Source organism: Apium graveolens, chromosome 6, assembly GCF_009905375.1.
Source record: "Apium graveolens cultivar Ventura chromosome 6, ASM990537v1, whole genome shotgun sequence".
Taxonomy (NCBI): Eukaryota; Viridiplantae; Streptophyta; class Magnoliopsida; order Apiales; family Apiaceae; genus Apium; species Apium graveolens.
Genome location: NC_133652.1, coordinates 108,035,051 through 108,179,229, shown reverse-complemented (window position 1 = coordinate 108,179,229; position 144,179 = coordinate 108,035,051). Strand labels below are relative to the sequence as shown.

Sequence of the window (144,179 nt, the reverse complement as noted above, 5' to 3'; positions counted from 1 at the left end):
GCCTCCACATTGCCCTGAGCAGCCAATAATTGATAGGCTGAAACAGGGTGAGTAAAAGTGTCAGCATCCAAGGAAATGTTATCAATTATAGCTTTGTAATGTTGCTGAAATTTTCTTTCCTTTTCAGCATCATCCACAATCATTGACTCACTAGCAATGGCTGGTTCCATCCTTATTTCTCCAGTACCTGCCTTTCTCTCATATTCTCTCTTTTGTTGCATCAGGGTCTCACCCTAGCTCCCCACCCTCACACCCTCACCTTCACCTACTAAGGTGGGACTCCTCTCACTCACTTTTGCCAATCCTGAATGAATGGATTGCTGAGATTCACTCTTTTCCTCTCCTTTTGCCTAGGAGCAACCCAGCCTCTCACTCAATGCACTCTCCTATCTCAGTCCTAAGAGTGATTGTATTACCACTAAATCTTCTGCACTTGAAATTATTGAAGTTTGAAGTTGTGCAGAGACACTCGACGGATAAGTGATATCCGTCGGGTGAGTGGTAAAGCTATCCGACGGATAACTACTGTTAAGCTTATCCGTTGGGATACAATCACTACTCGACGGATGAGCAATATCCATCGAGAGAGTAAAAATGAATGAGGTGGGAAGAGAAACTATTGTTGACTCTGTGTTGATTGAAGTTGTTTGAGGCACAGATGTCACAATAGAATCTGAAAGAATTGGCAAGTGAGCCAACAAATCATCTAAAAGATGATGCTCACTTGCACTAGATTTTGGCTTCCCCAACAGAGTTAAAGAAGGGGAATCAGGAATTGAAGTGTTTATCATGTAGTGAGTTAGTTGGTGAGTATTGTGTTTCTGTGGCTTCTATAATGAGAGATTTTGGCTGTGACTCCATATTTATTGGAGCCACATCAATCTGAATTTGAGAAGGTGCAGGGACTGTGTCTTTAGTACCAGTTTGCACTAAGTGTGTGCCCTGTGCATCCCCTGTTGTTTTGGATTTCTTCTTTCTAGTATAAGTTTAAGGTGAGCTTGTGTCCCTAACCCTCTTGGCATGTGCTCTTGGATGAGAGCTTTGTTCAATAGCCACATCCTTTTGGAATGATGCAGCTAGAAGTGAGCTTTTGTCCTTTTTAAGCACTGCAGTTTGTTGGGAAACTACAGTGTGGCTAGGATGGGATTCACGCAACTCTCCAACCTTATCCTTAGGGTTTCTTTGATGTTCACCCCTTCCCTCACCTATCTTACTCTCCTTCACACTCCCCTCTTTGGCTTTGGTAGATTTTTCAACTGGTACCTTTTGAGAGATACCAGAGGGGGTTTTCTTTGATTTGGATTTGGAAATTGCAGTTGATTTGGCAGCTTTGGTAGGCAACTGTTTGGTCATTGTCACAGTTGCCATAGCTATGCCTGAAGTCAAAGAAATAGAGGAGATTGGGATAGTTGAGGGTATGGGTGAACTTACCTCACTTACCTGAGGTGCCAGCATTACAGCGAAATAGAACATTGGCACATCCCTGTGATGGTTGGCTCTGTTCAAGTCTGCAATGATTCTTCTCTCTTGAACCCAACAAGCTAATTTGTTGTCTGGGTTCTCAAGTACAATCTCTTGACAAAGATGGTTAGAAAAAATCATAAAAAATCTAGCATAGTAAATATTATTTCCTCTTTTGGCTAAGTCGCCTAGTTTAAAACCTAACTCATACATAACAAGGTCACTGAAATTGTAATATTTATCTGTAACTAGCATGTACAGCATGTTAAGCATGGAAATGTTCACAGAATCAAAATTACTGATTTTTCCAGAAAAGACTTTAGTTACAACATCACACAAATAACTCCATTCCTTCCTAAGACCTAGTCTTCTAATTTCACTTAGTTTTGTAGTAGGAAGTGCATAATGAATGGAATTGAGCATATTGACAATATCAGTGTCAGTGTGTGGTGCAGTTACATTATCATCAGGAATCTTGAAACATGCTTTTATTACATCACTATTGTTACAAAAATCATTACCTTTGATGGTCAGAGTGATGGTTTTGTCAGTAGAGTTGTAGATTGTCGTTGTCCACATCTCCTCAATAACTTCACAATAAATTGTGGGTGATTCCAGCATGGCAAAACTTAACTTGCAGTTCTTCACGAAGTCCATCATCTTATGATAGTCTTCTGATTGCTGAATACCCATTTGGTGTCGATTGGATTCTTTCCTGTAGGCTTGGGTACCAGCTTCCATACTTTATTCCTTTCAAATTGGTTTAGCTCCTCCTGCATAGCTAAAATCCAATCAGGATCTAACAAGGCTTCTTCTACCTTCTTTAGTTCTTCCTTTAGACAGGAAGCTGCTATATAGACATTCTTCTTGAGTTGCTCTCCTGGTTTGAACTCTGGAAGAAACATCACCAATAATCAGTTCAAAGGGGTGATCTTTTGTCCATTTTCTTGGTTGAGGTAGATTAGCCCTAGATGAAGAGACCTCAATGTTGTCTTGATGTGTGATTGAGTTTTGATTGCTAGAAACTCCCCCTGAGTTTGTGGATCTTTGATTTGAGATAGGGGTACTTTCTATGGGTGAACTGCCTTAACTTCCTGCTCCTTTTGATAACCCGACGGATGGTGAATCTTGAGTACTGACGGATGAGGAAGGTTGTCTTCCGACGGATAATACAGATTGCCTTCCGATGGATGAAGCATTATGTAACTCGACGGATGTTGAGTTTTGTGCTTCATTTATGGTAGATTTGTCTGCATTATCCTTAGACACTGTTTCTTGATCACTCTCATGATCACTTTCATCACTGACCATCTCAACATTATCGAATTTGAGGCTTTCATGGTAATCTCCATCTTTTAGTCCTTCAATCTTTTTATCATCAAACACAATATATATAGATTCAACAACAATGTTGGTTCTTAGATTGTAGACTCTATATGCTTTACCAACAGCATATCCAACAAAAATTCCTTCATCTGCTTTAGCATCAAACTTCCCATTTTGATCAGTTTGATTTCTCAGAGTATAGCATTTACAGCCAAAGACAAGAAGAAAGTTTAGAGTTGGCTTCTTGTTCTTGAACAGTTGATAAGGTGTCATGCATCTTGCTTGATTAATCAGAGAGATGTTCTGAGTGTAGCATGCAGTGTTTACAGCTTCAGCCCAGAAATAAGTTGGTAATTTTGATTCTTCAAGCATTGTCCTTGCAGCTTCAATAAGAGATCTATTCTTTCTTTCCACTACTCCATTCTATTGTGGAGTCCTTGCTGCTGAAAACTCATGCAAGATCCCATTTTCCTCACAAAATACTATCATGACATAGTTCTTGAACTCAGTTCCATTATCACTCCTGATTCTTCTAACTTTGAAATCAGGATGATTGTTAACTTGCCTTATGTGATTGATGATGATTTCACTAGCCTCATCTTTGGACTTTAGGAAATAGGTCCAAGAGAACTTTGAGAAATCATCTACAATTACTAGGAAAAATCTTTTCTTTGAAATTGACAATACATTGACTGGTCCAAACAAATCCATGTGAAGCAGTTGCAGAGGCTCTTCAATTACTGAATCAAGTTTCTTCCTAAATGATACTTTAATCTGCTTCCCTTTTTGGCAGGCATCATACAGTCCATCCTTTGTAAACTCCACCAGAGGAATGCCTCTAACTAGCTCTTTCTTTACCAGCTCATTCATGGTCTTGAAGTTCAAATGGGATAGCTTCTTATGCCATAGCCAACTTTCATCTTGACTTGATTTACTAAGAAGACAAGTTACAGATTCTGCTTTAGTTGAGTTGAAGTCAGCTAGGTACACATTTCCTCTTCTCACACCAGTGAGAACCACTTTGTTGTTTTGATTATTAACCACAACACAGGTTTCTTTGTTGAAGGTTACTGAGTTGCCTTTGTCACAAAGCTGGTTGATACTCAACAGATTGTGTTTGAGACCATCCACTAAGGCAACCTCTTCAATGATGACATTGTCCTTTGAAATCAAGCCATATCCCACAGTATAACCTTTGTTGTCATCTCCAAAAGTGATACTTGGGCCAGCTCTCTCTTCAAACTCTGTGAGCAGGGTAGAATCACCAGTCATGTGTCTTGAACAACCACTATCCAAGTACCAAAGATTCCTTCTATTTCCCTACACACATCAAAATCAAATCACGTTGATTTTGGTACCCAAGTTTCCTTGGGTCCTGCCTTGTTAGCTTTCTTCTTCTGTTTCTTATGTCTTATCTCATTTGACTTAGGAATTTCAGATTCTTCCTTAGTCATTTGGGTTGGGCCTTTGAAACCACTAGATGCAACAGAATTATCATGCATGTTATGGCTAACAGGAAATGGCATGCTTGGTGCAAATATGTTATTCCAGTAAGGCATGCTAAATGGCATTTGAGGTATATTGTATGCAGCATAATATGGATTAGGTGCAAATGGCATATTAGCAAACTGTGCATTCATGTTCAGTGTAGGCATAGCATTAACAGGCATGAGAGGCATGGCATTCATGTTAGAGAATTGAGGCTGAACAGACATGGGAGTAGGCATGGGAGATTTGCAATTAACAGACAAATGATTTACACTACCACACTTGACACAGATTTTTCTAGGAGCATATTAGTTATTGTGTTTGTTAATCCCTACTTTACCATTCCTATTGTTTTTCTTTTTAGTCTCTGTTTTTACCTCTATCTTCTCAAGTCTGTCACTTAACTGTTTGACAGTCATGTGACCAACATTAGCCTTCTTCCCTTTCTTGGCTTGACTTGACTCTCCTAAAACAAAGTTCTTGGAAACAGACCCATACTTATCATTTAGCTTGGTTAATTTGGCTTTGCTAATGGGTTTGCTTACAGCCGACGGATGAGGATTTTTATCATTCGACGGATAACACTTTTTGTTATCCGACGGATAGTCCTCATCATCCGTCGAGTCTACATCTGTCAGCAACCCATCTACCAAAATAGGTTCTAGTTTCTCCTTATTCTTTTTCAAGGCTTCATCACAAAAAGACTCAATTCCTTGAACCTTGGTGATTTGAGCATGAACATCTCTGGATGTTTTCCATGCTTTAATCACCTCTTGTTCACGATCGAGCTGCTTCTTTAAAATTTCTTCCTTTTTCAAGGACTCAGTTAATTCCTCCTTGGCAATTCTACACTCAATTTTTAGTTTCTCAAACTCAACAAACTGAGACTCAGGCACATTATTCCTCTCACTCAAAAACAAGTTATTTTCTTTGATTTTAGCATTTTCTTTAGTGAGGGACTTAAGTGTAACATGCAAATGATACAATTCTGTAGACATGTCATTTATTGCATCATTACACTCAGCTTTAGATAAATGTGCAAGGTTTGTAGTGATCACCTGATTGCTTGAGAAACTTGTCTCTGTTTCATCAGACTTGGCCATAAGGGCTAGATTGACATAGCTGACATCTTCATCTTCATCCAAGCCATCAGCTGCCCAGTCATTCTCTTGTGTAATAAAAGCCCTTTCCTTTTGTTTGAGTAGATCAAAGTATTTTTGCTTGTAATCTACAGACTCAAATCTTTTCTTACTGGAATCTAACTTTTTACACTCATTTGCAAAATGCCCTGCCAAGCCACATTTGAAACACTTGAATTTTGATTTATCCACCATGTTTCTATTTGGCTTGGCAGCTCCAAAGTTCTTCTTGAACTTGAGCTTGGCAAATCTTCTTGAAAGGAATGCTAGGTGCTCATCAATGTCCTCCATGTCATCTTGGCTTAATGAATCTTCATTTTCTGCAGCTAGCCCTTTACCCTTGCTTTCACAGGCCTTTGAAGTTGATTCCACAGCTTCCATCTTCACTTACTTCTCCTTTTCCAGATCAGCAACTAGTGCAATGGATCCTTCTTTCTTCTTTCCTCTCTCCATTCCTTCATCCTGCTCTATTTGAAGCTCATAGGTATTCAGAATGCCATAAAGTCTCTCCAAAGTAAACTCCTTATAATCTTGTGAGTTTCTCAATATGACTGTCATTGGTTTCCATTCCTTTGGAAGAGATCTGAGAAATTTCAGATTGGATTCTTTAGTCTGATAGACTCTTCCATGCAATTTAAGAGCATTTAGTAGCTTTTGGAATCTACTAAAAATGTCAGTGAGTGACTCACTTTCTTCATTGTGAAAATGCTCATATTGCTGAATCAGGAGCTACATTTTATTTTCTCTTACTTGCTCAGTACCATCACAGATTATCTGTATTATGTCCCAAACTTCCTTGGCAGTCTTGCAGTTGATAATGTTATCAATGATGTCTGCATCAACACCATTGAACAGAATGTTCATCGCCTTTTTATTTTTCCTGACTTGTTCAATATCAGGATCAGACCATTCATGCCTTGGCTTTGGAACAGATGGTTCATTTCCTGTTACAGCTCTCATTGAAACATGAAGGCCTCTTTCTATGCAGTCCACATAGGCCTCATCTTGAGAAAGCATATGAAGATGCATCTTTACCTTCCAATGATGATAATTATCTTTATCAAGAAAAGGAATCTTGACTCCAATATCTTTTTTGTTCATCTTGCTGAATTGTTTTGATCTTTAAACTCTTTGTAGATTAAGAGCTTGCTCTGATACCAATTGTTAGTCCCTTAACAATATAGCAAGAATTACAGAAGGGGGGTTGAATGGAATTCTTGAATCTTTTTCTTGAAATAAAAATGTTCAACTCGATTATGGATATATTGGTTTTGATTAGAACAATGCGGAATGTAAACTTGAATGAATCAAAACATAAGTAATTAAAAAACAAGAGTCTTTAAAAACTTTCTGGTTGATTTAAAAAATTCCAGCAGAGATATATATAATATATCGAGAGGACTCTGTGTGCAGAAATGCTCACAGCTGCTTACAAAATAGAACTGCTGAGAATACAGGAAATGCTAAAGATTGTGCTTACAAAAATTTCTCTGTTTTTATGTTTCTCAGCTATTTCAGTTGTTTTTCTATTTGCTACTCTCTTGGTTTATATATTACCAAGATTACAAAGTCAAAAGAACTGAACAAATATAAAATCTAACAGTCTTGATCTTTGCTGCTTTTCATCCTCTATTACCCAGTTAATAGGCTTCCACAGTGTGTTTGTATCCAACTCAACGGCTGTGTGTCAGCTTTCACTATTCAACTGATGTTTGAATCTTGATATGATCATCCGTCGACTTTCAGATCATCCGCCGATGACTTAATTGATCATTCGTCGACTGCTATGTTAAACATCCGTTGATAGTCATTTGATCATCCGTCGAAGCTTTGTTAATCATCCGTCAGTAGCTATTTTAGCACTTGACTTCATTTCACTTATACAGAATTACAAGACATTGCTTATGTACAGTTAATCAACCTATTCTGCATATCTAGTTAAAGTCAACATGACTTATATGCTACTACAGATTCTATACAAAGGTGCATACATCACTGTGCTACAAACTTATTATTACATAAGCTACTCACTCGATGGATAATAAGTTAATCATCCGTCGGGACTATAATGAGTTATCCGTCGGGACTAAAACTCTTATCCGTCGAGTGCTACATTATTTCACTAAGTAAAATCTACTTAGACATTTTGTTTAAGTGATCATCAAGTACACAACATATTCACAACAAATCTCCTGGTTTTGAAGATCCAAATTTTCCAGAATATGTCTATTTTCTTCTGAAAGCACTTTATGGACTGAAGCAAGCACCTAGAGCCTGGTATGACACTTTATCAAAGTTCCTTTTGGAAAATCATTTCACAAAAGGTACAGTAGATAAAACTTTATTTTTCAGAAATGTTAATGGCTCTAGTATACTTGTTCAAATTTATGTAGATGATATTATTTTTGACTCTACAGATGAGAAACTTTGCAAAAAGTTTTCCAAATTGATGCAAAGTAAGTATGAAATGAGTATGATGGGAGAACTAACTTACTTCCTTGGTTTACAAGTTAAGCAAGTTAGTGATGGAATATTTATTAGTCAAACTAAATATATTTTTGATCTTTTAAAGAAGTTTGATCTAATGGATTGCACATCTGCAAAAACTCCCATGGCCACTGCAACTAAGCTTGAATTGAACACTACTGAAAATTCTGTGGATATTTCAAGTTATAGAGGCATGGTTGGCTCACTTCTGTACTTAACAGCTAGTAGGCCAGATATAATGTTTGCTACATGTTTATGTGCTAGATTTCAGGCTGATCCTAGAGAATCTCACTTGATAGCTATTAAGAGAATTTTCAGATATCTCAAGGGAACACCAAACATTGGCATTTGGTACCCTAGAAATTCTGGTTTTGATCTAACTGGTTATTCAGATGCAGATTATGCAGGTTGTAGAATTGATAGAAAGAGCACAATAGGAACCTATCAATTTCTAGGAAACAAGCTTGTGTCCTGGTTCAGTAAAAAGCAAAATTCAGTATCTACTTCAACAGCTGAAGCTGAATATATTGCTGCTGGCAGTTGCTGTGCACAGATTTTATGGGTGAAAAATCAATTGCTAGACTGTTAGGAATATGTGTATTAGTTTGATGATAAGTTAAACAAAACACTTAAGTAGAAATCTAGTGTTTGTAGCCTCAACGGATAAGACCATTTTGGTTATCCGTTGAAGGAGCAGATTTACTTAGAAATAAGTTTAGTATTGTAGCACATTTCATTCTCTGTATTTAAGTTGTAATTCTTAGATGTTGTGGGAAATTATTAGTCATGTTGGCCACTAGTGGATATGCAAATAGGAGGGCTAATTGTAAATATTTCATGCCTTTTAATTTTGTATAAATGAAGTAGTATCAACTGATATTAAAGGCCTTCAACGGATGAGAAGCAAAGCTTCAACGGATGTCTCTAAAGCTTCAACGGATAACATCCATCAACGGATGAGTGCTTCAACGGATAAAGCTTCAACTGCTAATGCATCAACGAATAAAGCTTTAACTGATAAAGCTTCAACGGATAAAGCATCAACGGATGAAAGCTTCAACGGATGCTTAGTTCAAATAGCAGTTGATAGTGACAATTTAGTTGATATCTTTACCAAGCCACTGGATGAATCCACCTTTTCAAGGTTGGTAAGTGAGTTAGGTATGCTTAATTACTCTTAAATTTATCTGAGTTATTTTGCAAGTTGTAATGTAGCCAGAAATTTAGTTGATTTTTAAGTCTTGGATGAAATTTTGGCTAAGTCAAAATTTGCATCTCGACGGATGACCCTTATCCATCGAGTTTAGTCATCCGTCGATATACTACTTGCTAATAAAAGTCAATTACTTTTCTGGAATACTTTATGTCTCGACGGATATCAGTTTATCCTCATCCGTCGAATTGTCTAAATCTCAGCCGTTAATTCCCTGAACATTATCCATCGAGTATACTTACAGTTTGTAAGCATTACACGACGGATAATGGGTGGAATTTTTACAGTTTACTTTTAAACGGCTATTTTAGGCAATTTCTATTGGTTAATTTACTTTTCTTTATTATTTTTATCAGTTATATTTGAGATAGTATAAAAGCTTATTTCATTCCAGTTATTTTCTTTTATCATTCTCAAATTCAACTGCTTTTATTTCATTCTCTCTCAAGCAAATATTCTCTTTCTCTTCAAGCTTTCATTCTCTAACAATGGAACATGTAGTAAAGATTATGTCTCAAACTGAGTTCATTTATGAGAAGAACAACTTCACTGCTTTGGTCAATAAGGGTATTCAGCAATCAGAGGACTATCACAAGATGATGGACTTTGTGAAGAATTGCAAGCTAAATTACGCCATGCTGAAGTCACCCACAATCTTCTGTGAAGTTGTTGAAGAGATGTGGACCACTGCTATCTACAACTCTGCTGACAAGACCATCACTCTAACCATCAAAAGTAATGAGTTCTGTATCAATAGTGATGTGATAAAAGCATGTTTCAAAATTCCTGATAATAATGTGACTTCACCACACAATGACACTGATATTATCAATATGCTTAATTCCATGCATTCCTACTACTAAATTAAGTGATATTAGGAGATTGAGTCTTAGGAACGAGTGGAGTTTCTTGTGTGATGTGGTTACTAAAGTTTTCTCTGAAAAAGTCAGTAATTTTGATTCAGTGAATATTTTCATGCTTAACATGCTATACATGCTAGTTACAGATAAATTTTATAATTTCAGTGACCTTGTCTTGATTGAGTTAGGTTTTAAACTAGGTGAGTTAGCTAAAAGAGGAAAGAATGTGTATTATGCTAGATTTTTCATGTTATTGGCTAACCATCTATGTCAAGAGATTGTGCTTGAGAACTCAAACAACAAACTGGCTTGTTGGGTTCAAGAGAGAAGACTCATTGCAGATTTGAACAGAGCCAACCATCACAGGGATGTACCAATTGTTATGGATTAAAACTACTATATATAATTGCTGTATTTAATACTAAGGAACGTGAGCTTCGAGGCTCGATTTGACTGCTCTTGTGTTTCGTGACTCAATCTGCCTTAACAAGATGCCTACGTACCTTGCTGATTGCCAAGGATCAAGTCAAAAAACGTAGTTCTGATTGGTGGGGGTGAGACCCCTTATATAGATGTGGGAGTCCTTGATTTGGACTTGGTATAGGAGACTTGGTGGACAAGCCTCTGAATTAGGATAGACTTAGGAGTCCTAGGAAGTAGGAAGCTGATCCCTTATCCTTTTAGGTCCCCTTGAGGCTAATCTATAAGGATTTATATCCTTATCGGGACTCTTCTCAATAGCTGATTTTTCCCTTATTAATTAATTACGAAATTAATTAATAATCAGGGCTTTTGGGCCTTTTTTATTCCACCAGGCCTGATCTGGTCCATCAGGCTTAACCTTTCTGGTCTGAGTTTCATATATCTTTTTATTGGGCCTAGCAGCCCACAACTTGTACAATTAATGCAGTATTTAATTATACAATCATAATTTATTTATCCCTATCATTTGCCCCCCAACTTTTGGGAAACATTGAATAGGTTTCGCAGAAGTTAAGTCTATTTGTTCCCTTACAGGGTTTCGTTTTTCCGTAAAGTGTGGAGCGACCTACACGTTTACAACGAATTTTTCCTTTTATTTAGGAATTATTTTGATTTCCAGGAATTTTTCCCTTATTTCCGGGATTTTTCCCTAATTTCTGGATTTTTCCCTAATTTTTCTGGGATTTTCCCTAATTTTTCTGGGATTTTTCCTTATTTTTCTGGGATTTATCCTTAATTTCTGGATTTTTCCCTTAATTTCTGGATTTTTCCCTTAATTTCTGGGATTTATCCTTAATTTCTGGAATTTTCCCTTAATTTCTGGGATTTATCCTTAATTTCTGGATTTATTCCTTAATTTCCGGATTTTTCCCTTAATTTCTGGGATTTATCCTTAACTTCTGGAATTTTCCCTTAATTTCTGGGATTTATCCCTAATTTTCTAGGATTTTCCATTAACTTCTGGGATTTATCCTTAATTTCTGGAATTTTCCCTTAATTTCTGGGATTTATCCTTAATTTCTGGATTTATTCCTTAATTTCCGGATTTTTCCCTTAATTTCTGGGATTTATCCTTAACTTCTGGAATTTTCCCTTAATTTCTGGGATTTATCCCTAATTTTCTAGGATTTTCCCTTAACTTCTGGGATTTATCCGTAATTTTCTGGATTTATACGCAATTTTCTGGAGTTATCCGCAATTTTCTGGATTTATCCGTAATTTTCTGGATTTATCCGCAATTTTCTGGATTTATCCGTAATTTCTGGTTTAAAATGCATACAAAATTGATTAGGATGCAGAAGAAATTGATCAGAATTTAGCCAAATCGATCAGAATTCCTGCTCGATTTCGATCAGGATCCTGATCGAATTAACTCAGGATCTTACACTCTGGTCGACAGGATTCCTGATCGATTTCGATCAGGGCTCTGATCGAATTGATCTTCAAAGTGACACCCTAGTCGACTGTTATACGTGCTTAATCGATCAGGATTCCTGATCGATTTCGATCAGGACTCTGATCGAATTAAGTGATTTTCTATCATTCTGATCGAATGGAATATCGATCAGGATTTTCTTCTGTGTCGATCAGGACTCTGATCGATCTTAGGGGATTTCTTCCCTCCTGTTCGAATAATATATCGACCAGGATTCTCTTTGGTATCGATCAGGACTCTGATCGATCTTAGGGGATTTCTTCCCTTCTGTTCGAATAATATATCGACCAGGATTCTCTTTTGTATCGATCAGGACTCTGATCGGATTTAGGGGATTTCTTCCCTTCTGTTCGAATAATATATCGACCAGGATTCTCTTTTGTATCGATCAGGACTCTGATCGGATTTAAGGGATTTCTTCCCTTCTGTTCGAATAATATATCGACCAGGATTCTCTTTTGTATCGATCAGGACTCCGATCGATCTAGTTTAAAACTCTGGTCGATTTTTGACCATTCATTTTCCATATGAGCTTCTAGATTATTCCTGATATTTCTAGTAGACGGGCTTTTAGGTTGGGCCTGGCTAAATGGGCCTAGAAATGCCTCGTATTCCGAGCTTTTCGCCTATATAAGTGTAGTGTGAAGTGAGAATCCTCACTTCACTTCTCATTTCTCATTTTCTTCTACAAACTTCTCTAGAGTTCTCCCTTTGAGTAGGCGATTTCCGGCGAGCACACAGCCACCGTAGCTCCACCATTCTCAAGTATTTCTGGGTTTCAAGCTTTTAAACGAAGTATATCAATGGCGGACCGCGACTTGGCTCGTTTGCAGAAGATGAATGTCTCTAAGAGAGGTACAAACATTCAAATTCAATCTCCATATACTTCTCTCATTGACATGATTAACTCGAGAGGTGATGAATATCCTTCTCTATCTGAGTTAGATTCGTATAATCATGGTAACACTTTTCATGAGTTAGATGGTAGAATAGAGTCTATGAACACCCTGTACAGACTTCCACCCCACCTTAGGATCACTCCAGCCGCCCCTGGGGATAGGACTTGTAATTGGGAGGGGGATACCCTGTTCATTTATCGAGGAGCCCTGACCGCAGGTCTTAGGTTCCCATTCCACGAATTTATTCCTCGTTTATTAGCCGATGTACAAATCAACCCTTGTCAACTCCCTCCCAACGCCTGGAGGAATATTATCTGTTTTATGGTCCTTTGTCTCAGGAATAACTTCCCTCTTTCCGTAGCTGTCTTTAGGAAAGTTTTCCAATTCTATAATAGCTCCATGAGTCAACCGGGATGGGTTTTAATTCGCCAACGACCCAAAGTTCCCCATATCTTTGATAGTAACTCTATAGTCGAGAACAACCCTAAATGGAGGGATGAGTTTGTGAGGCTGACCTGGGCTGGGGGTGATTGGGCCACACTCTTCCGTAGGCCATTTTGCAAGGTATCAGATGGTAGTCCTGGTAGTATCAGATTGACTGATGAGGAGGAGGTGGCCTACCAGGCCTTAATTTCAGATGATGGGAAAACGGATACCTGGACCCTTTTAGAGGAGTTTTCCTTGAAGAAAGTTGGTCTCTCCCAGGCCAGTGATAAGGGTAAATTTATACCTGCGTAATTATTTTTCCTTCTCTTTAATCGCACTTTTTCTTTTTTCTTTTTTTTCTGGATTTTAATGTTCCTTCTACTTTTCCTTTCAGCTTGCGAGGCCATCAATAATGTTAACAGGCCTAAGGAGGGGGAGTCAGGCCGTCAGAAAAGGGCCAAGCTAAACAGGGACCCTAGGAGCAAACCTGACGGTCCTTCTTTTCTTAAGCCCCACGTCCCGGTGGTCGAGCTGGGGGACGATGTGGATCCTCCACTTAAGGCACATTCCTTCAGGCCTAACTGGGGCTTCAGGAGGAGCGATACGGTGGTTGGATCCACCAAACACGCTAAAGATTGGTCTTATCACTCCGTCACTCCCCATGACTTTACTGACATTGTTACGGGGAGTGATATTGAGACTATTGAGCTTCTGGGTTCTCAAGCCCAAGCTGCGGTAATTTTCTTTCTCTCCTTCTTTGAATCCCAACTTTCTTGTATTCCAACGAACTTGTGCTAACTCATACATATTTCTTTGCAGAGTAATACCTACTTCCAGGCGGCCCTCCATCAGGCTAGGTCCTGGAAGGGTAACTCAGATGGGTTTGAGAAAGAGATGAAGAAATGGGAGGAGAGAGCCAAGGTCCTGGAGAAGAAGCTGGACACGAAGAAAGAGGAGCTGGCTCAGGCTCATTCCGAGCTGGTGAAACTTAGGAGCGATAAGGATAAGCTCATCGATGACTACATGGATTCTGACAAGTTTAAGAATCTCATGGAGATTCATGATGAGGGTCTTTATTCCCTACAGTTTACTCAGGGATGGGACGCGGCCGTGAAGGCGGTTTCTGAGAAGTACCCGGGCTTAATCGACCCTAAGGACTTTATAAGTCCTGAGCAGGCTGAGTCGGAGGACAGCATAGATGCCCTCTTTAACTCCCCTCAGCCAGATGATCGCATCTTGGATCCTAACACTGCTTCTCCTCCCGCTTCTCCTGCGAAGGACGCTGAAGGCGCTGATAAGGAGAAAGAGAATGAAGGCTCCCACATGGAGGAGTAGTTTTTCTATTCTGTAATTTGATCCTTAATTTATGTCTGGACTTTTGTTTGTATCAGATCTTATTACCCTCCGGGGTTATTTTATATGCTTCTTTCCTTATTCGCATTTTTCTCCTTTATCTTTCTGATACTTTAATATGCATTCAAGCTTGAACTAATTGGCCACACCAGTGTTATCACAACTCAAACATCCATAGGTTGAAATAATTTCGATTTCTTCAGTTTGAAGTCTGGTTTTTCAAAACCTTACATAGCATGGGTTCGACCCTAATCAATAATAACTAGACAATGTAAATTCTACTGGAATATAAAATCCTATGTAAGCAAAGCTTCCAGGTGCTTTTAAGCCTACTTGTCACAATGACAAGTGAGAATCGTACTTCGCCTATCTTACACGTAGTAAACCTTCAGGTTTTGTGCGTGCCATGTCCTCGGGACTTCAAAACCATCCATAGTCTCGAGCTTGTAGGTTCCTCTACCTTGAACACTCTTGACTCTGTACGGCCCTTCCCAATTTGGGGCAAGCTTCCCTTTTTGTCCTACACCAGATGCTTCTATCTTCCTCAAGACTAGATCGCCTTGTTTAAAAAACCTTTCTTTAACCCTTAAGTTGTAGTAGAATGAAGCTTTTTTCTGATATTCTACTATCTTTGCATGTGCTTTATCTCGCACTTCATCAATTAAATCCAGGGCTAATCTCTGCCCTTCCTCATTTTCTTTCTCATCGAAAGCCTGAATCCTTGGAGAGGAATGTGATATCTCCACAGGAACTACTGCTTCCGCCCCATATGCCAACATGAAAGGAGTTGTATCTGTCGTGACTCTACAGGTAGTCCTATAAGCCCATAATATGGGAAGTATCTCATCTACCCAATTATTTCTCGACTTTTCGATCCTCTTCTTTAGTCCATCCAGGATTATCCGATTTGCTACTTCCGCTTGCCCATTGGCTTGCGGGTGAGCCACAGAGGTGAATCGTAACTCAATTTCATTTTCTTCACAATACTTCTTGAATTCCTCATTGTTGAATTGCGTTCCATTGTCAGTGACGAGGATACGGGGAATTCCATATCGGCACATAATATTTTCCCACAGGAATTGTGCAACCTGCTTAGTTGTGATTTTGGCCAAAGGTTTGGCTTCGATCCACTTGGTGAAATAATCAATGGCTACAATCAGAAACTTCCTTTGTGCTGTGGCCATAGGAAAAGGCCCTAGAATATCCATCCCCCACATAGCAAAGGGAATAGGTGAGTTGATAGAGGTCAGCATCTCGGGGGGTTGTCTGGCGACTGGTGCATGCTTCTGATAACGATCACACTTCTTTACATATTCTTTGGCATCAGCCATCATTTCTGGCCAATAGAAGCCTAAACGAGTTATCTTATGAGCCAAGGCCCTGCCCCCCAAGTGTTGCCCGCAAATGCCTTCATGCACTTCCTCAAGAGCCAAGCGTGCCTCATCGGGCCTGAGACACCTCAAGTAAGGAACCACGAAAGATCTTTTATATAGAATCCCATCTATCAAAGAGTACCTTAGTGCTCGAACAGTTAACTTCCGTGCCTCAATTGTATCGCTTGGCAACCAACCGGTCTGAATGTGAGCCTTGATGGGATCAATCCATGACGTCCCCAAGCCTACGGGAGCCACAAGCTTAACATCTATGCTTCATGTCTTCAAAACACGGAAGTACACACTTCCTGAACTTTCTTCAATCTCAGATGAAGCAAACTTTGATAGCGCATCTGCTTTAGCATTTTCTTCCCTTGGAATGTGTTCAACATGGCATTCATTAAATTGGGTCATCACAGCCCTTACTAGGCGAACATACTTTGCCATCGTATCATCCCTTGCTTCAAATTCTCCCTTTACCTGGGATATGATCAACTTCGAGTCTCCACGGACCTTTAAGTTTTTGACTCTAAGTGTCCCAGCTAGACCAAGGCCAGCAATCAGGGCTTCATACTCTGCCTCATTGTTTGTGGTTGGGAAGTCTAGCTTCATGGCATACTCAATTAAGAATCCATCAGGGCTTTGCAAAACCAACCCTGCTCCACTGGAATTTGTTTTTGATGCTCCATCAAAATAGAGAACCCAATATTCTTTCTCCTTGTCCCCATTGTCGACTCCCTTGTCTTGAGGTGTGGTATCTTCCTGCCCCCCGACTTCTTGGTTGGGTATGGTACATTCCACCACGAAGTCAGCTAGTGCCTGGGCTTTTATGGCCATACGTGGCTTATACTTGAGATCGAACTCTCCCAACTCTATTGCCCACTTAATTAGTCTCCCACTTGCCTTGGGACTGTGAATGATATTTCTCAGTGGCTGATTTGTTAGCACTTCAATTCGGTGAGCTTGAAAATAAGGACGCAGCTTTCTTGAAGCCATCACCAAGGCTAAAGCGAATTTCTCAATGGCTGAATAATTCAACTCAGCACCATGCAAAATTTTGCTGACATAGTATACGGGTTTCTGGACTTTCAGTTCCTCCTTAACCAACACCGCGCTTAAGGCGCTTTCTGAAACAGCCAAGTACAAGAATAAAACTTCACCCAGAACTGGCTTGGCCAACAACGGGGCCTGGCCCATATACTTCTTTAACTCTTCAAATGCCTTCTGATTTTCCTCACTCCATACAAAGTCTTTAATGTTCTTCAATGACTTGAAGAATGACAAGCACTTGTCTCCTGACTTGGAGATGAATCGTCCTAGCGCAGCAACCCTTCCTGTGAGTTTCTGAACATCCTTGACAGTTTTTGGGGGTTCCATGTCCAGGATTGCCTTTATTTTATCGGGGTTAGCCTCAATTCCCCTCTTTGAGACCATCAATCCCAAGAATTTTCCAGATCCTACTCCGAAAGCACACTTCGTGGGATTCAACATCATCTTGTGGTACCTCAGGACCTCAAAAGCTTCCCTCAAATGGGTTATATGATCAGTCTTTACTAGACTCTTGACTAGCATGTCATCAACATAGACTTCCATAGTCTTCCCAATAAGATCCTTAAAAATTTTATTCACCAACCTTTGATAGGTGGCTCCTGCATTCTTGAGACCAAACGCCATAACAAGATAACAATAAACACCAAAGTCAGTGATAAATGATACCTTTGGAATGTCATCCTTATGCATTTTGATCTGGTTGTATCCGCTAAACCCATCCATGAAACTCAGCATCTCATGTCCAGCGGTGGCATCAATCAAAGTATCAATTCTAGGCAGCGGAAAACAGTCTTTGGGGCATGCATCATTCAGATCGGTGAAGTCTATACACATCCTCCACTTTCCATTAGCCTTCTTCACCATTACAGGGTTTGCTAACCACTCCGGAAATTGAATCTCCTCAATGAAACCAGCCTCTAAGAGCTTTTCCACTTCCTGCTTTATAGCCTCTTGTCTTTCCGGGGCAAAATTTCTTTTCTTTTGTTTCACTGTCTTCCGACTTGGATCCACGTTTAGCTTGTGAGTAATTAACTCCGGGTCTATGCCTGGCATATCAGCTGCTGACCATGCAAACACATCACTATTTTCTTGCAAAAATTTCACTAACTTCCCTTTAAGGGGCTCCTCTAATGTGGCTCCAATGAAAGTCATCCTCTCAGGATTCTTGGGATCTAAAGGAAATGAAACCAATTCTTCTGCTGGCCTTCCTCTATTCTCATCATTTTCTCGAACATCCATATCTTCAATAGGGAGAACCTGCCCCCCGACTCCATCTGCCCTCAAAGAGGCCACATAACAGCTTCTAGCCATTTTTTGATCTCCTCTCTCTTCTCCAATCCCGTTTCGGGTGGGAAACTTCATGACTGAATGGTAGGAAGAGGGGACTGCCTTGAAGGCATGTATCCCTGTTCTCCCCATGATAGCATTATAAGTGGAACTAGCCTTTACCACTACGAAATCCAGCATCTGCGTTGCTTGCCTTGGCTCCGTACCTATGGTGGTTGGCAACTTGATTATCCCTTCCACAGGACATTCTACTCCAGCAAATCCATATATCGGCATGTCGGTTGGTGTTAACTGGGAGTCGTTATACCCCATCCTTAGAAAGGTGTCGTGGAGCAACATATCCACAGAAGCACCATTATCCATAAGGACCCTCTTAACCGGGCTATTTCCCATTATTGGTGTTATGACCAGCGGGTCGTCATGGGGAAACTTCACACCCTCTAGGTCGGAATCATCAAAAGCCAATGTTACTTCTGTCCTGGCCCTCTTCGGGGCTTCTCCAACAATATGCATAACCTCTCTAGTATATGCCTTTCTGGAATTTTTGGACAATCCAGCAGCAGTTGGACCTCCAAAGATCGTGTTTATCACAGGCCCTCGAGGTCTCGGCCCTCCATAAATGGTGTTTATAACTGGTCCTCTAGGTTGGGGATTCCGCCCCTGATCATCTTGGTCCCTCCTACGATCTTCAAAGTTCTTCCTTCCATTATTATTTCTGTCTCCTCCATCTCCAGTATACTTGTTCAATCTTCATTTTCGAATCAAAAACTCAATTTCATCTTTCAACTGCCTACACTCATCGGTGTCATGGCCAACATCTTTGTGAAACCTGCAATACTTGCCCTTATCTAGCTTGGCGGGATCAGCCTTCAAGGGCTTAGGCCAGCGAATATCTCTGTCTTTCTCAATCTCCATCAAAATCTGACTTCTGGGAGCATTCAGCTTAGCGTATTCAGTGAACTTTTGCCCAGGTCCTCCCTTCTTGGGGGTTGAATCAGGGTTTTGTTCAGTTCTAGGATATTTATCCTTAGCGATATACTCCAAATCAGTTTTTCGTTTCTTGCCTCCAGTGGGCTCATTACTTACTACAGTCTTCCTTATACTTTCTTCAACCTTGATATACTTCCCTGCCCTCTCTTGGAGCTGCAACATGCTCTCAGGGGGTCGTTTGGCCAAAGACATCTTGAAAAACTCATCCCTAGTTCCTTGTTGCAGTGCTATCATGGCTACCTTATCATCAAGGTCTGGGACTTTTAAAGCCTCCTTTGTAAAACGATTCAGGTAATCTCTTAAGGATTCCTTAGCTCCCTGCACAAGACTCATAAGAGATGCTGAACTTTTCTCATTGACTCTTCCACTGATGAATTGCTTAATAAAAGCCTGACTTAATTCTCTGAATGATCCAATAGAATTTGGGGGTAGGCGACTGTACCATCTTTGAGCCATACCCGACAGGGTTTGAGGAAAGGCCCGACATTTTATAGCATCGTTCACGGGTTGCAGCAGCAGTGCATTAGAGAATGTCCTAACATGATTAGCGGGGTCTCCCGTGCCATCATAGGCTTTGATAGTGGGCATCTTGAATTTCCTTGAGATATGGGCATTCATTATCTCTTCTGTGAAGGGTGGAGTTGGATCATCAGGATCTCCAAGGGGAAGGAGATTGCTTAGATCAGTTCTTGGGACAGCAGCCCTTCTTCTTACCGGACCATCCAGGTCTATGATAGGAGGAGGATTTCTCCCCCTAGGAGGTATGTGGGATCTGGTGGCTTGGTGAGCCTCCAAATCACGTCTCAGCCTTTGGATTTCAGCCTCATGAGCCCTGATCTTTTCCTGCACTTCTTGGGGATTCGCCCCTGGGGTGCTTTGGGGGCGTTGCCTTCCATCGGCCATTGGCTCTTTTCCAGGACGCCTCCTTCTCGGGGCCACTTCATCATCCGAAGATTCGGAGTCTCTCTCAGTGTATGGACCAGAAAATTCCCGATCCTCAGGGATAGGATCCAAACCTTGTATATAGGGGGGCGACCGCCCTCGTGCTTCGCTTCGCCCCGCATATCCACTTCCTCCAACCTCAGGGTGAAGGGGCATCCCATAAGGGGGGTTAGTAGTAACAATAGTTGAATATTCATACCCGACGGGTCGAGAATTCACAGGTATATGTATTTGTTGAACTTGAGGATTCGTACCTTGAATAATCGGGGGAGTTGTCCCTTGTGGCTGAGGATGAGTTGCCCCTGTCTGGGCTTCCCCCTGAGTAGATGCATAAGTTGAATGGGGAGGAACCTCCACGGTTGATGAAATCACCTGGGTTGTCCCTGATGGTGTTCCCTCCTCCAGAGTGCTGGTTGTTCTCCGTGTTCTCGCCATGGTTGTTGTTGCGTTATTCCCACAGACGGCGCCAAATGTTATGGATTAAAACTACTATATATAATTGCTGTATTTAATACTAAGGAACGTGAGCTTCGAGGCTCGATTTGACTGCTCTTGTGTTTCGTGACTCAATCTGCCTTAACAAGATGCCTACGTACCTTGCTGATTGCCAAGGATCAAGTCAAAAAACGTAGTTCTGATTGGTGGGGGTGAGACCCCTTATATAGATGTGGGAGTCCTTGATTTGGACTTGGTATAGGAGACTTGGTGGACAAGCCTCTGAATTAGGATAGACTTAGGAGTCCTAGGAAGTAGGAAGCTGATCCCTTATCCTTTTAGGTCCCCTTGAGGCTAATCTATAAGGATTTATATCCTTATCGGGACTCTTCTCAATAGCTGATTTTTCCCTTATTTATTAATTACGAAATTAATTAATAATCAGGGCTTTTGGGCCTTTTTTATTCCACCAGGCCTGATCTGGTCCATCAGGCTTAACCTTTCTGGTCTGAGTTTCATATATCTTTTTATTGGGCCTAGCAGCCCACAACTTGTACAATTAATGCAGTATTTAATTATACAATCATAATTTATTTATCCCTATCACCAATGTTCTATTTTCCTGTAATGCAGGCACCTCAGGTAAGTGAGGTAAGTTCATCCATCCCTACAACTATTCCAACCTCCACTATTTCTTTGACTTCAGGAGTAGCTATGACAACTGTGCCAATGACCAAATAGTTGCCTACCAAAGCCTCCAAACCCTCTACAATTTCCAAATCTAAATCAAAGAAAACCCCCTCTGGCATCTCTCAAAAGATACCAGTTGAAAAATCCACAAAAGCAAAAGTGGGGAGTGTGAAGGAGGGAAAGTCAGGTGAGGGAAGGGGTGAACATCAAAGAAACCCCAAGAATAAGAATGGAGAGTTGAGTGAATCCCAGCCTAGCCACACTGCAGTTTCCCAACAAACTGCAGTGCTTAAAAAGGATAAAAGCTCACTTCTAGCTGCATCCTCCCAAAAGGATGCAGTTATTGAACAAAGCTCTCAGCCAAGGGGACAGGCCAAAAGGGTTAGGGACACAAGCTCACCCCAAACTTACACAAGAAAGAAGAAATCTAAAGCCTCTGGGAATGCACAGGGCACACACACAGTGCACACTGGTGCTAAAGACATAGTCCCTGCACTCTCTCAAATTCAGTTTGATGTGGCTCCAATAAATATGGAGTCACAGCCAAAATCTCTAATAATAGAAGCATCTGAAACACCATACTCACCAACAAACTCTCTAGAAGTGGATATGATAAACACTTCAATTCCTGATTCCCCTTCTTTAACTCTGTTGGGGAAGCCAAAATCTAGTGCAAGTGAGCATCATCCTTTAGATGATTTGTTGGCTCACTTGCCAATTCTTTCAGATACTATTGTGACATATGTGCCCCAAATATCTTCAATCAACACAGAGTCAACAATAGTTTCTCTTCCCACCTCATTCATTTCTACTCTCTCGATGGATATTGTTCATCCGTCGAGTAGTGATTGTATCCCGACGGATAAGCCTAACAGCGGTTATCCGTCGGATAGCATTACCACTCACTCGACGGATATCACTTATCCGTTGAGTATCTCTGCACAACTTCAAACTTCAATTATTTCAAGTGCAGAAGATTTAGTGGTTGTACAGTCACTCTTAGGACTGAGAGAGGAGAGTGTATTGAGTGAGAGGCTGGGTTGCTCCCAGGCAAAAGGAGAGGAAAAGAGTAAAAATCAGCAATCCATTTATTTAGGATTGGCAAAAATGAGTGAGAGGAGTCTCACCTTAGTAGGTGAAGGTGAGGGTGTGCGGGTGGGGAGCCAGGGTGAGACCCTGATGCAACTAAAGAGAGATTATGAGAGAAAAGCAGGTACATAAGTAATAAGGGTGGATACAGCCATTGCTCATGAGTTAATGATTGTGGATGATGCTGAAAAGGAAAGACAATTTCAGCAACATTACAAGGCTGTAATTAATAACATTTCCATGGATGCTGACACTTTTACTCATCCTGTGTCAGCCTATCAATTGCTGGCTGCTCTAGGCAATGAGGAGGCAGAAAAGACATTAAATTTAGTGCATACTTCAGAATCTCTAAAAAGGGATAAAGCTGTTGTCAATTTAATGCCTCCTACAGCTGATGAGCCATCTGAAGAATTTGAAGTAAATTCTAATGATGATGACTCTGTTTCTTTGGATGGAAGCATGAACTTAGGGGGAGATGAAGGCCCAAGTTATGTTCCAAATTTACCTGAATGGGCATGGACAAAGGAATCTACACCAGGACAATTTGGTGTATCTTTGGTCAAGCATGTTATGGCTATTCAAAAGGCCTTTCAGGAAACTTCAGATGCTGGTACCAAGGCTATTCTTCAAGCTCACCTAGATTCTCTACATCTCATGAAGATACAGCAATTAAGACAGAATCTGAGTATGAATGAACTCAAAAAGGATATAGCTGACTTGAAGACCTACAAATCTGAGAAGCTGGATTCAGTCATGCCATATGGTACCATGCAGGATCTATTACTGAAACTGAAGAGAGAATCAGATTCTGAAAAGAAGTTGGCCAAGCTGGAAGATAGAGTTCAAGTTATTGAGAATTCTGTGGCCCTCCTTCTTCAAAATCAACAGTCTCAGACAAATCTTCTCATGCAACTGGCTAAAGCACAAGGCCTAACTCCTCAACTTGATGATAACAAAAAGGGGGAGAGAGAACCAAGTAAGGGGGAGAAAGGACCAAGTGAGGGGGAGAAACTTCAATTACAAATCAGCAAAGTAATTGTACCTTCAATTACTGTCTCCAAGCCACCAGTTGCATATGGTATAGATCTAATTAAAGCAGCAGCAACAAACTTGAAAGTTGCTGAGAAAGGAAAGTTGAGTTTGATCAACTGGGATAAGATTGATGAGGAGATTCAGAAAAAGTTTGAGCTTGTCAAGGAGCCAGTTAAGTCAGCCATCCATCACTCTCAAGTCAAGAAAATCAGTGTGAATGAGATGAGCATGAATTATCTGGAAAAAGGACAATCTTCCTGCATCAAGTCTCCAAAGGCTGAAATGATTCTTAAACCAAGGGTAAATTATTCAAAATCATCATTAAAGAACCCCTTGGATACTGTATATGAATCACCCAAGCCTGATGAGAAGAAGCTTCTGTCAAGATCAATTGTCTTCTATAAAGATCCAGTTGATTCAGCTTCAAAAAGAAGAATTGCTAAGATATTCAGAAATGGAAAGGAAATTTATGTGGTAGCTGGACATCCACAATTTGCTCAAGCAAAGAGAGAAGAAAAAGCCAGATTAAAGCAGGAAAAGAAGCAAGTTGCTCTAGATGCAAAGAAGACTAAACAAAAGAAAGAGCAGATTGCTATGTTGGTCAAGCTACAGGCTGTAAATTCATCTCAACAAATTACCTCTCAACCATCTGAAGCCACTGAATCAAGGAAGCAAATTGAAAACAGAAGAAATCCCCAAGGAAGAAAGAATTGGCTAGAAGAACAAAAAGGAAACTGGATATTGTTGATAAGGAATTGGGAGATCAATTTCCTAAGGAACCCACACCAGCAACAACTCAAGCATCAAAGCCCTCTGTGGTATTTGAAGACATAAGGGTGGTGAATCCCTACAGGAATATTCATGGTGAACCTATTGTGCCAAAGGATGAGCCAATAGAGTGGGATAACATACCAATTCCTAACTTCATTCTACCAATCCTTAGCAAGCCAAAAAGGACAAAGTCAAGGGCAGTCAAGAAAGTGAAGTTGTCACCTCTCAAATCCAAATCAGTAGTTAAAGCTCAACCCAAAGTCAACAAGGGAGACTACTTGTACTTGTGTGACATCAAAGAATTTTCTGATCTAAACCTATATCTGGATGAACTAGATGAAGTGAGGGGAATTGATGTATACAGAAACCTACCTGAAAGGTTAGTGTTCAAGTACAAAGGAGGAAAGGAGATTGTGTGGCCACTTCACATGATTCTTCAAGAGAGCCAAGCGGTACTAATTAAAGTTTATTCATCCTTCAAGAAGAACTTTGGGTTCAATGTAACTGTAAGAAGACTTGTATTGAAGAAGATTAAAGAACTTATGAGTATTAGAGCTAAAGATGCACTCCCAAAGACTCTAAACATCTCATACACAGGGAGAAGAGTGCATCTAAGGCCCCACTGGCTAATGGAGTTCATGGATGACAAAGGTGTGAGAAGATTCTTCAGGTTAGATGACCAACTGAGTATCTCTAGCAATGAGACTCTCTTGGAAATGCAAGAAAAGCTAGATCTCTCAGAATCTGATGAATTGGAATTCCACAGGCAGCTCCAAAATCAGATTAATGAAAACAACAGAAAGCTTGGAAGAAGATCCAGACCTTCAAGAAACTAGAAAAATCTGCTCAGGCTAGAGGAGCATCTTGAAATGACTGTGAGCCAAACTTTGTACATTTTGATTAATTGAAGCACTTTCAGTATTATCTACTTATCTTTAAAGCTGTATGTTTAGGATGTTTTGTTATCATCAAGTATCTCTTAATTTATGGCTACAATTCCAGTAGACATAAATTGGGGGAGATTGTTGTGCATATGTTGTGTACTTGATGATTTCATAAACAAAACATCTAAGTAGATTTTACTTAGTGAAATAATGTAGCACTCGACGGATAAGAATTATAGTCATGACGGATAACTCATTATAGTCCCGACGGATGTTGACTTATTATCCATTGAGTGAGTAGCTTATGTAATAATGAGTCTGTAGCACAGTTCTGTATACATCTTTGTATAGATTCTATAGTAGCCTATAAGTCATGTTGACTTTAACTAGATATACAGAATAGGTTGATTAATTGTATATAAATGATGTCTTGTAATTCTACATAAGTGAAATGAAGTCAAGTGCCAAAATAGCTACCGACGGATGATTAACAAATCCATCGACGGATGATCAATGAAGCCATCAACGGATGTTCGGAAAGTCGATGGATGACCATATATCCAACGGATGTTCACAAAGTCCAACGGATGATCATATAAAGAATTCAAACAGCAGTTGAACAGTGAAAGCTGAGCACAGCCGTCGAGATGTATACAAATCTACTGTGGAAGCCCATTAAATGGGTAATAGAGGACGAAAAGTAGCAAAGCTTAAGACTAATAGTTTTTATATTTATTCAGCCTTTTTGACTTTGTAATTTTGGTAATATATAAACCAAGAACGTAGCAAATAGAAACAAGAGAGCTGAGATACAAAAACAGAGAAATCTTTGTAAGCAGAATCTTTAGCATTTCCCTGTATTCTCAGTAGTTCAATTTGTAAGCAGCTGTGAGCATTCTTGCACACCGAGTTCTCTCGATATATAAAATATATCTCTGGTGGAATTGTTTAAATCCACCAGAAAGTTTTTGAAGACTCTTGTTTTTAATTACTTATGTTTTGATTCAATTAAGTTTCTATTCCGCATTGTGCTAATCAAAACACTTATATCTATATTCGAGTTGAAAATTTTTATTTCGTGAAAAAGGTTCAAGAATTCCATTCAACCCCCCTTCTGTAATTCTTGCTATATTGTTAAGGGACTAACATTTTATAAGTCATTTTATGCCTAGAATTTATTCTTCGTATAATCATGTGATTGCCTTGAGGATAATCGAGTTATGATAATTGATCTAGTTTTGAAGCGTATCTGTTAAGCATCTGCACACACCACGTTTCTAGTTGTATGTTAGTTTGCATGATTTGGTTGATCTTTATTCACCTAATTGCATTTGTTGAGATGTCATGAGTTGGTTGGTTTAGTCATTGTGAGGGGGATCGCTGCATTTCATGTAGATTGCATTCATGCATGTTTTTGTTTTATTTTTGAGTCTGTGACGCTTGAGGACAAACATCGATTTAAGTTTGGGGGTGTGATAAGTGGCATTTTATACCACTTAGAACGTCTTATAATGGCTTGAATTGATGTCTTGAAATCAGGTATTTGATGTGTTTTTCTAGTGTTTTTGCATTTCAGGGTATAACTTGCGTATGTAGGAAGAATTCATCAGAAATAAGCCTAGGGAAGTGTGTGGCATTGGTTGTGGAAAGTTGGGGGCAGAACGCAGCAAAATCAGGAGCAGAATTCAGAATTTTCCAGAAGGTGCTTGCGCGCCCGCTCAGGATGCTGGGGCAGCCGCCTGGGAGCTTGGGCGCCCGCTCAGGAATCTGGGGCGGTCGCTCAGGGACAAAAATTTTAATACTGAATTTTATAATCCTTATTCTGATGGACTTCTGAGATGGCTGGTTCTTGTGGGCTTCTCTATAAGTAGTTCTCAGAGACGTTTCACATAGGAGGGATATCAAGCAAGGAGCAAGGAGAGAAGGAAGAAGACTGTTTTAGCACATCGTAACGAAGAAGAGGAAGCATACATTTTCTTGTGATTCTTTTATTCGTTGTATCAGTGGATGCTAGTTTTCTTTACTTTGAACCTTATTACTCCTGTGACATACTCTGGTTTTAATAAGTATTTTTTTTAGTTTATATTGTGTGTGTTCTCATGTTTTCATATGAACTCATGGTGACGATGAGTTCGATTATGAACTTATGGATTTCAATAGTTAGTTGTTTTGATATCTTGGTGTGTGGTGATTGATTGATAACCTAGTATTGGTTGTGCTTATTCATCTTATGTGCGTAGCTAACATATAAGATAGCGTGTTAATCTCTATTGAAGCGACAGTGAATATAGAGATTTAGAACTTGCCATGCTAGCATAGGTTCATGTACTGAATGCATGATTAGTGGGTAACTCTAACCGTTTTACTTGCCCTATGTAATCATTATGGATAACTTGTGCTTAAACCGTTATGTTGTCAACTTTTATAGATATATAGGTTCTCAATATACTTGGTGCCTATTCAGCTTCTATCTCTTTTGTGGATGTCTGGTAGAATGGTACTCGTGCAACGAAAGTTGGCGTTTATCAGTTTCGTGTTATCTGATTAGTGTCATCACCATCACATGCTAAGGTTAAGAATAATAAGGCTATTGAATGAAGTATTTAATGAAGTTAGAATCTCATGTTTGTCATATATAGTACTTCAATCTTAATTCTCTTAGTTAATGTTATTTCGTATAATCTCTTAGTTTAATCAAAACCCAATATGTTATTTGTCTTAGCATTGAGCGATAACCATACATTGTTGCATAGGTGCATAAATTGAACTTAACCTAAACCAGTCTCTGTGGGAATGAATCTGATTTATATCTTATACTACTTGCGAATGCGTATACTTGCGTGAATATTAGCGCGTGATTTCGCCCTAACAATCTCACAGCATCTACTCACTTCAGATATGAGCAATCAAGACTATCAAGCCATTATGCTCACATACATTGAAGATGTTGAAAAATAGAAGGAGAAGATTGTGAATGATGCAGAACAAGATGGGAATATAGATGCATGGCTATCTCAAGACTTTGTATTGGAGATGGATCAAGTCTTGGCTAGGTTTAGAGATGAATATGTCACTATTCTTGAAAGCAATGCCAAGGTCTTAAATCCACAGGATGTCTATGATGTAGTCACTGAGGTGTACAAAGCTCAACTGAAGGCTTTTCACCTATTTGGTAAAGCTCTAGAACTCAAGATGAGTGGTCATGAAGATAAGATAAGAAAGATGGTGAAGGAGAAAATGGATGAGATCATACCATCTCAAGTCCAGATCACCTCCAAGCTCAAGCATTTTGTTGATCAAATGACAAGGATGGATCTGACTACCATTGAAAAAGAGGTCAAAAATCTAAAATAATCCTTCATTGCTCTTCATGAAGTAGTCCAAATATAAATAACCAATACAAATGACTCAAAGGTCAAACATGAACAGCTTCACCAGAGCAGATATGAGCCCTCTGCCTTGTTTATGGATGGCATCAAACAAGCTTTGGAAGCAACTTTTGGCTCCTCATCATCTACAAGCTCTCATCAGCCTGGCTCAACCTCTACAAATCTTCAAATCCAATCTCTTCAATAACAAGTCTCAGACTAGCACAAGTCCAAGCCTTGACTTCTCTAGTCAAAAGTCAACAATCAGATATCCAGACCCTGGTGGACTCTCACAAGCATCTTTAAATGCAGAATTATGTTACTTTGGGGGCCATCATGGGGAAGCTCAACATACCACTACCCTCTTTACCTGAACAAATAAGGCCAGAATTACCAACTCCCCTCCTCATGCCTGTCACCAAGACTAAGGGGGAGAATGAGGCTAGAATTTAACAATCTAGGGATGTTAAGGCAAAATCTAAAGGGCCTATTCAGGTTGGTCAAAGCTCAAGTGCTCAAATTGATGTTGGAAAGGAAAGACTTCAAAGGGATGCAGAAGGACCCAATCAAGATCAGGAATTCAATGATCTTCTTGCAGCACTAAGAGTGTCTCTTCAAAATAACTATGTGACCTACAAGAAAGCTTTGGCTAAGAACATCAACTTCATAAGGGAAGTGGTGGTGAAAATTGATGACTTTTTGGAGAAAAGGATTGTCATGAACATCAATGATGGTGGTGTGGACAGGTGTCTTCAGGTGACTCTCACAAATCTTCAAAATTTAAGAGCATCTGAACTGGATGTAATGATTGACAGAGTGAATTCAGTTATTCCAAAAGACACTCAACTTCTCCAAGAACTCAAAAAGGCATAGACAACAGCTTTTCCAGAAGCCTACCTATATCCAAATCAAGGAGTAGTTTATGTCTGTCCAACAACCAAACAAGTCAGACATCTTCTTGTTCCTAAACATTATGTCAGATGAAACATGCGGCTGATCATGACCTTGCAGTCTGATTTAAAGTACAAAAGGAACAAGAAGCATGAGGATATTGAGATGATAAAGATTTTGGACAAATATATCTTAAATTCTGACACCATGCTACTAAATACTCAATACAATCTAAGAAAAGACAAGGATGATGATGAGTAGAAGGATGATAAACAAAAGCCTTCTGGATCAAATCCAAGTCAAGCTTCTAAGGCAACTGGCAGCAAGGACAAAAAGAGAGGTGAAAGGAGGAGCAAACAAAGACATGATGGCTCAGAACCACAACAAACCCTAAAAATCCAAACAACTCTAGCTCAACCTTCAAATCCAACAACCTCAATCATCAAACCACCTCTAACCTTTAAGCCAAAGTTTCTACACAAACAAACTGCAAACACTTTCCTAATAACACCAATCACCTCAAACCAAACATCTCTGAAGAAAATCACAAACTTACCTTTAGACAATCCTTCACTCAAAATTCACTACAAAACTGTTGGGAGGAAACCTAAGAAGGAAAAGGATGCTGAAAAAGTACAAGTTACTGAAAGGGTCATCTGGAACTGTTTCAAGCAAAATGACTTCAAGCAAAATAACTTTCTACCTTTAAATTGGTGCATCTCAGATGAAGATTATTTTCAATAACTAGATGAGGAAATAGTTAGAGTTTGGGTTGTATCTCTAAGGGAAGTCAGAATTTACTATGAAGATGGGTCCTTCACATTCATTGGCTGTGCTTTAATGGATTCTCTCTCTCCCACAGAAATCAAGAGAGTGATAAGTTTGCTAAAAGATAAGGATACTGCTATAAGAGCATGAAGATCAGTTTTGCTTGAGTGGTTGATTATAAGGGATAGAAGGAAAAAAAGAAATGAAGCTGAATATGAGGAGGGGTAAGGAAATATGATGAAGATATTGAGATGTTCATTAAAAGATCAGAAGAACTGAAGGTAAATGAAATGGGCAGAATCTCTAAGGATGGAAAGTTTTTAAACATTAAAGCTGGAAAATTCTCAAGATTTAGGATTGATTTACTAGACAGTGGTTATCCAAAGGAAGACAGAATCAAACTTGCAGAAGCTCTAAGTGGGACACCTATTATAGAAGAACTTAAAATTCTTGATTACTTAAAAGATCTCATTAGAAAAGAAGCTGAAAAAAAAACAGTCTTTACCTGATGTTTGTAACTATTTAAACTCGGTAAATCTCCTAATGTATAAAAGTTATAATTATGTCAATCTTTATGTATTATGTAATAACCCCAATTTTTGGAATTTTGAAACCCTTATGAATAGTGTTTTGCTGATTATGCTGAATAAGAAAACTTTTCATGCCACACTATGTAGGGGCTCTTTTATTGATCTTCTGGAATATTATCAGTACTCTATATGATAAATAAGTGTATGTAAAGATCGTCAGAATCCAAATTCGAACACTTTGATTTTTCCCGAAAATCTACCAGATACAGAAAGAATTGAGTAACAGAATAAAAAGGATTTAAATTCAAGGATTAAAAGAGAGGATCATGAAAGGAATATAATGTATTGAGAAAGGTTAAAGAAACCTAAGTAATAAGATCCCGGGTATGATCCCTCAAACGATAAACGAAAATGAAAGTTAAGCGAACCGTATAACAGATCAGCGGTCATTAGGCAAGCAATTAAGAGTTAATCAAGGAGGTTAGGGATGATGATGTCATCAAACCAACAAGAAGAGGACAAGTGTGGAGGGTGACATCACATGATGACCAAAGCATGACATAAGGGAAAGAAGTGTGGTTGATTTATAACCACACAATTTTTTTTTCATGGTTAAAAATGATTAAAACAAAACAAAAGTCAACCAACCAAGGCAAATCAAAACAAATCACAAAAAACACAAAAGCTCTTCCCTTTTCTTCATCAAGCTCTTGGCCAAAATAAACACAGTAACTTCAAACTGTCATATATCCTTCAATACTCACTTAAATATTGTGTTCTATAGCTAGTTGGAAAGGTATTGAGATGGCCTACAACTCTTGTTCACAAGTCTCGTCCAAATAAGCATGGTAAGACCCTCATTTTTACAGTTCTTCCAATCAGACTTTTAGAAACTTTAAAGCCTAACTTTGTGTTCTTGATTTCTTTGGAAAGATCAAGCTTGTAGGAGGCTCCATAAGGCTTCCTAGTAACTTTCCACCCTCCAAAAAAGGTATAAATCTTTACACCCTTTAGTAATAAGTTTGAATGTTGAAGTTTGGAGATGGTTTGGATGGATGAGTAGTAATTTGAATGATAAGCATGATTCGAGCTTAATTGTTAAGTAGTTTAGTTGAATTTGGAGATGTTATAATATATGATTGGATTGAGATCCTTGAGCTTATTATGACTGAAATCATTAGCATTGATGTGTATCTTGAGTTGTTGTTGATTGGTAGTTGGATTGATATGATTTGGAATGGTAAAAATTTGGGAAATCGCGTAAACATAGCCGTCGTAATGTCCGATTTACTTTAGACTGTTTTTGCTCTTAACATCAGGACCCGAGAACTCCCTGCTAGGTTTTGACCATTGCCATGATTAGATAGTTCATGTTGCGAGCTTCGTTTTGATATGTGGTTCGTTTGAATCCGATGTATGGTTTAGGAGAAACGACCGTTTTATGTAACGGCGTTTCGCGACCGAACCATTACCCCTCGCCTTACTTTGAAACCTTGGTTAAGGACTTTAAATGACTATTTGGGGTATGAAACATTTATTTAAAGTGGATTAGGCAGTTGGTAAGGTGCTCGCAAAAGAATCTCCTTAAAACTCTTAATGGCTAATTTATTAAAAATGGTGGAGTCGAGGGTACTCGAGCGACTTAAGTGAATCGTTAAGCGCGAAAGCGAACGTTAGGACTCTAAATGGTTAAAGTCTAGTTTCTTAAGTGACCGTGGTTTAATTCCGACTTATGTTGTTGTTCATAGGTTATCGGACCCACTCTAAGCTTAAGTCTATCCGGGAGCACTCAGGCAAGTTTTCTACCCGTATAACTGTTGTTTTGATGTATATATGTATATGCATGATCTTGTGATAAATGCATATTTGATTATTAGCAAATTCTTGCGATATATTGTAGCATGTGATATGGTATATATGCATGCCTGTTTCGTATCCTTGATTTATATATCTGTTGGTTCAAATGCTTATTAGTCGCATAATACCTATGGTAGAGATAAGCGGTATTTGAGTTTACCCTTAGTATAGGGGATCAAAAGGTGAACTTTTTCTAAAACCGGGAGGCGAGGCTCCCGAGTATTATATATATATCTATATATATATATATGAATAGTTTTCAAAACTATTAATCGAATAAGGTTTATTCGATAACTTTATATTATTTAATGAATATTATTTCGAATATTCATTCGGGGGCTTATGACTCCTTTTATTTTATTTAATGAATATTATTTCGAATATTCATTCGGGGGCTTATGACTCCTTTTATTTTATTTAATGAATATTATTTCGAATATTCATTCGGGGGCTTATGACTCCTTTTTTTATTGAATATTATTCGAATATTCATTCGAGGGCTTATGACTCCTTTTATTTTATTTAATGAATATTATTTCGAATATTCATTCGAGGGCTTATGACTCAGGTTATTTTATTAACTGAATATTATTTGAATATTCATTCGGGGACTTATGACTCAGTTTATATTATTTAATGAATATTATTTGAATATCCATTTGAGGACCTATGACTCCGATTATTTACTGAAATATATTCTTTATTTTATTAAAGAATAAGGTGTCGATAATCAAACTTATTTTTGATTATTTAAATAAAGATAGTACTTTCATATAAGTATATCTTTGGTTATTTAATACTCATTTCAAGTATAAGTTTTACAACTTCTACTTCAATTATTTGTATAAAGATTATTCTTTATGGGAATATTATTTAAATAATAATATTCAGATATTTTCTAATATATTGGGACTGATTTACTTTATTAAATCAGCATTACTCCAAACACTCTTTAAAGTGTTTTCGAGTCTTTAAAATGATTTTTAAAAGTTAGAGCGGATCCCAAAACTCATTTTTTATATATTTAAGATCTTCCTTTTAAAGGGGATTTAAATACTCGCTCAAAACCAGAGGGATCCGGCTCTGTGGTGTATTTTATATTCGCAACAAGGTTGCGGTTTTGGTAAATGAATTGATTACTTACCCAACGTTCGGGAAGTAAGTCCATCTATTTGAGTCGGCATAAGCAACATGGGCTCAGTGGGCGTCCATGAAAGTGTAAGTGGCTCAGTGGGAGTCCATCAAATGCGTAAGTGGCTGAGTGGCAGTCCAGCATAAGGTCCTATTGCGACCAGGGTGATGACCAGTGGGGAATTCGTCCGTCTACTAGTAGAAAAGGTTACTTATTGGTATCTTTGCTTGATCAGCAAGATATCAGGTTTATGCCAAGGTTTTCTCCTTTCCAAAATTCATTGGATATTGCAACTCTGTTTATAATTTTCATAACAGAGGTTTTCAAGGAGTGTATGAAATGTATATATATATAGGTGTATATATATATATCGGGACTTAATGAAGTATCTCGTAACTTTATTATTTATAATGATATTTCAAGGATTGAATCTATTCAAGTCTTATCTTGTAGTCTCATATGGGTGATGAACTTTTGAAACTGATTATAACTTGAACGGTGGTAGTTCAAGCAGTATTCGGATATAAGTATATTGGAGTATCTTGTAACTTCATCTTTTAAACTTATATCTAGTAAATGATTATCTTGTGCATGTCAATGATTTTCGGAAAAATGTTGAGACAAGGTTAGATATAGGAGATCACCTTGCAACGATATTTTATACAGTTATAAACTGGAACTCTGTGTATATTATACATGTCAGAGGATTTCAAAGATTGTGAAAAGTATATATGTATATATATACTGAATATTTTGCGACTTGGTCGCGTTAAGATATCAGCTTGGTTCATTTCTTCTTGACCAAGACTTTCATGAGTACTATGAGAATGCTCATATATTGTTAATTATTATACATATTATTTCGGTGGGCTTGTTGCTCACCCTTGCTTTCTTCTTTCATCACACAACATCAGATGGACAAGATGAACAGGACCAAGCTCCCAATTCGCGAGCGGATAGGAAACGTTCTGCAGTTTCCTATAGGCGTTGATGTCGCTGTAGCTGAGGTAGGAACTACCAATAGGCTATGCTTTCAACTTTTGATGTACCAGACTTATGTATCTCTATCATTTGTAATAATGGCAAAGAAATGTAAATTTATTCAGAAACCCTTTTAAGGTGTAATGGCATATAATTTTGGAATAAAATGACTCGTGTTATTTTTGGATATTCATCTCTGAGACTATAACTTGTGGTGTGTGTGTTTATTATGGGGTCACAGTACAGAGTAGTTGATTGTTTATTAAGATTGGGTGTTATTAAGGGAAATGGAACTCGTGATAACCCGGATCCCTGACCCCGGATTTGGGGGTGTTACAGAAATGGTATCAGAGCTAAGTGTTATAAACCTCAGAGATGATGTGACATTAAGATAATAAGTTCACTAAGATAATAAGAACTCTTGCCAAGTTCATAGTCGGACTACCTAACGTAGTACTGACAGTTAAAACCCTTGTGGGAACCCTTATAAATATCATGATAGTAACATAGTTCGTTCTCGTATAGGGCAGCGGGGCACCGAACCCTGAGGTTCAGGAGCATCAGCATGAGGATGTTTTATTGCATGTTCGAGATCAAATTGTGAATCTAATAGAGTACCCTAATGAGGGACCGGATGAGATTCATATTGAGAATGTTGCGGTTGAGGGTGTTATCCCAGAAGGGATTGTTGCCGAGGAGGATCTCGTGGAGGATCCTGATGAGAATAAAAAGAGGACCGCTGAGGAATTGATGACCGTAGTCAGGGCGACTACCAGAGCAAGAATGGCCGCGAGGGTGGCACTAGAGGATGAAGAGTTACCAAGGGCACAAAGGTTAATGAGGGCAGAAGGAGTGGGGCCTTCCACATCACCAATTATACCAGTATCAGACCCTCTTCCCGAGGTTCCTCAAGACATCCATGAGGTTCCACCAATTCATGTTCCCTCCCCTGTACAGAGCCCAACACCTACTGAGGAAATGCCACCTTTATCTCCTGCACCATTGTCACCTGATACCGTGCTTGGTTATCCATTTGGATCCCCTGGGCCTGTACCACCTGCACGCCATGGACTGCTAGATGCAACCACTCAGGCTTCTCTTATCGCCAATTATCATATGACGTTGGATGGCCTGTCTGAGGCCCGTAATGTTAGGAGTGATCTGTTGGATCGACTTACTGCACCAAGGATTGAGGGCGGGGTACTTCCGGCAGGATTAGCTCATAGCATGGAAAGGATTGAGGCTACCACCCGTGTTACAGCTAGAGGCCATCTTGAGGGTCAGATTGATCCAGCTCTACTTGCCACTATCTTAGACCTCATCACCTCTGTGATGGAGCAGGTTAGGGATGTCGTGCGTGCCCGCATTTCTTGATCCATGGTAGTGTGCAGAGCCAGAGCGATCAGACAAGGGTTTCATGTAGCACCGCTTTTAGAGGATTAGCCTAAGTTATGAATGATTAGTTTTAATGACGAGATGATTTTCTATGGTAGTACTTTTGGGATATAAGCGATCAGATCAAATGATGTAATTATCTTTAATGTGTTCAGTAGTTGTACCCTCGAACAAATGGTTATGTATATATTCGTTAATTTCAGTTCAGATCAGTTGTTTGTGATAAGTTTATATTGTTAATTACACTATTAACACTTAAGAGAGTGTCATGAAGTTTATAGAACTTGAGAATTCATAATTTGCAATCATACAAGGACAGTACGAGGGAAAGACTTAAGCAAAGTAAGTAAAATAAATATCCAGAGATTCTTAAAAATTTTCCAAGCATTATGCCCCCATGAGGAATAAGATTAGGGGCAAACCCTGAATGTGATAGTCAGGGAGGTCGCCATCAAGATAGAAGGAACCCATAACATAATGGAGTGGAAAATGAGGATTTTAACGTATAAGATAACCCCAAGTATGGGAGAAGGATGAAACATTTCATACTAAGGAAACAGAAGTCGAGTAAGGAAAGGAGACCCGAGACGGTACTCCTATACGGCAATTCATGGACCTGTCTAAAAAGAACTTAGACTATTATCCCCAACCACCACCTTGAGGAAATAATGCGGTGGGAAATTCTTTCATGACCTTTAAGTCGGTAAGCTCTCAGAGTTCCAAGGAATAGGTTGACCCAGTCGAGCCAAGAGCCTGGCTAAAGGAAATATAGGAATCATTTGAGATTCTAAATGATTGACGAATCACAAAAGACTGTTTTTGTCACTTACCCTCCTAAGAGAGAGACCACCCGCTGGTGAAAGGCCAAGAAAGGCACGGAGCCAGAGGTTATGATAAACTGATTAAATTTCAGTCAATTGTTTTCAGGAAAGTCATTCCCAAGGATAAGGAGATAGTGTAAAAGTTTTGGAGCTAGAACAAAAGTGGACGAATAGGATGAATTATGAATCTAAGATTGTAAAAGTTGTCAAGATTCCTTCTGAGGACACGAATCCAGAATAACGGGAAGTTTGAAACCAATGCTTATGTTGTGTTGGTTCATGAAAGAATGATAAGAGAAAGGAAAATAAAAAGGAATTGAAGTGGAAAGGAATATAAAGGCAATAGAGTTTGAGGAATGATAAGGGAGTTGGGTATGAGGAAACCCTAAAGACTCGTAGCAATAGAAATAGAAAAGTATGTAATCGTCAGGATGATGGTGATTCACCATGAGTTAAAATTAATGGTTGAATGCATAAGAGATACATATATTTTATTCCCTGTAAGTTGGGAGGATTCGAGGAAACCTTGAGATAGTTCGAAGGATAAATATTGAGACGCGGATAGACTGAGGAGACAAGGAAGTAAGAAATTAGGAAAATTGGATGAAGAAAGTGACCTTCAAGAATATGAAGTGTAAGACCGGTGGCTTGATACCCAGGAAGGGAGACGCCAGGTATGAGAGATATCCCAACATTGAGATGACTGTTGAGATAAACAACAAAAGTAAATACGGAGTTATTAAGAAGAAGTTCACGTTGAACACGACCAATATCTTCCAGAACATCCTTGTTATCGTTACCAAATCAAGCAAGAAAAGTAGATAACCGTAGTTATCTTTTGGAGGCCATATTGATTGACCTCATTTTGAATACAGATGTTATTGTGAAATTAGGCATATACTATCGAGGTGGAAATGATTGAATAAGACACCCTTATCAGGGATATATGACTTGATTTATCCATGGAAGGATGCATGTACCTTTTTAAAGGTGGCATTAAAGATAGAACATCGGTAACTTAAAATGAATCCTAGGGGAATGCATAAAGGTTGGCATTTCACCCTTAATAGGGATAGTATGAGTTTTGACAGTATGAATTGGAAAGGATTAAGGTAATAACAACCTTTAAGTATCAGTGGGGAAATTTTTCAGAAACATATAGACAATGGTTCTAGTATTAGTAAAGGGTATTTCGATATGCCCTGTATCTAGGGAATACAGGAGGAACGATTCAAGGATAACCTTAGAGGTTTTATAAGGAGAAAGGTAATATTCAAAATTCTCAAGAGTAAAAATGTTGATAAAGGAATTATGACGTAATTATAATGATGCCAAGTGGGGCACGTGTTAAACCACGAGAAAGAATGGATCGAACCAGTAAAGGTCGAAATTGTTCAGGGCCATTAAGGCCTAAGATAAAAGATGTTCTAAGTATGATTGAGAGTCAGTCGTGGCAATGTTCACATCTAATGACTAAGGCAATGACTTATGGAAAAAAATGGTGATTTTTTTTTCTTTTTTTCTTCTTCTCACCAGGACTTAAGAAAAGCATTTTCACATAAGCAGTGATTGAAATGAGGTAGAAAATTTAGTTGGAGGTGGTTAAAATGACATTGATTGTAAGGAAATTTTACTATCAGGAAAGGCCAAAGAGGTGGCCAACACTTTAAATGTAAGAGGATAATTATAGGCGCTCGTGCGAGAGGAATACAGTGATGATGGTTGAAGCCGGGAAGGTTGTATTACGGTTCGGAAGATTGACATTCCTTCTGATGACTGTGCAATACTCAACCGTAATAGTAGTTGGGTAAAGGTTTAATTCGTGTAATCACCATGAGCAGGCTATCTATCTTAGAAGGTACTATCTTGAGATAAGCCAGGACCATGTTTCAAGAAGGACTAAACGAACCTTTGAGTTAAGTCTTCTATTGAAGGCATATGATTAAGAAGAGTATTAACCTGCTATCGTTGCTTTGATTGAAACTCTTCTGCAATTTTATCTGCTTCATGTCATGAATGTACGCCAGGATCTGGAGTGTTCTTCATGAATTATGAATGGTGATTATGTTAACTCCTTAGAAGAATTCGATAAGGTAGGTATGGACTTTGTATGGTTAGATATGAAGATTTCATGGAAAATGAATGACTACAGTAGGTCAGTGGTAGACCATAGTAATGCTCCAATGAGTCTATGAATAATGAGACAATGACAACTGTGAGAGTTGTACTGTAATGAATGTTGAGATTGAGTACCACTAATTGGGTCATGGTGATGTATAAGTTATCATTGAATAGACTAATTAAGTAGATTATTTACCTATTGAATATTTATTCCTCCTTATCAATAGAGGGTCGTATGACTATATGAGGAAGGTTGCGATGCAAGCATAGAATTCTAGTAACGATGATGTCTAGAATGAGATCCCAGATTCGATTTTCAATGTCGAGGGAGTTTCAAAGGTGATTGTGCATAAGCTCGAGGAAGAGCATGGGTCCATAGAATGATGAACGTAATAGCAAAAATATTTAAGCATGTGAAATGCGATGCGATAATACTTGATGTTGATATATATACGTATATGATTTGTTCTCCTATGACAAACCTCTATAGTTCAGAGGTAGATTCCAAGCCAGATATTTTGTGGCAGTATATTTTATATATATACAATTCTCTTCAGTTCGTTCTTTTCTCTCCTTTTCATTTCATATAAGCTGAGAAGAACAACCCTTCCAGAAGGGGAGGTATTGCCGAATGACTATCTATCTGTCTGATAGAAGCCTAGTAGGATACCATCTATTGTTTAATTGCTTGTCAAGTACTAAAGGCTGGCCACCTTCTGTACTAACTATGCGATATAACAAGTGTTCATGATCATAGTGATCTCTCAATAAATTCTTTTACTTCTATATGAAGGACCAAGCTTTCGAAGATGGAAGCAGCTAAAGGAAGTAGTATCAGTACGGTGGTATTCCGATTCTAACGCGTTCGTGATACTAAGGTTGACGTGGTTATTAAAAGGTTATAGAACGCTAACGAGCAAAAGTGTAACCAGTATAGTATTATGTACGGAAGATAGTAATGACTACAAACTGGAAAAGAATGGGTATTGAGAAGTAAAAGCCATAGTGCTAGAAGCTATGATGAGAGTTTGTGCAATAGACTTGAATGAATTTAGAATGATCACTTAACGCGGATTGAGTTTTCTTATGAAAATAGATCATATGTCATTATCGAGATGTCGTCTTATAAGATCCTTGAGGGAAGACAATGCCGATCTCCCTTATGATATGATGATGTTGCAGAGCGCAAGATGCTTAGACCAGCAGTGGTCCAAAGGACCAAGGATATAATAGATTTAATTAGAGGACGGCTGGTAGTAGCCCAAGATGGGCACACAAAGTATGTTGATTTGATATGAAAGGACAAGGAATAGGAAGTAGGGGACCTAGTGCTGTTATAGGTATTCCCTTGGAAAGGATGGATGAGGTTCGGAAAGAAAAGAAAGCTAAGCCCACGAATTGTTGGACCCTTTGAGGTATTAAGACGTACTGGGAAGTTAGCATATGAGCTAGCCCTATCCCCGAACATGTAGCAAGTTCATAACGTGTTCCATGTATCAATATTAAGGAAGTATAATTCAGATGCCAGACAAATAAGGGCATATGAGTGCATAGACATGCAACACGACGTAACCTATATGGAGCAACCAGGAAGGGTTATAGATTGAAAAAGGAACAAGTGCTTAGGAGAAGGGTTATCAAACTATTCAGAGTTTGATGGAAGAACCACAATGTGGGAAAATTTACTTGAGAATTAGAAAGTGCAATGCTAAGAAAGTATCCCTATTCATTTTCTATCTGATTCCGGGAAGGAATCCTTTGAAGGAGGGGAGACTGTAATAACCCCAATTTTTGGAATTTTTGAAACCCTTATGAATAGTGTTTTGCTGATTATGCTGAATAAGAAAACTTTTCATGCCACACTATGTAAGGGCTCTTTTATTGATCTTCTGGAATATTATTAGTACTCTATATGATAAATAAGTGTATGTAAAGATCGTCAGAATCCAAATTCGAACACTTTGATTTTTCCCGAAAATCTACCAGATACAGAAAGAATTGAGTAACAGAATAAAAAGGATTTAAATTCAAGGATTAAAAGAGAGGATCATGAAAGGAATATAATGTATTGAGAAAGGTTAAAGAAACCTAAGTAATAAGATTCCGGGTATGATCCCTCAAACGATAAACGAAAACGAAAGTTAAGCGAACCGTATAACAGATCAGCGGTCATTAGGCAAGCAATTAAGAGTTAATCAAGGAGGTTAGGGATGATGATGTCATCAAACCAACAAGAAGAGGACAAGTGTGGAGGGTGACATCACATGATGACCAAAGCATGACATAAGGGAAAGAAGTGTGGTTGATTTATAACCACACAATTTTTTTTTTCATGGTTAAAAATGATTAAAACAAAACAAAAGTCAACCAACCAAGGCAAATCAAAACAAATCACAAAAAACATAAAAGCTCTTCCCTTTTCTTCATCAAGCTCTTGGCCAAAATAAACACAGCAACTTCAAACTGCCATATATCCTTCAATACTCACTTAAATATTGTGTTCTATAGCTAGTTGGAAAGGTATTGAGATGGTTTACAACTCTTGTTCACAAGTCTCGTCCAAGGTATTATGACATCATCAAACCACAAGACAAAGACATGTGGCAAATAGATGATACAAGCAAGATGACATAAGCATGACAAGGGGTTTTATTTTGTTGGTTGATTTTGAGCCATGTAAAATTTACCATGGTAAAAAGCTAAAACATTTTCCAAGGCAAAAAGGAGAAGCAACCAAGCAAATATCATAAAACACAAAAATTAGAAGTTGACTTTTGCTTCCAAGAGCAAAAGCTCTCGGCCAAAACAAACCCAGCAATTTTAAACTGCCATATCTCCTTCAATACTCACTCAAATGTTGTGTTCTACAGCTTGTTCGAAAGGTATTGAGATGGCCTACAACTCTTGTTCACAAGTCTCATTCAAATTAGCATGGTAAGACCCTCATTTTTACAGTTCTTTCAATCGGACTTTTAGAAACTTCAAATCCTAACTTTGTGTTCTTGATTTCTTTGGAAAGATCAAGCTTGTAGGAGGCTCCCTAAGGTTTCCTAGCACCTTAACACCTCCCAAGGAAGGTATAAACTTCAAACCCTAGCCTTTACTTTGATTATTAGTGAGTTTGAAGGTTGAGTTTCTAAATGAGAAGCATGATCTTTGATTATTAGTAGTTTGATTTGAATTTGGAGTGATTTGATGAATGAATCTTGTTATAGTTAATAGAACTTGATTGTGGTTGGTTGAGGTGAAGAATATGAAGAATAAGGACTGGTATAGTATTATTTAGTTGATGTTTTGATGTGTTAATGATTGTGGGTTGTTTGGTGAGGTTTTGGTGTAGTGAGAAACTTGGAAAACTCGTAAACATAGCCGTCGTAATGCCCGTTTTCCTTAGATTGTTGTACATGAACCTCGGACCAGATAACTCACTGACCAATATGTAACTTTGCCATGATTAGATAGTTCATGTTATGAGCTTCGTTTTGATATGTAGTTCGTTTGATTCCGATGTACGGTTTAGGAGAAACGACCGTTTTAAGTAACTGTGTTTCGCGACCAAACCATTACCCCTCGCCTTACTTTGAAACCTTGGTTAAGGACCTTAAAGGACTAATTGGAGTACGAATAATTTATGTAAAGTGTATTATTCAGTTGGTAAGGCACTCGTGAAAGAATCGCCTTAAAATCTGTAACACCCCCAAATCCGGGGTCGGGGATCCGGGTTGTCACGAGTTCCATTTCCCTTAATAACACCCAATCTTAATAATTACTCAACTACTCTGTACGGTGACCCCACAATAAACACACACACCACACGTTATAGTCTCAGAGATGAACATCCAAAAATAACCACAAGTCATTTTATTTCACAATTATCTGCCAATACACCTTAAAAGGTTTTCTGAATAAATTTACATTTTCTTTGTCATTATTACAATTCATAAATATACATAAATCTGGTACATCAAAAGTTGAAGCCTAGTCTATTGGTAGTTCCCTACCTTATCTACAGTGACTTCAATGCCTATAGGAAGCTGCGGAATGCTTCCTATCCGCTCGCGAATTGGGAGCTTGGTCCTGTTCATCTTGTCTATCTGATGTTGTGTGATGAAAGAAGAAAGCAAGGGTGAGCAGCAAGCCCACCAAAATAATATGTATAATGATTAACAATATATGAGCCTTCTCATAGTACTCATGAAAGTCTTGGTCAAAAGAAATGAACCAAGTTTGATATTTTAATGCGATGAAGTCGCAAAATATTTAGTATATATACATATATACTTTTCAAAATCTTGGAAGTCCTCTTCCATGCATAATATACACAAAGTTCCAGTTTATAACTGTATAAAAATATCGTTGCAAGGTGATCTAATATATCTAACCTTGTCTCAACGTTTTTCTGAAAATCTTTGTCATACATAAGATAATCATTAATTAGATATAAGTTTAAAAGATGAAGTTACAAGATACCCCAATATACTTATATATTTCCCAAATACTACTTGAACTACCACCGTTCAAGTTATAATCAGTTTCAAAAGTTCATCACATAGATGAGACTACAAGACAAGATTTGAATAGATTCAATCTTTGAATATCATTATAAATAATAAAGTTACGAGATACTTCATTAAGTCCCGACATATATATACACCTATATATATATACATTTCCTGAAAACCTCTGTCATGTAAAGTTTGAACAGAATTGCAATATCCAATAAATTTGGAAAGGAAAGAATTTTGGCATAAACCTGATATCTTGCTGATCAGGAGAAGATACCAATAAGTAACCTTTTCTACTAGTAGATGGACGAATTCCCCACTGGTCATCACCCTGGTCTCAATAGGACCTTATGCTGGACTGCCACTCAGTCACTTATGCATTTGATGGACTCCCACTGAGCCACTTACACTATCATGGACGCCCACTGAGCCCATGTTGCTTATGCCGACTCAATAGATGGACTTACTTCCCGAACGTTGGGTAAGTAATCAATTCATTTACCAAAACTGCAACCTTGTTGCGAATATAAAATACACCACAGAGCCGGATCCCTCAGGTTTTGAGCGAGTATTTAAATCCCCTTAGAAAGGAAGATCTTAAATATAAAAAAATGAGTTTTGGGATCCGCTCTAACTTTTAAAAATCATTTTGAAGACTCGAAAACATTTTTAAGAATGTTTGGAGTAATGCTGATTTATGAAATAAATCAGTCCCAATATGAAAGAAATATCTGAATATTATTATTTAAATAATATTCCCATAAAGAATAATGGAGGTAGAAGTTGGAAAACTTATACTCGAATGAATAGCAAATAATCAAAGATATACTTATACGAAAGTAATATCTTTATTTGAATAATCAAAAATAAGTTTGATTATCGACACCTTATTCTTTAATACAATAAAGAATATTATTAAGTAATAAGCGGAGTCATAATACCTCGAATGAATACTATAAATAATATTCATAAAATAAAGGAGTCATACATCCTCAAATGAATATCCAAGTAATATTCAATAATAATATAAACTGAGTCATAAGCCCTCGTATGAGTATTCAAATAATATTCAATTAATAAAATAAACTGAATCATAAGCCCTCGAATGAATACTCAAATTAGTATTCAATTAAGTAAAATAAAGGTATCGAATAAACCTTATTCGATCAATAGTTTTAAAAACTATATCCATATATATATATAAATATATATATATATATAATATACTCGGGAACATCGACTCCCGGTTAAGAAATATGTTCACCTTTTATCCCCTATACTAAGGGTATACGCAACTACTTGCTTATTTCTAGCATAGGTATTATGCAACTATAAGCATTGAAATCAACAGATAGATAACCAGATTACGAAACAGACATGCATATATACCATATCAGCATGCTCCAATATATCGCAAAATTTGCTAATAACAATCATGCACTATCACAAGATAATGCATATACACATATACATCACCACAACAGTATAACGGGTAGAAAACTTGCCTGAGCGACTTGGGGTGATAAAAGGCTCGGGACGAGTCTGGTAACCTATAAACAACAAGTAAGTTGGAATTAAACAAAATTCACTTGTAAATCTATACTTTAACTAACTTAGACTCTAACGCTTATTTTGCGCTTACTGATTCACTTAAGTCACTCGAGTACCCTCGGCTCCACCATTTTTAATAATTCAACCTTTACGAGTTTTAAGGCGATTCCTTCGCGAGTGTCTTACCAACTGCCTAACACACTTACCATAAATGTTTCATACCTTAATTAACCCTTTTTGGTCTTTAACCTATGTTTCAAAGTAAGGCGAGGGGAAAAGTTTCGTTCGCGAAACACCGTTACTTGAAACGGTCGTTTCTCCTAAACCGTGCATCGGAATCGAACGAACTACATATCAAAACGAAGCTCGTAACACGAACTATCTAAACATGGCAATGGTCAAAATCTAGCAGGGGGATCTCGGGTACTAATGTTATGCACAAAAACAGTCTAAAGAAAATCGGACGTTACGACGGCTATGTTTACGCGATTTCCCAATTTAAAACCATTCAAAACCAACCCAATTCAACCTCAATCCAACATAAAACCAACATCCATCCTTATCACATCATAACAACCCCAACCAATTCAATTTTAACATTCATACTTATGCCTAAGCTTGAATTTAACTATACTACATTCTTTTAACCAAAACAACAAGATTTACCATTCCATTTCAATACCATTTCAATCCCAAACTCTAAATCACAAACATTAAGCTACAATATCACCCTACTAATCAAAATCATCTTATAATACATAGGAATCTAGGGTTTGGAGATGATATACCTTCCTCGAAGTGATGGGAGGAGCTAGGAAGCCTTAAGAAGCCTTGAGAAGTCTTAGGAATGCTTGGATCTTCAAGGAAATCAAGAAAAATTTCAAGTTAAAAACTTGAAAACACTATTCATTGTCTTCTTCATTGATTAAATGAAGAAGATTGAGAAGGAATTGATGGCTTAAACTCATGATATAGCCCTAACTAAGCATAAGGATGATTAGGGAATTAACTCACCAATTTAGGAAGCTTGGATCTTTGATTTTGAAATTCCTTGCCTTTAAAATGTCAAAAAGCCGAGAGCATGAAGAACAATGCCTTGGTTTCTTTTTTTTTGATTTTGATGAAAGTGATTTGCTTGGCTTGGTTGATTGGTTTTGTGTTTGATTTAGTTAATTACCTTGTTGCCCTTGATTTTGTGTGGTTAAAAAGCCACCACATCTCCTTCCTTCCCATGTCATGCCCATGTCATGTGGTGATGTCATCTTTCCCTCCTTGTCCTCTTCTCATTGGTTGGGTGACATCACTCTCTCTAATCCCTTTTATTAACTTCCTAATTGTTTTCCTAATGACCGCTGATCTGTTATACGGTTCGCTTAACTTTCGTTCTCGTTTATCGTTTGAAGGATCATACCCGGGATCTTATTACTTAGGTTCCCTTAACCTTTCTCAATACATTATATTCCTTTTTATGATCCTCTATTATAATCCTTTAATTTAAATCCTTTTTATCCTGCTACCTTATACTCAATTTTTTCCGTATCTAGTGGATTTCCGGGAAAAACCAAAGTGTTCGGATTTGGATTCTGACGATCTTTACATACACTTATATCCCATATAAAGTACTAATAAAATCTCAGAATATCCATATCAGAACCCCTACATAGTGTGGCATGAAAAGTTTTCTCATTCAGCTAAAACACTATTCACAAGGGTTACAAAAAATTCCAAAATTTGGGGTTATTACAGTCTCCCCTCCTTAAAAGGATTCCGTCCCGGAATCAGATAGAAATGAATAGGGATACTTTCTTAGTATTGCACTTTCTAACTCTCAAGTCAATTTTCCCACATTGTGGTCCTACCACCAAACTCTGCCTAGTTTGATAATCCTTCTCTTAAGCACTTGTTCCTTTTCACTCTATAACCCTTCCTGGTCACTTCATATAGGTTACGTCGGGTTGCATGTCTATGCGCTCATATGCCCCTATTTATCTGGCATCTGAATTACACTTCCTTAACATTGATACGTGGAACATGTTACGACCTGCTACATGTTCGGGGTTAGGGCTAGCTCATATGCTATCCTCCCAATACGTCTTAATATATCCAAGGGTCCAACAATTCGTGGACTTAGCTTTCCTTTCTTTCCGAATCTCATCAACCCTTTTCCCAAGGGATACCTATAACATTACTAGGTCCCCTATTTCCCATTCCTTGTCCTTTCGTGTTAAATCAACATACTTCGTGTTCCCATCTTGGGCTACTACCAGCCATCCTCTGATTAGATTTATCATATCCTTGGTCCTTTGGACTACTGCGGGTCCGAGCATCTTGCGCTCTACAACTTCATCCTAACATAAGGGAGATCGACATTGTCTTCCCTCAAGGATCTCATAAGGCGACAACTCGATAATGACATAAGATCTATTATCGTAAGAAAACTCAATCCGTGTTAAGTGATCATTCCAATTTTTTTCAAGTCTATTGCACAGACTCTCATTATAGCTTTTAGCATTAGAGCTTTTGCTTCTCAATACCCATTCTTTTCCAGTTCGTAATCGCTACTACCTTCCGTTCCTAATATTATACTGGTTATACTTTTGCTCGTTAGCGTTCTATAACCTTTTAATAACCTCGTCAACCTTAGTATCATGAATGTGTTTCCATTCCGCATACCACCACAACTTTACTACTCCTTTTTCAGCTGTTTCTATTTTCGAAAGCTTAATCCTTCATATAAAAGTAAAGGAATTTGTTGAGAGATCACTATGATCATGAACACTTGTTATATCGCATAGTTAGTACAGAAGGTGGCCAGCCTTTAGTACTTGACAAGCAATTAAACAATAGATGGTATCCTACTAGGCTTCTATCACACAGATAGATAGTCATTCGGCAATACCTCCCCTTTCTGGAAGGGTTGTTCTTCTCAGCTTACATGAAATGAAAAGAAGAGAAAAGAACGAATTGAAGAGAATTATATATATGAAAAAAATATACTGCCACAAAATATCTGGCTTGGAACCTACCTCTGAACTATAGAGGTTTGTCATAGGAGAACAAATCATATACGTATATAAATCAACATTAAGCATTATAGCATCGTATTTCCCATGCCTAAATATTTTCGCTATCCCGTCCATCATTCTATGGACCCACACTCTTCCTCGAGCTTATACACAATCACCTTTGAAACTCCCTCGACATCGAAAATCGAATCTGGGATCTCATTCTATACATCATCGTTACTAGAATTCTATGCTTGCACCGCAACCTTCCTCGTATAATAATATGACTCTCTATTGATAAGAAAGAATAATTATTCACTAGGTAGATACTCTACTTAATTAGTCTATCAATGATAACTTATACACTACCACGACCCGATTAGTGGTACTCAATCTCAACACCCATTCCAATACAACTCTCACGGTTGTAATCAGCTCAATACTCGCAGAATCATTGCTGCCTTACTATGGTCCACCACTGACCTACTGTAGTCATTCATTTTCCATGAAGTCTTAATATCTAACCATACGGAGTCCATACATGTCGTATCAAATCCTTCTAAGGAGGTAACATAATCACCATTCATGATTCATGGAGTACACTCCTGATTCTGACATACATACATGACATGAAGCAGATAAAATTGCAGAAGAGTTTCGCTCAAAGCAACGATAGCAGGTTAATACCATTCTTAATCATATGCCTTCAATAGAAGACTTAACTCAAAGGTTTGTTTAGTCCTTTTTGAAATATGGTCCTGGCTTATCTCAAGATAGGACCTTCTAAGATAGATAGCCCGTTCATGGCGATTACACGAATTAAACCTTTACCAACTACTATTACGGTTGGGTATTGCACAGTCATCAGAAGGAATGTCAATCTTCCAAACCATAATACAACCTTCACAGCTTTAACCATCATCACTGTATTCTTTGGCACAAGCGCCTACAATTATCCTTTTACCGTTAAAGTGTCGGCTACCTCTTTGGCCTTTCCTGATAGTAATAGTTCCTTATAATCAATGTCTTTTAACCACCTTCAACTAAATTTTCTACCTCATTTCCATCACAGCTGATGTGAAGATGTTTTCATTAAAATCTAATGAGTAAAAAAAAATCACCATTTTTCCATAAGTTATTGCCTCAGTCTTTAGAGGTTAATCACTGTCGCGACTGACTCTCGATCGTACTTAGAACATCTTTTGTCTTAGGTCCTAATTGCCCTCAACAATTTCGACCTTTACTGGTTCGATCCATACTTTCTCGTGGTTTAACACGTGCCCCACTTGGCATCATTACAATTACGTCATATTCCTTTTATCAACATTTTTATTCTTGAGAAATTTGAATATTACCTATCTCCATGCAAAACCTCTAAGGTTATCTTTCAATAGTTCCTCCTGTATTCCCTAGATACAGGGCATATCAAAATACCATTCACTATCACTAGAACCATTGTCTATATACTTCTAAAAATTTCTCCACTGATCCTTAAGGGTTGTTATTACCTTAATCCTTTCCAATTCATACTGTCAAAACTCATACTATCCCTATTAAGGGTGAAATGCCAACCTTTATGCATTCCCCTAGGATTCATTTTAAGTTACCGATGTTCTATCCTTAATTCTACCTTTAAAAGGTACCTGCATCCTTCCATGGATAAATCAAGTCATATATCCCTGATAAGGGTGTCTTATTCAATCATTCTCACCTCGATAGTACATGTCTAATTTCACAATAACATCTGTATTCAAAATGGGGTCAATCAATATGGCCTCCAAAAGATAACAACGGTTATCCACTTTTCTTGCCTGATTCAGTAATGATAACAGGGATGTTCTAGAAGATGTTTGTCGTGTTCAACGTGAATTCTAACTACTCATTTACCTCTTTTATTTATCTCAACAGTCATCTCAATGTTGGGATATCTTTCATACCTGGCGTCTCCCTTTCTGGGTATCATGCCCCCGGTCTTACACTTCACATTCTTGAAGGTCACTTCCTTCATCCAATTTTCCTAATTTCTTACTTTCTTGTCTCCTCAGTCCATCCGTGTTTCCTTATTAGTCAATCGATCTATCTCAAATTTTCATCGAATACTGTCAACTTCAAGGGAATTAACTTTATATATCGCTTACGCCTTCAAACCTTGAATTTATCTCATGATCAGTCACCATCGCGCTGATGATGACACACTTCTCTATATTTATTGCAAGGGTTTCTTAGGGTTTCCCATACCTAACTCCCTTATCACTTCTCAACTCTATTTCCTTTATATCCCTTTATAATCCTTCCTTTTTCAGTCTTTTATTTTCGTTTCCATTACAACCGTTACATGAACCAACACAACATAAGCATTGATTTCAAACATCCCGTCATTCTGGATTCGTGTCCTCAGAACGAATCTTGACAACTTTTATAACTTAGATTCATAATTCATCATACTCGTCCGCTTTTGTTCTGGCTCTAAAGCTTTTACAGTACCTCCATAACCTTGGGAAGTACTTTCCCGAAAACAATTGTCTGAACTTTAATCAGTTTATTATAATCTCTTGCTCCGTGCCTTCCTTGGTCTTTCACCAGCGGGTGGCCTCTCTCTTAGGAGGGTAAGTGACAAAAACAGTCTTTTGTGGTTCGTCAATCATTCAGAATCTCAAATGATTCCTCTATTTCCTTTAGCCAGGCTCTTGCCTCGACTAGGTCAACCTGTTCCTTGGAACTCTGAGAGCTTAGAGACTTAAAGGTCCTGAAAGAATTTCCTATCGCATTGTTTCCTCAAGGTGGTGGTTGGGGATAATAGTCTAAGTTCTGTCTAGACAGGTCCATAAATTACCGTATAGGAGTACCGTCTCGGGTCTCCTTTCCTTACTCAACTTTCTGTTTCCTTAGTATGAAATGTTTCAACCTTCTCCCATAATCGGGGTTATCTTATACATTAAAAACCTTGTTTTCCACTCTATTATGTTATGGGTTCTTTCTTTCTTGATGGCAACCTCCCTGACTATCACATTCCGGGTTTGCCCTAAATCTTATTCCTCAAACTATGGCTCTCATCTAAGTTCTCATCTTTAAGCTCTTGAACATTTGGAACCCAAATTCTATAGGAATACCTCATTATTCCCTTATCATCTTTCTCGGTATTAATCTCATATCTATTTGTTGGCTCTCTGCCTTCATTCATCACTTTTTCTGGCACAATATGTTCTTTTCCGATAATTCGGTCTGTATTGCAATCTCAAACAGCTTTTCGGTACCGGCTCCGGTTACCTTCACTACTATTTCCATTTTCTCAAAATCTCTTATCAACTCTCCCAAAGACATTATCATCTTGAGTCTCTCCTTTTTACTAAGGGCATCAGCCACCACATTGGCTTTCCCCGAATGATAAAGAATCTCCCAATCATAATTCTTGATTAGCTCTAACCGCCTCCTCTGGCGTATGTTGAGCTCTTTCTACGTAAAAATGTACTAGAGCTCCTAGGGTTTATGAATCTCACACTTCTCTCCATACAAGTAGTGCCTCAAATCTTTAGGGAAAAACTATTGCCATGAGCCCAAGCTCATGGGTGGGGATATCGAATTTCATATTACCTTAATTGTCTTGACATGTACGCGATTACCTTACCGTGCTGCATAAGCACGCACCCTAAGCCCTTGTGCGAAGCGTCACTACACTTCACAGAATCTCCTTTTCCATCTGGCAACGCCAGCATAGGGGCCGTCACCAACCTTTGCTTCAGTTCTTGAAAGCTGTTCTCACATTTCTCTGTCCATTCGAACTTCTCAGTCTTACGAGTAAGCCGCGTTAAAGGGGGCTACTATCTTTACAAACTTGAACGAACCTCCGGTAGTGACCGACCAATCCTACCTCTGGTAGTCGACCTAACCATGGTCATCAATTCATCAGTGGTCCTTTATTCATTCTTGTCAGGATCCTCCATGGGATCCTCCTCAGCAACTATCCCTTCTAGGACAACATCCTCAACATGAACATTATCTGATCCCGCGTTAGGACGCTCTATCGGATCCATAATCTGATCTCCAATAAGTAATAAACATCATCGTGTTGTTGCTCCTCAACCTCAGGGTTCGGAGTCCCGCTACCATATACGATAACGAACTACGCTTCTATCATGATATTTATAAGGGTTCCCATAAGGGTTTTAACTGTCAGTACTACGTTAGGTAGCCCGACTAGGAACTTGGCAAGAGTTCTTATTATCTTAGTGAACTTATTATCTTAACGTCACATCATCTCTGAGGTTTATAACGCTTAGCTCTGATCCCACTTCTGTAACACCCCCAAATCCGGGGTCGGGGATCCGGGTTGTCACGAGTTCCATTTCCCTTAATAACACCCAATCTTAATAATTACTCAACTACTCTGTACGGTGACCCCACAATAAACACACACACCACACGTTATAGTCTCAGAGATGAACATCCAAAAATAACCACAAGTCATTTTATTTCACAATTATCTGCCAATACACCTTAAAAGGTTTTCTGAATAAATTTACATTTTCTTTGCCATTATTACAATTCATAAATATACATAAATCTGGTACATCAAAAGTTGAAGCCTAGTCTATTGGTAGTTCCCTACCTTAGCTACAGTGACTTCAATGCCTATAGGAAGCTGCGGAACGCTTCCTATCCGCTCGCGAATTGGGAGCTTGGTCCTGTTCATCTTGTCTATCTGATGTTGTGTGATGAAAGAAGAAAGCAAGGGTGAGCAGCAAGCCCACCAAAATAATATGTATAATGATTAACAATATATGAGCCTTCTCATAGTACTCATGAAAGTCTTGGTCAAAAGAAATGAACCAAGTTTGATATTTTAATGCGATGAAGTCGCAAAATATTTAGTATATATACATATATACTTTTCAAAATCTTGGAAGTCCTCTTCCATGCATAATATACACAAAGTTCCAGTTTATAACTGTATAAAAATATCGTTGCAAGGTGATCTAATATATCTAACCTTGTCTCAACGTTTTTCTGAAAATCTTTGTCATACATAAGATAATCATTAATTAGATATAAGTTTAAAAGATGAAGTTACAAGATACCCCAATATACTTATATCTTTCCCAAATACTACTTGAACTACCACCGTTCAAGTTATAATCAGTTTCAAAAGTTCATCACATAGATGAGACTACAAGACAAGATTTGAATAGATTCAATCTTTGAATATCATTATAAATAATGAAGTTACGAGATACTTCATTAAGTCCCGACATATATATACACCTATATATATATATACATTTCCTGAAAACCTCTGTCATGTAAAGTATGAACAGAATTGCAATATCCAATAAATTTGGAAAGGAAAGAATTTTGGCATAAACCTGATATATTGTTGATCAGGCAAAGATACCGATAAATAACCTTTTCTACTAGTAGATGGACGAATTCCCCACTGGTCATCACCCTGGTCTCAATAGGACCTTATGCTGGACTACCGCTCAGCCACTTATGCATTTGATGGACTCCCACTGAGCCACTTACACTATCATGGACGCCCACTGAGCCCATGTTGCTTATGCCGACTCAATAGATGGACTTACTTCCCGAACGTTGGGTAAGTAATCAATTCATTTATCAAAACTACAACCTTGTTGCGAATATAAAATACACCACAGAGCCGGATCCCTCAGGTTTTGAGCGAGTATTTAAATCCCTTTAGAAAGGAAGATCTTAAATATAAAAAAAATGAGTTTTGGGATCCGCTCTAACTTTTAAAAATCATTTTGAAGACTCGAAAATATTTTTAAGAATGTTTGGAGTAATGCTGATTTATGAAATAAATCAGTCCCAATATGAAAGAAATATCGGAATATTATTATTTAAATAATATTCCCATAAAGAATAATGGAGGTAGAAGTTGGAAAACTTATACTCGAATGAATAGCAAATAATCAAAGATATACTTATACGAAAGTAATATCTTTATTTGAATAATCAAAAATAAGTTTGATTATCGACACCTTATTCTTTAATACAATAAAGAATATTATTAAGTAATAAGCGGAGTCATAATACCTCGAATGAATACTATAAATAATATTCATAAAATAAAGGAGTCATACATCCTCAAATGAATATCCAAGTAATATTCAATAATAATATAAACTTAGTCATAAGCCCTCATATGAGTATTCAAATAATATTCAATTAATAAAATAAACTGAGTCATAAGCCCTCGAATGAATACTCAAATTAGTATTCAATTAAGTAAAATAAAGGTATCGAATAAATCTTATTCGATCAATAGTTTTAAAAACTATATCCATATATATATATAAATATATATATAATATACTCGGGAACATCGACTCCCGGTTTAGAAATATGTTCACCTTTTATCCCCTATACTAAGGGTATACGCAACTACTTGCTTATTTCTAGCATAGGTATTATGCAACTATAAGCATTGAAATCAACAGATAGATAACCAGATTACGAAACAGACATGCATATATACCATATCAGCATGCTCCAATATATCGCAAAATTTGCTAATAACAATCATGCACTATCACAAGATAATGCATATACACATATACATCACCACAACAGTATAACGGGTAGAAAACTTGCATGAGCGACTTGGGGTGATAAAAGGCTCGGGACGAGTCTGGTAACCTATAAACAACAAGTAAGTTGGAATTAAACCAAAGTCACTTGTAAATCTATACTTTAACTAACTTAGACTCTAACGCTTATTTTGCGCTTACTGATTCACTTAAGTCACTCGAGTACCCTCGGCTCCACCATTTTTAATAATTCAACCTTTACGAGTTTTAAGGCGATTCCTTCGCGAGTGTCTTACCAAATGCCTAACACACTTACCATAAATGTTTCATACCTTAATTAACCCTTTTTGGTCTTTAACCTATGTTTCAAAGTAAGGCGAGGGGAAAAGTTTCGTTCGCGAAATGCCGTTACTTGAAACGGTCGTTTCTCCTAAACCGTGCATCGGAATCGAACGAACTACATATCAAAACGAAACTCGTAACACGAACTATCTAAACATGGCAATGGTCAAAATCTAGCAGGTGGTTCTCGGGTCCTAATGTTATGCACAAAAACAGTCTAAAGAAAATCGGACGTTACGACGGCTATGTTTACGCGATTTCCCAATTTAAAACCATTCAAAACCAACCCAATTCAACCTCAATCCAACATACAACCAACATCCATCCTTATCACATCATAAAAACCCCAACCAATTCAATTTTAACATTCATACTTATGCCTAAGCTTGAATTTAACTATACTACATTCTCTTAACCAAAACAACAAGATTTACCATTCCATTTCAATACCATTTCAATCCCAAACTCTAAATCACAAACATTAAGCTACAATATCACCCTAATAATCAAAATCATCTTATAATACATAGGAATCTAGGGTTTGGAGATGATATACCTTCCTCGAAGTGGTGGGAGGAGCTAGGAAGCCTTAAGAAGCCTTGAGAAGTCTTAGGAATGCTTGGATCTTCAAGGAAATCAAGAAAAATTTCAAGTTAAAAACTTGAAAACACTATTCATTGTCTTCTTCATTGATTAAATGAAGAAGATTGAGAAGGAATTGATGGCTTAAACTCATGATATAGCCCTAACTAAGCATAAGGATGATTAGGGAATTAACTCACCAATTTAGGAAGCTTGGATCTTTGATTTTGAAATTCCTTGCCTTTAAAATGTCAAAAAGCCGAGAGCATGAAGAACAATGCCTTGGTTTATTTTTTTTTGATTTTGATGAAAGTGATTTGCTTGGCTTGGTTGATTGGTTTTGTGTTTGATTTAGTTAATTACCTTGTTGCCCTTGATTTTGTGTGGTTAAAAAGCCACCACATCTCCTTCCTTCCCATGTCATGCCCATGTCATGTGGTGATGTCATCTTTCCCTCCTTGTCCTCTTCTCATTGGTTGGGTGACATCACTCTCTCTAATCCCTTTGATTAACTTCCTAATTGTTTGCCTAATGACCGCTGATCTGTTATACGGTTCGCTTAACTTTCGTTCTCGTTTATCGTTTGAAGGATCATACCCGGGATCTTATTCCTTAGGTTCCCTTAACCTTTCTCAATACATTATATTCCTTTTTATGATCCTCTATTATAATCCTTTAATTTAAATCCTTTTTATCCTGCTACCTTATACTCAATTATTTCCGTATCTAGTGGATTTCCGGGAAAAACCAAAGTGTTCGGATTTGGATTCTGACGATCTTTACATACACTTATATCCCATATACAGTACTAATAAAATCTCAGAATATCCATATCAGAACCCCTACATAGTGTGGCATTAAAAGTTTTCTCATTCAGCTAAAACACTATTCACAAGGGTTACAAAAATTTCCAAAAATTGGGGTTATTACAAAATCCTTAATGGTTAATTTATTAAAAATGGTGGAGTCGAGGGTACTCGAGCGACTTAAGTAAATCGTTAAGCGCGAAAGCGAACGTTAGGAATCTAAATGGTTAAAGTCTAGTTTCTTAAGCGACCAGGGTCTAATTCCGACTTATGTTGTTATTCATAGGTTATCGGACCCACTCTAAGCTTAAGTCTATCCGGGAGCACTCAGGCAAGTTTTCTACCCGTATAACTGTTGTTGTGATGTATATGTGTATATGCATGATCTTGCGATAAATGCATATTTGTTATTAGAAAATTCTTGCGATATATTGTAGCATGTGATATGGTATATATGCATGCATGTTTCATATTCTTGAATTATATATCTGTTGGTTAAAATGCTCATAGTTGCATAATACCTATGCTAGAGATAAGCGGTATTTGAGTTACCCTTAGTAGGGGATAAAAAGGTGAAAACATTTTCTAAAACCGGGAGTCGAGGATCCCGAGTAGATTTTATATATATATATATATATTTATATATATATGGTTATAGTTTTCAAAACTATTAATCGAATAAGGTTTATTCGATAACTTTATATTATAATGAATATTATTTCGAATATTCATTCGAGGGCTTATGACTCAGCTTATTTTATTAATTGAATATTATTTTGAATATTCATTCGAGGGCTTATGACTCCGATTTATTTACTAATTAATATTCTTTATTTTATTACAGAATAATGTGTCGGTAATCAAACTTACTTTTGATTATTCAAATAAAGATATTACTTTCGTATAAGTATATCTTTGGTTATTTAATAGTCATTTCAAGTATAAGTTTTACAACATCTACTTCAATTATTTTTATAAAGATTATCCTTTATGGGAATATTATTTAATTAATAATATTCAGATATTTTCTAAGATATTGGACTGATTTATTTTATTAAATCAGCATCACTCCGAACATTCTTAAAAATGTTTTGCGAGTCTTCAAAATGATTTTTAAAAGTTAGAGCGGATCCCAAAACTCATTTTTATATTTAAGATCCTCCTTTCGAAGGGGATTTAAATACTCGCTCAAAACCTGAGGGATCCGGCTCTGTGGTGTGTTTTAAATTCGCAACAAGGTTGCTGTCTTGATAAAAGAATTTTGATTACTTACCCAACACTCGGGAAGTAAAAATCTTGGAACAAGTTAATCCATTAACAGGCATCGCCTGGGAAATATCGGTGAGTTTTCCTTTCCAACTAGATACGACTTCTTGGTGGAGCCGTATCAACAAGTTTCTACTTGGGGAAAGTGGGGACGAGCTTTACGTTTCAGAGTCATGGATTTCATCTGAACTAGGAGTGGCGTAAGTGGTCGAGTGGCGCCGGCCCAGCCTAATTATATTGGCCCAAATGGCCTGGAAGTTCCGCTAAGGTGGTCCATTCCTTAGGAGTTCAGTGTTCGGTTGACAAGTAAATCCGACAGGTTCTCCTCTACATGTAGAAAATGGTGGGGTTGCACTACTACGACTGATCATCGTAAGTGGTCTTCCTGGCGCGGCAAACTCCCGTAATGAGTTCATCATCCAATTGGATATTTCTGCAACACTACCCAGAGCACTTCGATAGAAAGGCTACAGTTGGGCGATTGTTGAGTGTTGGCAGGGTCAAGTTTTCAAAATGATGTTTACATCAAATGAAGTATCTCAAAACTTCATTTTATTTTGATGATATTTTAAAGATTGAATCTATTCAAGTATTATCTTGTAGTCTCATCTATGTGATGAACTTTTGAACTAATTATAACTTGAACGGTGGTAGTTCAAGTAGTATTCGGAAAAGATATAAGTATATTGGAGTATCTTGTAACTTCATCTTTTAAACTTATATCTAGTAAATGATTATCTTGTGCATGTCAAAGATTTTTAGAAAAACGTTGAGACAAGGCTAGATATATGAGATCACCTTGAAACGATATTTTTATACAGTTATAAACTGGAACTCTGTGTATATTATACATGTTAGAGGATTTCAAAGATTGTGAAAAGTATATATGTATATATATACTGAATATTTTATGACTTGGTCGCGTTAAGATATCAGCTTGGTTCATTTCTTCTTGACCAAGACTTTCATGAGTACTATGAGAATGCTCATATATTGTTAATTATTATACATATTATTTCGGTGGGCTTGTTGCTCACCCTTGCTTTCTTCTTTCATCACACAACATCAGATAGACAAGATGAACAGGACCAAGCTCCCAATTCACGAGCGGATAGGAAACGTTCCGCAGTTTTCTATAGGCGTTGATGTCGCTGTAGCTGAGGTAGGAACTACCAATAGGCTAGGCTTTCAACTTTTGATGTACCAGATTTATGTATATTTATGAATTGTAATAATGGCAAAGAAATGTAAATTTATTCAGATACCCTTTAAAGGTGTATTGGCATTTAATTGTGGAATAAAACGACTTGTGATTATTTTTGGATATTCATCTCTGAGACTATAACTTGTGGTGTGTGTGTTTATGGTGGGGTCACAGTACAGAGTAGTTGATTATTTATTAAGATTGGGTGTTATTAAGGGAAATGGAACTCGTGACAACCCGGATCCCCGACCCCGGATATGGGGGTGTTACAGAAATGGTATCAGAGCGAAGCGTTATAAACCTCAGAGATGATGTGACGTAAAGATAATAAGTTCACTAAGATAATAAGAACTCTTGCCAAGTTCATAGTCGGGCTACCTAACGTAGTACTGACAGTTAAAACCCTTATGGGAACCCTTATAAATATCGTGATAGAAGCGTAGTTCGTTATCGTATATGGTAGCGGGACTCCGAACCCTAAGGTTGAGGAGCAACAACGCGATGATGTTTTATTACTTATTGGAGATCAGATTATGGATCCGATAGAGCGTCCTAACGCGGGATCGGATGATGTTCATATTGAGGATGTAGCGGTTGAGGATGTTGTCCTAGAAGGGACAATTGCTGAGGAGGATCCCATGGAGGATCCTGACAAGAATGAATAAAGGACCACTGATGAATTGATGACCATGGTTAGGTCGACTACCAGAGGTAGGATTGGTCGATCACTACCGGAGGTTCGTTCAAGTTTGTAAAGATAGTAGCCCCCTTTAACGTGGCTTACTCGTAAGACTGAGAAGTTTGAATGGACAGAGAAATGCGAGAACAGCTTTCAAGAACTGAAGCAAAGGTTGGTGACGACCCCTATGCTGGCGTTGCCGGATGGAAAAGGAGATTTTGTGAAGTATAGTGACGCTTCGCACAAGGGCTTAGGGTGCGTGCTTATGCAGCACGGTAAGGTAATCGCGTACGCGTCAAGATAATTAAGGGAATATAAAATTCGATATCCCCGCCCATGAGCTTAGGCTCGTGGCAATAGTTTTACCCTAAAGATTGGAGGCACTACTTGTATGGAGAGAAGTGCGGGATTTACACAAACCATAGGAGCTCTAGTACATTTTTACGTAGAAAGAGCTCAACATACGCCAGAGGAGGCGGTTAGAGCTAATCAAGAATTATGATTGGGAGATTCTTTATCATTCGGGGAAAGCCAATATGGTGGCTGATGCCCTTAGTAAAAAGGAGAGACTCAAGATGATAATGTCGTTTGGAGAGTTTATAAGAGATTTTGAAAAAAATGGAAATAGAAGTGAAGGTAACCGGAGCCGGTACCGAAAAACTGTTTGAGATTGCAATACAGCCCGAATTATTGGAGAAGATGATATTGCGCCAAGAAAAAAAAAGTGATGAATAGAGGCAGAGAACCAATGCCCGGAGAAGAGATTAATACCTAAAAAGATGATGAGGGAATAATGAGATATTCCTACAGAATTTGGGTTCCAAATGTTCAAGAGCTTAAAGATGAGATCTTAGATGAAAGCTAGTTTGAGGAATAAGATTTAGAGCAAAACCTGAACGTGATAGTCAGGGAGGTCGCCATCAAGATAGAATGAACCCATAACATAATGAAGTGGAAAATGAGGATTTAAAATGTATAAGATAACCCCAAGTATGGGAGAAGGATGAAACATTTCATACTAAAAAAACAGAAAGTCGAGTAAGGAAAGGAGACCCGAGACGGCACTCCTATACGATAATTTATGGACCTTTCTAGACAGAACTTAGACTATTATCCCCAACCACCACCCTAAGGAAACAATGCGGTGAGAAATTCTTTCAGGACCTTTAAGTTGCTAAGCTCTCAGAGTTCCGAGGAACAAGCTGACCCAGTCGAGGCAAGAGCCTGGATAAAGGAAATAGAGGAATCATTTGAGATTCTAAATGATTGACGAATCACAAAAGACTGTTTTTGTCACTTACCCTCCTAAGAGAGAGACCACCCGCTGGTGAAAGGCCAAGGAAGGCACGAAGCAAGAGATTATAATAAACTGATTTAAGTTCAGTCTATTGTTTTCGGAAAAGTAATTCCCAAGGTTATGGAGATAGTGTAAAAGCTTTAGAGTCAGAACAAAGGCAGACGAGTATGATGAATTATGAATCTAAGTTGTAAAAGTTATCAAGATTCGTTCTGAGGACACGAATCCAGAATGATGGGATGTTTGAAATCAATGCTCTGTTGTGTTGGTTCATGAAATAATGATAAGAGAAAGGAAAATAAAAAGAAACTGAAGTGGAAAGGAATATAAAGGCAATAGAGTTTGAGGAATGATAAGGGAGTTGGGTATGAGGAAACCCTAAAGACTCGTAGCAATAGAAATAGAAAAGTATGTAATCGTCAGGATGAGGGTGATTCACCATGAGTTAAAGTTGATGATTGAAGGAATAAGAGATACATATATTTTATCCCCTGTAAGTTGGGAGGATTCGAGGAAACCTTGAAATAGTTCGAAGGATAAATAATGAGACGCGGATAGATTGAGGAGACAAGGAAGTAAGAAATTAGGAAAATTGGATGAAGGAAGTGACCTTCAAGAATGTGAAGTGTAAGACCGGTGGCTCGATACCCAGAAAGGGAGACGCCAGGTATGAAAGATATCCCAACATTGAGGTGACTGTTGAGATAAACAACAAAAGTAAATAAGGAATTATTAAGAAGAAGTTCGCGTTGAACACGACCAATATCTTCCAGAACATCCTTGTTATCGTTACCAGATTAGGCAAGAAAAGCGGATAACCGTTGTTATCTTTTGGAGGCCATATTGATTGACCTCATTTTGAATACAGATGTTATTGTGAAATTAGGCGTATACTATCGAGGTGGAAATGATTGAATAAGACACCCTTATCAGGGTTATATGACTTGATTTATCCATGGAATGATGCAGGTACCTTTTAAAGGTGGAATTAAGGATAAAACATCGGTAACTTAAAATGAATCCTGGGGGAATGCATAAAGGTTGGCATTTCACCCTTAATAGGGACAGTATGAGTTTTGATAGTATAGAATGAAGGATTAAGGTAAGAACAACCTTTAAGGATCAGTGGAGAAATTTTTCAGAAGTATATAGATTATGATTCTGGTATTAATAAATGGTATCTTGATACGCCCTGTGCCTAGGGTGTACCTGATGAAGGATTTAAGGATAACCTTAGAAGTTTTACAAGGAGAAAGGTAATATTCAAAGTTCTCAAGAACAGAAATTTTGATGAAGGAAATATGGCGTAATTATAATAATGCCAAGTGGGGCACGTGTTAAACCACGAGAAAGTATGGATCGAACCAGTAAAGGTCGAAATGAGTCAGGGCAATTAGGACCTATGATAAAAGATGTTCTAAGTACGATCGAGAGTCAGTCGCGACAGTGATTAACCTCTAAAGACTGAGGTAATAACTTGTGGAAAAATGGTGATTTTTTTTTACTCATCAGATTTTAAGGAAAACATCTTCACATAAGCTGTGATTGAAATGGGGTAGAAAATTAGTGAAAGTGGTTAAGATGACATTGATTGTAAGGAAATATTACTATCAGGAAAGGCCAAAGAGGTGGCCGACACTTTAAATGTAAGAGGACAATTACATGCGCTCATGCCAGAGGAATACAGTAATAATGGTCGAAGCTGTAAAGGTTGTATTATGGTTTGAAAGATTGACATTCCTTCTGATGACTATGCAATACCCAACCATAATAGTAGTTGGTAAAGGTTTAATTCGTGTAATCGCCATGAGCAGGCTATCTATCTTAGAAGGAACTACCCTGAGGATAATCCAGGACCATGTTTCAAAAAGGACTAAACGAACCTTCGAGTTAAGTCTTCTATTGAAGGTATATGATTAAGAATGGTATTAACCTGCTATCGTTGCTTTGATTGAAACTCTTCTGCAATTTTATTTGCTTCATGTCATGAAAGTACGTCAGAATTTGGAGTGTTCTTCATGAATTATGAATGATGATTATGTTAACTCCTTAGAAGAATTTGATACGACATGTATGGACTCCGTATGGTTAGCTATTAAGATTTCATAGAAAATAAATAACTACAGTAGGTCAGCGATGGACCACAGTAATGCAGCAATGATTCTGCGAGTAAAGAGTCGATTACAACCGTGAGAGTTGTATTGGAATGGATGTTGAGATTAAGTACCACTAATTGGGTTGTGGTGATGTATAAGTTATCATTGATAAACTAATTAAGTAGATTATCTACCTATTGAACACTTATTCCTTCTTATCAATAGAGAGTCGTATTATTATATGAGGAAGGTTGCGGTGCAAGCATATAATTCTAGTAACGATGATGTATAAAATGAGATTCCAGATTCGATTTTTGATGTCGAGGGAGTTTCAAAGGTGATTGAGTATAAGCTCGAGGAAGAGCATGGGTCCATAGAATGATGGACGGAATAGCAAAAATATTTAAGCATGCAAAATGCGATGCGATAATACTTGATGTTGATATATATACACATATGTTTTGTTCTCCTATGACAAACCTCTATAGTTCAGAGGTAGACTCCAAGCCAGATATTTTGTGGCAGTATATTTTTTTTCATATATACAATTCTCTTCAATTCGTTCTTTTCTTTTCATTTTATATAAGCTGAGAAGAACAACCCTTCTAGAAGGGGAGGTATTGCCGAATGACTATCTATCTGTGTGATAGAAGCCTAGTAGGATACCACATGTTGTTTAATTGCTTGTCAAGTACTAAAGGCTGGCCACCTTCTGTACTAACTATGCAATAGAACAAGTGTTCATGATCATAGTGATCTCTCAATAAATTCTTTTACTTCTATATGAAGGACCAAGCTTTCGAAGATGGAGGAAGCTGGAGAGGAAGTGGTACCAAGTATGGTGGTATTCCGATTCTAACGCATTCGTGATACTAAGGTTGACGTGGTTATTAAGAGGTTATAAAACTCTAGCGAGTAAAGGTATATCAAGAATAGTATTCTGTACGGAAGGTAGTAGCGATTACGAACTGGAAAAGAATGGGTATTGAGAAGAAAAAGCTATAATGCTAGAAGCTATGATGAGAGTCTGTGCAATAGATTTGAAAGAATTTAGAATGATCACTTAACGCGAATTGAGTTTTCTTACGACAATAGATCATATGTCATTATCGAGATGTCGCCTTATGAGATCCTTGAGGGAAGACGATGTCGATCTCCCTTATGTTAGGATGAAGTTGCAGAGCGCAAGATGCTCGGACCAGCAGTGGTCCAAAGGACCAAGGATATAATAGATCTAATCAGAAGACGGCTGGTAATAGCCCAAGATGGACATAAGAAGTATATTGATTTGACACGAAAGGACAAAGAATAAGAAGTAGGGGACCTAGTGTTGTTATAGGTATTCCCTTGGAAAGGATAGATGAGGTTCGGAAAGAAAGGAAAGCTAAGCCCACGAATTGTTGGACCCTTGGATATATTAAGACGTATTGGGAAGTTAGCATATGAGCTAGCCCTACCCCTGAACATGTAGCAAGTTCATAACGTGTTCCACGTATCAATGTTAAGGAAGTGTAATCCGGATGCCAGATAATAGGGGCATATGAGCGCATAGACATGCAACCAGACGTAACCTATATGGAGCAACCAGGAAGGGTTATAAATCGAAAAGGAACGAGTGCTTAGAAGAAGGGTTATCATGCTAGTCAGAGTTTGCGGCACAACCACAATGTGGGAAAATTGACTTGAGAGTTAGAATGTGCAATGCTAAGAAAGTATCCCCATTCATTTTCTATCTGATTCCGGGACGGAATCCTTTTAAGGAGGGGAGACTGTAATAACCCCAATTTTTGGAATTTTTGAAACCTTGATGAATAGTAACTTTTGCTGACTATGCTGATTAAGAAAAATTATCAGACCACGCTATATAGGAGTACTGTTATGGAAATTCTAAGATCGTATTAGTATTCCATAAAGTAAATGAATGTATGTAAAGGTCGTCAGAATTCGAATTCGAACACTTTGATTTTTCCCGAAAATTCACCAGATACCGACAGAATTGAGTATAAGGTAACATTATTGAAAGGATTTTAATTTAAGGATTATAAATGAGGATCATTAAAGGATTATAAAATATTAGGAAAGATTTAGGGAAGCTCAAATAATGAGATCCCGGATATGATCCCTCAAACGGGTATCGAGAACGAAAGTTAAGTGAACCGTAAAACAAATACGCAACCAAGAGATAAGCTTGTACAAGAATCCAAGGTATTATGACATCATCAAACCACAAGACAAAGACATGTGGCAAATAGTTGACACAAGCAAGATGACATAAGCATGACAAGGGGTTTTGTTTTGTTGGTTGATTTTGAGCCATGTAAAATTTACCATGGTAAAAAGCTAAAACATTTTCCAAGGCAAAAAGGAGAAGCAACCAAGCAAATATCATAAAACACAAAAATTAGAAGTTGACTTTTGCTTCCAAGAGCAAAAGCTCTCGGCCAAAACAAACCCAGCAACTTTAAACTGTCATATCTCCTTCAATACTCACTCAAATGTTGTGTTCTATAGCTTGTTGGAAAGGTATTGAGATGGCCTACAACTCTTGTTCACAAGTCTCGTCCAAATTAGCATGTTAAGACCCTCATATTTACAGTTCTTTCAATCGGACTTTTAGAAACTTCAAATCCTAACTTTGTGTTCTTGATTTCTTTGGAAAGATCAAGCTTGTAGGAGGCTCCCTAAGGTTTCCTAGCACCTTAACACCTCCCAAGGAAGGTATAAACTTCAAACTCTAGCCTTTACTTTGATTATTAGTGAGTTTGAAGGTTGAGTTTCTAAATGAGAAGCATGATCTTTGATTATTAGTAGTTTGATTTGAATTTGGAGTGATTTGGTGAATGAATCTTGTTATAGTTAATAGAACTTGATTGTGGTTGGTTGAGGTGAAGAATATGAAGAATAAGGACTGGTATAGTATTATTTAGTTGATGTTTTGATGTGTTAATGATTGTGGGTTGTTTGGTGAGTTTTGGTGTAGTGAGAAACTTGGAAAACTCGTAAACATAGCCGTCGTAATGCCCGTTTTCCTTAGATTGTTGTACATGAACCTCGGACCAGATAACTCACTGACCAATCTGTAACTTTGCCATGATTAGATAGTTCATGTTACGAGCTTCGTTTTGATATATAGTTCGTTTGATTCCGATGTACGGTTTAGGAGAAACGACCGTTTTAAGTAACTGTGTTTCGCGACCAAACCATTACCCCTCGCCTTACTTTGAAACCTTGGTTAAGGACCTTAAAGGACTAATTGGAGTACGAATAATTTATGTAAAGTGTATTATGCAGTTGGTAAGGCACTCGTGAAAGAATCGCCTTAAAATCCTTAATGGTTAATTTATTAAAAATGATGGAGCCGAGGGTACTCGAGCGACTTAAGTAAATCGTTAAGCGCGAAAGCGAACGTTAGGAATCTAAATGGTTAAAGTCTAGTTTCTTAAGCGACCAGGGTCTAATTCCGACTTATGTTGTTATTCATAGGTTATCGGACCCACTCTAAGCTTAAGTCTATTCGGGAGCACTCAGGCAAGTTTTCTACCTGTATAACTGTTGTTGTGATGTATATGTGTATATGCATGATCTTGCGATAAATGCATATTTGTTATTAGCAAATTCTTGCGATATATTGTAGCATGTGATATGGTATATATGCATGCCTGTTTCATATTCTTGAATTATATATCTGTTGGTTAAAATGCTTATAATTGCATAATACCTATGCTAGAGATAAGCGGTATTTGAGTTACCCTTAGTAGGGGATAAAAAGGTGAAAACATTTTCTAAAACCGGGAGTCGAGGATCCCGAGTAGATTCTATATATATATATATATATATATTTATATATATATGGTTATAGTTTTCAAAACTATTAATCGAATAAGGTTTATTCGATAACTTTATATTATAATGAATATTATTTCGAATATTCATTCGAGGGCTTATGACTCAGCTTATTTTATTAATTGAATATTATTTTGAATATTCATTCGAGGGCTTATGACTCCGATTTATTTACTAATTAATATTCTTTATTTTATTAAAGAATAATGTGTCGGTAATCAAACTTACTTTTGATTATTCAAATAAAGATATTACTTTCGTATAAGTATATCTTTGGTTATTTAATAGTCATTTCAAGTATAAGTTTTACAGCATCTACTTCAATTATTTTTATAAAGATTATCCTTTATGGGAATATTATTTAATTAATAATATTCAGATATTTTCTAAGATATTGGATTGATTTATTTTATTAAATCAGCATCACTCCGAACATTCTTAAAAATGTTTTGCGAGTCTTCAAAATGATTTTTAAAAGTTAGTGCGGATCCTAAAACTCATTTTTATATTTAAGATCCTCCTTTCGAAGGGGATTTAAATACTCGCTCAAAACCTGAGGGATCCGGCTCTGTGGTGTGTTTTAAATTCGCAACAAGGTTGCTGTCTTGATAAAAGAATTTTGATTATTTACCCAACACTCGGGAAGTAAAAATCTTGGAACAAGTTAATTTAACAGGCATCGCCTGGGAAATATCGGTGAGTTTTCCTTTCCAACTAGATACGACTTTTTGGTGGAGCCGTATCAACAAGTTTCTACTTGGGGAAAGTGGGGACGAGCTTTACGTTTCAGAGTCATGGATTTCATCTGAACTAGGAGTGGCGTAAGTGGTCGAGTGGCGCCGGCCCAGCCTAATTATATTGGCCCAAATGGCCTGGAAGTTCCGCTAAGGCGGTCCATTCCTTAGGAGTTCAGTGTTCGGTTGACAAGTAAATCCGACAGGTTCTCTACATGTAGAAAATGGTGGGGTTGCACTACTACGACTGATCATCGTAAGTGGTCTTCCTGGCGCGGCAAACTCCCGTAATGAGTTCATCATCCAATTGGATATTTCTGCAACACTACCCAGAGCACTTCGATAGAAAGGCTACGGTTGGGCGATTGTTGAGTGTTGGTAGGGTCAAGTTTTCAAAATGATGTTTGCATCAAATGAAGTATCTCATAACTTCATTTTATTTTGATGATTTTTAAAGATTGAATCTATTCAAGTATTATCTTGTAGTCTCATCTATGTGATGAACTTTTGAACTAATTATAACTTGAACGGTGGTAGTTCAAGTAGTATTCGGAAAAGATATAAGTATATTGGAGTATCTTGTAACTTCATCTTTTAAACTTATATCTAGTAAATGATTATCTTATGCATGTCAAAGATTTTTAGAAAAACGTTGAGACAAGGTTAGATATATGAGATCACCTTGAAACGATATTTTTATACAGTTATAAACTGGAACTCTGTGTATATTATACATGTCAGAGGATTTCAAAGATTGTGAAAAGTATATATGTATATATATACTGAATATTTTGCGACTTGGTCGCGTTAAGATATCAGCTTGGTTCATTTCTTCTTGACCAAGACTTTCATGAGTACTATGAGAATGCTCATATATTGTTAATTATTATACATATTATTTCGGTGGGCTTGTTGCTCACCCTTGCTTTCTTCTTTCATCACACAACATCAGATAGACAAGATGAACAGGACAAAGCTCCCAATTCGCGAGCGGATAGGAAACGTTCCGCAGTTTCCTATAGGCGTTGATGTCGCTGTAGCTGAGGTAGGAACTATCAATAGGCTAGGCTTTCAACTTTTGATGTACCAGATTTATGTATATTTATGAATTGTAATAATGACAAAGAAATGTAAATTTATTCAGATACCCTTTTAAGGTGTATTGGCATTTAATTGTGGAATAAAATGACTTGTGATTATTTTTGGATATTCATCTCTGAGACTATAACTTGTGGTGTGTGTGTTCATGGTGGGGTCATAGTACAGAGTAGTTGATTATTTATTAAGATTGGGTGTTATTAAGGGAAATGGAACTCGTGACAACCCGGATCCCCGAACCCGGATTTGGGGGTGTTACAAACATAATTTATTAATTTCTGCGAATGCACCATTGCAAACATACCTCAATCACCATAAATAAATAAATTAGTCATCAATTATGTAACAACATAAATATATCGTCAACAATTACAGAAAAACAGTTTCAGTTAGTTTTATCTAGAATATGTCCGTGCATTTCACGGGTTACAGAGTTAGTTATATGTAAAATAAAAACATTTTAGAAATATTTTGAAATTCAATATTAATTACCTATCAATTTATATTAATGGGTAAATTTTTTTCTGCTTAATTAGGATGATTACATTTTTGTACTTTTCTTATATAATAATCCATTCGAATAATGATATTATTTTCATTAACTTTATTGAATATTATTCTGATAAAAAGAGCATTATGGATTCCTTACTTTTTTTTTTGTCAAAATATAATGATAGAGCTTCTTCATTTTTTACCGTAGCGCGAAGACGGCCTACATCAGATCTTTTTTTTCTTGGTTGAAATCAACGATGACAGTCTTAAATTATGTAGCAATTTTACCGATTGATATTTTTTTCCCGAATATATAAGGTCAATAGTATTTTCGTTGGTGTTTTACTGTAATATTGCAATAAAATATTGGAAAAACTCTATGTATTTTAAAATCCAATAATTTTAAGTGAAGTATTGCAAGGAGCTGGCATAACAGGTGGAACATAATTACTTTTTTTAGTGCTACATCTGGCGCAGAATATACGACCATGTACATACACCCATAGGCATAATCGATTCGAATTAAGAACTGCGTTGAGCGTTATCATGTCAATGACAACTTGTCGAGCATTATCGGGCTGATGGCCAAAAAGATACTTCTTTTTTAGAAGATATAATAAGAATATCATTTTTTTAAATTTATGATAAAAAATAACCTTCTAATACATATTTTAGATAGGGGTGAGTATCGGTCGGTTTGTGCAGTTTGAAGGGTTCAAACCGAACCAAACCGAAATTAGCGGTTTCCCTTAAATCTAATCTGAAACCAAACCGTTACATGAAAAAACCAAACCAAATCAATCCGTTTAAAACGGTTCGGTTCGGTTTGGTTTCGGTTTAAACGGTTTTTCCTATAAAACAAAGTTAGAAACTAAATTAAACTTGAATTTGTAAATAAGAATTAAAATTTTGTACCATATTATAGAATTATATTTTCTATTATAATCATATTCAAAAATAATATATAAAAATAATGAATTTGAAAAATAAAAAAAGGCAAGAAGACGAAAAACATGCGACAAGTTCTTATGCTTTTATTGAATAAAAATAAAAATAGTGAAAATATAACACATACATGAATATTTATATCTTAAAATAAAATATATTATGATTAGTTATTTTATATGTTTTAGTTTACACATATGTTGTACATAATAATTTTATTATTAATTGCAATTTACTAATATATTTAAATATTCTGTTCGGTTCAGTTATATCGGTCGGTTTGGAGGTATAAACCGAAAAAATTTCGGTTTTTAAAATGTTAATCTGTAACCGAACCAAACCGTTAGTAAATCGTAAAATTCAATTTGGTCAGTTTGGATTTTGCGGTTTCAGTCGGTTTGGCTAATTTATGCTCAACCCTGATTTTAGAAATAGGTAAATCTATTACGCATCTGAAAAATGGATATCACATAAAAAAATTAAAAAATAATAATAAAAAAAGAAGCACAACAAGTGATACGCATGTCACAAATGCGTATCACCAGAATGAAATGGGTGATACGCATTGTGTCAATGCATATCTCTCTTTTAATTTTTTTTAATTTTTTTTAACTTTTTTTATACAAATTACCCATTTTTAAAATGCGTATTAGTAATACTCAACTGAAAAATACTTATTAAACGGGTATTTTTGACCAAAATTTAAAAAAAAAATATTTTTGTCACAAACTCTATAAAAAGAGGTATTTTCGTCATTTTTTCGGATATTTTTCACTTAATCATACGCGTCGAGCAAATTAGGATACTAAAACAATTCTTTTTTTGCTAGTTAGTAAAACAATTTGTAGGTAACAAGAAAAACCATACTCTATATTAAAATATAATATAATTATTTGGTATCCATTTGTATTATAAAAAATATTTCAGATGCAAAAATATTTCATTTAATATACAAATTTTTTTTTAAAAAAATCACATTTCCTCCGACCCTCAATTTAATCGAGCGAATTTTACTGATTTTCTCCGATAAAAAGTTTCAATCCTGTATTTTATTTTGTTCTAGTTAATTTTTTTTCAATAAAATCTAAATTTTTGGGCATTTGCACGTCTGTGTGTTTTGTCTCTTTTTTTTTGAAATGTTTTGTGATGTTTTTGTTCAATTAGGGTTGGGTTTATTTAGCGTGGGGTCTGTCAAAAACGATTTTGTTAATATTTATGGTGATATGAAAAGTCTGTATCGAATCTGGGGCGGTGTTGATTATTGCAATAGCTCATATTTTACAACCAAAGATTATTCATTCTTCGAGAGATTTACTTTTTTGGCATGTCTATAACTTGTATCGAGCATGTACATAGATGTGGTGTTTTAACATATCTATAATTGGTATTCTCCAATATTAGTGTATGCGATTGGTGTTTCTAAAAACTGGACTACTAATGATTTTTACGTGATATGGTCAATTATGATGTTTGATGTTGTTTTCAGGAATGTTGGTCCAATTTGGATCGTTTAGAATATTTTTGATTTCGTATTTAATTTCATTAACTTTTAAATTAAGTGTGTTAAATAATTAGAAAACAAATCATCTAATTATTTTTAGTATGTTATTTGTTATCCAACCTGATTGTATCGGTAGTAGGAGGTTTGTTCCGACTTTATTATATTCAAGTTAATGAAAACTGCTTTTTTATTTGTAAAAAAGAAAAGTGTTGTTAGGTATAGGAACTAAATGAAAGTATTTTATGTAAATAATTAAATTATATATATCGATCATTTCAAAAATAAGATTCATATTGAAAAAAATAATTAATTACACAAATATCGTAAGAGCGGTGTTACTGCTTCAAAAGAAATCTAAAAAGTATTCACAAATTTTTTTTGAATAATGCATGACCTGTATTTATTTATGGGATTTATGGGTGTGTATATAAGGGGTACATAACATTTATGTGAGGATAGTCAATAACATGACAACTCGACATTTGAGACAGAGTTATTCGAGGACTCCGCCATTTCTCATCCTCCTCCTTACTGTAAACGTTGTAGTCTGACGGGGTTTTCTGAAGTTATTTTGCCAATTAGTGATCGAAAAAAAAAGGATATTAGTCACTACATTTGCGGGAATTAGGAATATACATGTGCATGTGCCTACAATTAGTGAAAGATACACTATGCACCAATATTATCCCCTCATTGTATTTGTGCCTAATTGTCTTTGTGTCTTTTAATCCGTTAACTAATTGTAATTGGTTATCAATCATGAGAATACAATTATACAAGAAGCAAACAAATATAGAACACTAAAATTGTACCAGATACAAACTCTCTGTTGTTGCCGTCTCCTCTGCAAATAAGCTAATAATTTCAATTACGGTCCATCATGCATGTTTCCACATGCCTACATAGTAATGTAGGAAATATACTATGAATTTAACAACATTATCTACATTTGTTATTATAATAGACCGCAGATACAACACTAAAATTATGATTTTTCATATCATCTGCCTTTGCGTATTGCAAAGACATAATCAGTGAAAACAGATACAAAAACACGTTACATGAAAGAAGCAAATCATGTGCAAATGTAGCCTACCATTCACATGCATTAGCTATATAATTCCACTATACAGAAGAAAACCTCAGTAGAATAAAAGATTCCAGATCATTCAATACTGTGAATCAGCATTACCAACTCTACTCTCTGAAGCATTTTTCTATGGATCATCATGGTTTCTCTGTATTTTTGCAGCATGTTTTCCTGCCAGATTAAAATGTCTTTCGTCGTTTTGATAGTATATTGAATTTAAAGTTAATCATGAAACTAGACAATTCACTTGCACTGAACAATCGAACACACAAGTACAATAAAAAACACAACTCTATGTCGCATGAGAGAAGTGTAATTACAGATGGTTAACAAAGAAACAAGGCAAAGCACAGAGCCACAGAGCTTGAACATTAGAGAAAAAACTTGGACTCGACTTGTTTGTCTTATTCATGACGGTCAGCTTCCCTTCCATAAGAAATCGCTTAGACGTTTGGTGGTGGCCATATCTTTCCGAACAACTCCTCAACTCGTTTTGCTTGATTGGCGTAACCATCTAAACCAGCAGCCAAAAGTTCAACACCAGCCGGTCCCATAGCTGACGCAAAGCTGTATTGGTCCCACTTTACAAGCTGAAATGAAGATAAAATTGTGTATCATGCTTTTCATTGAGTAGATTATATGTAGCCAGAAGAATTCAAAAACTTGTCCTAATGTTAATAAATTATTACTCAAAAAATATATTAGGTAATGAGGCGTAATACACAAAATGAGCAACTTCTCTAATTTACCATGCAGGATACACAGATTTTCAAGGTCTTTCCAATTATTACTGTATGGCTTAACATGATATCGCAAGTCTGTTAACATCCCAAGTGCATATACAGTCATCACTCAAATCACCTGATCACATACACTAAACTTATTTATGATATGAAATACCCTCTTACGGATGGAAAATCTCCATGGAGGTAAAACTGCCAACACTAATATTTGGTAAGCGATAAGACTTAAGCAAGTAGCGGGCCTATGCCAACCGTTGGGGCAACAGAATGCACATATTCGTGTACATAATAGTTGATAACTTCTGGTGGCGGGGCCGCTCCTTCGACGCCGTGTCTGGATCCTTCGTCATTGTGGAGGTGTAGCTGTGGTGGGGTTACTACAAAACAACACCGGAAGGGGGGTTTTGGTCCCGCGGCGCCTCCGGTGTGAGAGTATGAACTCGCTTTTGGGGAAGATGAAGATATATATGAATGAAGGGTTGCTGTGTGTGTATATGAGTGTGAGAGAGTGATTAGCCCCAAAATCTTACCTTCTTGGGCTATTTATAGCCCAATGATAGGGTTTTGGGGTTGGTACTTTTAAATTGTAGCTATTGGTTTTGGGAGCGGAGGATACCTGGTTGGAGTGGATGCTTTACACGTGTCAGCGCGGGACTGGTCGAGAAATGTTCTGAGGATCCTCTAATACGTGCCTTGATTATTCCCATGATTGATGTGTGACAGTTGTCCCTGTCATGTGCTTGGGTCAGTGCCTCACGTGCTGGGATTTCTCAAGGTTGGGCTTGCAGGACTGGGCTAGTCAAGACTGGCAGTGCGTGGGACTAGGCTTAGTTAGGAGTCCAAGACTAGTCCTTTGAGGAGCTATATGGAGTTAGGAGTCCGGGAATAGACATTGCAGGAGCTATATGTACTATCATGTGCCCCCCGCTCCCTTATGCAGATTTTCTGAATGGGGGAGTAAATTTGGGCTTGTTTGATGAATTTGAGCTTTTGATTGGTGTCTTTAGAAGAATTTGAGTTTTCCTTGCCCCCAGTCCGGATTGGGCTGAGTTCGGCCAATCAGGACTAATGTTGGTTGTTCTTAAAAGAATTTGAGCTTTCCTTGTCCCCCAGTCCGGATTGGGCTGAGCTCAGCCAATCAGGACTAAAGTTGGTGGTCTTTAGAAGAATTTGAGTTTTCCTTGCACCCAGTCCGGATTGCACTGAGTTCGGCCAATCAGGACTAATGTTGGTTGTTCTTAGAAGAATTTGAGCTTTCCTAGTCCTCCAGTCCGGATTGGACTGAGTTCAGCTAATCAGGACTAAAGTTGGTGGTCTTTAAAATAATTTGAGCTTTCCTTGCCCCCCAGTTAAGGTACCTGTCACGAGACTCCGCGAAGGCATGCCTATAGACATGCTTTTTGCCAAAAGACATGCCCAAATGGCATGCCATTTATCAATTAAATATAATAAAATTTAAAACATATTTATTATACTAATATACGGTGAACTTGAATGTAAAATTAAAGTTAGTTGATAGTAACAACCGAATATCATCATAATACTCATTTACATTAGTAACTTCTTATGCTAAACCCATGACTAGGAAGTGTTATAGGTGTAATCTTCCTGGTCATAAGTCGAATGAATGTCCTCAAAGAGGCAGTAAATATGATTGCATGAGAAGCATAGGAAGATGAAAAAGGGTATCAGTATGGTCGGATGGTGAAGATGGTGAATTTGAGGATTATGTGTAAGATGAAACAACTTTCTTTGTTCGAAGGATGATGTTTGCCCAAAAACATGAAGGGAAATCTCAACGACACCAGTTATTTCTTACCATGTGCACTATTAATGGGCATATTTTTGCAGTTGTGATTGATAGTGGTAGCATGGAGAATATTATAGGCATAAACACAGTCAAAAGGTTGAGAAGCATCCAAACCCTTACACCCTGGGTTGGATAAAAACACTATCATAATACTCATTTACATTTCCGGATATTTCTAATATTAAAATAATTATCAAAAATTTAAAAAAATAGTAAAAAGGCATGCCAAATCATGAAAAGGCATGTCTGGCTAATTGACGTTATGGCATGCCCGTGCCACTGTGACATGCACCCTTACCCCGGTCCGGATTGCGTTGAGTTCGGCCAATCAGGACTAAAGTTCGTTGTTCTTAGAAGAATTTGAGCTTTCCTTGCCCCCTAGTCCGGATTGCATTGAGTTCGGCCAATCAAGACTAAGGTTTGTTGTTCTTAGAAGAATTTGAGCTTTCCTTACCCCCCAGTCCGGATTGGACTGAGTTCAGCCAGTCAGGACTAAAGTTGGTGGTCTTTAGAAGAATTTGAGCTTTCCTTGCCCCCGGTCCGGATTGCGCTGAGTTCGGCCTATCAGGACTAATGTTTGTTGTTCTTAGAAGAATTCTTGCCCCCAGTCCGGATTGCGTTGCAGGAAGTAGTCCGGACTTGGAAGTTGAAACGGTTTTGGGGATTTTCCCCCCAATGATTTGAATTGTTACAGTTGTTTTTTTTTCAAAAGACGTGCTGTAATAATGACTCTTCATTAATCACCGTGGGTGATGGGCGGTCAGGATCGTGCCACGTGGCACGACTTGTTGGGATTCACTGTGCCCATAAAAGGCACTCCTCCCCCTTCTTTTTCTTTTTTACCTTTCTCTTGTTCTTGTTTTTCTCTCTTCGTTTTCTTCCTGCTTTGTTCTTGGTTTTGGAGAGGAGTTCTTGAGTATTTGCTAATTGTGTGATGGTCGTCCCCAGCCGCTCCATATTCTTTATCTCTGTGAGTCTTTGTTTCGTTCTTTGTTTCTTTATTTGAGTTTGTTGTTCTGTTGATTTTTGTGTTTGTGCTATTGTGTTTGTGTGCTATTTTGTTTGGTTTTGGTTGAATGTTTGTATGTATATCTGTATGTATATTTGTTTGTGTTGTATTTTGGTGTTTGATTTCGGTTAGTCGTGTTTCTGGAATTAGGGTTTTTTGGTTGAGTCCAGACTTGGTTGCTTAGTCCGGACTGATATTTTTGTATTTGGTTCTTGTTGTTTTTGTTCTATTGTGACTTGGGTCCGGAGTGATAGGCTAGTTCTATGGTTTTATAGTCCGGAGTGGTTGATTTGTTTGTGTTTGTTTTTTGAGTTTTGGGTCTCCGGGCCGTTTGCTTTTGACTTAAGATAAAATTGAACATAGGGTAGTCCGGACCATGTAGCGTTTAAGATAAATAAGCCGTAGAGATTTAGACTAACCTTTATCACTTGCTTTAGGTTTATGGTTCGGACTAAATCTCGTGCAAAGGCTTACATCTCCTGCTATCCAGGGCCATCAGGTTCAGATTTAGACTCATCTAGTGACTCCGAGCGCATTGACATGGGGAAGAAGACGTCTACCTTGGATTCCGAAGCTATCACTAAACTGACCGTAGGTAGTATAACTTCTAGGAAAGTTCCTTGTACACCGGAGGGGTTGTGGGTGGATGTCCCGAATTATTTCATCAGCAGGAGCGATGAAATAGAAAATAGTTGGTATTATAAGAGTATCCGGTCCGGATACGCCAGGCAACCAAATGATGGTCCGGGGCCGTTTGACCGTGTGGAGTTTGATAGAAGGTTTGCGGATAGCATCGTGTTCAAGGAACCTTATGAGCTGAAGGATGAGTACGCTGCCTTGGATCACGCGGCGCAGGACCCATCAGTCCGGGCTGCTTTTTAATTGGACCCCCGGATTGAGTGGAGGTGGCCGGAGCCGGGTGAGCGGATCTATCACAGACCGGCTGATGGCTTCGTGCCGGTGTGGTTGGAGCATTTGCGCTCCGGATGGAACCCACACTGGCACCTCTTCTTGAAGCATCTATGTAAATATGAGTATCAACTATCTCCGATGCAAATCACCCCCAACGGGATCAAGTGGATGACTTGGTTCATTGCTTGCTGCAATCAGTTCAAGGTGCAACCTACGTTCAAGTTGTGGCACCATATTTTTAGTTTGGTGAAGTTCAGTCAGGCGCCACTGTATGAGCTTCGATTCCGGGCTGCGCGGTGTGGCTATGGTTCTTCTTATAGGCCGGTAATTCAGCAGTCGTTCCTGAAGCACTGGAATGGAGAGATTATTATGCTGAGGGGATTGGACTTGAAGTATTTGCCCCATATTGCTCATGAGGGAGTCCGGACTAGGTTTCCGCGTGCTACTCTCCGGGGTGATGCAATTCGGATGGTTTTCACTTTTTGTGAATGCTTGGGTATTCAGATGACCCGGGACACTTTCATGATTTATAGGACTATGCATCGGTTAGGGTGTAAGTTTTTCTTTTTAGTCTGGACCGCTCATTGTTTCGTTTAGTTCTTGTGAAGTACTTGTTCTAACTTGTCTTTTGTTTTGCTCTTTCGTAGGTCTGTCCCATTTTAATCCGGACATGTCATCTTCTGCTTACAGTGATGCGTTGAAAGGGCTGGGAACTGCTTTTAAACTTCCTAGGAAAGCTTCTGTTGCGGGCTCCGGATCTAACCCTCCCCCGGAGGAAGGGTCACAGAGCAATGTTGTTTCTAGACCGGAGTCTGATGCGAATGAAAGGCTCCGGAGCAGAATGTTGAGGTTGACTTTGGTGATGATTTTGAGAACCGGGAGGAGCTTGAGCCTCTTGGAGAGGTTCCGGAAGTTGAGGTTGGCCGGAAGAAGAAGAGGCTCCGGAATTCTGGTACGAAGCCTTCCCGGGCCCATAATGTTTCTGTTGGGGGTGAGTCCGGCGCGAACAAGGGGAAGGGTGTTGTGGAAGAACAGCCGGAGAGATCCAGTCCGGGTCTCCTAGACCATCAAAGGAGTCAAAGTAATATATTTGCGCTATCTGCTCAAAGTAGTTCAGGTGCTCCTTCGGGTCTCCTAGACCATCAAAGGAGTCAAAGTTATAATGCTTCAAGTTCCGCTGCCGGGGAATGGCTGAAAGGAGTTAATGTTTCCCCAATTTCTACTCATGAATCTATGTCCATCTTTCTTTGCAATTCATAGATCATATCTTTTAGGTCCTTCTGCCTTTCTTCCTCTTCATCATCAGAGATCAGCTCCGGAGTAGGGTCTCTCCGGGTTCTCTTCCTCCTAGACTTGGCCAGTAGCTTTTCTTCTTCTAACTGCATCCTTTTCTGGATTTTTAGTTCAAGCTTTGCCTCTTCCTCTTTACTGATTTGCTCCCGCACCTCTTCCAACCTTCTCTGTTTAGCAGCTTCTGCTTCTTTCTTATTACCTTGATCCTTTTTGCTTTTCTTTCCCTTAGCTCCAATTCGGTCAAAGACAGATCTCTTAGATTGCTGGGAATCCCCGGACTCTTCCGGTTCTTCCTCGAGTTCGGCTTCTTCCTGGAGTCGGGTTTGCTCCTGCCTGTAGAGCCTGATTGCTTCTGTCAGTTCATCACTTGTAAGATTGGCCATGTGCTCTTCGGCCACCGGGACATTGGTGTATTTGTATTGGTTTAGCTCAATAAAGCTTCTGGCATCCCTGGTGTTTACAATTCTTTCCACGACGGGAGTGTGTTGCAATGGTTGCTACTGGAACGCTTCGGCTCCTGGATTAATGGCCTGGGAGCGTTCCGGCTCCTGGACCTGAGTGCTAGCAGATGGTCTCCCAGAAGTATGCTTTCCTGGTCTTGTCATTTCTCAACAATACCAACAACAACTAACAACAATATGCTACAAAAAATACCGATCTAAGGTTGCTTTTTGAAAATTGCAAAAACTACCCAGAACAATGACAAACACTAACAAATAGCTTCCTGAGACTAATTTAAACAATCTTCTGGGACTACTCAATAATGTGGTAGAACAAGTGTAGCGAGGTTGTAGAACACAAAGGCAATATGCAAACTAGAGTAAAATCGGGGTTCTAAAACGATCAAAACCAACAATAGCACACACAAACGTGGCTTAAATCAACAAAACAGGGCTCACACAAACGTGGCCTAAAATAACGAGCACACACAAACGTGGCTTAAATAAACAATATTCATTTTTATGAGAGAGTTTGGTTGCTTGCGTTTTACAAGTTAAATAAATGGACTCTTTCAAGAGATTGTTGATGAAGGCGAATCCAGGGGCACCGAGACCCAAGGATGGAGAACCCCCTCCTTCTAGCGCCAAATGATAACTCCTGGTGGCGGGACCGCTCCTTCGACGCCGTGCCTGGATCCTTCACCGCCGTGGGGGTGTACCTGTGGTAGGGTTCCTACAAAACAACACCGGAAGGGGGGTTTTGGTCCCGCGGCGCCTCTGGTGTGAGAGTAAGAACTCGCTTTTGGGGAAGATGAAGATAGTTATGAATGAAGGGTTGCTGTGTGTGTGTATATGAGTGTGAGAGAGTGATTAGCCCCAAAATCGTACCTTTTTGGGCTATTTATAGCCCAAGGATAGGGTTTTGGGGTTGGTACTTTAAATCGTAGCCATTGGTTATAGGTGCGGAGGACACCTGGTTGGAGTGGATACTTTACACGTGTCAGCGCGGGACTGGTCAAGAATGTTCAGAGGATTCTCTGACACGTGCCTTGATTATTCCCATGATTGATGTGTGACAGTTGTCCCTGTCATGTGCTTGGGTCAGTGCCTCACGTGCTGGGATTTCTCAAGGTTGGGCTTGCGGGACTGGGCTAGTCAGGACTGGCAGTGCGCGGGACTAGGCTGAGTTAGGAGTCCAGGACTAGTCCTTCCAAGAGCTATATGGAGTTAGGAGTCCGGGACTAGACCTTGCAGGAGCTATATGTACTATCAATAGTCATGCACATACAAACCTTATGATTTTAGTAGTATGTCTGTAGAGTTATACAAATCAACGATCCATCGATACTGTTGTGGAAAGCTTCAATCCCCTTTATTCTCCTGGCTAAAGGTCTTGGCTCAAATACCGACTCCCCCATACCCGCATACTTAAAAATCTTAAGCTGCAAACTGGTCAACATACCTAAACAAAGCAAGAAGTGAGGCCAGTCGGAATGGGTAATGGGCCACCACACAGTAAAATGATCACACTCGAGGTATATACATATACAGTGTTAACTCTTATGTCTATGTTTCTTTTCTTTACTGGTGTGCCTCTGTCACTGTCTTCTATGATGTTGTAACTCGTTAGGGTGACACTGGCTGCAACTTCTCTAATTTTAAACTCAGGCTCAGCTCAAAGGATTATAAGGTAGAAATATCTGTAAAAAGTTTAACTATTAAATTTTAATTAGCTCTAATTTTGAATTTCTGGGCCAAAAGAGAAAGGTTGTTTGAATAGAAACAAGACAAGAACTTTTACTGTTTGGAGAAACATCTTTATATGAGCATTCAACTGATCACTAAGACAGTTTTTTCTCCAGAGGAACCAACCTATGTTAAATTGTGTTGGCTAAAAATTATTTTACTACTAGAAGAATTAATAAAGCTCAAACCTCTTCTTCACTAAAATTGTATGCATTAGCTGAATCTGGGGATAGTCTTTTCACAAAAGAATATTTGTCACCAGGAGTCACAGATTCCTTAAGGGCTTGCAATATCTTCAACGGAGTAATGATATAGTCAACCCTGAAAGTGAAGAAAAGAAATTGCACCAGGTCATTGCTTGAATACATAATGTTACTATTTAAAGTTTCAAGTTGAAGGCGAATATATCTACCCTAATACATGAAGCACATCCTGCTTGTTTCGAATAGCTGCAGCCATTAACTTCGAGTTATGCCCATATTTGTGAATGTAACTGTAAGCTTTTGTCACCTAAAAAGTCAGAAATATGGTAAGATCATAACTCGTGATGCTGCACGGCAAGAAGGGGGGGGGGTAATAATTGTCATAATTTGCATCCTACGTTCCATTCTGGGATACTCATCTCCGGATTCTATCATACTCTGATGCAAAAATCACTTGCAAAAGACCTAAATTTCCTATGCCCCACTAAAACTTAATTCAAGATACAGCATATATACATATACTTCAGCTAGAGAAGCACGTTAAAGTTATTCAGATTTCAGCATATATGTACACTCAATTGGTAATAAAAAAACACTATAAGATCATAACTTCCGCAAATACAAATTAATTCGTTAATATGTTTATATAGTTAACTATATTTAATAATGGTGTATGTGATAACTACAGGCACACTCTGTAACAAGATGAAAGAGAAAGTACCAGCTTAAGAAATTTAGCTATTAATATATTTGACTGAATATCTTCTGTTGATATATGGCTAACTTAAACACACATAACTTTGCAGAAAGACAGCTAGAAACCACTCTTATGATTATGTTAATTACTAGATTCTTGCAGTAATTGCAGGCTTAGTGGCTTACCAAAGCTAATCCAGGATCTTCTCCTCTCTTGAGAGCAGCTTCTATCTCGGGATCGCCACTGCGATGGCATGCCCAATCCTGCCCATGTCCACAGCTCAGCAATCGACCTTAAATATTATAAAAGGATCAAAGAAAAAATAAATTACCCTGATTCGACCAACAAAAATCTGAATGACAGAAGATCCAGCTTGAGCAGCTGCTGCAGCTTGACAAAAGCTAAAGAAACATGGGTTTATTATTAGCGATTATGCAATCGTAAAATACAGCTTGTTATCCATATGCAATGGAATAAAGTTTGCATTGGCAGTCAATTAATTGGTTATAATCTGCAACATGTAGTTTTAGAAACCCAAATTATATAAATAAATTAAAAAATTAATTTCAACAAGGTGCTATTTACTGCAATGGTCGAGTGCAGAAAATAAAATACGCACGCACACATTCCTTCAATGAGATGCAACCCCTCGACGGCTCGACCTCTTGTTGCCAAGAGAGGGCCATCCACCAGGTCACATGCCTTCAATAAGTTGATGGTATAGCTCTAGTACCAACAAGGTAATGATCACAAGAAATACTAGTCTAATTGTATAGCATATCAACTAAATGAGATCGAGTAACTTCCACTCAAAAGGCATATGATCAAAAATAACATGCTGAAACAGCATATCAGTCAGACAGAAACCTTACTGACTAAGACTGAAATCTAAAAACCATTTATGATATTCTACTTTTAAAAGTTTAAATTCCAATATATATAAGTGACAAAAAAAGGGGCCTATTACGAACATAGTTAATTTTTAAAATACTTCACCGATTCTATACATACATAAAATTTGCCTGATGTAAACCATTTATCCTAGTTGTGGCCTTAGATCTTTGTTATAAAATAATGTAATCAGTCATTTATGAATGAAAAAACTATATATACCTGTAAACAAAAGTCATGTGCGTCCGAATACCCTCAGATTCCAGTACTCTTGATGCCTCAATTCCCTAAAGAAAAATACAGTAACAAAGGTGAAGATGACATACCATCAAGAATAGTAGAGAAATCTAGTTCCATGTAGATGACATTATTTTTAACAAAAAGCTTAAGAACTTAGTTCTCAGCTACTTACTTGCCAAGTTGCTGGGATCTTAAACAACAAACGCTCTGGGGGCACTTCAACTTCGCGGTACAAATTCAACAGGTCGTGCACCTGACCAGTACGGTAAACACATGTGTAAATATATCCATATAATGACTTAAAGAACTAATGGGGACATGCGAATCTGTTTTTTTCCTGTTATTTATACATACATGAGTCATGCCACAATTTTTAGTTTGATCTGCTTAAAGCTAATAAACTCAACTATGTAAATACTACTTTAAATAGTGTCAATAGAATCCAACGGTTAAATAGACTGCTAAGGATATATCACAAATAACACAGATCAACAGATGAAATTACAAATGTTTACTGGAAGTATGTTTTGGCTGATTATTGACTGAAAGTTTCATTTAGGTGACAAAATAGATAACAGATAATTGTCTACAAGTCGACTTAATGATCTTTTAAATCAAACCACAGTTCCAGTAATCTAAATCTTTCTGGAATCTCAAGACTATCTTTGAACTAACTCTGGAATAACATATACTGATTTCTCATTTTCATCATTGGGCCCTGAACTTTCTATGACTAACAATCAAACTGTAAAAAGAATTATGTAAGAATTATTGTCATACAGTAAATAATTTTACTTCACAGACATTGATGGATGAGAAAATTTGTAATAGCGTAAGAATTATTAGAGTGGCTATGCAAACAGGAGCGAGCCTGTTCATGCTTGATCATGAATGTTTTCTAGGCAACGATAGTACAGTATAGCATGATAGGCCTTTTATGTCAAACGATAACAAAAGATAGGTAATTATTTGTTATTTAGCTGAAAGTGCACACTCTACAATAAACACTGTCAATGCAATATAAGTATGAAAAGAAACTATGTACGGAACATATTAAGAGGAATCAAAAGTATTGCTGAAGAATCTACCTTACAACATCTGAATATCAAGCAAAAACAGTAGTTACAATTTTCTTCAGTTAAGAACATTGACAGAGACCCACGACCGTGTTGGTCTGTGGATAGATGGGTCCACAGTTCTTGTAGAAAACTATATGTAGCCAATAAATATGCAATGAGAACACATTTGTTTGTAAATTTCTCACAAGTCTCCAATCTTATACCTTGCTAATAATTCCATGCGTGTCATATGCAAGACGAGCATCAATTTCAGTTGAAACTCTACCTGGAACTAGCTTTGCCAAATCACATCCAACATTGACTAAAGCCTGCAATTTAATAACCAATAGTCACTAATTGATAGATTGAAACAGAACCACGAATTGTAATTACATTAAAACTATATCTACCTGGTTAAAGAAGCACGCCATTCGAGCATCTGAGCTATCAGAGGCGCTGCATTTCCCGTCTGCCAATGCAGTGTCGACAGCACCCTGGACTCCAGAAAATATATCTTTATAAAACAAATGTTGAAGCTAGTGCATGCACATATGGTATATGAAGAAATCAATCACATAGACACCCATTTATCCAAATTTAAAACTATAATCAAATATGATAACATGAAAAACTAAATTTCATAAACACCTAACTCATCTAATTTGACGAGCCTCTACAACATGCCTCATAGCCAAGACAGTTAAGCACTTAAGTAAGACCTATTCTTGGTTCACAGACTGGTAATTGCACTTATATCTTAGTTCTGGTCCAAAAGTCACACTTGAACTTATCAAATTAGAAAAAATTTACCTATCAATGTAATAATGTGGGAACATATGGCAAATATACATAACTAATCAAAAAAACATGAAAAGACATATAAAATAAAACGTTATTTATCTTGAAGGCAAATGCACCAACTTACTCTAAATGCAGTATCAGGAAGACTACAGATACCAAGGAGCAGAGAAGAGCTAACAGTGGCAGCAGTAGGAGGGAACCTATATTATTCGATACAAACTTTACAATAAACTTCTCACATTACAAATTAATCAAGACTGAATTAAAAAAAATTAAGTGGACTAAAACTGAGGCAAAATCTGACCTTTCGAAATCATCGAAAATGACAGTATCAGGAACTACCTCACTGTGGGAAGATACAGCATCCAGCTCAGTAGTTAAACCTAAAACCAATCAATCAAAAATACCCAAAACCACATCAATCAAAATTAAAACAAACAAATCAAGATTAAAATTCTGTACTACCAAAATTAAGCTAACCAGTATCAAGAGAAGAAGCAGAAATTGCAGAAAAACTTTGCTGTTTAATTAGGGAAAATGATCTAGGAAAGTTGAATATGTAATTTGGACTTGCAGATTGAACTGGGAATCTCAATCTCCTATCCTGCAAAAATGCAATTTAAACAAAATAATTAAGTTGGTATCTGTAGCTGTTAAAAGATGCTATCACAGATACAAACATAGAGTGAGAATGAAGAAATTACCAAAAGGGTAGGAGAGGAGGAGAGAAGATGAAAGGAAGAAGCCATTGCTGATTAATTTCAAGAAAGAGCAGAGTTAAAGATGCAATTTTTAAGTTGAAGAAAGCTTAAAGATTTGCAGTTGTTTTACTTACCTCGGTTTGATCGAACAAGAGATGACTATGATGTTTTTATTTTGTAGTATGTTCCTAGCAGTAGGTAACTAGCGAGGACTACTTTTGTAGTAATACTGCCAACTTTGTAAATTGTACGTGGGCTTCTATGTGCTCAGTTATCCGCAGGTTAATCCTTTTACGGGAACAAAGAAAAAACATATTTTTATTTGTTCAATTTAAATCATTTTCTCTGTTCCCAACTTTCCTTTATAAAATTTGTTCAATTTAAATATTCTTTGTTCCCAACTTTCTTTGTATATTAATATTTATTAAAACAGACAACGTTGTTAAATTTATGTACACCAAAATAAAATTTTGTGCGTTGTTCAAGTAATAACGGAATTATAAACTATGATAAAAAAGATCATAATCAAGACCGAATAAGAAGTCTATAAGACATATCAATAATGTTTTCTGTAGTAAAAAATTGAACTCAATAAATATATTGGGTGCATCTTGTTTTACGGTAAATATGATCCGGAAATATAAGATATACTCAGACCTTGGGTTAGATTATATGAAGTTCACTATTTTATTGGAGTCGCTGGAGTCTATATATGTTTTGCAAGTAAAATATAGTTTAAATTGTTGCAAAACGTATTATTTTTTGAATGATATTTTACAAATATCACAATTTTATTGAAAATCTTGCGGATTGCATAAATTTTATAAGTAAAACGTTGCAAAATATATTATTCTACAAAACATTTTTAGTTTGCAGAACATAAATGTTCATATTGCAGGCAAAACATATATATTGTACTTGTAAATATATGAGATTTGCATGATTTTATTGAAGTAATGATATTTGTGAAATATATTTTGCAATATAACACATTTTAGAAGATATTTTATTTGCTGAACGTAAATGGACTCCGAGAACTCCAACTTAAAAAATGGACTCCATAAAACTTTACTCGGCAGACCTTATCTATCTTTTAAAATTGAAGAAATAAAATTGTTCTCACAAAGATCTTGACTCAAATATAAGCAAATATTGAAAGAGCAAATACTAATACTATATATGTTCAGTGTAAAGAACTGAAAAAAATTAAAACACGAGATTTCTATTGAATTATTCATGAAGTGGGCTTGATTTTCATTGACGCTGGAAAATTTATTGAACCCCCACCTATGGAGGAGTAAAGGGATGGGTTACATATTTTGAAAAAGAAAATTATAATGACAAAGTTGAAACACAAGCATCTGAATTGACAGTTCCATACTGCTGTGAACATAAAAACTATAAATCTCTTATAGCTTTGGTAAGAGCATATATATTAGTATTTTGTGGCTGTGTTATATCTACAGAAAACTCTGTTCTTTCCATCTCACAAGGGACTTCAGAAATTCATTGACCTGCAAATAATGAGTAACATATTTTCAGATAAAAAGAAAAAGATAACCATTCAGAAGGCGAAAACTACAACAAAGGGGCAAACAGTTGGAGACAATATGCAAGTGCAACAAAGACTTGTACCTCTGAAGGGTCCTTCAATGAAAAGAATGCTTCGCTCTCTTTTGGAGTAGAAGAAACCAGAATACCATAACCCCGATTTTCCTGCCTTAATACCTGTTGAATATGCGTTAAAGGCTTGAAGCTTTCAAATTGTTAAATCAGTCAATGTGCTGGAGGAGGGGCGGGGTAGTGATTATACCATGAATGCATCTTCATCTGTCCTGTCATCTCCAATATATATGGGAAGCACATCATCACTATTGTCAAGTCCTGCATAATTATGTGAGTATATGAATTAATTAGCAGAAAATCAAACTGTGTGGATATGAATATAAACAAAAAAAGTGAGGTTGACTTGCCGATAAAGGTAACTAACCTAATGAGTTAAGCAAAAACTCCACTGCTTTTCCTTTGTCCCAGTCAATCACAGGACGAACCTCTAAAACCTACAGAGATGGGCAACCAATTACCTTCCGCCCATGTGTTAATCGCAATTGGGGGTAATCATCTACAACATTGTGAACACACTCTGCAACTGTAGCCCAATTCTGCAAGCATATGTAATACAGGAGAAATCCTCAGTATGCGAACCAGATGACCAAAATTAATTTGCATTTGAGAACAATTCTAAAAAAATATTCTACACGACACCTTTTCAGAAACATTACGGTAGTGTACCGAGACACAAAATTTGTGATTCTCAACTTTTGCACCTTCTATATCTCTAGTATTTCTCTCAAGAGTTCGAAAAACCTGCAGGGGAAGGACTTTTGAGTTATTGCTTGATTATCATAGCTACCTTTGATGCCCGGAAAATTATTGCATGATGCAGAACAACTACAAACCTCGTCAATCACATGTATAAACTCCTTGGCAGGCTGGAAGAAGGTAACACCTTTGCTCTGCCAGGTTATTCCAAATTAGCTAAAAACACGTAGTAAATTTAACAGAAACAAGTATTTTAAATATGAGTTCGGACTCAAGGGTGTACAGGTTTATTCTAAAATAACTTTGATGGTCCTGTTGTTTTCTCTAACATTTATTTTTAGTAAAAGAATTGATATTACAATGTACAGTATAAAGTTTAGGGAAGGATGGAGAGTAAAGGATATGTTAGTGCATGAAAAAGATTTTAAAGACACGACATAGGTGATACATTTACCTGTGTGTTTCCAAGTTCACTGCAGACTTTTTTATCAGTAGATATTGGGTCCTTGACTGGGAACAATATATCCATACCATGACTACCAGCATAGTAGAGCTCTGTTAAGCCAACCAAATCATAAACCTGGTATACGAAGGAAATAAGGCAATTATTTCAACAATCAAATGAGAGTATGCACATTTTACAAATAGAGAAATAAAGTGAGTACTAAGCCATGATATGGTTATCATAAATTTAATTCAACGTGAATATCGACTACCATATCACGGCTTCTTCCGCTGATGATTGCAGTTGGGAAATATTTTGCAACACCCCTAACAGCAGAGCGCATCTGGCATAGAAAGAACATTATCACATCAGCCATTAACAACGATATAGTATGCACAAAAGAAAGAAAAGATAAGAGCATTTACATCTGCAGACAAGTAAGCACAATCAGGGTCATCTACAATGGGAGAAAGCGTCCCATCATAATCTAAAAATATAGCAAATTTCTTGTTACTTGCAAAATCTGTAATTTTATCGAAGGATCGGAGCGCAGATGGATAACTAAGCTGTAATTCAGTCAGCAAGGCAGGAAAATAGGTTATATGGAATAAATAAACATGTCCAAAATAATTCTTACAAGGTTAAGACTATAAGTAATTTATTTCTAAAAATTAAAAAACTACTAGTATACCAGCCATGAGTGATACGCATAATCATTATCATCAGAAGAAACATCAACACCAGTGTCCTTCAATATCCCTTTCTTAGGAGGCGAAGAAGACTTCATTGATTCAAGCCAACCATTAGAGAGAGCATCATCAAGTTTTCCCACCTTCTTTCTTGGGATTGTCAACACTCTCCTTGCAAATGATGATCCTCCTGACTGGGAGTAGGGAAACAGACTAGAATAGAGGCTTAGTCTAGACCTGTTTAAGGGCGATCGAGCAGGATTATTAAGTGATGAGGATGATTTTGATGATTTGTAGTCCATTGTTCCGTAGTTTTTTACTGTTATAACTAACTGTTGCCTGTTGATGTTGAGTAGTTTTAAATTTCAAATGTGTTCAACTATGACATAAAATACTACCCAACTCTTTTGTCAATGAAAAACCACCTCTTTAAAGTTTTCTTGTCACTACTACTTGGCATCAAATCCATCAAGCACAAGCTACCAAAAATCTGATAACAAACAACATGCATGTTAGTATGACTATGTCACACAAGTTTATTCAGCTTTGTAACAGAAATCTCTGTATTTTTAAAACTAAATACCTCATCTCCGCTACAGTGTATCTATATGGGCCGCTTAACATAATTTGTGCAAGCTTCACAATAGAAGGTCTGGTATAGCCTCCACAAGCAGCAGACAGAGAGGCATATATTATCATAAACAACAATAATATTTCTATTAAGTATACCACTTTTTATAACAGCTAGTCGTGAATGAAACGAAACATGGGTGGTAAACGTTTAATCACAAACATACAGTAAAGCTAAAGATAGAAGTCACTTAATGTAGCAGTCCATACAAATAAGAAGATTTGATTGGTTTGGTCTTAAATCTGTTCACTGGATTGTCAATATCAAAGATTTGGTCTTTGAGCAATAAGATTTCCCTACCACAAATGCTATGACAGGGTTGTATTAGTAACATAAATAGAAGTACATGAAAATTTCCTTAAGATACAGTTAGGAGAAAACTCTTTTCAACAAATAAAAAATGACGCCATTCATATCTTTCTCTTATAAAACAGGAACTTTTATTGAAGAAGATACCTCATCAAATGTCAACATCCTCCTAACTTTAAGCAACTGAGAATATTTTATATTCATAATTATAAAAACCAGAATGAAATCAAACACACACATTGTACATGTCCTAATCATAGCACATACACCACATGGGCAGAAACAATAAGAGCAAGTCAAATGCAATGCTACGTGTCATCCTAAAACTTCAACTCCAAAATGGTTCTATCCTTGGATGCAAATATGCATAAATGTATATTTGGTTTTAAATTTGAAACCAATAATGCATTTATGCATCTATACCACATCATCAAGTAACCATAAATGATATGCATATTTGTGAACTTTATATAAAATTTAGGAGAGAGAGACAAAAATTAGTTAAATTAGGAATTATTTGGATGCAAAATGTAACTAATATAGGAGTTGGAGTTTTATTTTAACAATAAAAAATATTTTTTGGTGCCAAATTATAGCAATAGCTATAACTATTTTGTATTTTGCATTATACTGACTAGGGACGGAGGCAGGGGTGGCCGGCGGTGCGTCCGCCACCCCAAACTCCGGTATAATTATGAAATTAGTATTAAAATTTATGTGAAAACATTACATATTTGTATATTCAGTAGTAAAAAAAAATTATTTTCAATTTTCGCCCCCTCAAAAATATATAAATTTTATAAATTTAATTCTAATATTAATGATGTTTATAATAATTATGAATTTAGATACACGAATTCAAGTATATTTGCACATTGAAACTGTTAAAAATAATATTTATTAATTTATTTAATATATAATAAATTAAAAATATATATTAGTTATTCCGAAAAATATTTCGTCACCCCAAGGTCTGGCTTCTGGCCCCGTCCCTGATCCTGACTTTAATCTCTAACCTCAATGTGATCAAGTCATATATAATTTAACCTACTACCCAAAAGCTTGAAACTTCGCATGTGTACCAAACAGATCTTTAAGAAAAAAAAGGGAAAAACACAAAAAATTCTACACAAACGAAATGAAATTGCCAAATCTTTATTGTATATGTCTGGTTGCGACGACATTACATTTTTACCAATGAAAACAATGTTCAAAATAGAAATTTAACAATGAAGAAAACATTACATGAACTTGAAACATGGTATCTAACTTGGGATTTTGTAATATAGTAGAGTGAACAACAAATAACAGAGGCAGAACAAAAATGGCAGAAATTAACAAATGAATGAGAGTCCAAATCAACCTCTGGCCGCAGGTGGGTTAGAGGAAAAACAAACCCTAGAAATGGTAAATGAAGGTGGACGGAGAGAGAAAAAAAAAAGAAAAGAATTGAAAGGGGAAAATATAAGTTTGTTATTTATAGAGTTTCCGTGTCCAAAAAAGACTTGCCAAACAAGTTCCTCTGCTAGGCTAGTGGCAGTTATGTTCGGAAACAAAAACGACCTTTCTGATCCTTGGTGAGAGTATTTCATTTCTTTAATAGCAACTCTAAATGTTATTTGAATTCTTAAAGTCAAATATAAGGAATATGGAGAAAAAATCTGAGTGATTTCTTAAATAAATCACTAAGATCCACTAATTTTTTTTTCTCATTTCTTAATTTTAACTAACCTCTATCCTCTTCTAACTTTTATTTTATAATATATATTTGAAAAAAATATTTTCTCTTTCTACTTTATGTAATAATGTTACTTTTTAATGATTAAATATTGTATAAGGAATGAATATTGAGAATGTTATTAGAGTTGAGAATAACTATTGATGTCTTAAATTACTAAAATCCAATATTTTATATTAAATTTAGGAAATGAACTAAAAAGCTGTAGGAGATGTTCTAAGGCAAGTTGTGATGTAGGAGGGCTAATTTAAGTTAAAAACCTCTTAAATTTAAAATGTAAATTTAAATTTAATCATTCAATTTTTCTATTGGATAAAATATTCCACGTGCCACTAAATCTACATTTAATCAATGATTTTTTGACTGGAAGTATGAAAAGTAGATTTTTCATGGAGTATTTGTTAGTTTCAAAATTTTGAATAATTCTATGATTCACCTAGACCAGCCAAACCAAAACCCAATTATACAGGTAGTTTAGTCTGTGACTATACGAGTTCCATTTATTTCAATTTCATTATTTTTTTTGGTTAGAGAAATTTATTTTTCTAAATTCAATCTTCAAAGTATAGGTTTTTTTACTGAGGTGAACATGAGAAAAGGGTATGATAAATAACTGTATTTCTATCATTTAATCTTTATCTAATTAATAAGTGTAAATTTTTAGTACACACAAAATTACTGTAACAAAAATATGTTAAAATAATATTTTAAATTAATAACAGATATTGGCAATTTTTTTTAAAAAATATATTATATTTAGCACTCAATTAAACACATAATATCAGAAATGACATCTAAATCACATTCCTATTTAAGCCGGTTCATATTTCCAATCTCATACAGTTTCTTGAACCAAACAATTATTGATGTAACAAATTGGACATGTGTGGAATTTTTTTAAAATATCAATTATAATTTAAAATTAAAAAATGTCATATAAGTGATAAATAAATTATTATTGTAACGCCCCCAAATCCGGGGTCAGAGGATTTGGTCATCACAATGAAACCTCAATCCAAAATAACCTCTAAAATAGGCATCATGACATCCTCTGGCACATTTAAAACACATACGTGATTTGAAAATAAGTGTTAGAGAATATATCCTCTAACAGATACCTCTTTTTGAGAAATGTCAAAATAATTTATAGATATAGAAGGTATTGCCAAGGTCTTTATACTTATCTTCTTTCTAAACTAATCTGATGACTCGTCATTCGTTTCCAACCACTTTTTCTCCACGTCTTAAGGTTATCGATAATCTACATCATCGTCGAATTGTAGTAGCCTTGAAAGATTCCGCAATAAAAGTTTGCAACTGCCATGAGTTTTGTCCAGCTCAACACAACCATATCAAACGAATATGCCTATCTTAGCTTACTCATTAGTACTATATCCAATAGTCCAACACGAACTCTATATGAGTTCAGGAGTTCTTACATAACTATACACACTCCTACCACTCTCGTTTCTAGCTTACAATAACCTTAGCTCTGATACCAACCTGTAACGCCCCCAAATCCGGGGTCAGGGGATTTGGTCTCACAATGAAACCTCAATCCAAAATAACCTGTTTAATCAATAAATAAATGCCAACAGTTGAAATATAGCATCTGCGACCCAACACTATACCGGGATCTTTTCAGGTTATAGTTCTAGAACCAAAATATCCAAATTTTCACAAATAAATTTTTCACTTTCTTTTTAAACTCTTTTCAACAAATTCCAACTCAATACTAAACCCACTAGTATAACTTCGAAAAGAAGTATACTAGGCCCCACTATACAATACACAACTATAAAATAATATAATATAAAAAAAAACTTTACACAATAGAAGTTACACTAGTCCGCAAACCCTGGACCAACCACCTTCCAAAAGCTTCTTCTTTGCTTCCTCGAATTACGCGGCTAAACAGCGCAAGCTAATCCTCACTAAAAGGTTAAATTTAAAAACAGACAAGTATGAGAGAAATAAATACTCAGTAAGTTCAGTATAACATATATATGGCCTTTTTGATATGAAAACCGATATCTACAATAGAGCAGAACAATTGAAATCAATAATTGCTGAAACTGAAATTTTTTTAGTTAAGGAATCGCAGAATTGGTTCCTCATTTGTATTCAAAACCCTTTCGATATTTTTGAGCAAAAATGATTCAGCAATGCTTTGAATCTTGACGAGAATAAACTCGTAAAACAGTGTTTACGGAAATATCATAAACAACAATAGTATGAAATAGTGATTATGGACTGAATCATAAACTTTATTTCAAAACCGAACTCTTGATATTAATACTCATTTTGTTTTCATATCAAATTAAATATCAATACTAACTTTGATGCTTACAATATCCCATACGGTATGTTTGTGCCTAGAAAGTATTTTTAATGAAATCGGAATATTTTTCTAGGTCTAAACGCGTCAGTTTCTTATTAAATAGACAAACGATATATTTATTACGAATAAAATAAGAATAAATCAATTAATAATAATATTAATTGATTTTTAAATACCTAAATATATTTTTAAAAGCTCAAAATAATTTTTAAGAATTATTTGGCTTAATTATATACAATAATATTTTATTTAACAATTTATTAATAAAATTAATTGATTAAATGAATTAATCAATCAATAAAATCCATAAATAATTAAGTAAAATAAATTATAAATAATTAAATCAACTTTGGATTTTCGAAAATAATAAAAGAAAATAATTTTTGTGATTAAAATAATTTAGTTAATTATTTAAAATTATTAACCCAATTAATTTTTTTGAATTTAAAATTGATTTTAGGAATAAAAAATGGAATTTTGAATTTTATTTTCAAAAGAATTCTGCACAAACAGAATTCCAATTGGGTTTTAGGGTTTCAATGGATCGAAACCGGGTTATGAAACGGGTCGAGACCGGGTATTCGGGTCAATGAAGAACAACGTCACAGTTCACCGGAGTTGTCGCCGAAATCTAGAAATCCCAGATTCCGTCGTCTTCTCTGGCAAACAGCCGAAATCCGGAAATTCCCGACGCCAACCAAACTTACACCAATCAAGCTCGTTGTTGCCTCTAATATGTTCTACGCGTTACCAGAAATTCGAAAACACTTATAAAATCAAGAAACAACACCAGAAACATAAAATCCGGCCAAAATCGAAGCAAAACATGACGACTTCGCCGGAAAAATCTGAACAGAGCAATCCTAGACGAAACTTAAAAAAATTAATACCAAAATGAAGCCAGTTATTTATGTACTCGATTCATATTACTATCAAAATCAAACAACCCATACACAAACCAGAAATTCGAAATTAAAAATGAAAAAAAAATAAAAACTTCGACTAAGCCATTCACGTAATCAAATCGATACCAAAAATACATGATTCGATTCTAAATGATCTCATGAATCTATTCAAAACTTCAAAATCAACCAACAATCACTCAAAATCATAACCCGAATTCAAGTTCAAGAACAGAAAAATCGAATTTACGACTTACTCAACCTCAGTTGATGATTTTAGTATCAATAGAAAGGGCTCACTTAGAGCTTCAATTTGGTTATAAGATCATCAACAACATATTCGTAAATTCTTCAAAATCATAGAATAAAGGTGAAGAACAAAATCATACCCCCAAAATCTGTTTTCTATTTTCTTATTTTTTGATAATTATGAAAATAATAAACAAAATTCAGCTATTTATATTTTTAGAAAAGTAATTACCCCAAAATCAATTAAGGGTATTTTTATCCCCTAATTAAAATAATTCAGCCCAGAATAATAATTATGGGGAATAATTTTTAAATCAAATAAATATAAAATTTATGCCAAAATTCCCTAGAAATTATGAATAATTCAAAAATACAAAAATAATGGATATTTGAAATATGTATGATTTTATAAAAATAAAAATATGAATTTTGTGGCCTTTAACGTCACGGTGGGGTCTGGTACGTTATTTTTGAGAAATCGAAATATTTTCTAAATTAACAGAAAACCCTCAAAATACATATAATGCATGCAAACACACATTAAACGAGATAAAACAAGTATCTTGATAAAGACGCACTTGAACACGCGTCCAGATTGCGTATACTTTCATATAAACGCCTTTTAAACACGTAACGAGTATCCGAAAAATACTCTGGTCCTTACGGGACCACACATAAATCCGCCGCATATTAAATCATAGCAAGACACACTTTTAAATAATATTAAATACATAATAATTCATTTAACACATACCAAAATAGCCGTAAAATATTATTCTTAATATTTTTAAACCTCACCCTATGCCTGGGTGAACACGGGTAAAATACCAAATAGTATTTCTGACACAGTTAAAATATTGAGGTGAATAAAATATTCACTCGATCTCAAAAACTGGAAAATATACTCAGTTTTACTGATATTGATAAAACAATCGGCTTTCAGTTAAAATTTTTGAATTGTACAAGTAATTAAATACTTTCACAACAATAACAGGGATTGAGACCAACTACCAATTAACACATTACCATACAAACACGTCAAACATGAATAAAATATCCACCATTTTACTCCTTCCAAATCAGAAAATCACATAAATATATTAAAATAACAATAATAATAATTCTGAAAAATACGGGATATTATAATTATTTATAATTAATTTATGTATTTTGATAATTTTACTTATAAATTAGCGATGCATTTGATAAATCATAACTTGTAAGTTAGAAAATAAATTTTATTTATAGTCAAAATATGTATAATTGATGTTTGGAATTTTTCATAGATATACTTAAAAAAAAGTTTTACAAAATTAATTTACTAGTTTTAAAAATAATTGCAATTGTACGTTGCATATTCATTTAAATTGCAAATGTACGGCAATCCAAAATAAAATAAAAAAATAGAAAAAGCGGACTTGTTTCCTGTTACAAAATAGTGTGTCTCCTTTATCAACACTATGTAACTCTGCAATTATCTTCCTTTCTTATTCATCAACAATCATCATCAGTTCCTTTCATTACTTACAGATTCATCATCAAAATTTGATTCAGCCTCAATCATAGAAACCGAAAATCAAACTACTTCAAAAACTTTTCGTCAAATCGAAAAAATGGTAACTTCTAATTACTGAATTTTTATAAAAGTTGTATATCTGCTTCAATTATGTTACGAAAACTTAATTATTATATTTCTGATTGAGTTTGAGCAATATTTTCTTTTAGTTGTATAAGAGGTTGTTGAATTGCATATATTTAAGTTTTATGTTGCATATGGCTTTTTCAGTTTGCTACTGTTGAGTCGAAATACGCTTTGAGTTAGTTGTTAAGTTGCACAAATTTGAAAAGTTAAGTCAAATTGAAGGATGGACTATGATTGTGAAATGATTAGCGATATACACGTTCATTTTGGCATTTTTTGACTCTGAATGATGTGTTGAAATACTTTCCGAGTTAGTTGTTAAGTTAAACAAATTTAAAAAGTTAAGTGAAATTGATGGACTGGGTATAATTGTGAAAGGATTACGGATATACACTTTCATTTCGTCATTTGATAGTTGTGAATGATGTGTCGAAATACTTTATGAGTTAGTTGTTAAGTTGAACAAATTTGAAAATTTAAGTGAAATTGATGGATTGGGTATAATTGTGAAAGAATAAGTGATATACACTTTCATTTTGGCATTTTTGGTTGCGAATGATGTGTCGAAATACTTCGTGAGTTAATTTTTAAGTTGAACAAATTTGAAAAGTTAAGTGAAATTAATGGATTGGGTATAATTATGAAAGGATTAGATATATATACTTTCAATTTGTCCATTGCTGATTGCGAATGCCGTGTCCAAATCGGTAGCTAGTTAGTTGTTCAGATGGAAAAATTTCAATAGTTAATTCCAATTGATGGAATGAATTATGATTGCAAGAGTTTAAGCTATATATCCTTTCTAATTTATATTATGCAATTTATGGTGCACATATGTCTAGTACTGAGTTTCTAACATAGCTACTGTTTTACTTGCATTATAGGAATAAATGCACAATTTTCCAATTATAGTTCAACATGGTGACCAATGGGATGAAAATACGAGTTACAAAGTATTTAAGGTTTTTGGTTTGATTCTTTCATCAGATTCAGAGTATGCTACCTTAGTTCGGTTGATATGTAGTAACCTCAAGTTGCAACCACAAATAACTTTAATATCGATTTACTATCAAGAAAAATATGGATATCATCCTTTTACAATTGTTGACAATCAACAATTGTTATTCTATATAGAGCTCAAGAAAAGAGAAATTGATTTCAGTAAATACCCGTTATGTATCACAATCGAAAACTCAGTTTCACAAATATCATCTATAGTGAATCATAGTGAAACGATAGTTGAAGATGGACGTGTTGGGGTTCAAATTACAGAAGCTACATCATTAAATGCAACAAATGACATCACCAGTGATGTAAAAACAACCATTATTGCATATAACATGTATTTTGCCGAGCTCGTTTTCGGACAAATGGTAGACATAGAAACTGAAACTATCATAGATTAAGATATTGTTCAACACAAGAAAGATGAGGTGATAACTCATAAACACCATCCATATTTATCAGAGTTTCAAATATATAAAGACAAGGAAACTTTCAACCTTTTTCTCAGTCACTGTACATTCAAAAATAATTTCCAGTTTAAAGTGAAAAAGTCTCGCAAAAGGGAATTTCCAGTTGCTTGCATTAACAAATAATTTCCAGTTTAAACTGTAATTGGATGTTGTGTGCTTTAAGAAATGAAAACACAAATCTGTTTATAATTTGAAGGTTTATAAACAGTCACACTTGTGAAGGGTTTCGAGCATATAAACGCAACGGAAACAGTAATTAAAAATATAAAAATCAGAATTTTCGAAACCCACCGCAGGATCCATGCGAAAAACATATATTTGATTCGTAGATCAGATTGTTTACCTTAAGAAGCTTTACCAATTAGTTGACTAATGGAGATCCAAAGCTTGTTCAATCACCACGCATCCCGCTCTCGCGATCTATGCTCTATCGGTATCCACACGAATGCTTGAATTCAACAATTGGATGTGTACTAGCACAAACTCGTTTCTTCTTACTATCTTCATCTTCTCCCTTGGTGTCTAGGGTTTTAGTAAAAGTCTTTTGCACACCCAAAAAATCATCCATACAAGTGATATTATATAGAGAGTAGAAATACGAATTATAACTCTTAACTAATTAGGAGTTATTATTAATTCGAAATTCATATTTGTATTATAATTAAGTCTCACTTAATTATTTAACAAATAAATTTTATAATTAATATTAGTAAATTTGAATATCATTATTTATCTAATTAATTAAGTCAAACTTAATTAATATTATAAATAAATCAAATTATTTTAATTTAATTTAAATCCAATTTAAATTAAATAATCCTTCAAGCATTCTTTGTATGTGACCCTATAGGTTATTATTACATTGACAACGAATTTTAAATCTAATTTAAAATCATAAATAATGAGCGGCATCTCACTTAATTATAATACAAATACATTTCATAATTAATATTAGTAAATTTGAATATCATTATTTATCTAATTAATTAAGTCAAACTTAATTAATATTATAAATAATTCAAATTACTTTAATTTAATTTAAATCCAATTTAAATTAAATAATCCTTCAAGCATTCTTTGTGTGTGACCCTATAGGTTATTATTACATTGGAAAAGAATTTTAAATCTAATTTAAAATCGTAAACAATGAGCGGCATCTAGTAATACATCATTGCTACCAAGTAATAATAATTGAATGGGTGATCGATTAAACCTTTCGTGAATAATGTACAATGTAATATAATCCCTTTAACCACATATTATAGATTAAACTAGAGGCATGTAATGTGTCATCCTCATCAATGTTTACTCTAGGTTTCCTTTATCAATGAGTAGACTATCATATCAAATCAATATTTGAGCGTGGCCACGCATTTCGTAGTCTAGCTCACACAAGAGACCAATAATATCACTCCTAAAATAGGAGGGTTAGATCTCTTCTAGATCATTCATATTTCTCATACAATTCATAATATACCCAATGTCCACTTTTATCATTACCCGGTCAAGGATAACTTTTAATGGAATCAATGGATATTAATTCTCGTATAGAAATATAATGACTTCAGGTCTAAGGACCATTACATTATTATCAATGTGAGAATTACTTATGACACAATAAACATGTAGAATCTCACATCGGGTCTGTCCAACATCATGTACATATATATCTGCCTGTGTCTTTGACTTTAGTATCACTATACCTATCATCAATGAGATATGATCATCAGTCAACAAACACACTAGCCTTAATGCATTATTATTGTCCCTTAATAATAATACCCGACTAGGGACCTTTAGGAATATTGATACTATTCTCATAATCTCATTTCCAAGTCACGTACTTAGAGATATAGAATTGCATATCATATTCCAAGGATATTTATTAATCTAACATTTATATCGCAGTAAATTAAGAATTAATAAATTATAAAGGGAATAATCAGTAGAACATAAACATTAATAATCATAATGTTTTAAACTAAAACATCATAGTATTGTCTCTAGGGCACAAACACTAACAATCTCCCACTTGCACTAGAGCCAATCACCCATGTATCTAATACTCATGGAGCTAGTATGACCATCGTGCTTCTGCTGCGACAAAGCCTTAGTCAGTGGGTCTGCAACACTATCATTACTATGCACTTTATATTTATATCTCCTTGATCATTAATCTAATTAATAAGGTGATATCACTTATGGACATGCCTAAACAGTCTCCTTGGCTGTTTTAAAAACATCAATATATTCGGCTTCCATAGAATCATCAATGTTCTTGCTATGAACTATTCAAGCTAACATCAATTATATTTAGACAAAACACAAACCAGGCATAGACACATAATTATCCTTGTCTATCCATAAATTAGGTTAAGAAACTAGTATCAGTGTAACCCTTTACAACTAGTTCCCTATATTCTCCTTATACCAAAATAAATCTTTAGTCCTCTTTAAGTACTTAAGAATATTCTTGACAACTATCCAATGACCCTCACCTGGATTAGACTGGTATCTGTTCGTCATGCTCAAAGCATATGAAACATCAGGATAAATACATATCATTGTACACATTATAGATCCAATTGCTGACGCATCTAAAACTTTCTCAAATGGCCCTTATCATCTAATGATTTATGGGGCAATTATCTTTTGAGATCACTATTCCATGAGACATCGAAACATATCCTTTCTTTGTCTCTTGCATCATAAAATGATGTAATACTTATCAATGTATGTACTCCTCTAGTTCGATTAATCTCTTTAATCTATCTCTATAGATCTTGATCCCTAATATATAGGTAGCATCGCCTAAGTCTTTTATCGAGAAACTATTTCTCAATCAAGTCTTAACAGCCTGTAGAGAAGGTATGCCATTCCTTATTTGTTATATGTCATCTAAATGTAATACTAGGAATATCGCATGGCTCCCACTAACCTTCTTGTAAACACATGGTTCATCTTCATTTTGAATAAAGCCAAACTCTTTGACCATTTCATCAAAATGAATATTCATTCTCCTTGAGGCTTGCTTCAATCTATAAATAGATAAAAGCAACTTACAAACTATCTTAGCAAACTTTGGATCGATAAAACCCTCAGGTTGTATCATATATACATCCTGTTCAAGGCTCCCATATAAGAAAGCAGTTTTGACATCCATTTGCCAAATCTCATAGTCAAAGTAAGCAAACAAAATCCTGATGGACTTGACCATAGTAACCAGTGAAAAATTCTCATCATAGTCTATACCATGAATTTGTTTAAAACTTTTTGCCACTAGTCGCGTCTTATAGGTCTGTACTTTACCATCCATGTCAGTTTTCTTCTTGAAAACCCACTTGCACCCTATAGGTTTTACCCCTTCGAGTGGATCAACTAAAGTCAATACTTTATTTTGATACATGGATTCCATCTCGGATTTTATGGCCTTCGGCCATCTCTCGGAGTCTGGATGATTCATAGCATCTTGGTAGGTGAGAGGCTTTATCATTATCCGTAAGCATCACATCACCATTTTGAGTCAAAAGAAATCCATAATTTCTCCCGGACTCATGGTGAATCCTGAATATGATTACTTTCAACATTTTGATGTACATCCTGATCTTATTCCAACTCTAGTTCAATGTTATCATGTGGTTCTCGATCTTCATCGAGATATATTGTCCTCCCACTGATTTTCTTAGAAAGTAGTTCTCCCTCAAGAAATACAGCGGCCCGAGCAACAAACACTTTGTTCTCAGAAGGATTATAAAAACTATACCCTAGTCTCACTTGGGTATCCCACAAAATAACATCTATCTAATTTTGGTCCCAGCTTGTTAGAGGCTAAACATTTTACAAACGCTTCACGTCCCCAAATTTTCATAAATGACATGCTATGACATTCATCACTCTATATCTCATACGGAGTATTTTGAACCGCTTTAGTCGGAACTTGGTTAAGTGTATATGCAGCCGTTTCTAGAGCATAACCCTAGAAACTGAATGGAAGATCCAACAAGGTACGATTTCTCCTCTCAGAGTCTCTATTCCATTGAGGTGTTCCAGAAGGAGTAAGTTATGATACACTATCACAATCCTTCAAGAAACTCTTGAAATTGAGGGTTAAGTATTCTCCTCCACGATCTAATCGTAAAACTTTTATACTTTTCTCATGTTTTCTTTTCTACTTTGGCTTTATATTCTTTGAACATTTTAAAAGAATCAGTTTTGTTCTTCATAAGAACCACATATCCATATCTATTGAAATCATCAGTAAATGTTATGAAGTAGTATAAGCCCCCACTTGCCATCATACGTATTCGACACATACATCATTATGTATAAGTCATAATGGTTCGGTGGCCCTTTCACCTGATCAGGTAAAAGAAGCTTTAGTCATTTTTCCAATGAGACAAAGTTCGCATCTTCCGTATGATTCAAAATCAAACTTATCCAAGTAATCATCTATATGTAACTCAGAAATGCGTTTCTCATTAATATGTCTTAACGACAATGCTAGAGGTACTGTTTGATTTGAGTCAACTTAAAACATATAAATTGTTAACTAATTGTGCAACATTATAAGTCTTATCATTGAAATAGAATAAACAACTATTGTTTATTTAATTAAAATAAAAACCTCTCTTGTCCTGACAAGAAATTGACTTAATATATCCGCTAAAGCAGTCACGTAATAACAATTTATCAAGTTCTCAATCTCGCCTTATGGGCAAAATTAGGTATCGAGTTCCTTCAACTAGAGCAACAACTGTTGCTCCAATTCTAACCTTATACCTGAAGCTTGACCATTGCTAGTCTTCTTGTTTAGATCTTCCAAATAAGCTCGACAATTTAACTTTCATTCATCCAGTTATTTCCACAGAAATGACAATCATCTCCTTTAGCAACACCACTATTAGGCTTCAAAAGCCCTTTGGGATTGGACTTTGGTTTGGCACCGAACAAAGATCAAATCTTCACCTTGCCTGTCCACTTTCCTTTCCCATTTGCATTCCATGTGTACATCATCAATATGGACGTAATTCATGCCTTTATCGTGTTATTTTCAGCAGTTCTAAACATGCTTAACAACTCAATGAGTGTTCAGTCTATCTCATTCCTTTTGTTCTTAACAAACTTAGAATAGAAGTTGTTCAAAGATTATTTGATCAAATCAAGCTGAGTCTCTAGACCATTCTTGAAACCCAAAATATCAAGGTACATATGCCTATCACCTTTAGAACATGTGGTCCAACCGGATATGATTCTCCCATTAATGCAAAAATATTGTGCCTTATTATTGTCAAATCTTCTTGACGAGCCTATCCTTCAAACATCTTTTGAAGGTGCTCAATCATATCATAAGAATCATTATGCTCTTGTTGCTTCTAAAGCTCAGCACTCATAATTACAAACATGAGACATGAAACATTAGTTGCATAATTAATTTGCTTCTGGTAAGTATTTTGTTCTGCACATATTTCATTCTCAGCTAGAAAAAATAAGGGAGGGGTTTGAGTGACATCCTTGAACCCGAGGACAATCCTCAAGTTCCCATGTCAATCGAGGAAATTATTTCATGTCAGCTTGTCCTTCTCAAGGACTATTACATAGAGAAGTTATTTGTGTTATTTGTCATTTGATATCTACAATATTAAAGTGCGTAAAATGACTTAGTCTACATATGATCATTAAATTATATTCAAGTTATTATTTATATATATATATTCACAATATATATCTCCCACTATTTTTATCAAATCAATAGCCCTAACTATTAATTCGAAAAAAATATCTTCTATATCCTTTCTAGTGAGCCAAGATCCATATTTCACCACGCGTTAGGTCAGCTTTGGCTTTTCTGCTAAAACATGATTATTTAGGTAGACAACATTTGTCAATTATATCAACTATATAACTCTTGGATAGCTTGGTGGAACAATATTTGTTCATATTTATCTAATAAATCTCGCCAAACTCTATGTCTCTAAGTTCACAATCCTATTATGGTAACTTAGTTAAGTCCAACCCAATAGTCAAAAAGTATCAATATACTTCAACACATCTCCCACGATAGATAGGAGTACTTCATTTTGGCGAACCCACTCCTGGTCGATCTAGGGGTTAACACATTGGACTCATTGAAAGGCATCTGATCAACTTAATATTAACTTTAGGGTTTTGTTAATTTTAAAACGATCATGATCCCATCATAAAGAGATTCCCAATTTTTTCTTGAATAAAATACTTCAAATCAATATTCATCAATGGTTTGATTTCCAGGTAGTGAGGGTGTCACAGCGGTCTCGCTTAAAACCCACAACCTTACATGTTCAATGAACTCGCTTTTCACAAAATCGCCCCATTTCAGAAACAAAGAAAATATGTATTTTATTCCGTGTTTCATAAACACAAGAATCTCATAATCGTTTGTTCATTTTAAAATCTTGAATCGTTACAGATTTTATCTTGTTTAGCAAGTATGGCATGGGTGTCGTATCTAATACATACATCCTTAATCTAATTAAGCATGCATCTTTATAAACTACTCTACACATACATTCATCATATGCGCATATATATGTAAAGTGCAATAAATAAACGTGGTTGATTATAGCTTCATCCTATGTGATCTTTATCAAGCTAATGATAAAGATCTAGGTCAATCTAAGGTGGAAAATAAATACAGGCTAACTATTACATGTCTTCTTTCTTGTATTGCTTCCTTGGATGACCTCCGTGTGAGATTACCCTTGATCTTCAAATCTTCATATCTTCATGTACATTACAAGAATGAAATATGAAAACTAATCTAATGAACTTACAAAAAGAACTCGAGTTACATTCGAGATTTAATAATTACAAGATTAAACGACATGCAAGCCGTATTTGAAAAACCAAAACCATTAACCTAAGGTCATAAGCTGTAACCATCCACCATGCTCAATTAACACAAAATATTAACATATCATACCCATCATGATCTAATCATAAAAACCAAATATTGAAAAAATCAGAAAATTCAAAATTAAATTTGATAACATTAGATCACAGATTAAAGGGCCTAAACGATGTCAAACTCCTTACAGATCAATCGATGATAGCTATAGCTATCAGTTACGTTCAGACGCTAGATTCCATATGAAATAGCGTATTCGTTCGCCAAAATCGGACAACAGACACATATTTCAGCAAATCCGCTGCATCCGATTCAGAATCGTATCAAATACGATTCTTATAATAAGAACAAATACAAAACATGTGTATATCAGTATATACAGATTATATAATCATCATGTGATTATACAACGGTCATGAATATCATATATTCAATATATATATATATATACATATGCATATATAAACATAACAACATGTAAAATATACAAAATCGCATACATAACAGTCATGGAATATTGTATACATGTTATCATCATAAAATCAGTAAACACATAAATAAATTAAACACTTTTCGCAAGTAGCTCTGATGCCATTGAAGGGTTTCGAGCACATAAACGCAACAGAAACAGTAATTAAAAACGTAAAAATCAGAATTTTCGAAACCCACCGCAGGATCCATGCGAAAAACATATATTTAATTCATAAATCAGATTGTTTACCTTAAGAAGCTTTACCAATTAGTTGACTAATGGAGATCCAAAGTTTTTTCAATCACCACGCATCCCGCTCTCGCGATCTACGCTATATCGATATCCACACGAATGCTTGAACTCAAGGATTGGATGTATACTAGCACAAACTCGTTTCTTATTGATCTCTCCATCTTCTCCCTTGGTGGCTAGGGTTTTAGTAAAAGTCTTTTGCATTCCCAAAAAATCACCCACATAAGTGATATTTTATAGAGAGTAGAAAAATGAATTATAACTCTTAACTAATTAGGAGTTATTATTAATTCGAAATTCCCATTTGTATTATAATTAAGTCTTACTTAATTATTTAACAAATAAATTTCATAATTAATATTAGTAAATTTGAATATCATTATTTATCTAATTAATTAAGTCAAACTTAATTAATATTATAAATAATTTAAAATACTTAAATTTAGTTTAAATCCAATTTAAATTAAATAATCCTTCAAACATTCTTTGTGTGTGACCCTATAGGTTATTATTACATTGACAACGAATTTTAAATCTAATTTAAAATCGTAAACAATGAGCGGCATCTAGTAATACATCATTGCTATTTAAAATCGTAAACAATGAGCGACATCTAATAATACATCATTGCTATCCAAGTAATAATAATTGAACCGGTGATCGATTAAACCTTTCGTGAATAATGTACAATGTAATATAATCCATTTAACCACATATTATAAATTAAACTAGAGGCATGTAATGTGTCATCCTCATCAATGTTTAATCCAGGTTTCCTTGATCAATGAGTAGACCATCATATCAAATTAACATTTGAGCGTGGCCACGCATTTCGTAGTCTAGGTCATACAAGAGGCCAATAATATCACTCCTAAAATAGGAGGGTTAAATCCCTTTTAGATCATTCATATTTCTCATACGATTCATAATATACCCAATGTCCACTTTTATCATTACCCGGTCAAGGATAACTTTTAATGGAATCAATGTATATTAATTCTCGTATAGAAATATAATGACTTCAGGTCTAAGGACCATTACATCATTATCATTGTGAGAATTACTTATGACACAACAGACATGTAGAATCTCACATCGGGTCTGTCCAGCATCATGTACATATACATCTGCATGTGTCTTTGACTTTAGTATCACTATACCTATGATCAATGAGATGTGATCATCAGTCAACAAACACACTAGTCTTAATACATTATTATTGTCCCTTAATAATAATACTCGACTAGGGACCTTTAGGAATATTGATACTATTCTCATAATCTCATTTCTAAGTCATATACTTAGAGATATAGAATTGCATATCATATTCCAAGGATATTTATTAATCTAACATTTATATCGCGGTAAATTAAGAATTGATAAATTATAGAGGGAATAATCAATAGAACATAAACATTAATAATCATAACGTCTTCAACTAAAACATCATAGTGTTGTCTCTAAGGCACAAACACTAACAATTTGTGCTTTTGATATAAGGTTTAAAGCACAACGACAAGCAACCACAACTATTATTGTAGACAATATAAAGCACAAGTTTTCAAATATAAAAACAACTTATACAATTGAACTCCAATTGATAGAGAATAATTGTTTCATGAATCTGTTTGTAGCGTTGCATGCTTTAATAAAAGGTTGGATTATTGCTTACCAATTATCGTGGTTTATATCATGTTGGGAACAAGGATACATGAAAAGTATTGGAACAAATTAAATCATGCTGGTCAATCCTCTGGAAGGAAGAATTAGAGTTGTAAGACCTAAAAAAAGAAGAAGAAAATCTCATTATGAAAGAAATGCAAAGACACAAGTCCAATGTGAAAAATGCAACCAAATGGAACATAATAGAAGGACCTACAGAAATCCGATGAACAACAACTAGCTCATTTAGTTCCTTTTTAATTTGACTTAAAAATGATTTTTTATGTGTACTAAGTAAAGTATAAATTTAGTTGTATGTTATTTCAATTTAAATCTCAAATATCTTTCAAATGCTTATGATGCATATTTATATTATGTTGTGATAAAAACTAATATATAATGTTGTTTGCAACTTTTTATAAAACTACTTATACAACCTTAAACGTATCATATTTAATGTAACCTTATATACATGTTTTAAATCTAGAATATAACCACATATGTAACTATAAAAACTAAAAAATATTTATTATATATACAACCATTATGTACCTCTGTGTGTAACCATACCACAACTCTAAAACAACCTTATAAACATTATTTAAACCTAGATTGTAACCAAATATGCAACTATAAAAAATTAAAAAATGATTTAATGTACAAATCATGTAACTTTATATGTAACCTCAAATGTCATAGTCTTACTCAAGCTTCTAAAGCCCAATAATGGAATTAGTGAACCTTAAATAATTATAACCTCTGAACTTAAGTTCTAACATTAAATTAAAGTCTGGTTTCTAGGGTTTAGGGCCTACCGGCCCCAAACCGTAGACCTTATCGGGGTTTAGGCTATAATGTAACATTCCTAACCCGTTTTACATTATGTTACAGTCTTAATGAAGCTTCTAAAACTCAATTATGGAATTGGTGAACCCTAAACAATAAAAAACGTTTAAATTAAGTTCTAATATTAAATTAAATTCTGGTTCCCGGGGGTTAAGGCCTACCGGGCCACCCTAAATCCTAACTCATTTTACGTTGTGTTTGATAGGGAATAAATAAATCCTGATTATGTAATTAATGTTGCATTAATTACACATGATTTGGGCCACGAAGCCCAATAAAAAGATGTATGACATTCAGACCAAAAAGTTTAATACATTGATCAGGCCTGATGGACCAGAACAGGCCTGATGGAACAAAGAAGGCCTACAACCCTGAATATTTAATTAATTTCATAATTAATTAAGTAAGGGAGAAAATAGCTGTCAATATGAGTCCCAATAGGGACATGAATCCTTGTAGATCAGCCCTCAAAGGGTCTAATTGAATAAGGGATCAACTTCTTACTTCCTAGGACTCCAAAGTCCATTCTAATTCTGAGACTTGCCCACCAAGTCTCCTAACCCAAGTCTAATTCAATGACTCCTAACACCTATATAAGGGGTCTCACCCCACAAATCAGAACTATGTTTTTAGACTTGATCCTTGGCAATCAGCTAGGTACGTAAGCATCTTGTTAAGGCAGATCGAGTCATGAAACACAAGAGCAGTTAAATCGAGCCTCGAAGCTCACGTTCCTTAGTAATAGATACATCAATTATTATACCTTAGTTTTTGATCCATAACATTTGGCTCCGTCTGTGGGAAAGCACAATAACGACAATGGCGAGAACACGGAGAACAAGCAGTGTCCTTGAAGGAGGAACACCCACGGGTACAACCCAAATGATTTCTTCAATCGTGGAGGTGCCTCTACATTCAACCTATGCCGTCACTCAAGGAGGAGCCCAGATAAGGGCAACTGAACCTCAACCTCAAGGAACGATTCCCCTGGTTCCTCATGGTACGAATCCCCATCTTCAAAAACTACATACACCTGTGAATTCCCGACCCATTGGGTATGAGTATTCAACTATTATGACCACTAACCCCCCATATGGGATGCCCCTTTACCCCGAGATTGGAGGAAGTGGACATGCTGGACGGAGTGAAGTGCTGGAGCAAACACCCCCATACATACAAGGTTTGGCTCCTATCCCGGAAGACCAGGAATTTTCTGGTCCTTATACTGAGAGAGATTCTGAATCTTCGGATGACGAAGTGGCCCCAAGAAGGAGACGTGCTGGCAAAGAGCCGATGGCTGATGGTAACCAACGCCCTAAGAGGACCCGAGGGGTGAATCCCCAAGAAGTGCAAGAGAGAATCAAGGCCCATGAGGCTGAGATTCAAAGGCTGAAGCGTGACTTGGAAGCACACCAGGTTCCCAGGCCCCCATTACCACCTAGGGGGAGAAATCCTCCCCCAATCATAGACCTGGATTGTCCGACGTGAAGAATGGGCTGTACTCCCAAGAGCTGATCCAAGCAATCTTCTTCCCCTTGGAGATCCTGATGATCCTACTCCACCATTCACTAAAGAGATAATGAATGCCCACATCTCAAGGAAGTTCAAGATGCCCACTATCAAAGCTTATGATGGCACGGGAGATCTTGCTAATCATGTCAGGACATTCTCCAATGCACTGTTATTGCAGCCCGTTAACGACGCTATTAATTGTCGGGCCTTTCCTCAAACCCTGTCGGGTATGGCTCAAAGATAGTATAGTCGCCTGCCCCCGAACTCTATCGGGTCCTTCAGAGAATTAAGTCAGGATTTTATTAAACAGTTCATCAGTGGGAGAGTGCATGAGAAAAGTTCAGCATCCCTCATGAGCATTGTGCAGGGAGCAAAGAAATCCTTGAGAGACTACCTGAATCATTTCATAAAGGAAGCTTTAAAAGTCCCGGACCTTGATGATAAGGTAGCCATGATAGCACTACAATAGGGAACTAGGGATGAGTTCTTCAAGATGTCCTTGGCCAAGCGCCCCCCCCCCCGAGAGCATGTTTTAGCTCCAAGATAGGGCCGGGAAGTACATCAAGGTGGAAGAGAGCATGAGGAAGACCGTAGTGAGCAACGAGCCCGCTGGAGGCAAGAAGTGGAAAATTGATCTGGAGTATATCGCTAAGGACAAGTATCCTAGAACTGAGCAAAACCCTGATTCAACCCCTAAGAAGGGAGGACCTGGACAAAAATTCGCTGAATACGCTAAGTTAAACACTCCTAGAAGCCAGATCTTGATGGAAATCGAGAAAAACTAAGATATTCGTTGGCCTAAACCCTTGAAGGCAGATCCTACCAAGCTAGACAAGAGCAAATATTGTAGATTTCACAAAGATGTTGGTCATGACACCGATGAGTGTAGGCAACTGAAAGATGAAATAGAGTTCCTCATTCGGAAAGGAAGATTGAACAAGTACACTGGGGAAGGAAGAGATAGGAATAACAATGGAAGAAAGAACTTCGAAGATCGTAGGAGGGACCAAGACGATCAGGGGTGGAATCCCCAACCTAGGGGACCGGTGATAAATACAATCTTTGGAGGACCACGACCCCGAGGACCTGTGATAAACACGATTTTTGGAGGACCGGCTGCTGCTGGATTATCCAAGAACTCCAGGAAAGCTTATGCCAGGGAGGTTATGCATATTATTGGAGAAGCCTCGAAGAGGGCCAGGACAGGAGTAACAATTGCTTTTGATGATTCTAACCTAGAGGGTGTGAAATTTCCTCATGACGACCCGTTGGTCATAACACCTATAATAGGAAACAACCCGGTTAAGAGGGTCCTTGTGGATAATGGTGCTTCAGTGGATATCTTGCTCCATGACACCTTTTTAAGGATGGGATATAATAACTCCCAATTGACCCCAACCGATATGCCGATATATGGATTTGCGGGAGTGGAGTGCCCCGTGGAAGGGATAATCAAGTTGCCAACAACCATAGGACAGAAACCAAGGCAAGTAACACAGATGTTGGACTTTGTGGTAGTAAAGGCTAGTTCAACTTATAATGCTATCATGGGGAGAACAGGGATACATGCCTTCAAGGAAGTCCCTTCTTCCTACCATTCAGTTATGAAGTTTCCCACTCGGAATGGGATTGGAGAAGAGAGAGGAGATCAAAAAATGGCTAGAAGTTGTTATGTAGCCTCTCTGAGGGCAGATGGAGTTGGAGGGCAAGTTCCGCCTATTGAAGATCTGGATATTCGTGAGAATGATGAGAAAAGAGGGAAGCCAGCTGAAGACTTGGTTTCGATTCCTTTAGCTCCTGAGGATCCTGAGAAAGTTACTTTTGTTGGAGCCACACTAGAGGAGCCCCTTAGAGGGAAGTTAGTGAAATTTTTGCAAGAAAATAGTTATGTGTTTGCATGGTCGGCAGCTGATATTCCAGGCATAGACCCAGAACTAATTACTCACAAGCTGAATGTGGATCCGAGTCGGAAGACAGTGAAGCAAAAGAAAAGAAGTTTTGCCCCAGATAGGCAAAAAGCTATAAAACAGGAAGTAGAAAAACTCTTAGAGGCTGGTTTCATTGAGGAGATACAATTTCCAGAATGGTTAGCAAAACCTGTAATGGTGAAGAAGGCCAATGGAAAATGGAGGATGTGTGTGGACTTCACTGATCTGAATGACGCATGCCCTAAGGACTGTTTCCCGTTGCCAATGATAGATACTTTGATAGATGCCACTGCTGGACATGAGATGCCGAGCTTCATGGATGGATTTAGTGGATACAATCAGATCAAGATGCACAAGGAAGACATCCCAAAGGTATCATTCATCACTGACTTTGGTGTTTATTGTTATCTTGTTATGGCATTTGGTCTCAAGAATGCAGGAGCCACCTATCAAAGGTTGGTAAATAATATTTTTAAGGATCTTATTGGCAAGAAAATGGAAGTTTATGTTGATGATATGTTAGCCAAAAGTCTAGTGAAGACTGACCATATAACCCATTTGAGGGAAGCTTTTGAGGTCTTGATACCACAAGATGATGTTAAATCCTACAAAGTGTGCTTTTGGAGTAGGATCTGGAAATTTCTGGGATTGATGGTCTCCAAAAGAGGAATCGAGGCCAATCCCGATAAAATAAGGGTAATCCTGGACATGGAGCCCCCAAAAACTATCAAAGATGTTCAAAAGCTCACTGGAAGGGTTGCCGCATTGGGACGATTCATCTCAAAGTCTGGAGACAAGTGTTTGTCGTTCTTCAAGTCTTTAAAGAAAGTTAAGGATTTTGTATGGAGTGAAGAAAGCCAGAAGGCATTCGAGGAATTAAAGAAATATATGGCTCAGTCCCCGTTGCTGGACAAGCCAGCTTCAAATGAAGTTTTATACTTATACTTGACCGTTTTAGAGAGTGCCTTGAGCGCTGTATTGGTTAAGGAGGAACTAAAAATCCAGAAACCCGTGTACTATGTCAGTAAAATTCTGTATGGAGCTGAGTTGAATTATTCAACTATTGAGAAGTTTTCTTTGGCCTTGGTAATGGCTTCGAGAAAGTTGCGTCCTTACTTCCAGGCTCATAAGATTGAGGTGCTAACAAATCAACCCCTGCGAAATATCATTCATAGTCCCAAGGCTAGTGGGAGGTTAATCAAGTGGGCAATAGAGCTGGGAGAATTCGATATCAAGTATAAGCCATGAACGGCAATAAAAGCCCAAGCATTGGTTGACTTCGTGGTGGAATGTACCATACCCAACCAAGAAGTCGGGGGGCAGGAGGATACCATACCTCAAGACAAGGAACAGGATGATAAGGAGAAATAATATTGGGTTCTCTATATTGATGGAGCATAAAAAACAAATTTAAGTGGAGCAGGTTTGGTTTTACAAAGCCCTGATGGGTTCTTGATTGAGTATGCCATGAAGTTAGACTTCCCGACCACAAACAATGAGGCAGAATATGAAGCTCTGATAGCTTGCCTCGGCCTAGCAGGGACATTGAGAGTCAAGAACTTGAAGGTCTGTGGAGACTCGAAGTTGGTTATATCCCAGGTGAAGGGAGAGTTTGAGGCAAGGGATGATACGATGGCTAAATATGTCCGCCTAGTAAGGGCTGTGATGAGCCAATTTGATGAATGTCATGTTGAACACATTCCAAGGGAGGAAAATGCTAAGGTAGATGCCTTATTAAAGTTTGCTTCATCCGAGATAGAGGAAAGTTCAGGAAGTCTATACTTCCGCGTTCTGAAGACACGGAGCATTGATGTTAAGCTTGTAGCTCCTATAGGTCTGGAGACGTCATGGATAGATCCCATTAAGATTCATATTCAAACCGGTTGGTTGCCTAATAATGCTACTCAAGCACGGAAGTTGGCTGTTTGAGCATTAAGATACTCCTTGATAGATGAGATTTTGTATAAAAGATCTTATGTAGTTCCTTACCTAAGATATCTCAGGCCCGATGAGGCACGCTTGGCTCTTGAAGAAGTGCATAAAGGTATCTGTGGGCAACACTTGGGGGCAGGGCCCTAGTTCATAAGATAACCCGTTTAGGCTTCTATTGGCCAAAAATGATGGATGATGCCAAAGAATATGTGAAAAAGTGTGACCGCTGTCAGAAGCAAGCACCTGTCGTTAGACAACCCCCCGAGATGCTGACCTCCATCAACTCGCCCATCCCCTTTGCTATGTGGGGAATGGATATATTGGGGCCTTTCCCCATGGCCAAGACACAAAGGAAGTTCCTGATTGTAGCCATTGATTATTTTACTAAGTGGATTGAAGCCAAGCCTTTGGCCAAAATCACAACTAAGCAGGTTGCACAATTCCTATGGGAAAATATCATATGCCGGTATGGAATTCCCCGCATCCTAGTCACTGACAATGGAACACAATTCAACAATGAGGAATTCAAGAAGTATTGTGAGGAGAATGAAATTGAGTTATGATTCACCTCTGTGGCTCACCCTCAAGCCAATGGGCAAGTGGATGTGGCGAATCGAATAATCCTGGATGGACTAAAGAAGATGATCGAGAAGTCGAGGAATAACTGGGTGGATGAAATACTCCCAGTACTATGGGCCTATAGGACTACCTGTAGTGTCACGACTGGAGCAACTCCCTTCATGTTAGCATATGGGGCAGAAGCAGTTGTTCTTGTAGAGATATCACATTCCTCCCCCAGGATTCAAGCTTTTAATGCTGAGGAAAATGAGGAAGGGCAAAGGTTAGCCCTGAATCTAATTGATGAAGTGCGAGATGATGCACATGCGAAGATAGTGGAATATCAGATAAGGCTTCATTCTACTACAACCTAAGGGTTAAAGAAAGGTTCTTCAAACATGGTGACTTAGTCTTAAGGAAGGTGGAAGCTTCTGGTGTAGGGCAGAAAGGGAAGCTTGCCCCAAATTGGGAAGGGCCATACAAGGTCAAGAGTGTTCAAGGTAGAGGAACCTACAAGCTTGAAACTATGGATGGTTTTAAAGTCCCGAGAACTTGGCATACACAAAACCTGAAGATTTACTATGTGTGAAACGGTTGAGCACGATTCTCACTTGTCAAGATGACAAGTAGGTTGAAAAGCACCTTGAAGCTTTGCTTGCTTAGGATTTACATATTTTAGTTTTGTTTTGAGGTTTATTAAGACTGGTGTAAGGGACGAATCCCAACAATTTGTGAAATTCAAAAAGTTTTCAAAATATGTTTTGAATTCCAGTAACAAAACAAGTAAACTAAGTGCATGAGATGAAAGCATAAAGTTTGATAAATAAAACAAGTTCAAATAAATAATACAAAGTCTGATAAATAAAGTCTCGAAGACAAGATAAAATAGATAAGCCACGCAGGGCTGTAAAAGCTCTAAGGAGCAGATGTGCCCTCGGCATCCATATCATCATCTCCTCCGCTCTCGCTGGAAGTCTCTGTCGTCTCGGAGGAGGAAGAGCTATCATCCTCAGCAGGCCTGGAAGATGACTCGGGAGGAGGAAGAAGCGGGTCCTGAGGGATACGATCCGAGACAACCACTCGGGTACGAAACTTCTGCAGTAAAGCCTCGTCATCAGGACATACATAGTCCGCCGGGTTAATATCAGGACAGGCCTCGTTCACGGTCCCAAGGGCCATGTCCTAGCCAGTCCTAAAAAACCCAGGGAAGACTGAATCGTCTCTCACCCTCATGGACTGGGTAAACTCATTCGAGTCCAAATAGTTGTCAATCGCTTTATCTTTCTCTGCCCTTAGCACCACCAGCTCAGCGTTGGACTCTCCGAGCTCCTCCTCCTTACGCTTTAGCTTCCGCTCCAAAGCGGCGTACTTCTGCTGCTGCCTACTGAGGGCATTATCAGCTTTGTCAGAGGCCCTCTTTCATGATTCAGCTTGCCTCACAGCACCTTGGAAATAGGCATTAAACTGAAATGAAACAATAAAAAAAAGTGTAAGGCAAGTGAATGCTACAAGTAAGAAAGAAAAATTTCAAGAAATAATCATACCGAGGCTAAGGACTGAGCTCCCATGAGCTTTATCCTCTCCAAGTCAGGAGTAGCCACCACATCGGTGAAGTCCTTGGGAGTTATGCCATGGTAAAACCAATCCCAGGCGTGCTTCATGGATCCAACCACGGTATCCCCTCGGCGAAATCCCTAAAGAGGCTGAAAGGCGCCCGTAGCAGCAAAGATAGGAGCAGCAGTAGTGATAGGGGCACTGTGGTCCTCAGCTCCCTCAGCCGGAACCTCCACCATGGGCTCCTTATGCGCCTTTCCTCGAGTATCCAGGCCCGCAAGGCGAGCCTTCTTCATCCTAGCAGTCTCCTCAATGAGAGGCACATTATCCTCGTTGATCTGCTTAGCAGCTGTAAAATAAGAGAAAAAACAAAATAAGTGGTGTCAATAATGCATGAAACAAAATAAAAATGAGAAGGGAAGAAAAATACCCCGTTGAGAAACAGAGGATAGCCCCACGTGGATGAGGGAGAACTCCTCTAAAAGAGTCCAGCTGATAGTGGCACCGTCATCCCGAGTAAGCTCATCATAAATGATAGTTTCCTCGGGGGTTAAGTGAATAGATTTGAAGGTACCATCACTGACCTTCCCGAAGGAAGATCTGAAGAGGGTGCCCCAGTCACCATTCTCCCACCATAACCCGATAAAACTATTCCTCCAATTTTGGTTATTATTAGGAATAGAGGCGCTGTTAAAAATGTGCTTACACTTGGGCCTTTGTTTAACATAGACCCAACCACAATTACCAGAAGAACTGTTGTAGCGTTGAAAAACCTTCCTAAAAACAGCTACAGATAAGGGAAAACATCCCCAAAGACAACAAACCATGACACATAAAATATTCCTCCAGGCGTTTGGAGGAAGCTGACAGGGATTTATTTGCAAATCAGCTAGGAGATGAGGAATAACGGGGTGAAAAGGAAACCTAAGCCCAACATCAAGGGAATCTGTGTAAACAAAAAGAGTATCGGGTTTTCAGTGGCAGGTACGGTCGCCACCAGAAACTGGAACTAGCCTAAGGGGAGGATGAACATTGTAACGTGCATTTAACTTATCATAATCTATATTGTGCCATGTGTTGCAATGATTAAAAGAGACGAGATGTGCAGTAGAAGGTTATTTTTCCCCCTAGTATTAATCATATCTATCAAAGATATGTATGAAGAGCGGATTTCGATATCTTTACCTCGTTTTGAAGCCGAGGCAATCTTGGCCGCTCTCTCAGCACCTTTGTATGCCATTAATGGAGGATGAAGAAAACCTTGAAACCTTGGATGGAAGGAAGGAGGCCGGAAAAAGCTTGGAAACGGTCGGAAAACTCTTGGAGAAAGAAGAATGTTGAGAGAAGAGGAAGGTTTTTGAGAAATGAGTGAAGTGAGAAGTGTGAGGAGGTCACACCCCCCCCCCCACTCTTATATAGGCAAAAAAGGGCAAATTGGGCCTAAAAATCCCATTCAGGACAAAAAAATGGAGAATTCTGGAAGTTTCTAGAAGATTTTGGAAAAATCCAAGTAAATCCTAGAAATAGATAGAAGATTCTAGAAAAATATAGAGTTTGGGCTTAAAAAGAAGGCCCAACCCAAATTTTATTGGGCCTGTAAGCAACTCAAGCCCAGGTAAGGGCCCATGACAGAATATACCAATTTTTTAAATACAACAAGCCCACATACTGGGCCCAAGTTCATATACTCAACTCAAGCCTAGTGGATGGCCCAAGGGGAAGGAAAACCCAATTGTTTGAAAGGCCCAGCAAAAGGGGCAAGTTAGAAGATAAGGAACCAAGCCTCATTGGGCCTTGAAATAATTAAATGGCCCAATAAGGGATAAGTCCGGAAAAGGACCCAGTTAAATTAAAAAATGGGCACAAGATAAAAAGCCCAGGAAGATAGGGATAAAAAATTGATTTTCTGACCTAATTCGACTAGGACTAATATTATGTTCTTGGTCGAATGATCTAGGTCGAAATGACCTTCGACCAGGGCAAAAAGGAGGGCATACTTCGGTCAAAACGTACATCCTGACCAAAAATTCCTCCTCGAGAACAAAAGAAAAATATTTAAAATTCCTTTTCCATTCGACCAGAATTTATAATAATTCGTGGTCGAAATCTTTGAGGTCGAAAAGCTTCGACTAGGGCAAATTGAGGGTTTAATTCGATCAAAAGAAAGTTCCTGCTTGAAAAAAAAATAGGGAGAAAATCCTGGCCGAAATTCGACCAGGATTCCTGCTCGAAACCTTCCTCCTCGAAACCCTGTCGACCAAGGCAGACAGATGGTTAATTCGACCAGGATCCTGGTCGAACCAGGTATTAAAAAAAAAGAAAGAGAAAATGAAAAAAGAGAAAAGAAGAAAGAATGAGGGAAGAAAAATCCTGAAAAAATAAGAAAGTCAAAGAAATTCCTTAAAATATTTTCTGAAAATGGAAATATTTTCAGAAAATGAGGAATAAATCCAGAAAATTAAGGATAAATCCCAGAATTAAGGGAAAAATCCAAAAAATTAAGGATAAATCCCAGAATTAAGGGAAAATCCAGAAAATTAAGGATAAATCCCAGAATTAAGGGAAAAATCCATAAAATTAAGGATAAATCCCATAATTAAGGGAAAAATCCAGAAAATTAAGGATAAATCCCAGAATTAAGGGAAAAATCCAGAAAATTAAGGATAAATCCCAGAATTAAGGGAAATATCCAGAAAATTAAGGATAAATCCCAGAATTAAGGGGAAAATCCAGAAAATTAAGGATAAATCCCAGAATTAAGGGAAAAATCCATAAAATTAAGGATAAATCCCAGAGTTAAGGGAAAAATCCAGAAAATTAAGGATAAATCCTAGAGTTAAGGGAAAAATCCAGAAAATTAAGGATAAATCCCATAGTTAAGGGAAAATCCAGAAAATTAAGGAAAAATCCCAGAATTAAGGGGAAAATCCAGAAAATTAAGGAAAAATCCCAGAATTAAGGGGAAACTCCAGAAAATTAAGGATAAATCCCAGAATTAAGGGAAAAATCCAGAAAATTAAGGATAAATCCCAGAATTAAGGGAAAAATCCAGAAAATTAAGGATAAATCCCAGAGTTAAGGGAAAAATCTAGAAAATTAAGGATAAATCCCAGAGTTAAGGGAAAAGTCCAGAAAATTAAGGATAAATCCCAGATTTAAGGGAAAAATCCAGAAAATTAAGGAAAAATCCCAGAATTCAGGGAAAATTCCTGGAAATGAAGCCCAATAAGAAGATGTATGACATTCAGACCAAAAAGGTTAACACATTGATCAGACCTGATGAACCAGAACATGCCTGATGGAACAAAGAAGGCCCACAACCTTGAATATTTAATTAATTTCGTAATTAATTAAGTAAGGGAGAAAACAGCTGTCAATATGAGTCCTAATAGGGACATGAATCCTTGTAGATCAGCCCACAAAGGGTCCAATTGAATAAGGGATCAACTTCTTACTTCCTAGGACTCCAAAGTCCATTCTAATTCTGAGACTTGCCCACCAAGTCTCCTAACCCAACTCCAATTCAAGGACTTCCAACACCTATATAAGGGGTCTCACCCTACGAATCAGAACTACGTTTTTTGACTTGATCCTTGGCAATCAGCAAGGTACGTAGGCATCTTGTTAAGGCAGATCGAGTCACGAAATACAAGAGCAGTCAAATTGAGCCTCGAAGCTCACGTTCCTTAGTAATAAATACAACAATTATTATACCTTAGTTTTTGATCCATAACAGTGTTATAGTCTTAATGAAACTTCTAAAACCCAATTATGAAATTAGTGAACCTTAAACCATTAAAACTTGTTAAGTTTATTTCTAAGATTAAAAAGTCCCATTTTACGTTATACTACAATCTTACTCAACTTTATAAAATAAAATTACAAAGTTTGTGATGAAATAAATTTAATTCCCGGTAACCAATATTGTAACCCCTTATGCGATATCTATCACCTAAACCGAAAGAAAAAAATATAAAATCCTTAAAATCCTATACCACTCCTTATTCGACAATTAATGTAACTCCTACTTGACAAGAAACCCTATAAAACCAAATATGATAACCATTATACAACTCACTATGCAACATTTTCAAATTTATGTAACATATAAAGCTAATTACGCACCGTTAATGCAACTATACTAAAAATCTATATTTTCACCTTACAAACTTGTGATATAAATCAATATACAATGTTGTTTGCAAATTTTTATGAAACTACTTATGCACCCCTAAATGTAACATGTCTAATGCAATCTTATATACATGTTTTAAACCTAAGATGCAACAACATATGCAACTATAAAAATTAAAAATAATTAATATCTAATACAACCATTATGTAACTCTAAATGTAACCACACCGCAACTCTAAAGCAATCTGATATACACTACACCATATGACTTTTACCAACATCTTTTTCGGTGTTACAAGTTAAAATGTTACGTTAAGTTACTAAATTTTGATGTGAGATACCATTTTTTTGTGTTACAGTAAATTTCATTTGATATTACTATAGGCATGATTAAATTTTTACTGTAACAATAAATGTAGTGTTGCAATTGATAATAAAAAAAAGCGTTAGAAGAACCGGAATTTTGGGTGGTATTTACATTATTTGTGTTTGGCGGGTACCAAAGCTAAAATCCAACCCGCTTAAGTAAAAATCACTTAACCTAACAATACTAAATTATCTTTTCTCTCTCACTCTTATTTTTACTTTCATCTTCCCCATTTTAAAGTCTCTCTCTCTCTCTCTAACACTCACTCTTCACCACTCTCTCTGATAGATCGTGTTCAAAAAATTGGAGTTTAATCGGGTATGACAGTAGATTGAATTATGTTTGTGGCTTCATTTGGATAGTTTGGAGTTCCACTAGTTAGGGTTTGAGAATTGAGGATTTCAACATTTAGTCGGGTATAATTCTAATTTTCTTCTCATATTTGTGTTATATCTTCTTATATGCTCATATTTGTGTCTATATCTCTTTGTATGTGTATATATTTAGGTGAAATTTAGTTTTTCTTAAGGGGTGTCGGGTCTTTTTATCATGTTTTGTGTTTATATCTTCTCATTACAGCACTGCCAGAAATATTTAGTGTTAAGTTTAAGAATAGAAGTTGAATTGTCAATTTAAAAATACACAACATGTTTATCAAGCTTTCATGTCAATACTTCATTCAACTTTATTTTTTAATACATTTTCTTTACTCTTTGTATATGTGTTTTCCCTTTTTCCGAGTTATAAAACAACTAGTTTGAAAAATAAATTTAGGACTCAACCATCTACTTCTCTCCTTTAGTATTAACTAGACAGTTCCGATAAATCAATTTATCATAGATTCTGCTGAATAAATTTTTGATTCTAGTCTTTTGCAGATTGTAATATGGTTTAATATACCTGCAATTAGAAGCTCCCATGCTTATCAGAACAACTATGTTATGGTGCTAATAGTTCTTCAATGTTTAACTTAATCTTTAAACTGAACCGCAAGATGGTTCTGCAATATTTTCGTAAAAACATGTAATAAATTATATGATCAATCAGTCATCTTTACAAAAATGATTAATCTTTTATGAAAATAACAGAATTGCTATGCTACTGCATATGAATCTATATGTCATACACAAAATAAATAAATACATATGCTTGTGTTTGTTATATATTTGTGTTGATGTATGACTAATAATAGAGCGCTTTTCTCTTACTTGGTATAATGAACATTCTCAAGTGGTTAGAATATCATTCGGCGAGCTCTAAATAACTAATATCAGATATGAATTTTCAGTTACTTGTTTCCTTTTTCCTTGTGTTTCTCTTTGTATAACACATAATGGTTATTAATCCAACTACTGGATTTCCCTCTTTACCACTAGACAAGTCGAATTTGGATATCTAGAGACCTTACAGTGTCCCAGTAGATCAACGATACATCCATGTTGGAGTTCACAAGATGTGGGTGTACAAAACTGATAAACCTCATTCTCCTAACAACCATCCTAATGTACTGAAATCCGCATCCAAATACACTTTGACTATATTTGTTTTCATCTATACCTTAGGAAGACATATAGACCTTTATTACTACTTAGTAGCAGATTTGTTTATCTGTTAAAAATTAAATAATACATCTCTTATCTGTTTTACATAATTCAGTAATAAAATATTTGTTAATCCCTAACAATGCAAAAAGAATTACAAAAGGAGGGTTGAATGGAATTCTTGAAACTTTTTCTGAATTATAAAATGTTATAACTTAAGATATATATGACAGTGTTTTGATTTGCAAACTGCGGAATAACAAGTTAAATGTGAATCAAAACACAAAGTAATAAAAACACAAGTCTTTAAAACTTTCTGGTGGATTAGAATGTATCCACCAGATATATATATATATATATATCAAGAGAACTCTGTGAAGCTTGAATAGCTCACCGCTGCTTATAAATTAGAACAACTAAACTTACAGAGAAATGCTAAGGATATAGCTTACAAATGTTTCTCTGAGAAAATATTGGCTTAGTCTTCTTGTTATTCTAATTGCTACTATTGGTTTATATATCACCAAGATTACACAGTAATAAGACAAGATAATAAAACAAAACCTATCAAGTCTAATACTATGCTACTTCATTACTCTGTTCCAGCATCTTTGAAAATCTTCATAATAGCATGGAAATGGCAATGCTTCTTTATTCTAAAAAAACAAGTTGAATAGGCTTCCACATTCCTTTTGCATACACTCGACGCATGTGACTGTGTTGTCACTGTCAACAGATATTTGAATTGATTATCCGTCAGGTACATGATCATCCGCCGGGTTGCCTTGTTGATCATCCGTCGAGTAGCATTGTTGATTATCCGTCGGGTAGCTATTTGGCACTTGACTTCATTTAATTTATGCAGAATTACAAGACATCATCTATGTACAATTAATCAACCTATTCTGCATATCTAATTAAAGTCAACATGACTTATATGCTACTACAGAATCTAAACAAAGTTGTTTGTAGAAATGTGCTACATGACTTATTGTTACATAAGCTACTCACTCGACGGATGTCAAATCATCATCCGTCGGGACTATATTGTGTCATCCGTCGGGACTATATCTGCTTATCCATCGAGTGCTACATTTTTCACTAACTCAAATCTACTAAGGTGTTTTGTTAATGAAATTATCAAGTTCACAACATATACACAACAATCTCCCCCAATTTATGTCTACTAGAATTGTAGCCATAAATTAAGAGAAACTTGATGATAACAAAACACCCTAAAAATATAAATTTAAATGGAAGTAGATAAAACTGTAAAGTGCTGTAATTGACAAAATGTACAAAGATTTGCTCACAGTCATTTTCAAGGTGCTCCTCTAGCCTGAGCAGATTAATCTATTTCCTTGAAGATCTGGATCTCTTTCCAAGCTTCCTGTTGTTTTCTTCTATCTGATTTTGGAGCTGTCTGTGGAATTCCAGTTCATCAGATTCTGAGATATTTAGCATTTCTTGCATTTCCAAAAGAGTCTTATTGCTAGAGATGCTCAATTGGTCTTCTAATCTGAAGAATCTTCTAACTCCTTTGTCATCCATGAATTCCATCAACCAGTAGGGCCTTAGATGCACTCTACTCCCTATATAAGGAACAGTTAGAGTCTTTGGGAGGGCATCTTTGGCTCTAATACTCCTCAGTTCTTCAATCTTTTTTAGAACAAGTCTTCTAGCTATCACATTGAATCCAAAGTTCTTTTTGAAGGATGAATAAACCTTTTTCAGCACAGATTGGCTTTCTTGAAGGATCCTGTGAAGTGGCCACTGTATCTCTTTTCCTCCCTTGTACTTGAATACTAACCTTTTAGGTAGATTCCTGTAAGCGTCAATCCATCTAACTTCTTCCAGTTCATCTAGATATAGGTTTAAATCTGAGAATTCCTTGATGTCACAAATGTACATGATGTCTCCCTTGTTGACTTTGGTTTGAGCTTTGGTTAGGGACTTGGATCTGAGAGTTGAGGGCTTCACTTTCTTGACTGCTCTGGTCTTTGTCTTCTTTGGCTTCATGAAGTGAGGTAGATTGAGTTCAGGTATTGGTAGACTATCCCAGTCTATTGGTTCATCCTTTGGAATGATAGGTTCACCATGGAAATTTTTGGATGGATCTATCTTGAATTCTTCATGTGCCACAGAGGGCATGGATGATTGAGTTATTATAGAGATAGACTCTTTGGGAAAGTATCCTTCCATCTCCTCATCACTGAAATCCAATTTTCTTTTGATTCTTTGCTTGTACCTTGGCTTCTTTGTCTATGGAGGTTCATTTTGCATTACTTGATCTTGAGATTCAACAAATTCAGATGGTTGTTCAGAAATTTGTTGTGTGGGTTTCACAGCTTGCAACTTGGCCAAGATAGCAGCTTTCTCCTTCTTTTGTTTGTCCTTTTAAGAATCTAGAGCAACTTGCTTCTTTTCTTGCTTCAGTCTTGCCTTTTCTTCTCTCTTTGCTTCAGCAAATTAAGGGTGTCCAGCCACCACAAAAATTTCCTTCCCATTCCTGAAAACTTTAGCAATTCTTCTTTTCAATGCTGAATCAGCTGGATCCTTGTAGAATGCTATAGACCTGGCCAACAGCTACTTTTCATCAGGCTTTGGTGTCTTATACACCGTGTCCAAGGGGTTCTTTAGTGAAGATTTTGGATAGTTCACCTTTGGCTTCAAAATTAGCTTAGCTTTTGGAGATTTGATGCAAGATGGCTGTCCTCTTTCCAGATTATTCATGCTCATTTCATTCACAGAGATTTTCCTAACTTGAGAGTGATGAATGGCTAATTTTTCTGGCTTCTTTACTAACCCAAACCTCTTTTGTATATCCTCATCAAATTTCTCCCAGTTGATTGGGCTCAACTGTTTCTTTTCAGCTGCTCTCAATGTGACTGCTGCTTCATTGATCAGATAAATGTTGTCCTTAGTTGGTGGCTTGGTGAAAGCAATTGTAGGTACAATTACTTTGCTAACTTGAATATTATATTGTTGCTCCCACTCACTTGATCCTTTTTCCCCCTTTTTGTTATCATCAAGTTGTGTGGAAGGGAGTTGAGCAGCCACCTACTGTTGGAGAAGTGCAGTCTGAGCTTCTTGATTGTTAAGTATCTTGGCCATTGACTTCTCTACAGCATATAGTCTTGAGTCTATGGCCTCAACTTTTTTATTGAGATCAGCCTCCTTCCTTAGATTTTAAGTAATTTCAGTCATGGTGGTTGTAGGGAGTCTAGCATCCATCCTTTCTATAACATCTTGCTTGACTTCAGAAATATCCTGCTTGATTGCATCCACACTCTGACTATGTTGAAGGGCTTGAATTTTATGCAGCTGGAGTACTTCAAGATGTGATGTGAGTAGCTTCTTTGTGCTAGCATTGGTAGATGCCTGAATGGCTGCTTGGATGTCATGAATTAGCTTGAACACAGTTGATGGGAGATGTGAGTAGAAACATTCTTTTGTAAGCATCCAGGTAGGAACAGCTGCATCTCCCCCTATGTAACACCCCCAGATCCGGGGTCAGGGATCCGGGTCGTCACGGTCTTTCTTTCCACAATATCACTTCACTTAATTAATAATAATTAACCTTATGTTGTGACCCCACACTAACACACACCACAACCCGTTATAGTCTCATAGATGAAATTGAAATAAGTACAAGTCTTTGAATCCACAATTTAAAAGTTATTACAACCCAAAATGATTACTTGATAAGTTTACAATTAATTGCCATTATCTGCCAGAAGTTATAATTATACATAATTGATTCCCAAAAGTAGAAGGTCTGATCTACAGATAGATCTACCTCTGCAGCTATAGCAGCTATGATCTCAACGGGAAGGCGTGGGGCGCTTCTCAAGCTCTTGCGCTGGGTCTGCTTGAGTCTGGCCATCTTTCCTAACTGTTGTTGTGTGATGAAGAAATAAAGCAAGAGTGAGCATTACAACTCGCAAGATAATATATAGTGTAAACAATAATGCAAGTATCTAAATGGATGACTTACTAGAATCCTTTATCAAGTGCAAGATAATTACTTACTGGATATAAGCAAAAACAAGGGATGAAGTTACCAAATACTTCACTATACTTATATCATTTATAAAGCTACTTGAACTACCACTATTCAAGGTATAAGGAGTTTTCAACAGTTCTTCACATAGATGAGACTACAGGACAAGATTTAAATAGATTAAATCTTTGAAGTATTATTGAAGGAAATGAAGTTATGATATACTTCATTAAGTTCTGATATATATATCCACATACATACCTTCTTTATACAGTTCCTGAAAACCTCTGTCATGTAAAGTATGAACAGAGTTTGTAACATCCAATAAATTTTTGGAAGGGAAAAGAATTGTGGCATAAACCCGATATCTTGTTGATCAGGCAAAGATGGCAATAAGTAACCTTTTCTACTAGTAGATGGACGAATTCCCCACTGGTCATCACCCTGGTCGCAATAGGACCTTATGCTGGATTGTCACTCAGCCACTTACGCATTTGATGGACTCCCACTGAGCCATTTACACTTTCATGGACGCCCACTGAGCCCATGTTGCTTATGCCGACTCGATAGATGGACTTACTTCCCGAACATTGGGTAAGTAATCAATTCATTTACCAAAACCGCAACCTTGTTGCAAATATAAAATACACCACAGAGCCGGATCCCTCTGGTTTTGAGCGAGTATTCAAATCCCCTTTAAAAGGAAGATCTTAAATATATAAGAAATGAGTTTTGGGATCCGCTCTAACTTTTTAAAAATCATTTTAAAGACTCGAAAACACTTTAAAGAGTGTTTGGAGTAATGCTGATTTAATAAAGTAAATCAGTCCCAATAAATTAGAAAATATCTGAATATTATCATTTAAATAATATTCCCTTAAAGAATAATCTTTATACAAATAATTGAAGTAGAAGTTGTAAAACTTATACTTGAAATGAGTATTAAATAACCAAAGATATACTTATACGAAAGTACTATCTTTATTTGAATAATAAAAAAAAATAAGTTTGATTATCGACACCTTATTCTTTAGTAAAATAAAGAATACATTTCAGAAAATAATCGGAGTTATAGGTCCTCATATGAATATTCAAATAATATTCAATTAAATAATATAAGCGGAGTCATCTGTCCTCGAATGAATATTCAAGTAATATTCATTAAATAATATAAAGTGAGTCATAAGACCTCGAATGAATATTCGAGTAATATTCATTAAATAATATAAAGTTATCGAATAAACCTTATTCGATTAATAGTTTTAAAAACTATTCATATATATATATATATATATATATATATAATACTCGGGAGCCTCGCCTCCCGGTTTTAGAAAAAGTTCACCTTTTGATCCCCTATACTAAGGGTATACTCAAATACCGCTTATCTCTAGCATAAGTATTATGCAACTAATAAGCATTTGAACCAACAGATATATAAATCAAGAATACGAAACAGGCATGCATATATACCATATCACATGCTACAATATATCGCAAGAAATGCATTTATCACAAGATCATGCATATACACATATACATCACAACAACAGTTATACGGGTAGAAAACTTGCCTGAGCGACTGGGGGTTACAAATGGCTTGGAACGAGTCTGGTAACCTATAAACAACATATAAGTTGGAATTAAACCAAAGTCACTTATAAATCTATACTTTAACCAATTTAGACTCTAACGCTCGCTTTACGCTTAACGATTCACTTAAGTCGCTCGAGTACCCTCGGCTCCACCATTTTTAATAAATTAACCATTACGAGTTTTAAGGCGATTCTTTCGCGAGTGTCTTACCAACTTCCTATTACACTTTACATAAATGTTTCATACTCCAATTAGTCCTTTAAAGTCTTTAACCTATGTTTCAAAGTAAGGCGAGGGGTAATGGTTCGTTCGCGAAATGTCGTTACTTAAAACGGCCGTTTCTCCTAAACCGTACATCGGAATCAAACGAACCACATATCAAAACGAAGCTCGCAACATGAAATATCTAATCATGGAAATGTTCAAAACCTAGCAGGGAATTATCGGGTCCTAATGTTAAGAACAAAACAGCCTAAAGTAAATCGGACATTACGACGGCTATGTTTACGCGATTTCCCAAATTTAAAACACTCCAATTCAACCCACAATCAATCCACAATCACAACCCAATCAAAACTGCATCCATACTACATCATAACAGCCCCAACAACTCAATCATTAACAATTTATACTTATTCTTAAACTTGAATTTAACTACACTTAAGTTCATTAATCAACAATCCAAGAACTACCACTCCAAAAACTTCACAAAATCAACTAATCTCTACATTTACAACTAGCAAACCTCTCATGAATTATAACAACAAAACTAAACCTAATTACTCAAATAAAGTTAGGGTTTGGAGAGGTTATACCTTCCTTGGAGAGTGGAGAATCAGGAGAATGACATGGAATCACCCTTGAAGTCCTTATCCAAGCTTAATCTAAACAAAACTTCAAGAACAAAAAAATTTAATTCTTGAAAAACACTATTCACCATCTTCTTCCATGATTTTTAGGAAGAGATTGTGGATAATTTAGGAGCTCAAACTTATAGGATATTCATAACTATGCATAAGGAGTCTTAGATAATTACCTTGTAATTTAACAAAGCTTGGAACTATGATTTTGACTTTCTTGCTTTGGAAAAGAAGAAGAAGCCGAGAGCAAGGTGAAGAAAATGAAATGATCTTTGTGTTTTGGGTGAAATGATTGTTGGTTGGTTGTTTTTAGCTTGATTTTGGTTAATTACCTTTTTAATCATGAACTTTGTGTGGTTTTAAATCAACCACACCTCCTTCCCCCTTATGTCATGCTTATGTCACCTTGTTATGTCATCATCCCTTACTTGCCCTCTTCTCATTGGTTTGATGACATCATCCCCTCTAATCTCTTTGATTAGCTTTTAATTATTTGGCTAATGACCGCTGATCTGTTATACGGTTCGCATAACTTTCGTTTTCGTTTATCGTTTGAGGGATCATACCCGGGATCTTATTAATTAGGTTTCCTTAACCTTTCTCAATACATTATTTTCCTTTTTATGATCCTCTATTAAAATCCTCGAATTTAAATCCTTTTTATCCTGTTACCTTATACTCAATTCTTTCGATATCTGGTGGATTTCCGGGAAAAATCAAAGTGTTCGGATTTGGATTCTGGCGAACTTTACATACACTTATATATCATATAGAGTACCAATAAAATCCCAGAATATCCATATAAGAACCCCTACATAGTGTGGCATGAAAAGTTTTCTTGTTCAGAAATATTAGCAAAAACACTATTCGTAAGGGTTACAAAAAGTTCAAAATTTTGGGGTTATTACAGTCTCCCCTCCTTAAAAGTATTCCGTCTTGGAATCAAATAGAAAACATATGAGGGTACTTTTCTAGCATTGCGCTCTCTAGCTCCCAAGTTGATTCTTCCATATTATGATTCTGCCATAGCACTCTGACTAGCTTGATCACTTTATTCCGAAGCACCTGCTCCTTCTTATCCATAATCTTTATTGGTTTCTCCATGTAAGTCAGATCTGGTTGCATATCCACATGCTTGTACTCCACTATGTGTCTGGCATCCCGATGATACTTCCTTAGCATTGACACATGGAACACATTATGAACTTGTTGCAAGTTAGGGGGTAAGGCTAGCTCGTAAGCCAACTTCCCAATCCGTCTTAGTATCTCAAAAGGTCCAATGTATCTTGGGCTTAGTTTCCCTTTCTTTCCGAACCTCATTAATCCCTTCCAAGGGGATACTTTTAGTAGTACTAAGTCCCCTACTCCATACTCCTTGTCCTTTCGGGCTAGGTCTGCATATTTCTTCTGTCTGTCTTGGGCTGCTACTAGTCGTCCTCTGATGAGATCCACTATGTCTTTGGTCCTTTGGACCACTTCGGGTCCGAGCATCTTTCGCTCTCCTACTTCATCCCAGTATAAGGGAGATCGACACCTTCTTCCGTACATGGCCTCATAAGGCGGCATTCCGATGCTAGCATGAAAGCTATTGTTATAAGAAAACTCGATCAACGGCAAGTGATCATCCCAACTTCCTTTAAAGTCTATTGCACAAACTCTCAACATATCCTCTAGTGTCTGGATGGTCCTTTCACTCTGCCCATCCGTCTGGGGATGGTACGCGGTACTCATATTTAACTTGGTCCCCGCACATTCTTGAAAGCTCCTCCAAACTCTGGAGTTGAACCTGGGGTCTCGGTCTGAGACAATGGATGCTGGGACTCCATGTCGCGTCATTATTTCCTTAAGGTAAATGTCCACCAGTCTATCGACTGTGTATCTCTCATTGATAGGAATGAAATGAGCTGACTTTGTCAGTCGGTCTATAATCACCCATATGGCATCATGGTTGGCTTTCGTCCTTGGTAAACTGACAACAAAATCCATGGCTATCTGTTCCCATTTCCATTCGGGAATCTTCAGGGGTCGTAAAAGTCCACTGGGTCTCTGGTGCTCTGCCTTTACTCTTTGGCAAGTCAAACATTTGCTTACCCATTCTACTACGTCCCTCTTCATGTTGGGCCACCAGTAATATTCCTTCAAATCCCTATACATCTTGGTGCTTCCCGGGTGAATGGAATACCTTGAACTATGGCTTTCATCCAAAATCTCATCTTTAAGCTCTTGAACGTTCGGAACCCAAATCCGGTAGGAGTACCTCATTATCCCTTTATCATCTTTCTCAGTATGGATCTCTTCTCCAGTCATTGACTCTCTGCCTTCATTCATTATTTTCTCTTGGCACAATCTGATCTTTTCCAATAACTCTGGCTGCATTGAGATCTCAAAAAGCTTTTCAGTTCCGGTTCCGGTTACCCTTACTTCTATTTCCATTCTCTCAAAATCCTTTATCAATTCTCCCGAAGTCGTTATCATTCTGAGTCTTTCTTTTCTACTAAGGGCATCAGCCACCACATTGGCTTTCCCCGGGTGATAGAGAATCTCACAATCATAGTCCTTGATTAGCTCTAACCATCTCCTCTGGCGCATGTTGAGCTCTTTCTGCGTAAATATGTACTTGAGGCTCTTATGGTCTATGAAAATCTCGCACTTCTCTCCATACAAGTAGTGCCTCCAAATTTTTAGGGCAAAAACTATTGCCGCGAGCTCAAGGTCATGAGTAGGATATCTAATCTCGTATTCCTTCAGTTGTCTCGACGCATACGCAATCACTTTACCGTGCTGCATAAGCACACACCCTAATCCTTTGTGCGACGCGTCACTATATATCACAAAATCTCCTTTTCCGTCTGGTAATGCCAACACCGGGGCCGTTACCAACCTTTTCTTTAATTCTTGAAAACTGTTCTCGCATTTCTCCGTCCATTCAAACTTCTCTGTCTTACGAGTAAGTCGTGTCAAAGGGGCTGCGATCTTCGCAAAGTCCTGTACAAATCTATGATAGTAGCCGGCCAATCCTATGAAACTCCTTACCTCTGTGGGTGTGGTTGGCCTTTCCCAATTTGAGACCGCCTCTATCTTGGAGGGGTCGACCAATACTCCTTCTTTATTGATCACATGTCCTAAAAACTGTACTTCATTCCGCCAGAATTCACACTTCGAGAATTTGGCATATAACTGCTCCTCTCTGAGTATTCCTAGAGCTATCCTCAAATGCTCTGCATGTTCTACCTCAGTCCTTGTGTAGATTAAAATATCATCGATAAAAACTATCACACACTTGTCCAAGTACTTCTTAAATACTCTGTTCATTAAGTCCATGAAAGCTGCTGGGGCGTTGGTTAATCCAAATGACATTACCAAGAACTCATAGTGCCCATACCTGGTACGGAACGCTGTCTTGGAAATATCTTCGGGTTTAATCTTTAGTTGGTGATATCCAGTTCTCAGGTCAATCTTGGAAAAATAAACAGCATCCTTTAGTTGGTCGAACAGATCGTCTATTCTAGGTAACGGATACCTGTTCTTTATGGTTAGCTTGTTCAACTCTCGATAGTCGATGCACAGCCTCATGCTCCCATCCTTCTTCTTAACAAATAACACTGGTGCTCCCCACGGAGACACACTGGGTCTTATCATACCCTTATCCAAAAGTTCCTGCAATTGGGTAGCTAATTCCTTCATTTCTAATGGGGCTAACCGGTAAGGTGCTTTTGAAACCGGCGCCGTCCCTGGGGCCAACTCAATAGCAAATTCTATCACTCTATCGGGTGGTAATCCCGGAAGGTCTTGTGGGAATACGTCTTCAAATTCGTTGACTACCGGAATATCTTGTAAGTTGGGCACCTCCTTCTGCGTGTCCACCACATAGGCTAGGTAAGCCTTATTTCCTTTTCGTAGCATCCTTCTGGCCTGGGCCATAGACAAAAATTTCTGCGTCTGCCTCTTTCCTCTAAATATAACTTCTTTCTTTTCTGGGATATTTAACTTAACTTTCTTCCCCTTACAGTCTATCTGAGCATCATTTCTAGATAGCCAGTCCATTCCCAAAATTACATCAAACTCCCCTAATTTAAAAAGAATCAGATCAACAATAAAAGATTGCTTCCCTATGCCTAACTCACAGGCGGGGTGAATCTGGTTAACAAGAATAATTTCATGATTGGCTATTTCTACTTGTAAGGGTTCTATCAAGGGTTCAGCCTTAAGTCTTAATTTACGCGCAAGGTCCTTTGATATAAAAGATTTAGTTGCTCCCGAATCAAATAAAACGTTTGCACTTACTAAATTTAGAAAAAGGGTACCTGCTATCACATCTGAGTCTTTCATAGCATCCTGGACTGTCATGTTGAAAGTCCTCGCAGTAGGTGGCTTATTGGAGGCAGCCCTGCTGGCTCCTGAAGCTGCTGGTTTGTTCATTGGGCATTCCCTCTTCCAATGACCCGGGCGTCCACACTGATGACAAGTGGTGGTTGGAATGACGGCAGGGGTTGATGAAGGGCACTTAGTTGAATAGTGACCTTCTCGACCGCACTTAAAGTAGGTTACTGGCTTTTCTTTACACTTCTCAGTGTGCATCCTTCCACAAGTGTTACAGGCTGGCAATGGGGGTCGAGACTGGTTGGAATAGGATATTCTTGACTTCTGGCCGCTCTGGCTCACATTCACGCTCATTGGCCGCTTAAACCCAGTGTTCTTTCCCGGTAGGGACACTGCTCCTCGATTAAATCTAGTTGGGAAGCTCCTTCCTGTGGAACCTCTACCCATGCTCATGCTTTTCCTCTTTATTCCCTTCTTCTCTCTTTCCCTCTGCATCTGTTCACTTCCGGCTTCTATAATTGTTGCTTTTTGCACCAGAGTGGCATAATCAGTAAGTTCAAGGATTGCCACCCTATTCTGAATCCACGGTTTCAGTCCCTGCTGAAACCTCCTAGCTTTCTTTTCCTCGGTGCTCACAAATTCCGGAACAAACCTTGATAACTCAGTAAATTTTGCTTCATACTCTGCTACAGATAAATTATTCTGCTTTAGCTCCAAGAACTTGAGCTCCATCTGGTTTTCCATAAACCTCGGGAAATACTTTCCTAGAAACAACTGACTGAATCTCTCCCAGGTTATAATAGCATCTGTCTCCATGTTTTTCTTAGCCTCCCACCAGTAGTTAGCCTCTCCTTTCAGAAGGTAGGTAGCAAATACAGTCTTCTGTGCCTCATCGGTACTCAGAATCTCAAAGGATTTCTCCATTTCCTTTAACCATTCCCTTGCCTCAACTGGGTCGGCTGATCCGTGGAACTCAGGTGGCTTAAGGGACTTAAAAGCCCTGAAAGAGTTTTCCACATCATTGTTATTTCCTTGAGGGGGTGGGTTGGGTTGACGTTCCAAGTTCTGCCTTAGTAGTTGCATGAACTGGCCCATGGGATCCATTCCTGGGTTTGGTATTGGTTGCTCAACCTCAGTTTCTCCTTCTTCAGCCTCTATCTCAAATCCCTCAATATCATATGTTTCCTCTTCCTCTTCATACAGGGAGTCATCCTGTTCCACATAATCCTCATCTTCCTCTTCACTGTATTCCTGGTTCCTACCGTCCTGGTTATGGCTTCCCTGGTCCTCAGATCCAGGGTTCGCCCTAGTTCCAATCTTTCTTGGCGGCATGATACTGATAATTATTTGGGGAAATTCAACGTTAGGTCACAATCATACACAACATTGTGCCTTGCACAGTTCTATAATGGGGAGAATGTATCTCATAATTCTATTATATTATGACAGTTCTAATAAGAAGTGCAGTAATAATAATGATAAAAACAGTGATCTCGTCACTAAAGAACTAAATCGAAAGGAAACAAATATATACATAATGCGAGAAATACATAGTTTGATCTGGTCAAAAGTACAACAGTGTTACAGCCATCTGTCCCAAAAGTGATACACAATAGTCTATCTGTCTAGTCAGAAAAAAGGATGCTATATACAAGTTAACTATCCCGGAAAATTGGCTCTTACTAAGGCCTCGACTAACTAGACAACTAGACTATCCCATCGTCAGTCCTGAATCACACACCGGAGCGGGTCAGCTCCCATACCCTTTCCATCGCACGACGGAAGATATAGTCGGCCTGCCGCCTGGAGATCCTACCATGCCTGTCCCCCTGGAGCGATCTGAGTCTCGCTCGGGACGTGAGCTCTATCCCCGTCAGCTCCCTCCTCAAGGATCGGGGTATAGCAGCCCTAGTCTCATAAGCTCGGGTACGCCTACCCGCCCTCTCCACATCCAACTCCCTCCTGGCTTCATCCAGCCGGGCCTCAGCAACAACCACTCGGGTCCTCAGTACATCCTGAACATAGCCGTGGGCTAACAAAGACTGCCTATGGGCAGGGTCGAGAGGTGGTGAATCCAGAGCCGCTGGGGGTGCCTCCTCGGTCTGCCTAGGCTCGGAAGTATGGGTCTCTGAGCTGTCATCATAGGGGATCCAAGATAGTGGTGGAGGGGTAGGAGCTCTGACCATCAGGAGTGTGGGTAAAGGGGTACCAGTGTACACTACCATAGCTCCTACACGCTCCTCAGCTACTGGGACCTCATCCGGGTCCTCCTCATCTGAAATAGCAATGACCTCTGTCTCTGACTCCTCTGAGGGGTCCTCCTCATCCTCCTCCATCTCAGGCTCCTCCTGATCCTCGACATCTAGCAGTGCCTCATCATGCTCACGCTCGAACATCTCAGGGTCCTCTATCTCATGCGCCTACACATTAAACGAGCTAAGTTACTATCATGATACTTATAAGGGTTCCCGTAAGGGTTTTAACTGTCACCGCTACTTTAAGTAGTCCGACCATGAACTTGGCAAGAGTTCTTATTATCTTTGTGAGTTTATTATTATATCGTCGCATCATCTCTGAGGTTTATAATGCTTAGCTCTGATACCATTTTCTTAACACCCCCAGATCCGGGGTCAGGGATCCGGGTCGTCACGGTCTTTCTTTCCACAATATCACTTCACTTAATTAATAATAATTAACCTTATACTATGACCCCACACTAACACACACCACAACCCGTTATAGTCTCAGAGATGAAATTGAAATAAGTACAAGTCTTTGAATCCACAATTTAAAAGTTATTACAACCCAAAATGATTACTTGATAAGTTTACAATTAATTGCCATTATCTGCCACAAGTTATAATTATACATAATTGATTCCCAAAAGTAGACTATAGTTATTACTTGATAAGTTTACAACCCAAAAGGCGCGGGGCGCTTCCCACGCTCTTGCGCTGGGTCTGCTTGAGTCTGGCCATCTTTCCTAACTGTTGTTGTGTGATGAAGAAATAAAGCAAGAGTGAGCATTACAGCTTACAAGATAATATATAGTGTAAACAATAATGCAAGTATCTAAATGGATGACTTACTAGAATCCTTTATCAAGTGAAAGATAATTACTTACTGGATATAAGCAAAAACAAGGGATGAAGTTACCAAATACTTCACTATACTTATATCATTTATAAAGCTACTTGAACTACCACTGTTCAAGGTATAAGGAGCTTTCAACAGTTCATCACATAGATGAGACTACAGGACAAGATTTGAATAGATTAAATCTTTGAAGTATTATTGAAGGAAATGAAGTTATGATATACTTCATTAAGTTCCGATATATATATCCACATATATACCTTCTTTATACAGTTCCTGAAAACCTCTGTCATGTAAAGTATGAACAGAGTTTGTAACATCCAATAAATTTTTGGAAGGGAAAAGAATTGTGGCATAAACCCGATATCTTGCTGATCAGGCAAAGATACTAATAAGTAACCTTTTCTACTAGTAGATGGACGAATTCCCCACTGGTCATCACCCTGGTCGCAATAGGACCTTATATTGGACTGCCACTCAGCCACTTACGCATTTGATGGACTCCCACTGAGCCACTTACACTTTCATGGACGCCCACTGAGCCCATGTTGCTTATGCCGACTCGATAGATGGACTTACTTCCCGAGCGTTGGGTAAGTAATCAATTCATTTACCAAAACCGCAACCTTGTTGCGAATATAAAATACACCACAAAGCCGGACCCCTCAGGTTTTGAGCGAGTATTTAAATCCCCTTTAAAAGGAAGATCTTAAATATATAAGAAATGAGTTTTGGGATCCGCTCTAACTTTTTAAAAATCATTTTAAAGACTCGAAAACACTTTAAAGAGTGTTTGGAGTAATGCTGATTTAATAAAGTAAATCAGTCCCAATAAATTAGAAAATATCTGAATATTATCATTTAAATAATATTCCCTTAAAGAATAATCTTTATACAAATAATTGAAGTAGAAGTTGTAAAACTTATACTTGAAATGAGTATTAAATAACCAAAGATATACTTATACGAAAGTACTATCTTTATTTGAATAATAAAAAAAAATAAGTTTGATTATCGACACCTTATTCTTTAGTAAAATAAAGAATACATTTCAGAAAATAATCGGAGTCATAGGTCCTCATATGAATATTCAAATAATATTCAATTAAATAATATAAGCGAAGTTATCTGTCCTCGAATGAATATTCAAGTAATATTCATTAAATAATATAAAGTGAGTCATAAGTCCTCGAATGAATATTCAAGTAATATTCATTAAATAATATAAAGTTATCGAATAAACCTTATTCGATTAATAGTTTTAAAAACTATTCATATATATATATATAATACTCGGGAGCCTCGCCTCCCGGTTTTAGAAAAAGTTCACCTTTTGATCCCCTATACTAAGGGTATACTCAAATACCGCTTATCTCTAGCATAAGTATTATGCAACTAATAAGCATTTGAACCAACAGATATATAAATCAAGAATACGAAACAGGCATGCATATATACCATATCACATGCTACAATATATCGCAAGAATTTGCTAATAACAAATATGCATTGATCACAAGATCATGCATATACACATATACATCACAACAACAGTTATACGGGTAGAAAACTTGCCTGAGCGACTGGGGGTTAGAAATGGCTTGAGATGAGTATGGTAACCTATAAAAAACATATAAGTTGGAATTAAACCAAAGTCACTTATAAATCTATACTTTAACCAATTTAGACTCTAACGCTAGCTTTACGCTTAACGATTCACTTAAGTCGCTCGAGTACCCTCGGCTCCACCATTTTTAATAAATTAACCATTACGAGTTTTAAGGCGGTTATTTCGCGAGTGTCTTAACAACTGCCTATTACACTTTACATAAATGTTTCATACTCCAATTAGTCATTTAAGGTCTTTAACCTATGTTTCAAAGTAAGGCGAGGGGTAATGGTTCGTTCGGGAAACGTCGTTACTTAAAACGGCCGTTTCTCCTAAACCGTACATCGGAATCAAACGAACCACATATCAAAACGAAGCTCACAACATGAAATATCTAATCATGGCAATGGTCAAAACCTATCAGGGAGTTCTCGGGTCCTAATGTTAAGAACAAAACAGCCTAAAGTAAATCAGACATTACGACGTCTATGTTTACGCAATTTCCCAAATTTAAAACACTCCAATTCAACCCACAATCAATCCACAATCACAACCCAATCAAAACTCCATCCATACTACATCATAACAGCCCCAACAACTCAATCATTAAAAATTTATACTTATTCTTAAACTTGAATTTAACTACACTTAAGTTCATTAATCAACAATCCAAGAACTACCACTCCAAAAACTTCACAAAATCAACTAATCTCTACATTTACAACTAGCAAACCTCTCATGAATTATAACAACAAAACTAAACCTAATTACTCAAATAAAGTTAGGGTTTGGAGGGGTTATACCTTTCTTGGAGAGTGGAGAATCAAGAGAATGGCTTGGAATCACCCTTAAAGTCCTTATCCAAGCTTAATTTAAACAAAACTTCAAGAACAAAAAATTTTAGTTCTTGAAAAACACTATTCACCATCTTCTTCCATGATTTTTAGGAAGAGATTGTGGATGATTTAGGAGCTCAAACTTATAGGATATTCATAACTATGCATAAGGAGTCTTAGTTAATTACCTTGTAATTTAACAAAGTTTGGAACTATGATTTTGACTTTCTTGCTTTGGAAAAGAAGAAGAAGCCGAGAGCAAGGTGAAGAAAATGAAATGATCTTTTTGTTTTGGGTGAAATTATTGTTGGTTGGTTTTTTTAGCTTGATTTTGGTTAATTACCTTTTTAACCATGAACTTTGTGTGGTTTTAAATCAACCACACCTCCTTCCCCCTTATGTTATGCTTATGTCACCTTGTTATGTCATCATCCCTTACTTGCCCTCTTCTCATTGGTTTGATGACATCATCCCCTCTAATCTCTTTGATTAGCTTTTAATTATTTAGCTAATGACCGCTGATCTGTTATACGGTTCGCTTAACTTTCGTTTTCGTTTATCGTTTGAGGGATCATACCCGGGATCTTATTACTTAGGTTTTCTTAACCTTTCTCAATACATTATTTTCCTTTTTATGATCCTCTATTAAAATCCTCGAATTTAAATCATTTTTATCCTGTTACCTTATACTCAATTCTTTCGATATCTGGTGGATTTTCGGGAAAAATCAAAGTGTTCAGATTTGGATTCTGGCGATCTTTACATACACTTATATATCATATAGAGTACCAATAAAATCCCAGAATATCCATATAAGAACCCCTACATAGTGTGGCATGAAAAGTTTTCTTGTTCAGAAATATCAGCAAAACACTATTCATAAGGGTTACAAAAAGTTCAAAATTTTGGGGTTATTACACCCTATGTCCATGCTGTCTTCCTCATCATCCCCATCAGCATCCCCAAAAGAAGTTTCATCCGGTTCTAAATCACTGCCAATGTTGGAAGGCATAGCAGTGATTGCATCCTTTGCTCTTTGTAAAGATTGTGTAGTGTGCACCAAGTTCAGCAATCTTTCATCCTCCTCATTGCCCTGTACAGCTAGAGTTTGGTAAGCTGTTACAGGGTAAGTAAATGTCTCAGCATCCAGGGAAATGGAATCTATAACAGCTTGATATTCTTGCTGAAATAGCCTTTCCCTTTCTGCATCATTGACATTCATTGACTCACTTGCAATGGTTTCCATCCTTATCACTCCTGTACCTGCATTTCTCTCTTGATCTCTTTTTTGTTGCATCAAGGTCTCACCTTGGCTCCCCACCCTCACACATTCACCTTCACCATCTAAGGTGGGACTCCTCACACTTACTTTTGCCAATCCTGAAGAAATGGATTGCATTTGTTCACTCTTTTCCTCTCCTTTTTCCTGGGAGCAACCCAGAATCTCACTCATTTCACTCCCTTCCCTCAATCCTAGGAGTGATTTGCATTACCACTAAGTCTTCTGCACTTTTAATAATAGATAAAATTTGAAGCTGAGCAGAGACACTCGACAGATAAGGGATATCCGTCGGGTTAGCAGTTTGACTATCCGATGAATAACTGCTGTTAAGCTTATCAGTCGAGATACAATCACTACTCGACAAATGAATAATATCCATCGAGTGAGTAGAAATGAATGAGTTTGGAGTGGAAACTATTATGGACTCTGTGCAGATTGATGAGAATTTTGGCACAGATGTCTCAATAGTTTCAGAAAGAAATGGCAAGTGAGCCAACAAATCATCTAGAAGATGATGCTCACTTGCTTGGATTTTTGGCTTTTCCAAGAGAGTTAAAGATGGAGAATTTGGAAGTGATGTGTTTATCATGTCAATATCCAAAGAGTGTGTGGGAGAATTTGGTGTTTCAGGGGCTTCAATTGTTAGAGACTTTGGCTGTGACTCCACATTTATTGGAGCCACATCAACCTGACTTTGAGAAGGTGCAGTGACTATGTCTTTAGCACCAGTTTGCACAGTGTGTGAACCCTGTGCATCCCCAAAGGTCTTTGATTTCTTCTTTCTAGTGTAAGTTTGGGGTGAGCTTGTGTCCCTTACCCTTTTGGCCTGTGCTCTTGGCTGAATGCTTTGTTCAATAGTCACATCCTTTTGGGAGGATGCAACTAGTAATGAGCTTATATCCTTATTAAGCACTGCAGTTTGTTGGGAAACTGCAGTGTGGCTAGGCTGGGAAACACTCACCTCTCCAACCTTATCCTTAGGGTTTCTTTGATGTTCACCATGTCCCTCACCTTTCTTACCCACCTTCGCACTCCCCTCTTTTGGTTTGGTGGATTTTACAACTTGCATCTTTTAAGAGACACCAGAAGGGGCTTTCTTTGACTTTATTTTTGAAATTTTGGGTTTGGTAGCTTGGGTAGGCAACTATTGGGTCAATGACACAGTTGCCACGACTACACTGGAATGCAAAGAAGTTTGTGAGGCTGGAAGAGTAGAGACAGTTGAACTCACCTCACTCACCTGAGGTGCCTCCATAACTAGAAAGTAGAAGAGTGGTACCTCTTTGTGATGGTTTGCCCTGTTAAATCTGCAATGATTCTCCTTTCTTGAACCCAACAATCTAATTTGTTGGTTGGGTTCTCAAGCACAATACCCTCAGAGAGGTGATGTAACACCCCCAAATCCGGGGTCGAGGATTCGGGTTGTCACGAGTTCCATTTCCCTTAACAATACTTAATCTTAACAGTCAACCAATTACTGCGTACTGTGACCCCACAATACACACACACACACCATAAGTTATAGTCTCAGAGATGAATAACAAAAATAACACAAGTCATTTTATTCCACAATTATAAACCATTTCACCATAAAAAAGGTTTCTGAATAATTTACATATTCTTTGCCATTATTACAATTCATAAATATACATAAGTTTGGCACAACAAAATTTGAAAGCCTAGCCTACTGGTAGCTCCTACCTTAGCTACAACGGCATCAACACCTACAGAAAACTGCGGAATATTTCCTAACCGCTCACGAATTGGGAACTTGATCCTGTTCATCTTGCCTATCTGTTGTTGTGTGATGAAAGAAGAAAGCAAGGGTGAGCAACAAGCCCACCGAAATAATATGTATAATAATTAACAATATATGAGCATTCTCATAGTACTCATGAAAGTCTTGGTAAAAAAGAAATGAACCAAGTTTGTTATCTTAACGCGACCAAGTCGCAAAATATTCAGTATATATACATATATACTTTTCACAATCTTTGAAATCCTCTGACATGTATAATATACACAGAGTTCCAGTTTATAACTGTATAAAAATATCGTAGCAAGGTGATCTCATATATCTAACCTTTTCTCAACATTTTTCTGAAAATCTTTAACATGCATAAGATAATCATTTCCTAGATATAAGTTTAAAAGATGAAGTTACAAGATACTCCAATATACTTATATCTTTTCCAAATACTACTTGAACTACCACCGTTCAAGTTATAATCAGTTTCAAAAGTACATCACACTGATGAGACTACAAGATAAGACTTGAATAGATTCAATCTTTGAAATATCATTTGAAAAAAATGAAGTTACGAGATACTTCATTAAGTCCCGATATATATATATATACACCTATATATATATACATTTCATACACTCCTTGAAAACCTCTGTTATGAAAATTATAAACAGAGTTGCAATATCCAATGAATTTGGAAAGGAGAAAACCTTGGCATAAACCTGATATCTTGATGATCAGGCAAATATACCAATAAGTAACCTTTTCTACTAGTAGATGGACGAATTCCCCATTGGTCATCACTCTGGCCGTATTAGGACCTATACTGGACTGCCACTCAGCCACTTACGCATTGATGGACTCCCACTGAGCCACTTACACTTTCATGGCCGCCCACTGAGCCCATGTTGCTTATGCCGACTCAAATAGATGGACTTACTTCCCGAACGTTGGGTAAGTAATCAATTCATTTATCAAAACAGCAACCTCATTGCGAATATAAAATACACCACAGAGCCGGATCCCTTAGATTTTTGAGCGAGTATTCAAGTCCCCTTCAAAAAGGAAGATCTTAAATTTGAAAACGAGTTTTGGGATCCGCTCTAACCTTTAAAAATTATTTTGAAGACTCGAAAACATTTTTAAGAATGTTTAGAGTAATGCTGATTTAATGAAATAAATCAGTCCCCATATATTAGAAAATATCTCAATATTATTATTTAAATAATATTCTCATAAAGGATAATCTCTATAAAAATAATTGAAGTAGAAGTTTTAAAACTCATACTTGAAATGAATAATAAATAACCAAAGATATACTTATACGAAAGTACGATCTTTATTTGAATAATCAAAAATAAGTTTGATTATCGAAACATTATTCTTTAATAAAATAAAGAATATTATTTAACAAAATAAGCGGAGTCATAAGTCCTCGAATGAATATTCAAAATAATATTCATTAAATAAAATAAATGGAGTCATAAGTCCTCGAATGAATATTCAAAAATAATATTCATTAAATAAAGTAAGCGGAGTCATAAGTCCTCGAATGAATATTCAAAATAATATTCATTAAATAAAATAAAGTTATCGAATAAACCTTATTCGATTAATAGTTTTGAAAACTATATCAATATATATATATTAATATATATATATATATATATATATATATATTATACTCGGGAACATCGACTCCCGGTTTAGAAAATGTTCACCTTTGTGTCCCCTATAATAAGGGTATACGCAACTACTGCTTATCTCTAGCATAGGTATTATGCAACTTATAAGCATTTGAATCAACAATTAGATATCAAGATTACGAAACAGACATGCATATATACCATATCAGCATGCTCCAATATATCGTAAAATTTACTAATAACAATCATGCACTTATCACAAGATAATGCATATACATATATTTACATCACAACAACAGTATAACGGGTAGAAAACTTGCCTGAGTGTTCCTGGATAGACTTAAGTTTAGAGTGGGTCCGATAACCTATGAACAAAAACATAAGTCGGAATTAAACCCCGGTCGCTTAAGAAACTAGACTTTAACCAATTGAACCCTAACGTTCGCTTATGGTCACTTCTACGCCTAACGAATCACATAAGTCGTTCGAGTACCCTCGGCTCCACCATTTTTAATAAATTAACCATTAAGAATTTTAAGGCGATTCTTTTGCGAGTACCCTACCAACTGCCTAATCCACTTTACATAATTGTTTCATACTCCAATTAGTCATTTAAGGGCCTTAACCAAGGTTTCAAAGTAAGGCAAGGGGTAAGGGTTCGTTTGCGAAACGCCGTTACTTAAAACGGTCGTTTCTCCTAAACCGTGCATCGGATTCGAGCAAACCACATATCAAAACGAAGCTCGTAACATGAAATATCTAAAAATGGCAAAGGTTAGAATCTTGAAGTGAGTTCACGGGTCCTAAAGTTAAGAACAGAACAGTTAAGGAAAATCGGGCATTATGACGTTTATGTTTACGCGATTTCCAATTTAATTAACACTCTAAATTATCATCAATTCACTCACAACCACCAATACAACAATATTCAACCATCATACTACAAACTCAGTCCCCAACTCCAAGTTTTACCAATTTATCCAGCCAATCAAAGACCCAATATTCAAAACCAATACAAATCCACCAAAACTACTTATAATCAAAGATCAACCCTTAATACTAACAATGCTTCAATAAAACTTAATGGAATCATAAAATCAAAGCTAGGGTTTGAAGTTGATACCTTCCTTGATAGGTGTTAAGTTGCTAGGAAGCCTTAGGGAGCCTTAATCTAACCTCCTACAAGCTTGATCATTCCAAAGAAATCAAGAACACAAAGTTAGGTTTTGAAGTTTCTAAAAGTCCGTTTTAAAGAACTGTAAAAATGAGGGTCTTACCATGCTTATTTGGACGAGACTTTTGAACAAGAGTTGTAGGCCATCTCAATACCTTTCGAACGAGCTATAGAACACAACATTTGAGTGAGTATTAAAGGAGATATGGTAGTTTTAAGTTGCTGCTCTGGTTTTGGCCAAGAGCAAGGGAAGAAAATGTGAAGTAAAAATGTTTCTAGTTTGATTAAATAATTTGTGTGGTGTTTAGCTTGGTTACTTGCTTTTGTTGTGAATTAGATTGTTACCATGGTAAAAATTGTATGGCTCACAATCAACCAACCAATCCCTCCATTTGTCATGCTTATGTCACCATGCCTATGTCATCTTTCTCATGTCATCCTCTTACACTTGTCTTCTTATTGTTGGTGTGATGACATCATCATCCACTAACCTCTTTGATTAACCCCTAATTACTTGGAT

At 36.9% G+C, this 144,179-nt stretch overlaps 2 protein-coding genes and 1 long non-coding RNA gene across 4 annotated transcripts; 1 reads left to right on the top strand and 2 right to left on the bottom strand.

The window, feature by feature from the left end:
- The first annotated feature begins 65,261 nt into the window (after window positions 1-65,261).
- LOC141664114 (uncharacterized) lies at window positions 65,262-68,596 on the top strand. Of its 2 annotated transcripts, none has more exons than XR_012551839.1 (3): window positions 65,262-65,381; window positions 65,519-65,576; window positions 68,388-68,596. It is a non-coding gene; the product is annotated as an uncharacterized LOC141664114 (long non-coding RNA). The 2 variants fall into 2 exon arrangements; XR_012551840.1 differs by lacking the exon at window positions 68,388-68,596 and adding an exon at window positions 66,342-66,446.
- A 3,847-nt stretch (window positions 68,597-72,443) lies between these two features.
- LOC141666611 (uncharacterized) lies at window positions 72,444-85,354 on the bottom strand. Its single transcript, XM_074472711.1, has 14 exons — window positions 85,240-85,354; window positions 85,109-85,155; window positions 84,885-85,008; window positions 84,709-84,787; window positions 84,529-84,604; window positions 84,014-84,097; window positions 83,828-83,932; window positions 82,718-82,798; window positions 82,528-82,592; window positions 81,746-81,815; window positions 81,600-81,677; window positions 80,927-81,024; window positions 80,703-80,835; window positions 72,444-73,151 (listed from the first exon to the last, which is right to left on the bottom strand). Exons 2-14 carry the CDS (start codon window positions 85,151-85,153, stop codon window positions 73,005-73,007), a joined length of 1,185 nt encoding a protein of 394 aa, XP_074328812.1. The 5' UTR covers window positions 85,154-85,155; window positions 85,240-85,354; the 3' UTR covers window positions 72,444-73,004.
- A 976-nt stretch (window positions 85,355-86,330) lies between these two features.
- LOC141666612 (trehalose-phosphate phosphatase A-like) lies at window positions 86,331-88,935 on the bottom strand. Its single transcript, XM_074472712.1, has 10 exons — window positions 88,564-88,935; window positions 88,298-88,438; window positions 88,144-88,215; window positions 87,882-88,007; window positions 87,565-87,621; window positions 87,371-87,472; window positions 87,096-87,267; window positions 86,919-86,989; window positions 86,741-86,833; window positions 86,331-86,619 (listed from the first exon to the last, which is right to left on the bottom strand). Exons 1-7 carry the CDS (start codon window positions 88,861-88,863, stop codon window positions 87,166-87,168), a joined length of 900 nt encoding a protein of 299 aa, XP_074328813.1. The 5' UTR covers window positions 88,864-88,935; the 3' UTR covers window positions 86,331-86,619; window positions 86,741-86,833; window positions 86,919-86,989; window positions 87,096-87,165.
- Between the last annotated feature and the right edge of the window lie 55,244 nt (window positions 88,936-144,179).

What these genes read in the sequence shown, in the direction of transcription:
- LOC141666611 (XM_074472711.1), bottom strand. Translation starts at nt 85,153, where the DNA reads ATGGCTTCTTCCTTTCATCTTCTCTCCTCCTCTCCTACCCTTTTG. An exon ending in CGCATGGAATTATTAGCAAG is followed by an intron (nt 82,799 to 83,827) that starts GTATAAGATTGG and finishes CGTACTGGTCAG; the next exon opens with GTGCACGACCTGTTGAATTT. An exon ending in CACATGACTTTTGTTTACAG is followed by an intron (nt 81,816 to 82,527) that starts GTATATATAGTT and finishes ATGTTTCTTTAG; the next exon opens with CTTTTGTCAAGCTGCAGCAG.
- LOC141666612 (XM_074472712.1), bottom strand. Translation starts at nt 88,863, where the DNA reads ATGGACTACAAATCATCAAAATCATCCTCATCACTTAATAATCCTGCT. An exon ending in GTGCTTACTTGTCTGCAGAT is followed by an intron (nt 88,216 to 88,297) that starts GTAAATGCTCTT and finishes TTTCTATGCCAG; the next exon opens with ATGCGCTCTGCTGTTAGGGG. An exon ending in GTGAACTTGGAAACACACAG is followed by an intron (nt 87,622 to 87,881) that starts GTAAATGTATCA and finishes ATAACCTGGCAG; the next exon opens with AGCAAAGGTGTTACCTTCTT.